The sequence below is a fragment of the Balearica regulorum genome, chromosome 22 (assembly GCF_011004875.1).
Source record: "Balearica regulorum gibbericeps isolate bBalReg1 chromosome 22, bBalReg1.pri, whole genome shotgun sequence".
Lineage (NCBI taxonomy): Eukaryota > Metazoa > Chordata > Aves > Gruiformes > Gruidae > Balearica > Balearica regulorum.
The window spans coordinates 5,155,264-5,293,265 of record NC_046205.1 but is presented as its reverse complement, the minus strand read 5'-3'; the positions used below and the strand labels follow the sequence as shown (position 1 = coordinate 5,293,265).

The 138,002-nt window shown below is 50.4% G+C and overlaps 8 protein-coding genes across 15 annotated transcripts; 2 read left to right on the top strand and 6 right to left on the bottom strand.

Annotated features, from left to right (window-relative positions):
• Window positions 1-16,666: 16,666 nt before the first annotated feature.
• On the top strand, window positions 16,667-20,141 carry MANEAL (mannosidase endo-alpha like). The gene is made up of 4 exons (XM_075773822.1): window positions 16,667-17,112; window positions 17,501-17,610; window positions 18,028-18,104; window positions 18,574-20,141. Exons 1-4 carry the CDS (start codon window positions 16,704-16,706, stop codon window positions 19,208-19,210), a joined length of 1,233 nt encoding a protein of 410 aa, XP_075629937.1. The 5' UTR covers window positions 16,667-16,703; the 3' UTR covers window positions 19,211-20,141.
• Window positions 20,142-20,328: 187 nt separating this feature from the next.
• Window positions 20,329-23,671, bottom strand: YRDC (yrdC N6-threonylcarbamoyltransferase domain containing). The gene is made up of 6 exons (XM_075773823.1): window positions 23,488-23,671; window positions 23,125-23,320; window positions 22,793-22,907; window positions 22,361-22,480; window positions 21,466-21,608; window positions 20,329-21,118 (listed from the first exon to the last, which is right to left on the bottom strand). The coding sequence occupies exons 1-6, from the start codon at window positions 23,651-23,653 to the stop codon at window positions 21,055-21,057; spliced, it is 804 nt and encodes a 267-aa protein (XP_075629938.1). The 5' UTR covers window positions 23,654-23,671; the 3' UTR covers window positions 20,329-21,054.
• Window positions 23,672-30,849: 7,178 nt separating this feature from the next.
• MTF1 (metal regulatory transcription factor 1) lies at window positions 30,850-46,902 on the bottom strand. Of its 2 annotated transcripts, none has more exons than XM_075774225.1 (11): window positions 46,774-46,902; window positions 45,255-45,719; window positions 38,442-38,680; window positions 37,887-38,018; window positions 37,281-37,354; window positions 36,616-36,749; window positions 35,701-35,778; window positions 34,567-34,669; window positions 33,418-33,974; window positions 32,457-32,523; window positions 30,850-31,443 (listed from the first exon to the last, which is right to left on the bottom strand). In XM_075774225.1, exons 2-11 carry the CDS (start codon window positions 45,666-45,668, stop codon window positions 31,055-31,057), a joined length of 2,187 nt encoding a protein of 728 aa, XP_075630340.1. In that variant the 5' UTR covers window positions 45,669-45,719; window positions 46,774-46,902; the 3' UTR covers window positions 30,850-31,054. The 2 variants fall into 2 exon arrangements, with proteins under 2 accessions (XP_075630340.1, XP_075630339.1); XM_075774224.1 differs by lacking the exon at window positions 46,774-46,902 and adding an exon at window positions 46,094-46,202.
• A 69-nt stretch (window positions 46,903-46,971) lies between these two features.
• Window positions 46,972-64,181, bottom strand: INPP5B (inositol polyphosphate-5-phosphatase B). 2 transcript variants are annotated; one of them, XM_075774221.1, is made up of 22 exons: window positions 64,007-64,181; window positions 63,748-63,827; window positions 63,180-63,277; window positions 62,759-62,788; window positions 62,190-62,300; window positions 58,098-58,191; window positions 56,531-56,701; window positions 55,677-55,778; window positions 55,145-55,259; window positions 54,378-54,494; window positions 53,351-53,538; window positions 52,676-52,787; window positions 52,403-52,512; window positions 51,738-51,873; window positions 51,022-51,132; window positions 50,195-50,357; window positions 49,803-50,038; window positions 49,087-49,200; window positions 48,635-48,719; window positions 48,112-48,239; window positions 47,743-47,854; window positions 46,972-47,413 (listed from the first exon to the last, which is right to left on the bottom strand). In XM_075774221.1, the coding sequence occupies exons 1-22, from the start codon at window positions 64,061-64,063 to the stop codon at window positions 47,289-47,291; spliced, it is 2,595 nt and encodes an 864-aa protein (XP_075630336.1). In that variant the 5' UTR covers window positions 64,064-64,181; the 3' UTR covers window positions 46,972-47,288. The 2 variants fall into 2 exon arrangements, with proteins under 2 accessions (XP_075630336.1, XP_075630338.1); XM_075774223.1 differs by lacking the exons at window positions 62,190-62,300; window positions 62,759-62,788; window positions 63,180-63,277; window positions 63,748-63,827; window positions 64,007-64,181 and adding an exon at window positions 61,699-61,760.
• Window positions 64,182-67,266: 3,085 nt separating this feature from the next.
• LOC142604860 (uncharacterized) lies at window positions 67,267-69,935 on the bottom strand. Its single transcript, XM_075774280.1, has 8 exons — window positions 69,908-69,935; window positions 69,667-69,824; window positions 69,297-69,395; window positions 68,938-69,091; window positions 68,585-68,655; window positions 67,867-67,962; window positions 67,482-67,738; window positions 67,267-67,348 (listed from the first exon to the last, which is right to left on the bottom strand). Exons 1-8 carry the CDS (start codon window positions 69,933-69,935, stop codon window positions 67,267-67,269), a joined length of 945 nt encoding a protein of 314 aa, XP_075630395.1.
• Window positions 69,936-73,623: 3,688 nt separating this feature from the next.
• On the bottom strand, window positions 73,624-81,578 carry SF3A3 (splicing factor 3a subunit 3). Its single transcript, XM_075773873.1, has 17 exons — window positions 81,338-81,578; window positions 81,149-81,196; window positions 80,906-80,958; window positions 80,329-80,434; window positions 79,783-79,855; window positions 79,291-79,382; window positions 78,774-78,856; window positions 78,256-78,394; window positions 77,839-77,907; window positions 77,420-77,487; window positions 76,961-77,068; window positions 76,569-76,638; window positions 75,716-75,880; window positions 75,491-75,601; window positions 74,953-75,043; window positions 74,497-74,552; window positions 73,624-73,908 (listed from the first exon to the last, which is right to left on the bottom strand). The coding sequence occupies exons 1-17, from the start codon at window positions 81,431-81,433 to the stop codon at window positions 73,831-73,833; spliced, it is 1,506 nt and encodes a 501-aa protein (XP_075629988.1). The 5' UTR covers window positions 81,434-81,578; the 3' UTR covers window positions 73,624-73,830.
• Window positions 81,579-88,328: 6,750 nt separating this feature from the next.
• FHL3 (four and a half LIM domains 3) lies at window positions 88,329-118,047 on the bottom strand. Of its 6 annotated transcripts, none has more exons than XM_075773940.1 (7): window positions 117,892-117,992; window positions 93,316-93,476; window positions 92,987-93,171; window positions 92,733-92,907; window positions 91,924-92,093; window positions 91,563-91,749; window positions 88,329-90,293 (listed from the first exon to the last, which is right to left on the bottom strand). In XM_075773940.1, the coding sequence occupies exons 3-7, from the start codon at window positions 93,140-93,142 to the stop codon at window positions 90,142-90,144; spliced, it is 840 nt and encodes a 279-aa protein (XP_075630055.1). In that variant the 5' UTR covers window positions 93,143-93,171; window positions 93,316-93,476; window positions 117,892-117,992; the 3' UTR covers window positions 88,329-90,141. The 6 variants fall into 6 exon arrangements, with proteins under 6 accessions (XP_075630055.1, XP_075630057.1, XP_075630053.1 ...); XM_075773942.1 differs by having other exon boundaries at window positions 92,987-93,168; XM_075773938.1 differs by lacking the exon at window positions 93,316-93,476 and having other exon boundaries at window positions 117,892-118,047.
• Window positions 118,048-119,231: 1,184 nt separating this feature from the next.
• UTP11 (UTP11 small subunit processome component) lies at window positions 119,232-124,356 on the top strand. Its single transcript, XM_075773943.1, has 8 exons — window positions 119,232-119,382; window positions 119,498-119,559; window positions 120,232-120,334; window positions 120,580-120,693; window positions 121,194-121,287; window positions 121,593-121,723; window positions 123,352-123,462; window positions 124,077-124,356. Exons 1-8 carry the CDS (start codon window positions 119,320-119,322, stop codon window positions 124,158-124,160), a joined length of 762 nt encoding a protein of 253 aa, XP_075630058.1. The 5' UTR covers window positions 119,232-119,319; the 3' UTR covers window positions 124,161-124,356.
• Window positions 124,357-138,002: the final 13,646 nt, after the last annotated feature.

The following is a 138,002-nucleotide window of genomic DNA, read 5'->3' as shown; positions in this document are numbered from 1 at the left end:
CATACTAGAGACTTAGAGAAATACCTTGTAAAGTGCACGATAAATTATTGACTTCATGGCATTTGGTGCTGAATTAAAATGATAAACTAAAGTTTTTATCTGCCGAAAGCCGTTTCCATGGTGTTGAAGCAGCAGATGGTCTTTCCTGCAGATAAAGGACTTCAAAGCTTTGCCAGTGCAGAGAAGAACTGGAGATTTAACATATGTATTGTAAAATTTAAGAGGAGAAGCACCTGGTGCTGTAGCCTGAGAGTGGCTGGCATGGACCAGGACCCACCGCTCAGCCCGGTGTGTTCGAAAGGCTGTAGGGACCCCATTAGCTGTTTAGCAGGGGTTCCTCCACGCTTATTCAGGAGGGAAACCCCAACAGTGGCAGCCTTCCCTTCATTCACACTAACAGCCTGTTCTGGCCCTGTTTTACGAGTCATTAATTCCTAACAAGTAGAAAACTGCGTGATGGGCTTTGGATATGAATAGTTTACTGTATCAGAGACAATCCGTGATCTAAATTACCAGCTATAAATCAATTTTTGAATGCTGACATATCTTTAATAATGATAAATGAAGAATTTATGGATGCTGCTAAAGTTCACATCAAGATTTTGATTTATGAGCACGCTGAGCTCAGGTGGAGCCATCCACCCCAGGTCCAGCACCTTGTCCCAAGCTTGGACACCAGTGTGTCCCTCAGCTGCACTCCAGTGACTGCCACCCCCCATCTCCCTCCTGTGCTGCGGGGCTGGAGGTCCCCATGGACCGGGGCAACTGCAGGTGGGTCTGAGCTTCAGCGGCTTCTGCCTGCTTTGCCAGCTCCCGCCGTCCACGCTGCAGACAACCAGGACAGCGAGAGGGTTTCTTGCCGTGCAGCAAAGGATGCTCCCCCTCGTCTGGAAAGCGTCGTTCTCAGGTGGTGCTTCTCCCTGCCTCTCTTTCTCTTCACTTCTCCTGCAGACACCCACTCTCACCCCCCGTCAGGGTCTGGGGGGGGGCGGGGACAGACGCTAGCATGGGGTGAGCTGCGACCATCTGAGCTCTTGCAGAACTCAGGACACCGAACTGGCGCAGGGCTGCTGCCGAGAGCTGCCAGGCTGGAGGGAGAAGGGCTGGAGCAGAAAGCTGGGAGCCCAGAGACACCGAGGCGTTGGCTGCAGGAGGCCAGCAGACACCAAAAACTGGCTTGGCCGCCTGCAAGGCTGAAGATGGTCTCATTTTGTAGAGCTCCATGGCAATGGTCGTAGCTCCACCATGTACTTCAGACAAACAGGACACGTGAAGAGCTACAGACACAGGCACAGCCCTCCTCCGTCCGTCTGTCTGCTGGCTCCGCTTGTCTGCGTAAGGTACCTGGTGCTTCAGGACGCATCTCCCTGTTCTGCACGTGTGCCAGCAAGGCCTTCTGGGCTGGAAAGCCGCTTTTTATTTGATTTCAATCTACTGTTGGAATTAAGCTGGTGTAAAACAGTGTGTGAAGAGAAAAATTACCATGTCTGTTTAGAGAGCGTAAAATAGGTACTTAACTGTTTGACCACTTAGATGGTGGGGTCCAAATCAATTTTCACCCAGCTCACGTCCTGCCACAATTAATAAGCTGAAAATGATGCTTGTTAGAAGCAAACAGTAAACAATAAATAACCTCAGTGCCTGTCACTCCTCTCCTTCAGCCTCGTACTCTGCCCTTCTCCTCCTGCCTCGCCGGCACCCTGGCTTGCACCCGCAGAGCCCCCATGAGCAGCGTTAGCGGGAGCCGCAGCACCTCGGGTTCGGGGCTCCGGACCACGTGGCACATTACGGGGGTGCTCCCTTTGAAGATGGCAGCCCGCTGCCAACCAAAGGCACCTGCAGCACTCAGCCCTGCTGTGCCGGTGCAGGACAGCCCCCGGGAGCGGGCACCTCGGCGGTGCCTCCCAGCACCGCCCGGATGCGGCCAGGGCAGCCCCCAGCCCCTTCCCTCTTTGCTGCGGCCGATGGAGGGAGCCCCCGGCACTGGGGACGGAGCAGAAGGGGGCTGTGCTTGCCAGAGGCGCTACACACATTTCAGATTAAAAGCAAAATTATAAAGCAACCCCAGCGACATCCCTCCACCACACACGGTGGGACCTGCCACCACCGCAGCCTGCCTGCGCTCTGCCCACACTCTGCCCGTCAGCGCCCGCGCCGCCTCCGCCGGGGAGCCAGCCAGCCCACCCCTGGCCACGGCAGGACCCCACGCTCAGCACCGGGCTCCCCTTCCCCAGCTGGAAGAGCCGATCCTGATCCATCTTTCTGGAGTGAATACATAACACGTGCCGCCAACAGGCAAGAGAAGGCACACGGATCAGGAATCGGCTTGTTCCCGCTGTAACGAGGGTGAGAGCACGATGATCGTTACCGGCATCCCCGCTCCAGCACCCAGGGGTGCACACCGGCACACCCACCGGCAGCACCCACCGGCTCTGCGGCAGCAGACGGGTGACACGGAGGGGACTGTCCTGCTCCGCCGTAGTGGGGCTGGGGCTGCTTGGGGTCAAAGTGGGGGGCTGATCCCCTTCCCCACCCAGCCCCACATTTAACAAAGTCTGGAACCTGTGCAACGAGAAGCACCGAGCTATTTGTCCTAAGCCAAGGCCATGACAGCGCCACAGTCAGCCAGAGAAATATTAATTGCTAAGCAAGTAATTACTGGCTACAAAATATGACCAATACAATTACACTGAGGGTTTTTTCCTCTCTGTCAAGAGTCTTGGCACTGAACAGTCTTATAATTAGATGACAAAACTGACAGGCAGCTCCAGTGAAACAGCCCGTCCTTGCCTTTTTCAGAGGCTCCCCAAGTGTTCTGCACCAATAATTACTAATCAAGTTATTTCTTTCAGTATTAAAAAGGCGTTCCACAGGTAATTTGCCCATAATAGCACAGGCTCAGCGCTGGCACACAGCCCCATGCCTGCAGAGCCCAGCGGGTCTGGGGCGGCTTCAGCTCTGGGCTCACGGCTGCTCCCCGAGGCACCCCCCGCCCCAGCTCAGGACCCTCCTGTGCCCCACAGGCTCTACACGGCCGCTCCGTCCCCCCGAAATCACCGCCCAAGGGCACTCAGCATAGCGCAGCCCACCGCCGTCCAGTGCACGCTCTCCTCCGGCACGGTGCGACGGGAGCCCCCCAACACGGCCGGGATACGGACGTGGGCGAGGGACAGGATGGAAGAGAAGGAGAAGCAACACCCGACGAGCCCTGCTCCCTCCAGCCTGTCGTCGGGCACAAGGACAAACGACGTGCGGGAGGACGAGCGGGCACGGAGGCGGCAGCGTGCCCGAGCCACCTCTCCCGGAGGTCCAGCCTGCTCACCCGAAGCCAGGCTCGCCCGGTCCTCACCTGCACGGGGACGTGCCCTCCTCAGCACCATTTCATCCCAGATGTTCACAGCTGCTGCTGCTGGTGTCTCCTGGCTCAGTGGCACTGTAATGATGTCATCCATCTGCATTTTCTAAGATTATTTGGAAAAAAAGCCCACGAGTCTGAAATTTGTCATTATAATACAGATCTGGAGAACAGCTGAACAAACCACTAATATTGAACAAACAAACAAACAAAACCCAATAATGGCTTCTATCGAGCAGAGACCCAAAGCTGATGGATGACCTGTAGCAGCACAGGAGAATTATTTGTGAATTGCTATTGATTTCCAAAATCAAAATGTAAATTTTGCCTCACAATTGAAGTATTGGGGGAAGTTTTTGCTTTCAGAAAGTCTTTTTTCTCCCTGTGACTTTTTTGGGGGGAAGTAACATTCACTCCAGCCAAGCCCAAATTCTTCTCATGGACATCAGCAAGCTGGTTAACCTCAGGCACCCACGCCTGGGTTTGAGTATCGCGGGGCATCCTTGGAGTCTTTCTAGATGCTGAAATGCTGACACAGGGGCAGAGTATGCGAGAGCGAGCAGGGTGCGACTCAGGACAAGGGTCTGCAGGGCTGGCATGGCACCAGGGCAAACCCTGTGAGCCACCACATCTCCCGAGAGCCGCCGACAGCGCGAGCACCGCCGGCCGCTCTCTCGCGCCCGCGCCGACAGGAAAGGTCCCAAGCCCTCGCTGTGTTTCAGCACGGAGCAGACGGCCACATCCCCACTGCCGCAGGGAACGGTGCGAGACTGACTGTCCAAGCTGAAGCACCCAAACCTGTATTTTAGACCCAAATAGGTGCCCACCGAGGTTTCTGAAGGACCGAGCACCTGCCGCTCCGCTGTGGCCTCAGTCTGCGGCTCCAGCCCACGGCTTTACCCCAACAGCCCACGTCTGCGACCAACGAGCTCTACGGCTCCTGCCCCGCCGCCTCCAAACTTGGCTCCGCATTTGGGCAGGAGCTCAGCACATCACTGTGAAATCTAAACCCGTAGCGCTCGCCCTGAGCTGTTCCGTATCATTAACGGAACATCTGCCACGCCACAAACAATGCAGAGCGTTCAGCGCTTCTCCCACCACTTACCACTAACAGCATTAGTCTTACTGCTAGGAACAGAGTGTGCAGCAGAAGGCCAGAGCCTGCTAATGCCTGGCACTCGGAAAACCTCAGAAACAACCTCTCTCCGTCCCAGCGCAAAAGAGCCGCTGGTGCCTCTGGGCGATCCTGCCCGGCTCTGCAGACCCAGCAGCCCGGGACGGCATTTCCCACGTCAGTAAATGCGGGCGGCGGCTGCCAATGGTGCACGTACCGCTCTGCTTCCAGCGGTTCAGCGTCCGCCGTTCCCCTACATCCCCAGCCTTTTATCATTACCTAACCCGTGACAAACCCATTACGATGCTAAAGATTGGAATTACTGTGATCCCAGGCAGATGCCCAGGAACTGGCCCAGAGAAACAGCAGTGTTTTGCACAAGGCAATAATAAATTACTGAAGGTCACCTATGATTTATCACTGCTTCGGATTCCAGACAGTGACACTGCTTCACCCAGGGAAGCAGCCTTGTGGGTGCCAGAGCATCTGCTCCGGTTGAGTCTCTAACAGCGATGTTTTTGCTTATTTTATTGGATTGGAAGCATCCCCAATAAGCACGCTGTCTGCTTGTTTGAGTGATGCCTTCGCCATACAATGCTGTGAATTTACATCCCATCCATTGTGCACAACTGCTCTGACAACTGGAAAAGCACCGTCTGGGGAGAGGACAAGCTCCAGGGACCGCAGGCAGCTCCCACGCAGAGCGAGCTCTGCTCCACCAGCCCCACCTGCACAGCCCCCTCCCCACGAGCGAAGGACGCGGCCGCAGGCAGCTTCGCTCCAGGGGAAAGCGGCACCTTTCAGCGTGATCCCGGTTGTGAAGGAGAGCCTCGGCGGCGCAGGGATCTGCAAGGGGTACGGACACAGACCCTTCCTCCCGTACCTCTTGCTTGGGCCACTTCCCCCCCTGGCTTCTGCTTCCTGCTGGAGCATCCTCATCCCAGCGCCAAGCCTGGGTGCCCTGAGGTTTCGGCAACATTTTAGGGGCTCCTGGACCCCTCCTCCTTGCTGGCTGTTTGCCTGCCCAGTGGCAAGCAGCCCACAGGCTGCCCCAAGATGAGCCCTGCCCGCAGCGAGCGCAGGCAGAGCGCAGCACCACGGGAGAGGCAGCCAGGCAGCCCCCACCTCCTGACGGGTGCGACCCCGCACAACCGACCAGCCGCGGATGCTCCCACTGCTTGGGCAGCTGCAGCAGGTACGAGAGCCCAGCCTGCAGGTATTCCTGTGCCTGCGTCCCTCTGCCCCCGGGCTGTCCTCTCTCCTCTGGGCTCCGATTCTGCCTCTCCTGGGGCTGGGAGAGCCCAGTGCAGCTGGGGAGCAAAGGGCACAGACAAATACTACTTGCAGCAAGATCCTGCCAGTCCACACAGGCAGTTTCAACCCCTCACTTTAGAAGCAGGAAAAATAATTATCAGCAACTTTTGGAAGTAAATAAATAGTTGGTGAGCTGAGCCACTTGAATTATTAATGGTCAGTTCAACTGCTCAGACACCTTGGTCGTTACTAACAAGAAATCTGATGCCAATAAAACTCTTTGCCTATTGTGCTGCCAATATAAAAAAATCCAATGTGTACGTGAAACCAGCTAGCCTCAAGCCCAGACAAATTATCTGAAAAACAAGCTCAGAGGCTGGCAAATCCCCCAAACGCATCCCGACGCAGGCTGGGTCATTATCACCAGGGCGGTGCAACTATGCCCACAAAGAGGGGAGCAGAGACCGGGCTGGGGGACACCTAGGACACCCACAGGACCCCAGCAGCAGTGAGGACCCAGAGATATTACGAAAAGCTCACCTACTCTTCTGTTGGAAGTGCAGGGGCTAAACAACATCAGCTACCTGCCCCAGCCAGAGGCTGCTCTGTGCCTGAGCCCAGCAGAGCTGCAGGAGACGCGAGACACATTCCTAGTTTCAGCCCTGCTACTCCCCAGACCCGGTCCCAGCAGGGACGAGCCTTTGCCGTGCTCGTGAACGTGCCAGAAACGGTTGCAGGTGACAGGCACTGCCAGACAGATAAGACTATGCAGCACCGCACCGTGTTTTCATCTTCAAAGAGTTTTAAGATGCTAAGAAATTAACAGCAGCTTCTCCTGGGCGCAGCTTTTGTCCCTGTGTGAAGGTCTGAGACGGCAGGCTGGCATCGCAGAGACGCGCTGCCGGAGCCCGTCTGCAGGCTTGAGCTGCTCTGATTAGGAACAATTAGACAAGAGGGCAGAGAAACCCCGAAGAGAGCAGCTGCCTCTGACACGGGCGCTCGGCAGGGCTCCTGCTGCAGCTGCCAGCCGGAAAGGCTGAAGTGGCACTTGTGCAAGTGCAGTTAATGCTGCTGGAGCCTCCGCCTCGCTGCAAAGGGAGCAAGGACAGACCGCTCTTGGGCAGCCCTTGCTCCGCCGTCACCCACTTAATGGGTCGGGGGACATCAGCAGGGGCAGGGTTACCCCAAGGTTTGAAAACAGAGGTTTTCTCTGCAAACAGCCCTCCAGCCCCTGCACGACACCTCCGGCCCCCGGAGCCAGGACGTCCGTCAGTCCCAGCAGCCTGCCTGCCTGCCTCCCTCCGGCCGTGCTGCCCGTGTCCCCAGGCGTGATGGGGATGTGCAGCCTGCACCGCCAGCACCGCCTGGCCCGTCCTCACGTCTGGCTGGTGGCAGTGCCTGCGTTTCCAGATATCCCTTTCATCTCATCAGAGGCTGCTAGATTTAATTCCCTGCACTTTGGTATAAAGTCAGGGTCCCATCCGGAAAGCAATTTGTGTCTCCCAGAGCAGGCAATCGTAACATTTCCCATTAAAATGTAAATTTGGCTAAGTTTTCTGGCATCTCTTTTCCTTCCTTAAGGTAAGGAGAATATGAACTTGTATTATTTTTTCCATCAATGTTATCTTCCTCTCAGTTTTGTGCTAAGTAAAAAAGCTGCCCGATATACACCTTCTGCAAATTAAATTTGAATTGAGTCTGACAGCACAACAGGGATCCAGATTACAAAGAGATGTGCTAGCCTAATTGGAATCATTTCTAAGAGGTTATTCGCAGAAGCGTTAACCACGGAAGGCACAAGTGGAGCCACACGTGGTCTCTGCACCGAATGCTCATCTCGGCCGAGCCGCCCAGCGCTGCCAGCATTGCCCTCGCGGTACGGGCAGGAGCGGGGCGGCTGCGGCACCAGCCTGCTCCCGGCACCAGCAGCACCTTGCTGGCAGCGTCGCTTCTCGGGAACCTGCTGGATGCCGAGTTTAGTTTTACTGATGATCGCAGCCTTCCAACCAAAACCAGCCTTCCTCAGCCAGGCACTGCAGGACCCCCCCAGCCGCTCCTCCTGCCAGTCCCTGGGGCTCCGGGGCCAGCCAGGCACCGGTGGTCCCTGCTCCACCACTCGCCTCCCCAGCAACCGCAGCGACGTGCTCTGCTCCCCGCTTCCCCGCGCCAGCAGAGAGGGGAAGGGACAACTTGTAACAGGCACAGGATTTCAGCCAAACATGCTCAGAATAATTAAAGCAATTGTCCTGCTCACGCTGCAGTTTTTAAAAGATGATCTTTCGTGATTAAACCCCCAAATCCCTGTAGACTCACCACTTCTTTTGCCTTCAGACACCTGGAGGCAGGGAAGTGCTCTTTCCACACCTCAGGAAGCTTGTCAGAGTCTGAAGGGTATTTAAAGGATACGACTATACACCAAGGAGAAAAAAAAACCCAAAAATTATCTCTTGATGATCAGCTACGCCAAAGCCAAGGGGGACCAGGCTGCCCGTCCCAGGGCTCCCTGCCCAGAACTGCTGCTGGATACGGCTCGTCAAAGTCATGCTGGAGCAGAGCTGCTGCAGAATTAATATGGGAGCACGGTGAATTAATTACTATCCCCAGCTGCATTTCTAGTGGGGATAATTTCAGGTGCAATGGTTTGAATGACATCGTTTCAAAGAAGAGTCTCCCATTCTCCTGACTAATTTGAGGTTAACTAAATTTGTTTCTCACCAGGAGACAGCTCATCAGCTCAGCCCGCAGTAATGACAGCTCCGCAAGCTCCCGCACGTCCCTGACAAGCAGGAGATGCTTTGGGGTTTGTCCCCAAGACGAAGCAGGGTCAAGTTATGCCATACTCTTGCTTCTCTCGCAGACCCCCCCCACGGGAGCTCCAGCACCCGGGGCTGCAGCCGGCAGCCCTGGTACGGCCGCTCCCACACTGTCCCATTGCCCCACGCGTGGCTGCTGGCCACCGCAGCATCCTGTAGACAGTTTGCCTCCCTTGAAGTGCTCCAAGAGCTGCCCTGGTCCCGCCCCAGGCGGGGAGAGGCTGGTCCCTGCAGGGAGCGGGCTCCCCCATCCTGGTCCCCCTCCGTGGGGCAGCACGCCCCGTGCGGGGGAGCACCGCTGCATTTGATTTTCAGTCCCGTCTCCAGAAACCGCGGCCTCGCCACTCCGGCTGCCGGCGTTCGGCACGAGCCATCTCACGCCCGCTGGCGTGACCCACCGTACCCGCGCAGGAACGGCACGCGGCGCGGCCAGCCCTGACGGCCACCGCGGGCCACGAGACCTCGCAGCACGCAGATGGCCCGCATCGCACAGCGATGGCTCACATCGGGCAGCAGACGGCCCCCGTCCGGGACGGGGAGGGGGCACACATCGGGCTGCCAGCTCCTGCAGGCTCGGGAGTTCCCGCTTCCCCAGAAATCTCCTGAAAGCAAGCTGTGGCTAATGACAGTTTGCGTCACGGAGTAATGAAGTGATTGCACTTGACAGAGCTGCAGCCAGCCCACTTCCCAGCTAATGTGGGCAGAGTTAATGGAGAGCATCATCACAGACCCAGGGGAGAGCAGGCTCGTGAATAAAAATTAATAGCTTCATTGCAAGGAGGGCTCTGATCCAGTGCTTTCCCCATCCCGGAGACCCCCAGGAGCCCCGGAGCCGTGGCGTGGCTTTCCTGCGGGGCAGCTCCTGGCATGGCACAGGCAGCACCGGCTCCTGGAAACCAGCACGTGGCTCAGACTGCAACCGAAACCTCTGTCCCTTCAGCAGCAGTAAGTGAATTAGCAGAATCAGCCAGCATTAATTATGCAGGGAATCATTTGCTGGTGAAATTTAAAAAAAAAAAAAAAAAGAGGATCTAATTTAATCAAAATATAATTAAATGAATAGTTAATTTAACAATTCCGCAGTGAAAACCCCTTGACCCCTGGAGCTATCCTCCCTGCAAGCACGGGCTGTTCATCGCTCCAGCACTTGGCTCTGGCAGCGGTGGCACCCATGACACCCCCGTCCCATCTTGACCTGAGCTGCCCGGAGCCCCCTCCCCGGGGACTCACCCTGCAGCCATCTCCAAGGTGTCAAGACCAGAAAAAGTAAATTACAGCCTTTTGGAAAAAGGGAGAAAAAAAAAAAAAAAAGAGAAGAAATGGGCATACACAGACCACATTACCCTTAAACCCCTGAAAAATTCCAGTCCTAATAAATATTTTTTTAAGGAACTGGAAAACAGGAAGAAGATGAGCAGCTGCCAGGTAGAATTTCCTCCAGAAAAGGGAGCTGAGAGCAAATCTGACAAATGTGTCTGGAGTGACTTGGGAGAGGGGATGCTGTCTGGGGAAGTGGACTCTCCAGATGGCCTCAAGGTCCCTTCTGTCTCTATCGTCTACGCTTCTGCAGACTAATTCCTTAAATCAGCATCCTGTGGAAATTTGCCAGGCATCCTGCCAACACGGGCGCTGGAAGAAGGGCTGGAGGACAGTATAAGTGGATAAGCATGCGCAGCGTGTAAAAGGAAACTGGGTTTTTTGCAATAGGCCCCTATAATCTCCGGAGATAAACTCAAAGGAGCATTTTACAGCAGCCTCCTCTTTGAGACAGCAAAGCCCTGGCTCAGAGATGCAAGGTGTGCGTAAGAGAGGCAGAACAGCCCCAGCCCAGAACTGGCTGTCTCGTGGACGCCCCTTCCCATGCGCTGTTTCACAGCCCTCTCCTCTTACAGGCGGACTCAATCCTGCAGCAAAAACAAGAACTGCAGCTCAGCATCCCCCTCTACATAGAAAAATGGCCTAGGTGGACAAGATCATCTCTCCTGGCTGTAAGCACAGTGAATTTAAAATCCTCACTCTGAGCTTCAAGCATCTGGCAAGGCGGACTGTGCTCCATCTGGAAGCATTTCCCCATGCACTGGACTATCTCCTAGTCAAGGCATTATAAGAAAATAAATCAGAAGGAGATTAACATAAATATTGTTTGAAAGATTTAATCAGCTACAAATTGCAATGTTATGTTTCCAGCTTAATTAGCCCAAGCCTGGTTTTCTTTGCTCTGTATTGTGAAGTAGAGCGAGGGCATTTAGAAGCAGCATTGCAGATCTCAGTTTGCGGGGATGGAGGGAAACCTCTCCCTGGCTGGGGCCAGCAGATGCCTCGGATAGCAGGATCTCCGGGGCAGGCTGCTTTCTGCAGGAAGAACGGTGCTCCGGTGGCTTCCTGTGCCACTCTGCGACAAGGAGGATGCTCCAGCCTTGCAGGCACGCTGCTGCTGCACCCACCAAAGCAGCACGGGGCTCTTTGCCTTCAATAACATCAGTGGCGTGAGAGGCAAAGAGCCCTCAGGACTCGGAGGTGGCATTTGTGAGAGTGTCCCCAGGGACAGCACCTCACCCCGGCGCGGGGACGGGGCAGTTTTGCCAAAGACTTCCTGGCTGCCCCATCAAAGACGCGGCTTGAGGCACCTCTGCGCTGGGCAGCCCATGCCTGTGCTGCGGCACTGTGAAGCCGTACGTGCTCACTCAGAGCTGCAGAGCTCGAGGAAGGACAAGGAATAAATCTAGTGTCAATCATAGTTAGAGAGGGCCAAAAATGTGTACAAAATATTAAAGCAATTAAATCAATTTCTCCGAGGCACCTTCCTGTAACAAGAGTTATTCCTGGGCTGCTCTAATTTATGTCCTGCTTCCTATGGTACTCCAAACAATAACCAGAAGTCCACAATAAAGGGTCCTCCAACTACGCCAGCTGTGAAAAGTTCTCAGCACGACCACCTCTGCCATGTAACTGCTGCACAAAATAAAAAAAGAGTATGAAAAGCTTTTAGCCACCAACTGCAGCAGCAAGAATGACATTGTGGACACGGGAAGCACTCAATAAACATCAGTAGATAAGATCACAGTGAGAAGCAAGAGTTACCCAGCAACTGCCCGACATCAGACAGACCCAATTGCTCCACCAAGGCTTCCAAACACAAACCCCTGACAACATTTTTCCCCAATGGCTTCAACAGGGAAGGAAGGGGTCAGACACTCAGCAGCTTCACCTCTGATACCAACGCGAACTAAGCCTGCCTGGTTTGTCGTTGCTCATTTGAATCATCGCTATATGAGTTTGAACTGGCTCTGCTAATGAGGTTCTAAAGATGCATTTTTATTTGGAGGGCAAGTGCTAATTAAAATGCAAACCATGTATTTCCTGCTCTGAGAGCTCATGCCAATGTGATTTCAACAAGGGTTGCAAACACAAGAGTCACCCTGATCCGTACCGCTCCTGTGAATTGGCTTATGAAAGTGTTTATAGTTCCACCTACAAGATCTAAAAAGGCATCTCTCTCCGCTCCAGCAGAAGCTGTTTGTCTAATCAGCATGTCCTAGCTGGCGATGAGCGGATTTTCACAATGCATCTCAGCAGACAGCTTGCAGGGTCCCAAACGCTCACCATCGCTCTCGGTCCCGATGCCGCGTCCTCCCGCGCGCTGCACACACGGTTCCTGGCATGGAGTCTTTGCACAAAGTCACGCAGCGCAGCAGCAGGGTCCCCGTTTCGGAAAGTACCAAGAACACCTGAATAAGCAACAAAGCCTGGGTTTGCTCCGTGCTGGTGCGTTCCAGAGGTGCTGACAGTGCCCAAACGCTGACACAGAGGCTGGTCACTTTAGCTGGTGCTGAGTACATCACCCTGACGGCTGCAGTGGCCTGGAGACACCCAGAAGCCAGAGGGAAGAAGTAATTTATAGCGCCTGCATTTCCTGCAAGGGAACAAGGGCACCGGCCATCTCACCCACGCCTGACACGCGGCTCATCCTCTTGATGCTGGTGGCACAAATAAAGCTGTCACTCGCAGGGACGCTGAACGCCAGCAGCACAGAACGAGCCAGAAGCAGAGGCGCCAGCTGAGCCGCCGATACGTTTCCCCAGTTTTCTGCCCACCAAGGCTGCTCGCAAAGGCCAGGTCGTGGCAGAGAGAGACGAGGCTTCGGGCACCCCAAGGGCAGACCACAAAGCCAGCCCCTTTCAAGCAAAGCTGCTCTGCCTCAGGGCTTTGCCTCACCTCAAAGACCATTGCCCCCACCCAGCCATGGGATACAGCCCTTCCTGGCCCTGAGAGCATCGCTTCCATCTGCACGCCTCGAGGTCCCCACGGGGAGGGGTGACCTGCTGCAGCAGAGACCCAGCAGCCGGGGAAGCGGCTCCCGGGAGGGTTAGGGGCTGCACCGCTCACCCGGCATCCCTGCGGCTCGGCTGGCTCCATCCACGCAGGGCAGAGCCGCGTGCCTGTGCCAGCACAGAGGTCAGGAGCACAGCCGCACCCCAATTATTGATGGTGCAAGATTAGCTTGTCTGAACAGGGAAATACATCACCGGAAAAATAGGAAACATTTGGAAAGTGGATGGCGGGTGTGCGAGTGATGAATGAGTGCTGGAGGAGCCTGGCAAAGATCAATGAATAGCTGATGAGCTGAGGAACGAGACGAGGGGGAAGCTCACCATGCAAATACAGAGGGAGCAGAATCAGTAGGGAAATTGCTCGATTTGGTGAGACGATACAGGAAGCCCCCAAACAGCCTTTACACCCACACCACAGGTCGGAGCAGCCGGGGCCGGCTCTGCTCAGCGTCGCTGCCAGGCGGGGGCTGTGGAAAGCAGACCGCCCGCACCCACTGCCTGCCAGGGGCGAGGAGGGACCCCCCCGTGCCCCGCTCCATCCCCTCCACCAAGTGACCCTCTGCCCAGAGGGGTAGTCACGGAGGGAAGAGGGTCCTGCGCAGGCAGACAAAAGGGAAGCGATCCTCTTATTTCCCTCGGCCTCTCTATCCTGCAGGAGACCTGATTGGGAAAGATGAGGTAAGAGCAAAGGCTCAGAGAAGGGGAAGCACCCAGAGACCCCTCACGCACACACTTTGCAGATGACAGTAACTCACCCAGCCCAGTGCTTCTGCTGTAAAAGCCCAGAAGCTCCACAGACAGGCAATTTCTGTGAAGACATCATTTTGGGGTCAGCTCTGTGTGTATCACAGTCCATTAGCAGTGACTGAGACAGCTGCTCATGAGCAATAAAGATACATAACCACTCCATGGCACTCAGACACTGGGAAAAATCATCCCAGCCTGGGCTTCGCAAGGACCAGGTACAGGCAGGAGAGCAGCACCACGTCCTGCCCTCCCCGGCAGCCGCTCGCCTGCAGCGGGCAGCTTGGCACGCAAGCCGCCATCTGCGCCACGCCGAGCCCGCGTCGGCACGGCCCCCGCGCAGCACTCGGTTATTAATGCTTTAAGCAAGTGTACACACCTCGGCCGGTACGGCCGCCGGCTCCCTGCGGTGGCCTAGCACTATCTAGTGGTGGGAGACACGGCTCCGGCGGCTCGGCCATCCTGGAAGCAAAAGGCCGGAGGTCCGGCTCGGCTCACGGGGCGGCTCAGAGAACGCACCTGTATGGAGGAGGCATCGGGGAAGCCAGCGGGACGGTCATTCAGGGCAAGCGTCACCCCCGGCGATGCAGTACTGAGAAGCGCCCCGGTGCAGTCGTTTTTGGGAACCGGTGTTTCTGGGCCTTCTGCACTGCAGGGCGGCTGAGTCGGGGGGCTCCAGGGTGGGACTCCAGTAAAAACTGATCCTTGCGATACTGCTGGAACACAAATCACACGGGCAGCGCGGAGACCCGGACTGAGCCACATCACCACGTTACCCGGTTAGATGCGGCTGTCAGACCCGAAGAGCCCGACTCGCACACCACGCGTTCCCTGCTCATTGCTTCCAAATAATTTTTATTTAGATAGTTCTGCCCTGCCTTCAGCTCCTTCATCCGCCAATTCATAAATTAAACATCATCGACAGTTTCTAGAGGCATTGAACTCAGAGAGGGAGAAGAGCGACAGCAAATTCACTGGTCTGCAGGTTTCTCTCCAGTACCCTTGTCCTTGGCACCAGACACACAGTTCTTCCCACCTCCCTGGAGCATCCACCCTCTGCAGCCTGACCTCTCCAAGTAGCCTGAAGGTAGCTATTTGAAAGAAAAATGACAGCAGCTACTTGTGGGACGATGGGCTGAAATAGAGCAATTTAAAACTGTCCGTCAAACAGCAGCGGTATTTAGCCCCACTGCCTCCTTCCCTGCAGCTGGTTCGTGGTGGCTCCGGTGCGCGGAGGCACAAGGGTCTGCCAACCGGGAGGTCACAAACGGCAGCGTCGTTCGCATACGCGAATGAAAGGAATGACTCGGAAAAAGACTACGAACGCAGCGTCGCTAGCTTCCTGAGCTAGCTGGCTCAGCACAACGCTCACCGCACCCACAACTGGCAGCCATGAAATTAAATTAAGAAGCGTCCTCATCTCCAGCAGATGACAGCAAGCGAGGGGCAAAGGGGGGGACGAAGCTCACCGAGTCCCTGAAGAGGCCCAAGCAGATGGGAGCTGATGAATAAACAGACAGGAGCGTCACTCCCAAGCATGGATCAGGCCTCCAAAATTATCACACTGGTCTTGAAGAGATTTGAAAAATAAATGGGGGAAGCAGGAGAGGCTTTTGCTTGCCTTATACTCTCTGAGCCACTAAAGTACATTTGCACCATGGTTTCTGGTCTCTCCCTGCAATCAGGTCCAGCAGCTTCCTTAGGAAGGTATATCTGCATTTGTGTTCTGACCAAACAGGTCCAGAAACTGGAGAGGTAAGAGCTGGATACCTCTCTCCTCTCCTTTGTATGGTATTTATACACAGAGATGAAGTATTCCTAGGTCCTAGTCCCACGTGTGCAGAGTTTAGGCTCCAGCAGCGCTCGTGCCCTACGCCCAGGTGAACCGGAGGACAAAGATGAGGTTCCCTGGTTTATAAATAACTGCTCATCTGAGCAGGGGGATGTTCCTTGCCCAAAACTGGCTCTGTGCTGCTTGTAGCATCCACACGTGTCCCTGCTGGGGCCGGGACTTGAAATAGCTGCTTCAGACAGGACGATGCTGTCCCCAGGAAGAGAGGAGCAGGGCTGGCGTACAAGCAACGGGGAGAAGTTTGCCAAATCTCTTTGTCAAACTCAGGTGGCACTAGTTACAGGGATTTTAGAGGCCAAAACATACCCAAGGCAAAAGAGCAGCCCACAGGATGGCACCGGGGCTGGCCAGGCAGTCTCCTTGCTGAGACCCAGCACACCAGTCAGAACTGGGACGCTCTCCCAACACCCCTTTCCGCTGACATCCCACCAGAACCACTGCTGCTGACCTGGCGCCCAGCCCATAGTTAGCTCTTGCACACATCTAACCCAGACAAAAATCACAGAAATCTCTGAAAGGCAAACTTCGAGCTGTTTCTACAGCTCGCTAACGCTTACGCGCGCTCCTCCCGCAGACCAGCACCGCACGGGGGGCTGTTGTGAGGAAATGCCGCCAGAAGGCTCCAGCGCTGCGGGGCGGCACGAGCTTCAGCCAAGCGAAATAACGGAAGCCCCAAAGCTGCTGGGGCTCCTCGGAAGCCTGTTTCTGATTTGCAGGCAATTTGTTCCCTCGACAGGTTCATCTCATTACTGGGTTGCCATTTAGCAGGAGTTTTATCGCCCGTAACATTTGTGCGTAACAGATTCACCCAATTAAAATGTTATTTCCTTTAACAGCTCGGATAGGCACGTTTCAGTGTTTGCCGGAGCATGTTTTCCTTCCTCGAATAAGCTTAGTCCTCCATCACCCACTCGTTCCAAGGGTCGCACTGGGGAAGCGAGCGCGGACGGCGGCCCGAGCCCCGCCACCGGGCATCCCTGACCCCCTCCCCCGCCGGGGCCGCGGCCGCTCCGAGCCACGGGCCGGTCTTGCGAGGAGCATCGTCGGTCCCGCGGGGGACCAGCCCCAGCGCCGCCCGCACACCGAGACCCACCGGAGAAGCGGCCGGTCCCGCCGAGCGCAGGACCCGCCGGGAGGTTGCGGAAGGGGACACCGGGCCGGGCCGCGGCGCTGCAGCCCCGGCCGCCGCCAGCAGGGGTCCCCGCCGCCCGGGGCCGGGCCGGGCCGGGCCGAACGGGCGATGAGGCGGCGGCGGCGGCGGGGCGGGCGGGCGCTGCTGCTGGCGGCGCTCCTGGTCCTGGGCACCGCCGCGGCCCTGCGCACCCTCCGCACCGCCGCGGCCCCCGCCGGGCCCCCCGGGAAGCCGCCCGCCCCTCCCGCGCCCCCCGCCCCGGGCGGCCCCTCCTACGACCTGCACGCCTTCTACTACGCCTGGTACGGCAGCCCGCGCTTCGAGGGCCGGTACCGGCACTGGGACCACGCCCTGGTGCCGCACTGGGACCCCCGGGTCTCGGCCGGCTTCCCCCGCGGCCGCCACCGCCCGCCCGACGATATCGGCTCCAGCTTCTACCCCGCGCTCGGCCCCTACAGCTCCCGCGACCCCGCCGTGCTGGCCGAGCACATGGGCCAGCTCCGCGCCGCCGCCATCGGTAAGAGCCGCCGGCCCCGAGCACCCCCCCCCCCCCGCCCCGGGCACACACCAGCCCCCGAGCCCCCGCACCGTGTTACCGGGGCCACAACTCAAGCGGTTGCGGTCGTTGCCCTCCGCCGTGCCGCGATGCTCCAGCACCGGGCACCGGCACCCTCCGGCGCACCCCGCTTTTCCCCTGCCACCCCGCAGAGCGCTGCTAGCACCCAAGGGCCCCCGACAGCTACCTCGGAGCGTTGATTACCGTGTCTCATAACCACGGCTCAAACACCGCAGGTCTTCTAAAGCATTAGAACGATGAGAAACGCTTACTGCACTGCTGATGCGCGGGAAAAGTTGAGGAACAAACCAGATTTGAGCGAGACCTGCTCTGTTACGTGCCGCTCTAGGAGTGCTGGTTCTGTCCTGGTACCCGCCCGGCCTAGCAGACGACAACGGGGAGCCGTCGGACAGCCTCGTGCCCTCCATACTGGACACCGCGCACAGATACGCCATAAAGGTAAGGTACAGGTCTGCTGTTGGAGGCCGTTAAAAGTCGCCGTTCAGCTCCAGCACGAAGCCGATGCTGCGCTCGGGGAGAGGCCCTGCTCCTCTGCTTCGCTGACTGTCAAAAGAAACGAGCACTTGTGTTTAAGACAATGGGAACAATTTTTCAATAGCTAAATGCAAGGCTCTTCCTCCATAATTGGGATTTTCAGTTTACTTTTCACTAGCATTAGGGAAAACCAGTGACAGCCCTGACTTCACCGAGTGGACTGCTGTGCTCTGCGTGCGTCGTGAAGGGGTCCCCGCAGTCTGCCCACGGCGGGCGACAGGAGCTCCTGTACAGCAGCCCTGGGGTCTTCTGGGAGGTCAGGGTGCAGAGAAAGGAGTACCAGTGTGACAAAAATAACCATCTCCGTGGTCTCTTTTGAAGGTTGCCTTTCATATCCAGCCATACAAAGGGCGCGATGACCACACCGTGCATGAGAACATCAAATACATCGTGGACAAGTAAGTTTTCCATGTAGGCTAAATCCAGCTGTCTAATGTTGCTTTAAGCACAAACAGCGTGCAGAACTTTGAATTAAACACATCAGAATAGCATCCAAACTCAGTGCACAGGGGAGGGAGCTGCCAAGAGCGAGCCCACAGGGCAGCGCCGGGCAGGGGTCATGATCAAATCCCGCTTTCTCCGGCGTTGCAATACCTTGCCTTCAGAACCCAAAATTGCATTCTTCTGCTCAGGTTTCTAAGCTTATCACCCCTAGGCTGGCACCTTTGCCCTTTCTCTCAAAAAGGAAAGGAACAGGCACAGGCACTCCCATAAAGATGGAGATAAAGGTTCTGGGAAAGGAGGTCCTGACAGCAAACCATGTCCTGACAGCAAACCACGCCTTGCACCATGCTTGCCTTGTAATGGAAATGCCTGCTGAGGGCTCACCACCCCCAGCCTCTGAAAAAGCTTTGTGCTCTCCTCTAGATACGGATCACACGCAGCTTTTTATAAGTACAAGACCAGCACCGGCAAGAGTCTCCCGCTGTTTTACATCTATGATTCCTACTTGACACCGGCTGAATCCTGGGCCAACCTTCTCACACCATCAGGCTCCCACTCTCTCCGCAACACCGCTTACGACGCCGTGTTCATAGCGCTGCTGGTGGAGGAGGGACACAAGCACGATATCCTCTCAGCAGGGTATGACGGCATGTACACGTACTTTGCGTCCAACGGTTTTTCTTTCGGCTCATCCCACCAGAACTGGAAAGCAATCAAAACTTTCTGCGACTCCAACAACCTGATGTTCATCCCGAGCGTTGGCCCAGGCTACATCGACACCAGCATTCGCCCCTGGAACAACCACAACACTCGGAACAGAGTCAACGGGAAGTACTACGAAACAGCTCTGCAGGCTGCTCTCACGGTCAGGCCTGAGATTGTCTCCATCACGTCCTTCAACGAGTGGCACGAAGGCACCCAGATCGAGAAAGCTGTACCCAAGAAGACGCTGACGCGCCTTTATCTGGACTACCTTCCTCATCAGCCGAGCATGTACCTGGAGCTGACTCGCAGGTGGGCAGAACATTTCAGCAAAGAGAAAGAGCAGTGGTTGATGTAACTTCAGGATTTGCCTTACTCAGAAAGACGTCCCGCTGACAAAGCTGCAGCACAGAGCAGCGCTTCCGAAAAAAGCGCTCGAGATGCAGCCGCAGAACCATCAGCCTAACCAGGCCAAACACGAGTGACCATCTGCAAGCATCCCGAGAACCACGTAAGCCCCAACTTACTCACAGGAGGAAGTGTTACAGGGAGCAGGAAATCTGCAAGCAGCATCAAGTCTCATTTTCTGCAGATTTAGTACAGATGACCCTTTCAGAACTCCTCTGGAATTCACAAGGGGTGCTGGTTTGGGGGCCAGAGATCTGGTTTTTGTTATCACGTGTACGTTCTGTGACGTTCGACACCGTTAGCTGCATTCCAGCATGCATTTCCCCATACACCGTTGGCCCGCTGTGTGATCACATACCCCTCACTCTGCTAGCAACTCTGTCAAAGCATTTCTCCATCAGATTCCTGTAAAGAGGAGTAAATATTCCTCCAAATTGTCTACTGAGGCCAGGCCGTTCCATACCCTCTACTTTAACCTCTCCTATACCAAGGAGTTCTGCGCGGGGCGTTGTGTATCCAAATAACTGAAGATAATTAGAGCTGGAACACTACAGGCTATTTACTACTACTACTGTATGTGCTGGAAACCGAGGAAATGCAGTGATCTATACTAAAAGCTCTTGACTGATTGTTTAGTGTTCCATGTTTTGAAAATTGAGATCTGAAGTTGCTTTATCCCCTTTAGAACCAAGGATAAAAAATATTTGCAATAAAAGTGCAACCGAAAACACCATTAATTTGTGCTTTGAAAGAGGTTCAGCTCACAGTAGCTTTCCCTTTTTTGTGATTTTAGCCATGCTTGGGCCCTTCTAAATTAGCCATAAAATTAATTTATACTTGTCTATGTCAATAAAATGAGAAGTAGCAGCTCTGGATGTGAACCAAGTTTCTGTTTATGACAACTCCATACACGTTCTTGCTAAGCACCTAAGTCCATCAAAAGTGATGGACAACAATGGCTAAAACTAAGCATTTATAACAAAATTACACAAGTTGCTCACCACTTTTTAAATTAATAGCAGCTCCTTAAACTTTCCTTTTCAATGAAGAACAAATACCAGAGGAAACTTTCATCCATTCTCTATTTACTTCAGCTTAGCAGTTTTCAGAACAAAATCAAGAGAGGGAAGCCCACATTTAAAAAATGAAGATCAGCATGCCAAGAGCTTGTTTTCATTCTTTCTATTAGGAGGAAGCCAGGTCTTTCTGAGCAGCTCTTGTCTAGCTAGGGACCATTTGAATACTGTTAATTTTCAAAAGCACTTACAGTTTCATCTCAGTAGTAGGTTTTGATTCCGTTTAGAACAGAGAAAAATGGCTAGAGAGCACCATAGCTGTAACATCACGAAAGCTTGAAGAACCTCTTTTCCATCGTTGCTTCTCTTTCAGCGCAGATACAATAAGCCAACACATGGAGTAAGTGTTACGGGAGAGTGGATCAGACACCATCTTCATCATCCCATCCTGAGACTGGTCTAATGTTCAAATGACTGTATTTCAAAAGGCCTAATCACGTTAATAAAACAGGTAATTGGGAATGGTACAGCAGCACAAAGAGGTCAGCATACATATTTGGGTTGGTTTCTCAGGCTAGAGCAGATGTGATGCTAATTAACAGATACCCATCAACTGTTGCTCTGGGTTTTTTAATAATTTTTTTTTAAATCTTTTGTTTAACCTTGCCATAACCCATCGACCTTATTAAACAAGGCCACGGACGTCCATTTCCTGAATGCGCAGGCACACGGTGCCCAGCTTTACCAGCTCTGCAGAGCCTCCTCAGAGTCCGAAGACTTAAGACGATTCTGGTACCAAGCCATACTTCTGCCTCAGGATTTCAACTGTAGATGCCAGCGCACTGCGGGGTGAAACACAACCATCAGAAAAAGGGGTTTTAAGGATTACGCTGCGTTTTCTGGGAAAAAGCAATCAGCTAGATGCAGTACTGCATTTTGACTCAAGGAGAACACAAACTCCAGAAATTAAGAGTTTCACATAGAAGCTTCTAGAACGGGGTCTCCCGGGCTCACAATTTGGAGTGCTCTTTCAGGATTTCTGAGCGTGCTGGTAATTAAGCTAAACAACATTAATGTGAAGGTTCAACTGCTACGGGAAAAGCAGCAAACCACGACCCACCCTAACTTGAAAGCTTCATTTCATTTCAAATAAAGAAAAAGCTACAGTTATATTCAGCAGAGTGCTCACCAGCCAGGACGAATGATGGTGAATTTCCCCGACACCGATAAGTCAACCACAGTTGACCCCAAACGACACTCTGGGCTCTGGACGTCCCCTATTGGGCCTCCATCGATGATTAAGGACAACTGAGGCCACAGGTCTTGGAATTCCTTTAAAAAAAAAAAAAAAAAAAAAAAAAGAGATGTGGCTAACAATCCTGAAGATGGTTTGTGACTGCGTTTTAACCGACACTACTGGGCATTCTGGTGTCAAGGAGGGTGGTCTCTCCCCTTCCTCTGTCAGGTCAGGTCAGCTCACTTTTTTTCTCTCATGAACACATCCTGTCTTGATTTCTGAGAACAGATTTATCTCAGACATGCAGGAAAGCCACAAGGATTCTCTGGTTGAAGACTTCTTAGCTGCACCGCTGTTTATTAAGGAGCGCACAACAAAAGCTAGAAGCCTATCAAGACATTTGATAGGGTGTCTGTCTGGTACTATGCCCAACTGCACCATCACCAGCATCTCAAGCTTTACAAAAAGACATCTCCTTGAGTGACAGTCAGTTACCGGGCTGCAAGGAGCTGTACAGACAGCAGCAGTCTCGTTCCACAGCCATCCCTCCCACAGCAATTTCCATCTTTCAGATTTGGCACCCACTTCAAAAGCTGTGCGTAAGCCTTTAAGCATCACTTTTCGGCTCTGCCCTCCTGGCTTTTTAAGGTGAGGATCACAGCAAGACAGCTACCCCACACCACATATCTGCAGGCTGTTTTAACTAGAGATTATCATTAAATAAAAAAATAACAGTAGCAGAGAAATCCCTGTTTTATTGCTAAAGCTGGCTTCCAGTTGTGAGAGTCTGGGGCTCTCACAGCCAGCCAGCCACAGTAACGTCACTTAGTGGCAAAAACAGCCTTACCGACACCGTCAGCGTGCTCGCCTGACAGCTGATGTTGGCACTCGTTAAAGCCAGTGGTCCAGAGCAAGCTCGTGCCAACTCCCGAATAAAAGGGTGGTTTGGAATGCGAACACCAACCAGCTACAAGGAAGAAGAGAGCACAGCGTTACTCGCAGTAACCGTTTTTAATCTCACGTTGCCTAACGCCCTCTTGACTTAAAGCTGAGCCATAATGAGAGACGTGCCTTTGTAAGTTAGCCCCTAATGCTGGGTTATGCCATGTCCAAGTGAGTCGCGGGGAGCATGACAGCCAGGGACCGGCTTCAGGAAAATGCCAGTCGCTGCTAAGCACGATAAACACACACGTAAGAATAGAAGCTACTACAGCAGAAGCACAAAAAAAGCACACTGTGCCTCAAAAACCCAGAGATGTATCCCTTGGCAAAGGCCTACCGATGTGAAAGGATTCAAGTCTTTATTTAGCTCTTCTGAACGTTGCAAGACCAAGGTCACGGGTCCTGGAAGCAGGTCTCGCAACAACTCGTCGGGCACGTTCACCTGGCAGTACCTGCACGGCAGGAGGAAGCGCGTTAAAAGCGGCTGCACAGCTTCGCCCGGACCGCCGCTGCAGGGCACCGCGAACCAGCTCCGGTGCAGCCCTCCCCCGCAGCCCCCCGCTCTGCGGTGCGGTGCTTCTGTCGCGTACGGGCTCCGGAACCGAGACCCGCTGAGCGGCGGCTCCCGGGGGGGGGGCTCCGCACACCGGCCGCGGTGCCCGCGCCCACCTGTAGAGACGCTCCACGTCCCCGAGGCAGATGGCGAGCGGCTTCCTCCCGTTCCGCCCCTTCAGGCTGTAGATGCTCCGCACGGCGCCGGAGTCCTGGGCCAGGCACGCCACGCCGTACACCGTGTCCGTCGGCACCGCCACCAGCCCGCCCGCCTGCAGGGCGCCCACGGCGGCCGTCACCACCTCCCTCCAGCCTGTCCGACACCGGTGGGTGAGCGGGGCGGCCCGGCAGCCCCCGCCCAGCCCGACCCCGGGGCTCCCGCCGTGCCGGGCCTGGCTCCCCTCCCCGCCGGGCCACTGCCTCCCCCGGCCCAGTCTCCCTCCAGGCCGCCCGCGCCTCCCCCCGGTACCCTGCCCGCACCTGAAGGGTCCGGCTGGGCCGCGCTGCCAGGCGGCAGCAGCAGGCGGGCGCTGCAGGCGCGGCCCAGACCCAGACCCAGGCCTAGACCCGGGCCTAAGCCCGGGCCCGGCGCCCCCTCCCCGGCTCGAGCCAGCCCCGCCAGCGCCGCCCGCCGCGCGCTCAACATGCAAGAGCCGCTTCCGGGCCGCAGGGGACGGTGCGGTGACGCACATCCGGGGGCGTGGCGGTCGGGCCGTTCCCATGGCGACGCGGAGCCGGGATGGCGGCGGAGCCCCCCGGGCGGCCCACGGTGGGTGCTGCCGGGCCGGGCCGGGCCGGGCCGGGGGGCCGCGGCGTCGCCCATGACCGCTGTTTCCGCCGCAGGTAGAGGGTGACTTGCGGAGGCTGAGGAGCCTGCTGGAGGCCCGGCAACGGCAGCTGCGGGCCCGGATCGCCGCCTGCGAGGAGCTGACGGCGGAGATGGCCGCCCTCCAGGCCGCCCTGGGTGCTGACTGCCGCCCGCCCTGCGTAAGCTCCGGCCCGGGCTCGGGGGAGGACCGGCGGGGGGCAGCGGGCTCGGTGCCGCGCCCGCCCGCCCTCCCCTGTTCCGTGGCGCACCGGGCGCCGGACGCGGCCGGCGGCAGCTCCGTGCCTGGAGGCGAGGGGGACGCGGGGCCCTGAGGGGCTGCGGCGGGGCCGCCCGGGAACGGCTGCAGGAGCTGGTCTTCGCAGGGCCCGAGCCGGCAGCGCCAGAAGGACCAAAGGTTTTGCTCAGTTCCAGGTTCCAGAAAAGCCGTTGAGTTAGTGCCAGGGCAAAGCCAGACCGATACGGCCGCGAATGCAGCAGATCGGCCCAGTGCGGCTTTGGGCTTCGCTTTCTCTTGTTGCACCAATACCTTCTCTTACTAAATTTGCACTTTAAAATAAAGCAATACTGGCTTAGTCTGTATCTCATCCCTTCTGCCCAGGAAGGGATGGTGCTTCTTACTGAAGGAGGTACAGCCTTCAGCCAGCCTGCAGCCTTTGTCTCTGATGGCCAGTGGCCTTGACGTTAACAGGATCAGGACTAGTTAACCACGGTGCATTGTGAGTAGCAACTCAGTCTCCTGCGATAACTTCAGCCCTGGAGTCACAGACTCCAAGAGGTATGACCCAGCTGCTGGGGTGGGGTTTTTCCCCACATGGAAATGTTTTGCTACAGTGAAAGCTTGATTTATTCAGAGTGGAGATGCAATCTACTTTCCTTATTGCCACTAGCTTTCCCCAAAGTTCCCCTTCTCTTTATTGGAAAGTAGTTAGTACCTAAAACCTTCAAAGATGCTAAAACCACAGGGGATGGTAAAACCACCATCTGTACCAGAGGCGCTTTGCCTTTCTCACTTCCCCTGCAGCCTCAGGTGGCTTACAGTGCCGCGCTGGCGCTCAACACGGTGGCACCTGCATTGAACGCAGCTGGTGTTTGCATGACAGGGAGTATGCCAGAGTTTCCCATTTTCAAAACCAAAGAATAATGCATTCTCACTCTTATCCATACCCGAGTGACCTTGAGGATATGAAGTTTGTTTGTGAAAGTCATTGCTGGTGGAGGAGGGAACGGTCTGCTGAGGCAAATGCTGTTGGCTGCCAGGATTGGGAAACACCTTCGTGTCCTAAGGGGGCAGGGGAAGGAGCCTCACAGTCATCTCCCAAATAACTCATAAATACTCTGAGGAAAGACTATTATAACACAATGTTTAAATAAGCATTTAATTAGGATTCCATTAGTATTAATATTGCTTTCAATTCCAAAAAAGTTAATTTCCACTTCTTTGCAGATATTTCAAAGTACAATATTAACTTCATACAAAATGAGCAATTAAGCAAACACCATTATTTCACATTTTACATTCTTCAAAAAATACAAATTCATATTTACTCTTTTTTGGGTTTTGGAGATGCTCTTCCTTTGGAAGTACTGTACCTGTAACTAACATCTTCACATTGCTCAATGTAAGCACATTTGTTCCCATGTTTCATAGTTAAATAAATTCCTTTAATACCATACACACATTCTTGAAAAACTGGGGTTCTTTATTTTGTCATCTCCAAGACCATTGCCCAGCTCCCCATACGTGTCAAACAGCACAGAAGCAGTAACTCGACAACCTACGGTTCTCCTACACTCCCTGGTTCGACAATCATGCGGATGTCGATGCTGAAGACGACTTCGGTAACTAACCAGGCTCGAGGTTTGCGCATCCCTGCCCGCCACGCTGATGCTGGTCTGCGTGAAACAGAACTGCAACTACCACTCTCTCTCTCCAAACAAGGGTCAGACAGATAGCTCCGGTTCAGTAAGCAAGTGGAAGGACACAAAGCTACACAGCAAGAAATACCAGCTACTGTAACTACGGTACTGCAAAAAACATACCCTTGATTTTGCTGAAAAAGATCATATGAAAAAAATTTCTTGTAAGAAAAAGTAGAAACTGCATTTGAGAAAGTGTACACTGCATAATGAACCAAATTTTGGCCAGCTTGCACACCACCAAAAGCATGGTGTGGGATTTTTAAACTAGTTCCAAGAACACACACACTTAGACTATGTACACTACTACATAAATATCCAGTTTAATTTGCATTTCTCAGTGCAGACACAGAATCCAACTTCTAGAACATATGATATATATCAAGACAAGATGCAAAAAAGTTAAAAGTTCAGCCCTGTCCATGAGTATCAACTACAGGTAACGTTTATAAAAACTTGACGTTGTTTCCAAAATAGGTTACGGAAAAAAATAGTGTACCAATTAAAAACTATGCAATCAGAAATTTGTAGGGTTTGTTAAAGACATGCTTTTTTTTTTTTTTTTTTTTTTTGCCTTACAGTCTAAACCGACTCTAACAGTTCTGCCCAGCTAGCTCAGATCACTAATGCGAAGGACTTTTCACCCATAGATCTCAAAGCACTTTACAAAGACAAGTTTCAGTGTCCTCATTCCACAGGGAGGAAACCGAGGCACGGAGAGGTTAAGTGACTTGCCCAAGGCCTCTCAGCCAGTCAGCGGCAGAGCCAAGAACGTGACACCAAGATCCCATCTGCTCCATGTCACCGACCTGGCTGCCTCTCATTTCAGTTGCCAGCTACGTTCCCACATATATCAGGAACAGCTTTTCATCACCAATCAACTCCAAGGGCAATTAATTACGCCTTAACTTCTCTCCCCCAGCAGTTCCACAACCAACAAGCCAGTCGTTAGTTCATTCTCCGAGCCTTATTTATAATTGGTGCAGGAAGAGTACTGTAAACAGTTTAACAATGTCGCTGCAGTTGCAAAAACAGTATCTTGGATGACTGCAGAAGCGCCATCCTCCATGAAGTAAGGCAGATAACATGACATCAAAAACGATCGCAAAGACAAATTTTAAAGGTGCAACATGCCTGTTTCAGAACAGCTTGTCACTTCTGTTCGTACTCATGTGGCAGAACAGAGCGGAGGACAAGGGAGAAGGGATATACCCCAAGGAACACAGCGGTGTCCAACAGAAGTGACAAGCAGCCCACCAGAAAGCGCGAGAGAAAAGGCCTGCTAAAGCACAGTGCTCTCAGTGGAATATTTGCATAGATTGGACGTTTGCTAATGATGCATAATTTCTCTTGGGTATAGACAGGGAAGGGCAGTATGTCACTGAGCTAGTTACTATATATATTCAGTTAGACACAGACAGACCGACCACACGGGACAACGATCTTTAGCTACAAGTATTGCACCAAGTTAAGTGCTCATCTTTGCACACCCCTGTTAACTTTTACTCAGAGCAAAAATAAACTTTATGAAAGTATATACAAAAGAAATTGCAGCAATTGGGTTAAAGATAAAATAACCTAAAGTGCATTTTAGATACCAGTATGAGGTTCTGTGAACTAGTCTTTCTGGACACAGTCAGCATTACAGAAGTGCCCAGTTCGTACTTTGTTCTATATAATTCAGTACCAGCATTTAAACAGTGCTGATTTTCCATCCCTCCACCATCTACAAGCACGAGAAGCAACTTCTACAGCCTTCAACTGCACGCCAAGTCTGCTTGCTTGGGTCACTGCTTCGCGACTAGAGCTGTTGGTAATTAGACCCATTCTACATGTTTAAGCTTCTGCACCCATCTAGAAACTGTAAGTAACCAAATAAACACTCACAAGCCACAAAACAGCAAAACCTTTAACACAGACCCAGAGCAGTGCAGTTTTGCTCCCTGACTGATAATTAAAGGGGTTTGTGAAATGCAGATTTTGCAGGGGGAGGGCACACTGTTCTCAGAGGCTCCAGCGTATTACAGAACATGCCCCTTTCTGGGAATCCAGCGTCTGACCAGATCTACAATGGTACAAACTCCCCCCTTTATTAAAAGTGTTATTGCGAATATGGTAAATGCCGGGGCAACAAGAGGAGAAGGACAGAAAATTCTCTGGCACCGAGGAATCTCAGGGCTTTGCTGCGACTGCCCTCTCTTGCCAGCTGCCACGGATCTCCTCCCATCCCCAGCAGCACAATGTTTGATCACACAGCACGGGGGACGATGCGAATGGCCACTGTGAAACACATCAGATACACGCAGCATGGAACACTCTGGAAAGCAGATCAAGGATTACACAACAAAAGCACACATCTGTACAACGCAATTGGGTGGGATGCACAGTCCGTGGTGCAGCGGCCTCTGCGTTCACAGAATCACGCTGCTCTCGCCTCGTTACAAGCTCTAATTAGTTTCACCTAAATCGCAGCCTGCCTGATGCACGTACGAGAGGGTAACGGCAAACCCAATGCATCTAAAATCAGCATAAACTTGGAACACATTGTTTTTCCTAGAACACACCAATAGAAAACAGTAGCTGTGAACAGAAAACAGCAGAGAGGTTAACCTCTGATACCCACTCAGAAAGGATGCGTGCAGCACCTCACTGCTGCCAATTACCACACTTCCAAATTAGCTTCTGATTTCAAAGCCTTTGGTAGATTCTTCCACTCATTTCTGTCACGAAGGAGTTTCTAAAGATGCTATATGGTCCAACCAGAAGCGTGCTTTAGGTGGACTAAGTCGCAAGAAGCAAAAGTAGGATGGAAAAACGCTTCCCTGAAGGACAGAAAGGCTCAGAAGTGGTTGCCAAATCCCTCAGCTGCCACATCTGGTACCCTTGTCCGCACCAGAGAAAACCCCGCAGCTCCAGGGGGATCTACATGCTCCCGCATCAGCGGACTCTCTCACACGCACACATCCACTCACCCTCAAGTACCACTGCCACACGACGACGCAGGAAAGGCAGAGGTCCTGGCAGCGGCCTGTGCCCCATGGGGACCTCCTGGGCAGCTCCAGCGCCACTTGCTCTCCTCCGAAGCAGAGCTCTACACAGAGAGCTGGCAGGAGACTCACCCCTGTGAGGGCAGTTCCAGCCACACAGGCTTGAGACTCTCTTTTGCATTCATACGCAGCATTTTGTGCTGCTGCGTAACCAAACTGCATCACAAAACGAAGCTGTAGGAGAAAACCAAAAGGGGCCACCATATCTCCGCCCTCTAGGGATTACCACCACAAGAACAAAATATAAACCACTTTGTTAATCCGCGTTTTGTGGATGCGAACCTTATTGCTGCAGGACCCACTTCCCCCTGCGATAGCACTACACCACACGCCAACGCGCACAGAAACACGGTAGCGTGTTTCAGTTCAGCTGCTGCCCCCAAGCTCGTCACTGCAATGACCAAAACGGGAGCGCTCTGCACATTCTTTGCACAGCCTCTCCTCCCTCACATTTGCCCCAACGGGACAGTTTCACCCTTCTGCACCTAACAACTGGAAACAAGTTGTCAGAGGTGAAAAGTGAGTTCCCTTCAGCCCATTTCCATCTGTGCTGTGACAGCGGATTCGCAAGGGACTAGCACACAAGATCGCTTGAGCTGCTCTCTCAGCTAAGACTGTGACAGCAGCGTTGGCAAGTCTACACAGAGCATGTCACAAGAGGGTTAGAAAACCTGCTAATCACCCGGTATCCTGGGGAGCTCTGGCTGCACTCAAACAATTCTCCCCCAGCAGGTACAGAGAGCAGCTTTGATCAAATACGAGTGAAAGATCTCTATCCACTAGGAGTTTGCATTCCTAAATTTAGTGCGCAGGACACTCCACATTAATTGGCTTACAGTCATTATCTTTGTATTTCACTAATGACAACACTGTAAACTGAATAAAGACTATTTAATACTCTTTCCTTTAACACAAAAGGACTGACAGCCAAAGCCAGAAAGATGGATAAAACACTATAAAATTACATCTTTTAAAATAATGCAGCATAAATAAACCATTTAGAATGAGACTGCATTTATTGCAACATTACAGGCTTTTTGGTGGAAGGGGGGTTTGTGTTTTATTTACCCTGAGTAGGTTAGAATATAGACTTTCAGTTTGATATGAAAAACTACTATGTTGTGTAAAATCTTTTAGTCAAGAAATAGCCCCGTGCACAAAAAGCTGGCATTGCAGTAGGTTGGAGGCAGATTCAGGCAGAAATTATATAGCTCAACAGAAAAAAGGAAGCATTTATGGAAAGCTGAAGGATAGACTCACTGAATTCAAACTGAATTTATGTTGAATCAGTCTGAAAATTTTCCTAGAGTTGTTCTTGACAAAAGATGAGAGTAACCAGCAAAGGCACCATGCTCCTGATTAAACAGTCGCGGGGGTTAAAAGGATGACTTGTTTCTGAACAGAGCCAAATAAATCAAAAGAGCAGCAGGCACCAATCTGACTACACCTGGGACTCACTGCATCCTCCAAAGCCAGGCAAAGAAAACAGACTCTCGAGCCTGAGTAAGCAGGGGCTCCGATTGTGTTTCCATGTTGTGAAACAGTGTGTCTGCCACCACACTTTTAAGTCCTAATGAAATTAAATGAACAGATCTACCAGGAGCACAGGGTACTTGTGCTCTGCTGAAATAAGCTCCCCAAAATTTCTGTAGGCTTTAGTAACAGCGTTAGTACAAAGCAAACCCAGGTATCAGCTCCCAACTCAGTGATGTGACAATTGCATTCCAATAAAATTGCAGATAAATGATCTTCTACAATAATGCCATTTTCTACTACAGCAAATTCCTTTCCTGGGCTCCCCTCATAGTGCACGGTTAGTATCAGACACAAGAGACAGAAGAAAATTATAGACCCAAGGAGTTGTAACAAAGACCCACTCGCTGCCAGTACCTTAATCCCAAACATAAGTGATGTGCAATTGGAGACAAACTAACCCCCCTTTTTTTTTTTTTAAATCTTTTTGCACACGAGTAATCTTAACTTCTGTGTTCACATATGACAAGCAAAAGTGACAGACAGTGCAGCCAAAACAGTTCATATATAACTTAGCTTTTCCTTTTTTTTTTTTTCCTTTTCTTTTTTTAGATAGATTCTCAAAGATGGATGTACCTGGGATGTGACTAAGATGACATCTGTGAAGCAGAAATAAGCCACAAAACTTCCAAAGAGAAAGGAAAAAGAATCAATCCTTCAGTTTCTGCTTCTAAGGAGAAGGGTTTTACCCACCAGGTGCAAAGGAAAATCTGGAACATCTTCACTTAGAGAAGCTGCTATTCAAACCAATTTCTTCCTCGCCCTGCAGTAGTGCTTCAATTGGAATTATGTTAGATGGGGTTTCAGGGCTTTGGAGGGACAGGAAGTCCGATACATCCATGGCACTTAATGTTTCAGTCTGAGAGTCTGAAGGGCTAACTATCTGACTGCTCTGCCCACACGAAGGAGAAGGGGAAGAGGAAGGAAAGGTCTGAGGCTGCAGCTGGGGAGCTGGCTGCTCCAAAGCTTTTGAATCAGGCGAGGAACATTCCTTCTTAACGGTGGCTTTGTCCTTGGCAGAGTCTCGGCAGGCACACTGACACTGGCAGGCCTCCTCCTGCTTTATAATAATGACAGGAACACTGAGACCAATCTGCTGAACAGGGTTTCCTGAAGGTGAAACAAAGACAAAACACAATGGAACTACACAATTTCACAGCAGGGAGAGACAAATAATCTTTGTTAAATTTAGATTGTATGCACCGTGCAGCAGAGATTACGCATTACTTTGTTCAAGCACAATGAATACCTCTAGCAGACAATAAGTAAGAAAAAAGTGGCAGGTACTCTCTGATGATGAGCAACCTGTTCAGGCTGAATCCAGGCATTGGAAGTCTGATCTAAGTTTTTTTACACAGCACAGCGTGTCTCTTCTGAAAGCCATCGTAACTTTTACAGCATAAAACCCAATAAAGAGTGGCATTCAAACGCCCCAGTCCCTATGCACCAATGTTTGAAGATGATCATACAACATTACATCAACACAGGTATTTTCCTGTTCATTTTCTCTAGTCTTTCTTCTCCCATCTTGCTTCTCATGCTTCCTCCTCGCTCTTCCTATGTTGCTCTACTTGCCTGGCTTCCTTTCTTTTTTAAAATTTAAATTTTAAACTTACCTGATCTCTCTAGACTCTGATTCATCTTTGCAATACAGTAACACCATGTAGGAAGCATGTTATGGAACAGAACTTCTACAGTTGTGTATCATTTTGATTAATCTCACAGATAGCGCTTACCAAAAACAATTGCTAGAGAACTGATTAAGTTTACTATCTGTTTCATGCCTTCCTTTAAAAGAACAAAACCAAAATATGTCCCTGCATTTCTGTCTTCTATTCTTCCAAGTGCCATTAAAGTACCACTTTTATGATTACTGGATCTGATTTGTGAAGCTGATTATCTTACAAGTTATCTTACAAGTTAGAGCAACTAACTACTACAGGACAGATCTCAGCACAAATCCATGAGTCTACAACAGACTGCACTTAAAACCTCAAGAAGATTAAAAAAAAAAATATTCTCTTCAACTTTTCTGCAAGCAATAAAATCACCACAAATCCTGGTCAAGCTAACAGTACTACAAACAGAGAAAGAGACAAAACCAAGTTCAGTGTCAAGCTTACCTGTGTTGCCAGCTACTGGTAATGCAGTGGTAAAAAAAACCTTTTCTACTACTTTTGGAACTTGTGGCTTTAAAGAGAAAAAAAACCAAAAAACAAGAAAAAAGCATGAGTTGATTCCAATCAAATATCTACTGTTTAAATTCTAAACAGCTGCAATCAAAAGATTCAAAAGAGAACACAGAGGAAAACTAGTAAAAAATTATAACATTTAGCTTGGTTCTGAGCAATGTTCTGGCTATCCCAAAACACAGAGTATTAGCTCAGTAGTTTTAAAGATAGGGAGTAATCGCCCTCCCCACTACATGCTTGTTAACACAGCTTGTGGTTTTTGACAATCGAATGACTGATTTCTTAGAAAACTGCTGTGCTTGCTCATCTGCTTGTACCTGCTGCCACTCATTCTTGACCATTCGCAACTGAGAAAGTCTAAAAGGTGGCCACAGCATTCTCAAAGACAAGACACTGAAGTGTCAGCTGTCCAGATTTACTGGAGGACCAGAAACATTCTGTTTTCCCAGAAAACTTTTCATTATCTTTATCAGGCTGAGGAAGAGACAGATTACAAAAAGTCTCAACACAAACTTTACAGAATTTTTTGTGCTTCTACTTGTCAAAAGTAATAGATTAAAACCCACGTACATTCTCAGGCCACGTGGTGCACTGTCCTGAATAAACCAAACTGATACCTGATGTGAGAAGTCTGCCACTGGGGAAAAGCAGCAAGCAAGATTTTTCTGCACCCTGGATTTCGCTATCTATCCATTTTCTATTTATTTCTCTATCTATTCTAGGGGCTACATTGGTGACATGTTTATACATATTAACATAAACATTAAACAATCCTGCATCCTGGTTCATATCTTACAGTTATAGGTTTGATCCCCTTCCTTTTCAAAAGCAAGGACTCCAGGAGGAAGAGGAATGGTTCACACTGTTTCAAAGCTGTGCTGGATATACTAACCATTTGTTCTTGGCTTTGCGGAGAACCAGTGGCACCATTTAAGATCCATTGTAAGTTTTGCTCTCCCATGACAATGCTGGACTGCAGAATAGCGGTGCTCTGAGAAGGTGTAATTGTTATTGTTGGATTACTGGTCAGAACAGAGTTCGCACCAACAGGCACAGTCTGAACTACAGCTGGCAGGGGCTCAGTGGCACTTGATGCTGTTGGGGCAGATGCCCCAGCAACCACTGAAAGTCCTTGTACAATGGGCTGTGGCGGCGTCTGAGTGTGCTGCAGGAAGTCTTGGTGACTGGCTGCAAACTGTGTGCTGTGAGGAACAGGCACTTCTGGGGATTGTAAAACAGTTGCAGGATTTCCAAACGCAGCTTGCTGTGAGCTGGTTCCTATGGAGGAGGGAGCAGCGGGTGCTGCCGAGGCTTGTAGTGCTGAATGTGAAGGCTCAGAGATGCCAAGCTGCAGTACAAGTGGAAGAGACAACGATGCCGAGTCTCCTGCAGAAGGCGGAACAGCAGTAACTGAGTCTGCATCGCCATTAAAACCTTCAATCAAGGCAGCTGCCAAAAGAAACAAAGAAAAAAATATAAATACATCAGTTCTCATAAGATCTCAGTAAACAACTTTTTCAATTAACTTATCAGCTAGCTGATGGACTTTTGTTAAGTAAAGCATTACCACTTTCACATCTTCAGACTAGCGCTCAAAACATATTACACTAGATGGTGAAATGTAAAAGTAGGTCCAAATTCAGGAAGCTAGTAACACTGAATACTATACACAAGTTGCTCAGCCTCATTAGCTCTCTCCAAGAAGCCTTTTTATCAGTGGGTTTGTGCCACTACACCAAGAGAGGAAGCTTGAAAACAATGCTTATGTGGAAAGTCCAAGAGCATCAGTGTCAGCTTTGTACAACAGCGTGCTGCAAATACTCAGTCAGTTCCCCTGTCACTGTCCGAGTGTTACACCGTCTGTGAATACAATGCATTTCAGCACAGAACAACTTCAACACTGCAGTTAAAGTTCTGTTCGATACCTAAAGCTATGCGGGGCAGTAATCTTCAGTCTGAAATGCTGAATTAAGCACATGCACGCAGAGGGGGCCAACTGTCCAACAACTCCCTCTCAAAAAAGCGCGGATACAATTTGTACCTGTCTGCTGAGAGTCGTCCTGATTTGCAGTATGATCTGGGCTCTGGAACATAGACTCAAAGATGCTTGCTGGTGAGATTGTGCTAAGGTCTTGTCCATGTGTCTGGCAAATAGAAAATAAAGAGTAAGAGATCAGATAATGCTATATCTCAGGTTTCCATAAACTTTGCACAAATCCCGATCAAGCAGCACATGAATGTCAGAAATACCTCTCCAATTAACCAGCCACCTTCAGGAAAGGCGACATATTTCACTTACCTAGTGTAAAACGACACTCAGCTTGTTTTTGTTAGCCACAATCAAATTGACCAACGTAATGAGCAAATCCTTACAAAAATAAACAAGTCTTTCAAAAGTAAAATATATTCTTCTGCATACATACTTTGTTTACCCTTATTTCTTGTAATACTCTGTTAGAAACAGAAATCAATTTGTTCTTGGCTGTTTGTCAAACCTTTTCTGAAGCAGAAACAAAATAGCTCTGCTTAGATTATATCCTGGACTATGCGCTACCATCACCCACACTGCTCTAGGAACAGAATATATTAGAAAGCTGCAGACTGTTTCCACATCTAAGCACAAAAGAATTACAGTCTCATCAGTATATAATGTTCCTCTATGTAAAATTTAAGCTCAGTCAACAATTATCAATAAGCAAGAACATTATTACAGTAAAATCAGATGCAGAGCCTTTAAAAACAGGTTGAATTAAGCACTGCATATTTTGGAGTAAAATACCTCTCAGTTATTCTGTTCTTAGATAGAAATATTTATTTTTTGTTCCAACATTCCAAAAAGGACAGCAATCGTATGCCACATTTACAGGCTCAATGTGTAAGAAACACATTTTTTGTCAAGAGAGCGCCTCCTGCAAACTGCCACAAGAGAAAAAAAAGCCACATTCAGTGCATCTAAAACAATTCCATCCAAAGTCACTTATTCTTTCAAAGACTACATCTCCTCCACTAGCAAAATGAGCCTAAAGCAGAGCCTGCTGGAGGCCTGGACAAGTGAAACAGAAGCAACCAGCCACACATATCTAATCTGCTGTGTTCTAGTTGACAGGACAAGCACATTGCCAGAAAAAAGCAAAACTCAAGTTACAGGTGAGGCAATTCTGGGACAGTAACTCACTGGATTAGAGTTCTCCCGCAATTCTGAATCTGTTGATATGAGGCTTAAGTCACTCAGACAAAGTGAGTGGCTTGTATCCTGTAAAGAAGAAAAAGAAAACGAGTTATATATTTTTAAAATGGTGTCAGAAATGTTTTAAATTACTTTTTAGAGCCCATATAAGTCTGCCTAGGTAGAATTTTTTTTACCTATATGTGATCCAAGTCTCAGTTCTAAAATCAAACGAGCAATACTACTAAGCAAATGTTGTTTAGTAGATATCAAGGATACTTAACACCTCTTTCCCATTACTTCCAAAAAATTAAATAACCTAGAATTTTAAATTGGCACAGGAACAAATCAGCCTATAGAAAAATAAAAAAGCCCCAAGCCTTACCAGTTAGTATTTATTTTACTTCACACACTTATTACATAGCCTTGACTAAAGCATAAGAATCTACCGGGAAAGCATGATAATATATATAATTGCCTATAAACTTGTGTTAGTACTTGGGATACTCGTCAAAGTAGCAGCAGCCCAACTGTTAATTTTAATGTGGTTAAAATTAATAGACAGATTCAGCTGAGCTTTTCTAAATAAAACTTGATAACCAAATACCATGCTAGAAGTTTCAGAAATACTGATCCCTCAGTTCATTAACAGCACACTGTAAACACAGCATATGAGAATAAACCCTACACTGCCACCTTGAATGCCAGAATTTCAGAACTGAAATTGAATTCTTAGTTCAAAAGAGAGAGGCACCTGTGGGTTTTTTCATGGGAGACGGGGCACCAAGTAGTTACAATTCCCTTAGAGAATCCCAGCGTTAAGCATTACACCTCTAGAACAAGCTACAGACCAAAAAATTTCTTTCCCAAAGTATGGTTTTATCTCCATCTAAGACAGAAGCTTTAGGAAGAAGCGCTACTAACCTCAGATACATTGTTATTGGGAAGTGCATTATAGGAATGTCCTTTCTCATGACCTTTCATGTGACTCTTGAGACTATATTGTGTACTAAAAGTCTTCTCACAGCCATTACTGGGACAGAAGAAGGGTTTCTCCCCTATAGGCAGCACAAAACACAAACTTATAAACACTCTATGAGACACACACCTCTACAGCACATAGGAGAGTGATAATATTTTACACAAACAAGACTGCATAATGTCACTTCACACATTCAGCGTTCTTGGAAGTCTTGCAGATAAAAACTTCCATTTTGCCATGTGAACTGACACAAGACCACATTTAATTTTTATCCATCATAACTGATACATTTGTGAAACGTTCATGAAATTCAAGACCTGTCAAGCACAAATAGAAGTGCATAAATGGAATATTGGGGAGTGTCCCGAATCAGATGCAGGAATTTGCACTTGGCCTTGTCAAACTTCATGAGGTTGGCATGGGCCCACTCCTCCAGCCTGTCAAGGTCCCTCTGGACAGCATCCCTTCCCTCAAACATACTAACTGTACCACTCAGCTTGGCATCACCCACGTATTATATCCAAGTATAAATACATAGTAGGATTCTGAGAGTTAGTATAAACTGAATAAGCTCAATTAAAGAAAAAAACAAACCCTTGGGACTTACCAGTATGTGTCCTAACATGTGTTTTAAGGTGGTGGCTTGCAGCAAAAGCCTTTCCACAGCCGTCATGCTCACACCTGAATGAGGCATCACAGAAGAGTTAGCATCAGGCTGCTTTGATGCATTAGTTAACAACCTTAGATCACGCTTTGCAATAGTCCAGGACTCTGGAAAGCAGGCCTAATGCTAGTCGGTGTTAGTAATCGGGTATCTCCCTGATATCCATGCTGTGGATGCTACACAGACTATAGCAGGGCTCTGAACAGCACTTCAAAATTCAAGCATGAAGTCAGCATTTGGGGGGGCTCCTTCATGGAATAACCATTGCATCACAGCAGAGAAGCAGCAATGTTTTAAAAGCATGCTCATCGTGGCACACATTTATGTTTACAAAAATAGCTTGACTGTTCTTGTCTTTGAAGACAGTCATTTCACCCATTTTTATAAGCAACTGAGGGAGATCTAGAACAAACATGCTCAAATGCTAGCCACCTTCACTTTTTTTCTCATGAGAATAGCTTTTCATTCAGGACAGTAACAACTGCCTTTTGGCACAGGTGGCCCATTACATAAATCCCAAGAAGTAAAAACTGCCATCCAGCAACTTACCGAAATGGCTTTTCTCCTGTGTGTGTTCGAATGTGCTTCCTCAGGTCACTGTGCGTTGTGAAATATTTACTGCAGCCTTCTGATTCACAGTTAAATGTTTTCCCTGTGTGAAGCCTCTGATGTGCTTTCAGCCTAAAAAGCATGCCAAAAAAATCCCTCTTATGACTTGTAGGACGAGACAGTCCCCAGCTGAGGCAAGCCAGTCATTCATTCAAATGTGCAGGACAGGATCAAAGGCGTTAAGCCTTCCTGAAGTGAAGGTAACTAGCTTACGGGAGTAACCAACACTGCTTCCAAAGTCCTCCAGCAAATCTGAGAATTCCTTGTGTTTGTGCACCATCACCAATACCATTGTAATATAAGCAAGCTACGTTTGTTATCATAGGTTCTGTCATCCTACTCTTGGTATAGCATTTCCACATTTTGGGGGGTTTATATTCATATCTGTACCTGGAAGCAGCATAATAATTGCATTCAGACAGAAACAAAAAGTAGATGCAACTTGCAGAACAGCAACAGCCACATCTACAAGAGGAATAGGCAGAGACTTCCTACCTGTACAGTGTATTGAATGCCTTTTCACAGCCCTGCACATCACATTCAAACGGCTTTTCCTTAGTGTGCACTCGAACATGGATTTTGAGGCTGTAGGAGGTAAGAAAGGCCTTGCCACAGCCTTCTTGATTGCAGACAAAAGTGTATTCCCCACGATGTGTCTTTTGGTGAGTGCGCAGGTTTCCAGCAGTGCTATAGGTGCGTGGACAGCCCTCAAAGGTGCACTGGTATCTCTTAACCTAAGAGACAAAAAAAAGCTGCACACTTAATTTTTAAGCATTTCTGGAATCCTGACAGGGTAAAACTGCAGTTCAGTTAAACATCAAAGACAATGGAATAGATTTTGAACCCAAAGGCAAAAAAAAAAAAAAAAAAATTGCCATTTAATTATCAGGTAACAATATTTCTGCTGCACTATCTGAGGAAGGATGGGACACACTGGAAAGGAGGCTGACCTTATAGAAGAATAGTAATCTAATAGAAGGGGGGAAAAAGGAAAAACATAATTCAAAATGTTTCTAGCTAAAAGTTTGATAAAATAGTTGGAAAGATCGTTAACAGGCTATTAAATCTATCCGCTAATTCCATATGTAGCACTCAGGTACTTCTGGCTGAGCTACTTATTTGTGGAGAAGGAAAACAAGGGAAAACGTGCTTTCGCAACCTTTAACCCTCCAAAGCACTGCCCTGTGTGCTGAATTCCCATTAACACCCTGAATGAGAACTATAGTTTTCACCATCTCCTATGGTCTAACCATCAGTCCATTTATTACTTCGTTTTATCTCAAAAGCAGCCTTCCTTGTGCTTTGTTCTTCTCTTCCGTTGTTTACCGAAATAGTCAACGCCTGAAGTGTAATGAATCAAACAAGGTGCTTTACATCAAAAGGCAAGTGTTACAGATTTCTCAGCCAGCTATCTAGATCCCCAGGAAACAATTTCACATCAAACTAGATCTGGTAGCCTTCCCAGCTTCTGCAACAGAACAGCAGAAAGAGAACGCGTAGAAACTTCCAGTGTGCAAGTCATAACGCTTAATTAAATCTCCTCTCTTGTGAAGTAGAAGGAATAAGCCATCTGATACGCTTGAATAAATCTGTCTTCAACATTAATTATCAGACTGATGGCTTTCATTTGACTGTTGCGGTTGAGAAACCTTAACATCTACATGGGATTACAGAGCCCGAGAGGACCTGATGGTTGACAGGCAAGAAGCAGAAGAGTATTCCAGAAGATGTTGACTTGGAAGTGTTTAGAAGGCAATGCAAACTCACGACAGAGGAGCAGGAACTTGCAGATTTAGTATTCTAACAACTAGTCAGGAAGATAATATAGCAGCAAGTAAGCCAGCAGTTTTCCTCTTTTCCAAGGCACAAAACACCTATCTCAGAGTACCCAGTATTATTGCTTAGAAAAGGCTGCAGACAGTCTTCAAAAAACCAGATACTGAATTGGGAGTTGATAGCAAGAGCACCAGATGAATCTATATATAATCGATGTGTAACTCTTATGGGTTTCTACCCATCTCATGGCTCAACAACTCTTCTTTTTTTAATTTCTATACACCCATCAGAAAAGAGCATTTGATAATCAGGGTCCTTTACTACCACAGCTTGGAAGCCAAGAACAGAATAACATGGGATGCCCCAATCTATTGTTAGGTAAGTATAAAATCACTTTATTTGAAGTCATGCTCCTCTCAGAATAACAGGAATTTAGGTAGATGTGTTAAGAAGGAGTAACACCAAAACTACATCATTCTTGGTGTGCCTAATTAAGAACAGAGTATTTTTTAATCCTTCCATAGAATAATTTGATTAATGCTTTGTGTAATATCACATAAATGAAAGAAACAAGGGGCCCTCAGTAAAACTGCTATGAGATCGGTAAATGGCTCTCAAACACGTTTGTGTTTTGTCCAAAATTTGTCTCCTGTTCATGTACTACAATGGCACAAGAATAAAGACAGTCGAGGGGATCTGGAGCACATTCTTTATTATGTTAACAGTTGCTGGTACTGTTGAAGACCGTATCAGTGCTATAAGGTCCAAAGGAAGGTACACACCTTCAGGTTGCGTTTCTCAACTAGTCGAAGTAACAGCCCTTAACAGTGTCAATTTGAGCCACGTTGCTCAGCATTTCCTCTCATCTACTACTAGATCCTATATCAAGTATGTGAGAACTGAGGCACCCAAAGAATATTTCATTACATGCTTTCACTCCTCTCTCTGTATACAGGTTTAAGGCCTTCATAACATTAACGACAGAGGTAGAGTCTAAAGCACTAAGGCACCCATCTCAGGGTTGTAACAATCAGGTTACTCAGCCTGCCCAGATCACCACCTCTAGAATAAGGGCAGCTTGGGCAAACAGCTCTTTACTCAGGGCAGGGATTTCAGGTAACTAAACACATCATCCCAACAGCTTCCCAGGAAGCACTGCAGTCATAGAGTGCCCTGGCACAAAGTCACACCAGGTATAATTTGGGATCTAGATGGCTCTCCATAAGGAAAGAGAAATAAATAGTATCTCAGTTACTGCCAAGCTATTTTGTAGGGGATCCCTTTAAGAAAGCTTTATAAAATCTGAGCACATAGGAGCTGAGTAATCTCTTGTGTAGTCTCAATCCATAGTCTCTTGTTGATACCACAACGACAGGCTGGCATCTACCTTCCCCTTCCTTTGGTAAAACCTTAGTATTTGGAGAATATTAAAGCAGGTTAGACATACAAGAGATCCTTGCACAGAGCATAGAAATGTCATAACTATAAAGCTAGAAAGACATAAGACAACTATAAAATAACTAAGGGTAGTTTTCATTTTGGCTAGTACTGAATTCAGTTCCTGCCTCTTACATATAGTTGACGTTAACAGCATATTGCTAAGTAGAGATGAGTTTTCCAAGCTATTTATTATCAACACTTGTCTTACTACTCGATTAATCCAAGGAGAAACTTTACTCTCAAATGCAGACTTGAACAGACAAATTACAGATCCAGGATCCAGTTCTCCATACTTTTCCAATTTCACATGACAGATGAGAAACAACATTATCCCACAGAATTGTAACTACCATGAAAAATACTTAACTATTGCAAAATACAGTAGGGCAGGAAAGGACAGCAGAAAGAAATTGCAGCTGGAGAAAGAACGAGTATAAAAAAGCATTTTGTCCCAGTAAGATTGGGAGAAAATTACCCATAATAAGTGGCTTATTAAAAACTACAGTTCATGAGCCTTAGTGCCAAAATCCAAAAAACTTTTCCTTTTTCAAAATATCTTGCCCTGTTGAAGGGCCACTTCTTCCAATCCTCACTACGCTCCCATTCAACAAGGGAGACTGTGGATTTGTTTGTGGCTTTCTGTTTTGTTTTCATAAAGGAATGGGGAAGAGGACCTACTCTACACTTAAATGTAACATGAAATTCACAATACAGAGCAAATTCTTGCTAAACCTTTCTCCTCCTGTGATCCAAGGCTTCCTATAAAGCATTTACTTACTACATATTTGCTAGTCCAGAAATACATGTGTGCCAAAGCAAGAGAAGTGGTACATTACACCAAAGCCAGCAGTTAATGTTTGCATCTGATTGTCCCTTGATTTTGTACAAGACAGTAAAAAGAGGAAAGATGAAAAAACATCAAGTGTTTAAATTGAACAAATGATCCAAATATGAGCAACAGTAACTTGAAGAGGAAGAGATTTTGGAGGTCTTCACATTTTTATCTAGTCATTCAGCATTGTTAGAAGCACCAGACAGAGAAGGAAACAATAATTTCACTGTAAAGTAACTTGCCCTTAATTTATAGTTCAAATCAGGTAAAAGTTATCAATAAATGTCTAAGCATTACACTACAGTTACAACACCATTGAGAAGTTTGGTTGCGTTGAGTCAGCCCAAACACAAGAGCATAGATGGATAACACAGATACAAGGTCAGAAAATACATTTTGTTATATGAATGTACATTATCTTCCCCAGGATCACCAGATTCAGTACAATTTACAAGTAAGCACTGAAGGAAGTGTTCCCTGTTAAGAGTTTTAAAGCCGCTGGAAATTAACATTTTACATACTGCATTACACGGCATTCTCCACAGTACTCCCCATAACACACAAGCAATTTGACACAGGCATGAACTACCTAAAAATCAAGCGAGGAGTCTGCTAAGCTTTCTAGGTGTTTACATTTAGGTCTAGAAAGTGAAAGAAAAGACGAATATTAATTATAGCTTAAGGATTTGGTTCCTAGCTGCCAATGCACAAGTTTAAAGGAAGATGGCAGTAACACTTTCAGTTTAATGGCCTAAACTACGACAAAGGCCTTGCAGTGCTCCCCCTTTTCTCAAAGGCCAAAGCTTTATTTCACAAATTATTCCGAGAAGGATACTGCAGACAGAAGCAATACCACCACCATGTTCTAAGCAAAATAAAACTTTCTGTAAAGCAGCAAAGCATTTAATTCTCATTTCACATTAGGAACACTAGCACATCAAATAAGCACTGATTATACACATAAAATTACGTAGATATTGACCATGAAAGACTCACAGTTACAGCAGCAAGTACTCAGGACTATAACCATACATAAGAAGCAACAACAAAAAAGAAACACGGCAGCAACAGGAAAAAACCACAGATGGCTGGGATACGAAGTGTACAGAAGCAAGTGGCTTTGAAGACAAAGGCTGTGGCTGCATCACATACGCTTTTTGTGACGGACAGTGTGCCGTCTCTCCCAAGGAGATGCACCAGAGGGAAGCTAGAAGAGTCTTAATTAAGCATTTACCTTACAAGTAGGAACTCATTGTCCAGTAATCAACAAGACTGGCAAAAGCTGAGCCTGACACGCCGTGCCAGTTTGCTCAGTTTGCCTTTAACTCATCTTGAGTTTAAGAGATTCTCTTTAAATTGCTAATTTTTCTATGTCATCACTGAACAAAAATATTAATGAATTTGAAATACAAGACTATAATCACATTTATTCTGACAGACAAAATTATAGTGAGAGAAGTACAATACAACAAAAGGAAGTTAAAAGTAATTAATGAAGTATAAAACCCTCTTTTGCTTCATAAATGTCTAACACTGATCTGAAAATTTAAGACTTTAAACAGTTATCTCAAGTGTTAGAACTGCTACAGATGTTTTGGAAGTACCAAAGAATTGGACTGCTGACGTTTTGAGATGAGCCAAATGTTCAGGGGTTTTAGAGCTTTCTCCTCCCCATCTCCAGACAACCTATCAAGGATTTCAAACAGCAGGACGAAAAGGGCTTTGACAAGATAGAAGTGTCACATATGCTTAGGGCTTATTTACACCACACTCAAATTAGTGTAATTTCTCCCCCCACCTCCACCCCCCCCCGCAAATTAACTTAACAGATGGAAAATAAACTCAGATAAAGAATTTCATTACGAAACGCCAGGTCTTACAAGCCTTTTCTAAAAAGAAAAGGTGAAGAAATAAAATCAGTTTAATTGCTTGTGCAGTCTTCAACACCTGTTTAGCTAGCGCACACTGTTCTCAGACACTACAGATTGCAAGCTTATTATCCTACAAAAAGAAAAGAAAGCATTGATATGACTGACATACCAAATTTAAATATTTTAGCAGCTGCTGTATCCTACCTTCTTAGCTGCTAACAGGAACAATAACCGAGCAAAAGGAGTTCCTTAGACTGAAGTGGGCTTATTGAGCAAACTCAGTCCAGAAGTTCCGTAATTGCAGAGCTGACCTCCTACAGCCCCATTTCCTCGCTGCCGAGCAAGCGATAATGAAGGTTCATTGCTAATCTAAATTATTCAAAGCGTTCAAATCCAGCTTCCTTTCTCAGCAAGGGCTCATTTCTGCAATTCTCTCTTACACCGAGTATCAATTACACAAGTAGTTGATACTACTACCACTGACACTAGCACAGACACTTGTATAGATCACCCCTTATTTAACTCAGAAGGGCCAAAAAAGAGCACAAAGTTGTCACTGCATTGGTATTTCAGTCAACTTTGCATGGCTTTTGTGCCTAAAAAGCGAGAATCCCAAGTCAGTCTGTACAAGCCCTCACCACTCTGCATGCAGGTAGAATTCATTAGGGAAACAATTAAAAGTAATCACTAATCACCATTTTAAATACGTAAGCTGACTTAAGCTTTCAAAATACAGCAGAAGACAGTTTAAAGTTTCCCTTATTTTCTTCTCACAGCTTCCCTGTGAGAGACACAATAAAGATACAAGTAATTTGAAGTTTGGCATCTTCAGTTGCATACTTTAGCTACTGCCAACAGTCTGGAATTTAACCCGTAACTTGGATGCGCTTTTCTCAAGAACGTGGTTAACCACAGAACAACAGAGTTCACGTTCTTTTTAGTTATCTCTGAACTCAGGAAATAATTGTCCAACCAAAAGAAAAATAAAAGACCACTAAAATCACACACACTACTAATATAAATGCATTTTCAGTACCATATTCTCCTGCTATCTAGTGTGTCACCACATGTCAAAAAGCGCTTCCTGGCTGCTTCACGAGAAAAGCAGCAGGATATTAGAGTGAAAACTGATGACGCTTGCAGCTTTGCTGCTGACCCACTACTCGACTGTGGGAAACGGTTATGCTTATCACCACAAAGCATTACTATCACTACAAGTAACGGCAGATTTAGCAGAGTGTAATTCACTCCGCTTTAAGAACAAGGGAAACTTGTGTCTGTCTCCCGGCAAACAGCTTTAGAAAAACACATTTTCAAAGCATTTACGGTCACCAGGTGAAAAAGCACTCACAATACACATAAAATTCAGAATCGCATTTAGCTACTTACTTCTTTAAGCTTAGTTTCTGGGCATTCAGACTGCAAAGTGAGTGTTGCTCCTTCGATATTTCTCGGCATAGGAGTTGAACCAGGATTTATTGTTAGATGGATCTGATCTGGAGAAATAATATGTTGCACGTAACCCTGGGACATTCCTTCATGATCTGCTATTAAATGAAATCCTTCTTCGTGACCCTCGGGTAAAAAAGGCAAGTGATCACCACACTGTCCTTCATCCTCATCATCTTCCAATACACTGTGGTCCTGCTCTATTAGAACAGTTGTCCTGTCATAGACCGTCCCAGACGATGAAGAAACCAGCCCGTTTTTATCAGCAAACCTCATCATATTGTCATCTTGGGTTAAATCGTCTTCCTCCGCTTCATAGTAGATAACGTTGCCCTCAGGACTGTTCTCCCCCATGGCTCACCGCCTCTCAGTGGGATATCGTCAAGTTAGACCGTAGCGACTCATCTGCAACACAAGGACGGGCGGCGGGGTCAGGCGGCTCTGCCCCGGCCGGGCCGGGCCCCCGCTCCGCTCTCAGGCGCAGCGCCGCCGGGCAGGTACCGCGCGGCCCCCGCTGCCTACCTCAGCCTCGGGGCGGAGGCGGAGGAGGCGGTGGCGGAGGCCCCGGGCGGTGCGGCACGGCCCGGCCCGGCCCCCCCCCGCCACGGGCCGGGAAAGTCGTCCCCTCCCTGAGCGCGGCGCTACCCCCGCCCGGCCGCGTACTGCTGCGCCGCCCCGCGGAGAGCGGCCACCGGGGCCTGCACGGGACCGCACCGCCCCCCAGCCCGGGCACCGAGAACGCGGCCCCGCCGCGCCCCAGCCGGCCCCGCCGCGCTCACCGAGCTCCCGGCAGCGGCGGCACCTCCTTCCCCGCCCCAGCGGCACCATGATTACCAGCACACTCACTTCCGCTTCCGGCCGCGCACGGCCCGACGGGAGAGCCGCGCCCACCGCGAGACCTCACGGGAAGGGGCGGGGGGGAGCGGGCCGCGCCTGCGCACTTCGGCGGCGGCTGCCCCGGGCCGGCCCGCCCGCCCCAGCGGGACCGCGGCCCCGAGCGCCGCCAGGCCGGAGGGGACGGGGGTGAGCGGAGCAACAGGCCCCGGGGCGGGGACGGGCCGCGAAGGCCCTGGCCCGGCAGCCACTGCAGCAGAGACCGCGCACGCAGCCAGTGTGAGAAGGGAGTTGTAGCGTGGAAGTGCTGTTACACGATAGGAAAAAATAACCATTTCTGCCGTCAGCGGCACAAGTTCAAAGCAGGGCACGCAAAGCCAAGTTTTCCTTGATATTCCATTTTTACCTCAGCATTTTCAAAAGCGGGCCTCGGGCTGCCCACGGGACAGGTCTGGCGACAGACAGCAAAGGCCCTCACCCGTTATTTGGCATTTTCAAACTCCGGGGCAGAGGCCGTCGTTCTCCCAGCAGCACCCACCTCTGCCCCGCGCCCTTCCCGCCGCCGTACGCACCGGCCTGCGCCTGTCTTCGGAATAACCCGCTCTCTTGCGGTGCAGGCCCGTACCTCCGTTAGATCGCCAGTCCACGTTGCTACACGGTCCCGGAGAGCTACGCGGGTGCGAAGGCCGCAGAAGGATTCGTGCGACGCCTCCGTGGTGCTACCCGCGACGCGGCGTTGCACCGTGGAAGGGGGCTGCTCCAGGCCTTTTACAACGAGACTTAAATCACGATCCTAAAGCAGCCAACACTGAAAATGGGCAGATAGGCTGGAAAAATGCACCAAGATCTTTTTATTTAAATAACAAGGACTTAAAAATTCTGAGGTTTAATACAAGTTAAATAAAATACAGTGTAAATACCAGCTTTTATATTTTTGCTTGTCTACATACAGCTTATTTAGAAATTTTATATACTTTACAGCTTAAACAGTGACACCTGATTAAAAGTGCCTGATCTGTGCCTTCAAAAGCAGTAGATTGTATAAAATACTGTGATATAAAAAAAAAAGCCAGTATACTGTACAAAAAATATTTTTACAGTAATTTGATATCTAAAAATCAGATTAGCTGCATCTGAAATTCATGGCAAATTGTCTTCTCTCAAGAGAAACTCATGGATAAAGTGCTGAGCTTTCCTCTTTTCAGTTATATCGGGCGCAGGATGTCCAGGAGGAGGCCGAAGTAACAAGCCACCAAATATACTAGCTGCATGGAGGAAAAAAAAAAAAAAAGAAAAGCCACAGACACAGTAAGAGCCTGTCAGCAGCAGGATATCAAGAGTAATTCCACCAACCCCAATCAGTCAAAGTGAGAGAGAGCCTGGCTTCAGAGCGGGTAAGATAAAGGTGATGACCCATGCATCTCTGAACCACTTTACAACATGTTTCAGGCTACTGCAACGACTTTTTTTATGGATTGCTCATTATTAAATGCTTCAAAACAGTAGAGCCCATGACTGCACTCACTTTGGAGAAATGTGTTTTATACAAACCGCAAAGTCCCTCTGAACAGAATGGTTATTTTGCTCGCCTTACCAAGAACATTCACATCCAAATGGTTTTTCCCTGAATTTTTCAGTAGTTCTCGTAGAAATGCCATTAGATATTCAAATACATTTTTATGGCACCTCGGCAGGTTAGAGATGATCTGAGGAGGGGGGAAAAAACCCCAACATTTATATCAAAGACATGACAATGGCTTAGCAGCTTTATCTACCACCAGCATCACCCTGTCTGGAAATACTAACAGCTCTTAATAACTAAGAAGCACCAGTTCTAGATCCTTTCTATTACCAGATAATTAAGTTTCCGAGAGCAAAAGCCTGTCACTGGCCTGGCATAAAACAGTTTGCCTCCCCTCCCTCCGGAATTACAGAAACAGCCTCGCAGCAAAGCTGGCGATACCTGGCTGCTCAGCAGGTAGTTGCTGGCACACTCCAAACAGCTGCTGTACAACCTGTAGCAGATGACAGGCTCTGGCAGACTTTCCAGGAAGAGCAGCAGGGCTTCTGCTACCGAGTGGTTGCTGCCAACTGATCCAAAGATGGTTAAGGAAGAGGCGAGCACAGCGTGATCTATTTTGGTCCTATTTCTGCTGAAACATTAATCCTTGCTTAGGTCTCCAAGAACTCCTCCTATTGTGCACAACTTTGAGTTACATCACTTGACTCCACAGAGCAAGCTGTTGCCGCCAGCCGTCGGACACTTACGTAATTCAGCAACAATCATTCATCAACATTGCGAGGACTTAGCAGAGGCATTCGTACAGACTACAAGGAGTAGGGAGCAACTGCAGATCTCGGTTAGCCCAAGATGAGAGTCGGTAATTTAAAAACCATGGTGGAGCATAGAGGACTCATAAAAATCTTTTTCAGTTTTGATCACTAAGGCATAGCGAGCCTTACCGGACATCAGTCTAAAAGGATACGGAGGGTATCGTGCATTCCTTTGTCCAAACAATCTCGGATTTGCTCAAATTCGGATCTGAGGCCTGGTTGCTGAAACAAGTCCTCCTGCAAAGCAGGGCCTTAGTCAGTCTCAAGGAAAATAAAAGTTATTTGGGTAAATAGAGCAATATCGTTACCATGTGCCTGGAGAAATCTCTCCAAATTGGTATTTATCAGCCCAAATCCCACCATGAGCAGCCGTAGTCAGGCTGTGGCACTGCAGAGGACAGCAGGGCAGAAGGACAGCTGCTGATGCATGCCACACACAGTGCAACCCAGGGTACCAGGATCACTTATCACAGATGTCCTTTATCTCTCTCTGCCATTGGCCAAACATCCACAGTTAGCAATGATTGCCATCACCAGTATCTTCTTCAAAATTAAACCTAACACAAACAAATGATTTTGTGTTTCCAGTACAAACACTGCCAACCTGCTGGGAAGCATTGCGGTACAAGTGATCCACCATCATCCACAGCTCTTTTGGAATGTCCATAGGCTTTTCACCTTGAACAGCATCATCACTCATTTCTAGTGGCATCAGGGTCTGAGGGAGGGAGGTGTGGGGAGGGGAAAGAAAGAAAGGGGGGGAAAAAAAAAAAGTAGCTAACTTCTTATTCAACTCTGCAAAAACGCTTCACAGAGCTTACATGTGAGAATTAAGACTTGTTAAGAAGCTGTGTGGCTTCACTCACCAGTCTTCATACAAGACTAGTACAACAGGCACATTTATATCAAAAGTCCAGGCAGAAAACAAGCTGCTCTCATAAACATGCTTCACGTATACTCAGCTCTCTATGGAAACGTTACATCATGCCTCACATATACATATACACCTCTGTTCAATGTGGAGAAAGCCAAAGGCTCCAGGGAGAAGGTCTACATTTAGAAGCTGCACTCCTTTTTTAAATGTGCAGGCAGAGCAAATGGGATCTTACAGTCAGTGCTCTCTATATGAAATGGGTTAGTTCATCTACGTGAAGAACTAGTGCAAGGTGCGCAGATGGTGCCCTGGAGAGCACCAGCTGTATCAGCATTCTCGGACTACGGACCAGGGAAATGGAAGAAGGCTCTTCAGCAATACATGGGACTTAACATCTAGCTTTAATGGTCTGGTGGGTTTGGAGGGGAATCTTGTCTTTAACTCACAAGTTTCCGAATGGATTCTGCTGGCATGTCCTGGATGGGTTCCCTCATGTAACACAGCATATGAATGGGAGACCCAAAGCAACTTGGCAAGTAGTTTCCTGTTACAGATAGAAAATAATCCTTCCCCCTGCTAAGATGCAAGACCAAGATATCTTCAAGTTTTTCCTCTCCAGAGTTTAAGTGTGTAGCTGTTGATTTATTAACAAACACCTCCAACTCAATTGTGATCTCAGCGTCTGCCAAAGATGATAAAAAAACCTCATAATTAGTTAAAAATGGCATTAAACCAATAAGCCTGCAAATAGACATAACATTCTCAAAATAGCAGAGAGAACTAAGCCAGAAGGTGACAATATTAGCTCATTAACATGAGATGAAAATGAGGATCTTACCTGACAGCAGAAAGCCCTTGCTGGGATTAGCAGTCAGCCACTCCTTGCTGTAGGTTTCCTCATCTGGTTTGCTGATAAATTCGAACTGGCAGGGCACTTGTCCGTTGCGAATTGTAAACTTCTCTACCTGCAGCTGCATGTATTTGACATCCTCAAAATGGAACTAGAAACAAATGTCAGACAACATCACCAGCCAATTCCACCTTGCCAAGCACCAGCAGCAATTCCTGTCCTGTAGTTTAATCATTAAGCAGCAAGATACCCAGATTAACCCTCTTGCTCCCGCATCCCGTCTCTTCCAGGATTACGTAGGATTACATTTGCTTACTCTGTATGCTCAAGTCATTTGCATCAGTGAGCCCTTTAAAACAAATCCTCCCCTTAATAACCTCAATGAAACTTGAGAACAAAATAGCTGTAGCCTCAAATGTCTCATTTGCGTATCTTTTCTAGTCTCCAACACACAAAGCAAATGCCGGTTTTGTGACCTTCTCCAAATCCTTCAGATTTTACCTTTTGTGTTTCAAAAAACAAGTCAGAGCAAGGGCCACAAAACTACCCTTTTACTCTCTCTCTCCCCACACCTCAAGGAGTAACACACCCTACGTTTCAGCCTAGTACCGTGAATGAAATTTGCACCTAAACAGAAATAAATATTTCTAGGGCTTGTAAAGAGAGAGCAGTTGGAAGTCAAAATATTCTACTTCTTTGGAATCAGAGCCCAGGGTCTAGAACCCATCTAACGCACTTCTACCGCTGGGCTACACCTCTGGGGTCTAGGGCCGCTCAGTTTCTCCAGCGAGTCACAGCACACGAACACAGCCTACCTCTCTCCGGGAGAGGGTCACCGAGGGAATGTTGGCATTCTCCAGCTTGTCCAGGGAGCGCACTATTTCCTCAAAGGCTTTTCGATAGAGGTCCTGCTTCACAACCTTCACCTGAAAAGGACACACACTGCACCAGCTGGCATCTACTGTGCCTCTGCAGGAGCGCTGCCACACAGCTGGAAGCATATGAAGTGATCTGATCCTAGCAGCACACCAGTGTATACCACACCTGTAAGGAACAGCTCAGAACACTAATGCTACAAGATCTCCTCAGGACCCAACAGTAAAGGACCTTGCCATAACTAGTGAGAGAGCCACCCAGACAGTACTAGAACAGGTTTTAAAAAAAAAAAAAAAAAGGAAAAAAAAAAAAAGTTTGACAGCACACTGCTGCATGGTCAATGAAGTAGCATTCCTGCACTGCAAGTTTCTGTGAAAATTATTAGGCAAATAAGAAAAAAGACAAAAGAACACTTCTGAAACAACACCTACAGATACTCATGCATTATTCTGCTTCACTGAAGTATCCCTTAGCACAACCCTAGCTTACTGCAAACAACAGTCCAATCTCAGTATCTTATCTGGCCCACCTTTTAAGCCATTGTTCTCTGTGGATGCTATAAAAGCGGGAGGAGAGGGAAATCCTCCTCCTTCCCCCTCTCCCCACACAGAGGATGAGGTCAGCAGAGTTATTTCCTCCATATTGACATACTTACCCCAATATCAAACACAGAACTAACTGGCTTATGATCACTGATCTTCAAAGCCATATGGCTGCGATAGCTCAGCTGAGTAATGTTCTGCCCTTTCCAGAGTATCCGATCACACCATGCTGGAACACGGCATTTCTCACTGAAACAGAGATAAAAATGACAGTTTCCAGGCACAGTTCAGGGGGAGTAACAATGCAGAACACTGCTCCCCCAGGGACTCGGTGTTTTCCTGACATGACCTGGAGCTAGTTCTCTATCAAAGTTGTATTTCCCACAGATTCTGGTCTGACCTGAGTAGGTATAGCAGATATCAGCAAATAAAAGCCTAAAAATTTTGCTTGGGGGAAAAAACCAAAACAAACCCAAACAAACAAAAAGAATGAAACTAACTAAAAATGATTTTGTATACATCTAACTTCAGAGAAAACCAAATGGATTATTCCTGAGAAAAAGATTAGGAATATCTGACAAATAACAGTGGAAGAAAAGCAACGTAAATAGATGTAAACTGGAGATGGATTCTGGAGCCAAGGGAGAGGAACAGCAATCATCTCAGAACCGTTCCTATTTACAGCCATTAGATCTGCAATTCTTTTTAGCTTTGCTTTTACTTCCTTCAGTGACAACATTAGCCATTGGTGGCATCACATATGAAGCAATCACCATACCTCGTGTCCCAGTCATCACAACCAGCATCATATTTGTACGTTGGCTGAAAAGAAATCTCTCCCTCTGTAAAGCCTTCAAAGACTGCATTTGCATTCATTTGCCTCTTTAGCTATGAAAGAAATAAAAGACAAAAAAATTAATTTTAAATAAGCTCAAGCACAATTCCCATATGAGCTAAGGGAGATGTTCAGCACCGAGAAGGCTAAGGACTACGTGTGTGGTTTCTAACTAGCACCCTCAGCACCACCTGCAGGCAGGCGAGACGTCAGTACCTGGTCATATTGGCAAAGCTCTAGAAATGCTTTCTCATCTACAAGCTGCTTCACTTTTGCCACATCCAGTTCCTCCAGCCGATAGTTGAGGTCACCCAACCACAAGATCACACTGAAAGAGAACGTACACCAGAAGTCTGCACAGAGGCCTAGAGATGTCCAAAACGCAAGCTGGAAGCACAGCTCCGCAGCCGTGCCTCAAACCATCTACAGCAAGCGTGAGCTCTTCTGATCTCTACATGATCAGGTGGATGCTGTGTCTGCTTCTCCATCAGAGAGAACAAGACTGAAAACTTGAAAGAAGCTACATTTTCTACCTTTGCTGGCTTTAATTCCTGTTCTGCATGTTTGTCACTACCTCTTAATAACTGATGCTTCTGATATTCGACACCGACTAAACCCCATAACCCATTAGGGAAATATTATTGCCCCATTCCCACTTCGTGCTTGGAAATAAAACAAGGCCTGGAAGAGCACAAGGCAGCAAGTGACTTGTCAGAACCGTACGAGTGACTGCTCTCAAATCCAGGGTTACGGTAAAGCATTTCTGACCCTTCCGCGCTGATCACCGGGCACCCCTTCTCACATCCCTGCTGAGAGCACGTCAACCCCAGTACGTTCGTAAGGTTCTCCCTGCCACATGCAGCGATTCACGCAGTCAGAGGGGAAGCATACTCGTGTTTGCCAATAGTGAGAGGGGGCAAATTTGGATCCGACTGGCAGAATTGCATCCGAGAGCAGATGTCTTTGAAGTCCTGGTTCCTCCGCTCGTATTCCTCCACGTGAGCTGCAAGGTGAGAATTCACAATGCACACGCTAGTGTTGTGGAATTTAAACCTTATGGCAACACCACCTTTGTTACCCTGAAAGATAAAGACAAAAATGTTGGTCAGAAGCTTCTACACAACAGATGATTCCACAAATGAGTTACGAGCAGTGGACAAACCAGACGACATTGAGGCAGACCATTTAATTCCAGAGGAAGGAAAAGGCTGAAAACGCCAATTAGTGGTAACTGCTTCATGAAATCAAGTCAGTAACTCATGCGGGGGTTGCACGCAGCAACAGAACACAGCAAGCAAGCACATGGAACTCAGTTTGTAATTCAGGAATTAGCTAATACAAAAGGAAATTAAAATCAGTAAGAGAGCTGGTCAGTTACTTCAGCAAGTCCTGAAACCTATTTAGCAACAAACTGGATCTTTCAACACAAACCATAAAAAAATGTAAATGGAGGAGGAAACACATGGCTTAGCTTTGACAAGTTATGGCTGCAGTGTTCACAGAAACTACATTCGAAGGGCACAGACTTCATTCCAATGGTGTGGAATGGCAAGAGGCCAGGAAGTCCTCTTTAGGAAAACTAATCTGGATAGACACGTTTCCTCTACTCATGTTTCCTTGTGTTATTTGCCTTGGGCAAAATCACAGGCAGCATCAAAATCACATGAGAGCCAGGCCCCACACAGCCCAGCACATGCAATCAGACAAAAAAGCCTTCAGAGAAGATTCTCCCTCCAGGCCTTTGCGAGCACATGGCAATGCCCTCTAGCAACGCCCTGAGCTGGCACAGGGACAGGACTATGTGCTTCTAAAGGCAGGCGCGTGCCTCAGCTGGAGGAATAGCTCTACATCTAAGGAGAGGGGCTCTCCAGGGCTCTTCTAAATCTCATCCCTTCTCATGCACAGTCGCCATTCTTACCATCCTCCCCATGATTCCAGTTCCCACAGTCTCAATTTCCACCTCGGAGATGTTCAAAGCAAGGTCTGCTTTCACGTACAACAGAAGCATGATTCCCACGAGCCGCACAAATTTCACCTGAAAAACAGACCCTGTTCCATTAAATACTAGAATGGGAGAGGTTTGATGAGAGAAGGCACATCGCCCCTCCAGTCCAGAACATGAGTCACTGAAATACAGATGAAGAAAACGAGAGTTCCAGGCTCATCTGACAGACCAACTGGGCTCACAGCACAGAGGCACTCCAAGAGCACAGCACAGGAAGGACCCAACACCCCACTAAATGAAGCTGAAGTCCAAAGCAAAACCTACAGCACAGACACAGCCCATGGAAGGGGCCTCCCTTCAACAAGGGACAAAGCAGACCTAAGGAGCAGGACCCGAAACATAAGCTGTATTCCTACCAAGATACCTTCACAACTCTTTCCACCATGCATTGTCGAGACAGACATGGAAGAAGCTAAGGTACTTCCTAGCCTCTTCCTCCAAGGTAGCAGGAGCTTCTTTTACACGTGGATGCCTAGCTCTGCTCTCCTGTCCTACTCCCTGCCTCGGCACCCTGCACAGCAACACCACCTACTTCCCTTCAGAGCAGTTCTGACTGAGCAAAACCTGCAGACAACGAGCCTCTGGAACACACAGCAATTGAGAACAAGAAAAAGCAAGGGGAAAAGAGGCCCAAGTGGAAAACTATTCCACACTCAAACCTCCTCAAAAGCCACGTTTACCTTTGCATATTTGGCATCTGGGTGAAGACTGTCAGTTACAGCTTTAAACCATTCTTCTTCCTTTGGTGTGTCATTGAATAAGAAGGCTTCCATACTCAGATCAAGCTCCTGGAAACTGTTAGAGGAAGGAACTCATGGATGCATGCACTTGTTTATAACTCTCTAGCCCTTTCCTCTGGGAAAGAACTAAATCAATTTATACTCACTAAATTTATAACTGAAAACTCAAATTCAGTTATGCTGATTTTAGAGGTATGTTAAATGTAAAGCTAATTACTATCAGTATTAAATTGAATGGCATTAAATTAAAAATGGCATTTTGTAACACTGCAGTGCCAGAGAGTCCAAACACTACCAGAATAACTGCCCTTTCAGGCTATGCAAACACACGCTCTAGAGCTATGCAACGGGCTAAGGCAATGCAAACATTCCTCAGCTGCGGCATCTTGGCCGGACACCTCCATGCTACAGATTCACGAGCAAGCAGCCCACAGTCAAGGTTTGGAAGGACGGACCAGAAAGAGACACTCACCCCACGCAGTAAATGTCCGGAGGCTCAGCATCACATCTCAGCCAAGGCTGGAGGCTCTCTTTGGGTGCCTGACCGTTCACGTTATATGTCCCAACAAAAAACCTGCAAAGAAATTAACTAAATCCCAGAGCTGCAAATTGTACAGCTGATGGAAATACAGCTATTATTAACCCCTGTACTTAACACTACATATAACTATTTAGGAGTAATGTGTTTCCAGGGGGGAATTAGGAAAATGTGACAAAGTTTAAATCCCTAAAATGATTTAATTACAGTAGCATCTTTACAGACATGTTTTACAGAAGGATACACATTTGTACATCTAGAATAAAAAAAAAAAAAACAAAACACACACCCCCCAAAAATAAACCCCTAGAGCTGTGCAATAGCAGTTTGAAATGATAAATTCATAGAATGACATGCATAAAAAGACTTCAACAACAGTAAAGTTTTGATGCTAATTATGTATTTCACCCAAATTCTTATAAGCTTATTGGAACAACTACATGGATAAGTAGTGAACAGAAGCAGTGAGAGAGAAGGCCAGGGGTGCACAGAATTGACACATTTCCAGACACAGTCTGAAATAAGCACAGGAAAAAGTAATTTCAAAAAGGCCGTTTTCTCAACAAGAACCATGAGGCAAGCCTTGACAGAGACATGAATGAACTTCTTCTCTGCTCATGCCTAAATGAGGAAAGAAAGCTGTTCTGGAAAGTATGGATCATAGTTTTCTACAAAATTTCCTATTCGCAGGGATACTACATGAAATAACGAACACGAGTTATTTTGACAGCTTACGCTAACTCACTTACCCCCCACAAAAATAAGTTCTTCTCAGGAATGACCATTACCTGAAGTGCTGGATGTGTGTGTAGGAATCCTCCATTTGCACTAGCTGAGATTTAACAATAGTATCTCTCAGGCCAAACTTTGGTTCTGATAAGATTGAAGCCTTGTTTGAAACCATTACACTGGAGGACCGCACCATTTCAGTTGTCACTTCAGGTTTGAGTTTGTTTTGCCTGCAAATGAAAGCAAAACTGCACGATGAAACCCAGGGTATACTCACACCCTAAACAGCTTATTTCTGCCACCGAGGACTTGAGTCGCACTTATCTGTTTCACTAAAGATAGATAATCAATGGTTGGGATAAACAAACAAGACTGAAATGAGCATTTCTTAGAGCGGTTCAGATGTCTAGATAAGCCAGTTTAACAGAAAAAACAAACAATTTTCGCTAACCTGGTGCAGCCTGTTGATTCAGAGCAGGCCTTACTGATGATGCTGCGAAACCTGTGCACCTTTCCTGCTTACTGGGGCAAGGAGATGCAAATCTCATCTGCTGGCCCTGCTCAGCCCTTCTGACCTCAGCAGAAGAATGGAAAACTAGGTTTGTTTTTTTTTAAAAAAAAAAAAAAAAAAAAAAAAGCTTGCTGGTGGAAAACTCCCAGCTCTGCCCAGAAAGGAGGCAGCAAAGAGTGGGTGGAGGTAGCGGTGGTTTTATTTAGTATCTCCTGGGTCTGCAAACTGCTTTTGCAACAGTAATAATGCCGCAGCTTGGGAGTTCCCACAAGCTAGCCCATGGTATAAACTGAAGGTCAACAACCTGCACACCAGTGCCAAGGGCAGCGCACAGACAGACTTTGAAGGATATGCAACAAGGTCCACAAAGTCCTGGGAACTGGAAAATGAAACTGTAACATTGTAAGAGTGTATCTATGAGACACAGTGGCCCTAAGCCAAAGTTCTCTGAATTCAAAATAAACAACACTTGCAGGTCTGGGCCCACTGAACAGCAAAAATATTCCCGAATAGGGGACTAGCAGGACTGTCTTGGAGAGATGGTGCTGAAATTCCCACTAAAGTTTTGACAGCATGCTTATGCTGAACTTTTTTCTCTCCTAACTAGAATCTGCAGATTCTCTTCTCAAAAAAATTGCCAACTTCTGCTCCAGACCCCACCACCTCTGGGGACTGCAACGGACACAGTCACAGGCAGGTGGAACTAAGTAACGCAGCCGCAAGATTGCTCGAGCGCTGGTGTGCACAGACCTCACACACTGGCACCGGAGAGACCAACTTCCCCGCTCGGTTTCCAGCTGAGAACCAGGAAGCCCAGACAGAAAGCTCCCTGCACTTTCTTTTTCTTCCTCTAGACATCAAAGCCTCAACAATTTGCTCACTGCAGTTCATTCCATCCATACACAATCACCCAGGAGCACCCAGAACTTTGGTGCTATATGTATCTACTGTCACTATACAGAGATCCTCGCTGGAGAGGAGGCATAGCTACATCGGCAATGAAACACTGCTGCCACTTTGACTCCTCACTGGGCCTTCCACAAAGAGCTGACGTGCACGAGCCCCTCTTCAACTGCTTCACCAAACCTATACAAGAAGTGAGGGAGATACCATACCTGGGAGCACTTTTATTGGTGCTGTCGTTGCTCTGGTTCAGGCTAACTGCAAGCTTTTTTCCATTCTGTTTGACACCATCAGAGCCAACCACTTCTGGGAAAAAAAAAAAATCAACAAGTTTTACATTAAACGTAAAGTGTTCTTTAATTTATCAACACACTTATGCAAACACTGTGATGATGCAGCTTCCCCTACAGAGGCAGAATTGACACTAGCATGCCGTGCGCTGTCTGCCTGCTGCTGGAGCGGGTTGCTGTTGGCTCTCGCTTACAGCTAAGCCAAACCAGGACTTAACAGCACAAAATCCAGGGCTTTATCCTGGGAATCCAAAAAATGTATGTTAATAACGGGTTTTTCCTTTCTGAAGCAAGACGGGAAGTACAAAGAAAGGAAGAAAAAGGGGGGGAAAACCCCAAAAACCCACAGAGCCAATTAAAGGGTTTCTACCTGTCTGCAAATACATAGCAAAGCACAAGGGTCTCCCTCCTTGAGGCAGTGCAGTACAAACTCACCATACGAACCCCCATACCTCAGCAGAAACAAATGTCTCAATGCAAACTGCGCATTCCTAAAAAAAATAACAGGGCAGGGACCATGAAAATATCACTAAATACAGGTGTGACACTAAACACATCATACCACATTAGCGAAATTTGACCAGTCTTTCAGCATTTTGTTTCAGTTCCAACATTCTGCTCCTACAAGTGGCATAGTACCAGTTAAAAAAAAAGGATTCTGCACGGGGGGTTTCCATGTTTAGGATGCACAAATAGCAATCTCAAGATTATTCTACTTAGCACACAAATCTAATGATGATATAGAAATTGTTCCTAAGATTCTAAGGTTCTAGTCATTCAGCTGAGCTACTCCTTCAGTGAGCACAGTCCAGAAAATTAAAGCGTTACTGCTGTCATAGTACATTGGCCAGGAAAAGACCGCAAACCAGAAACAGAACTTGAAGTACTTTACCTAGCAGGCGGAATATAAACAAGCTGACAAGAAGTGACCATATTCTCAGCTTGGAAAACCTCCTCTGCCCAAGGCCCCTCTGAGAATAAAGACTGTGTAAGCGGATTTATCAGATGTTGGCTGCACAAGAGCACGTGGCTCAAACCTCATTACAAATCACACAGCCAAAGTCACGTAGAATCCAACAGGAGCGCACGCAGTTCAGAGATGCGCTGCGAAGCGCTGTCTCGGTGAGCTGGGACAGAGCCGTAAATTTTCTCCGTAGGCATTAAGTACCTAACCAGTGCTGCTCGAGCCTCTGCAAGTTCTCCCAATAACGATCACGCAATGTATCTTGACGGTGACAAGAACCAACCTGAACTTCCACTTTTACAGACAAAAGTTACTTCCGTAACAGGAAGGGAGCAAAACTGCAGGCTTTATTACCCGTATAGGACGATGCCACTTGCCAGCACGCAGAAGGCATTAGTGCCAGAGCAGCAAGACTCACGTGCCCGGTCAGTGCTGCTGACACGGCTGCCACGATCCAAAGATCACAGTCATACATCACACTTTTGCATTATAACCTCATCAGTGGAAATCAGTTTTAGGTAGGATTCTCCCAGGAAAGAGATTAGCCCTGGAAAAGGGCTGTTTCCTTTAGATCAAATCATATCTAGATACAGATTGCTAACGTATAGATCCTTCTGGGTAGAGCAATGTGAAGCGGGATATTTTAGCAAGGTAATGACCTTGTTCAATAATTGAACTGGGCACAGAAATAAAGAGCTATGTGCAGAGATTACAGAACAGCAGAATGTGCATGTTCTGAGTCAGACAGGATTTGCAGTTAAAGGAGATTTAAGCAGTAATAAAGATGTTCTTGTTAAAAACGCACAGTGACATTATAGTACTGTTCTACAGCAGGAAAATGTATCGTATCTTCTGGATAAAGTAGGATCCTCACTTAGCGCTCAAAAGGAAGAATTAAATTAGCCTTGCCATTAGTTATACCAGTCTTAGCCAGTCCGCTCTTTCCTTGGTGGCAGTGTGAGCAACGGTCCATGTGGGACTGCACTACTCCGGCTGGAGGGAAGTGACGTTCTTCCAAATGAAGCAACACCGCAGTTGGGACTGTGACTGCACACAGATGGGATTTTAGGTAGGGAGTTTAACTGAAACCGGGAACATGAGCAATACAAGGTAAAGCACATTTAAAGTACCTTTAAAACCCTTTATAGATGCTCTCATTCATTAGCCAGCCTTAATTCACAGAAGATATAATGAACTAATATCACACTGCTAGCAAATGGCTGCATTTACACAGTATTTAAATGTGCTTTGATTTGCGTATGAAAGTTTCTAACTCAGTATGCATGTTCATTTAAGGATAGAATGACTTACAGCTATTCCTGGAAAACAGCAGACAAAACCTCATTCTATACCAATTTATGTTCCAAAAGACCCCAAGTGATGGCAGAAGGCATTTTCTCCTGCTAATACAAGAGGGGGATGTGGGAGGGGGGGAAATCCCTAGACTCCTCTAAGTCAAGAAAAACACAATGAAGCCTTGAAAAGGCAACTTTGTCAAAGCTCAAAGGCATGAGTTGATAGGAGAACTAATCCCAAGGAGCTTACCACTCACAGAGCATTACCGTGCCCCAGATACAACAAAAACACACCAACAAAGGAGCCAGGGTTCTGTCTCATTCAGCATGTTTTTCACCCTAAACAGGTAGATATGCCCGAGTCTCTCCCGGCCAGTTCCAAGCTACAAGTTCAAGCTCCGTGTCCGAGGGGATGTTCCCAGATCCCCTCCTTGGCCCAACCCCTGCTGCGCTGTTGCTTCAGTTACCGAGTTCATCTCTTCTCTCTCTTTTTTTTTTTTTTTAATACACTACTGATGAACATAGAAATAAAAAGAAGAAATGTCAACAATACCAAACCATGCCTTCGTGAATTAAGAGAAGCCCAGCCTAAATAAAGGTGGGTAAATTAAAAAGAATTATAATTCAGATTTTGAATCCCACACTAACTTCCAGAAATTGTTTTAGCTCTCTGAATCTTCTCACGCGTGCACTTTGCAAAGAGGGAAACGGCAGCAGACCCCGGGAGCCGCGGGGATTCGGCGTGTGCAGCAAACACCCACCCGGCGAGAGGAAGAGACATCCCGCCGAGAGAGCAGAACCGCCGCAGCGGAGCCCCGTAGCAGCTGAGAGGCGGCAAACAGAGCGTACGGCGGGCGGTACCAGAGCGGCAAAGCCGCAGAAACCCCGGCCATCCTCGCAAGCAGCGCCCGGGATACTCGGCGGCTGCTGGGTTCCGGACGGGGCGATGCTGACGGAGCCCCGGCGGTGCGGGCAGCTCCGCTCCGCGGTACCTGCGCGATGGGCTTCGCTCCCGCTGCCCGCAAAGAGGGCGCGGAGGCAGCGGGGGGGCTGTGCCTGCGGGGGGCTGTGCCCGGGGGCTGTGCCTGCGGGGGGCTGTGCCTGCGGGGGGCTGTGCCTGCGGGCTGCCCGCACACCGACCACCGGAGCTGCCGCCCGGCCGCCGCTGCACGGCTCCGGGAGCCCCGGGACAGACGCCGGGCTGCGGCCGGCGACGAGCCGGGCACCGCGACTCCCCCGTCCCGCCCCGGCTCCCCGCGCTCACCTCGGCGGGGCCGTTCCCCCGCGGACATCGCTGCAGCTCGGCGCCTCCGGCCGCCCCGGCCCCAGCGCCCGCCCCGCCCCGGCCCGGCCCGGCCCGGCCCTCCCCCGCAGCCCAGCGCCGCACTGGCGCCCCCGGCGTGGCCACAGGCAGCCGCGGCGGGAGCTACGAGCGCGTTTCCCGCGGGGGGTTGACCCAGGAGAATCCAAAACGAATTTCGATTCGGCCTTTGGCCCGCACAAACGGCGCGGTTGGGGGTCACGGTGCTCGCATCGACTCAGCCAAAACGCTGATCGTCTCTGCTGAGCTGTCTGACCACGCCGAACCCTCACGCTTGCAAATCATCACGGTTCCGTGCAAGTTTCAGCAACAGAGAGGCCGACTCCGCTCTTCCACGCGGAGAAGAAACGCGCAAACGCAACACGCCAGCCGAGACTGCCCGCAGCTCCACCGCCAACCCGCGGGCCGCATCCAGCACACGCCAGAGCTCGTACCTGGGCTGCACCTGCCGACCTCCTGAAGGAACGTGCGCGTGTGGGAACCAAAAGGCAACCGCACCGTGAGGCAATCGTCTTCCAAACTTATCCGGATAGTCACGTCAGAGCCTAAAGGCATTGGGAGAAGAAGTGCTCTTTGTGGTTAGTGCTGACAAGCCTTCAGAAACCACTCTACAGCAGCTGGTGTGTGCACGCACGCACACTTCAACAAGTCTCCCTGTGCCTTCTTATCGTGTTCCTTTTCCATATTTTACATGAGAATACCATTTCAAAATATAAAAAAAATCAGCATTTATAGTAATCTTTATTCTGATCATTCGGTGACAATAATTTATCTTACAGTAGCAGTTTAAAAGCATTTAGAAAAATCGTTCCTCTGTTTGAACTGGGGTGACAATACTTGTTAGCATGAACTGAACCGTGGCAAACAGCACACCGAGTTCCCCAACAGCAGGAATCCCCCCCGGACAACAGTCCGATCCCAAGAGCCCCCACTCCTGCCTCACTGAGTGGGTGCAGGGCCCAGGAACACCCGTAACAGGCACTAAACCAACAACAGCACTCACCGATGACACGAAGGTCACTGTCAGGTACAACTGTAAAAGCAAAACAAAGTTCAGTTACAAAGCTAAGCAACAGGTTTGCAGACCACACTGATACTTTGAGGTTAGCAAGCTCCATCAGTTCCTCAAACCCCAAATGCTCCTCGTATGAACGGAGACAGGCAGAACAAACCTGCCAGGGCAGGAGGCATGTCCTACACACGGGCTTGGTAGGACACCGGGTGCTCTGGACTGCAGAGCAATTAATCTAGCAGGGCCCTTCCGGCTATGCCATGTGACGCACAAGTGTCACCAGGGATCACAAATTGAAGAAAAAAATGTGAAGGCTGAATAGATCTCGAATTTCAGCAAGTAGAACAACAAAGCCTGGACTCCAAACCCCTTCATCCCCTTCTTTGGAGGTGGCCACTAAGTGTGTTAGTACCTTCTTCCACTGCAAACCCTTCTGTGATCGGGATAACTTTCTCCAGCCAGACATCCTCAGCTGTGATGGCCATCCGCCGGTGAGTGTACACATAGATCCTGCAAGCACGGAGCAGACACGGAGGTCATGCCTCCTTGATTCCGGCATCTCTGCAGGTACGGACAGACCCCATCCCATCCAGCAGCGCCTGCTAGCGCGGCCTCATGCAAACCCCAAAGCAACTTCTGATCATGCGCCCACCCACCTGCTTACTCCGTCATTCAAATAACGTATTTATGTTACTGGCAAAAAGCAACAGGCCAAAACCTTAAGGGCCTGGGCTTTTCTCACAAACCGTCCATAACGTACAGCGGGAGAAATGCCAAGGCACAACACCCTCAAATCACTGCCCTGCTCGACTCCACCCTGGTAGGAAATCTTTGGGATAGGAAGGAGTTTTTGGGCGGTTTCCAAGGCCTACAAGAGACCTGCAGAGCTCTTGCCTTTTCTGCCGACGTTCTTCCCATCAGGACCCCCCTGCCCTCCCTCCCCGTGCCGCCGTCCCGCGGGGTACGGCTCCAGCACCCACGCGTGCTCTCCGCAGCTCTCCACGAGGCCCAGGAGCCGGCTCTCCACGCTCTCCCCAGCAGCCAGGATGCCCTGCACCGCCTTCGGCTGAGGGTCAAGGAAGAGCCGAGCGAGATGGGAGGGGAAGAGGGGGAAGAGGGGGAAGAGGGGGAAGAGGGGGAAGAGGGGGAAGAGGGGGAAGAGGGGGAAGAGGGGGAAGAGGGGGAAGAGGGGGAGCCCGCCCCCCCGTCTGCGCCAGTCGAGCCCGATGCAAAGGATACGATGCGGCAGGTCGCCCCCTCCGCCAGGCTCTCCTGGATGGCGACCGACTGGTCCATCCTCCGCACCGGGGGCCGCGCTCCCCGGGACCGGGCGGCTCCCCCCGGCCCGGCCGCTCAGCGCGGCTGATCGCGACGCGTCGTACCCGGCCCGCGGCGTCCCCCGGCCGCCCCCCTCTCCCCCCGTTACCGCCGCCGGCACCGCCCCGCTCCCGCTCGGCCGGGCCTCCCCCCGCGGCGGCAGCTCCCCGGCCGCCCAGCGAGCACCGGGCCGCCCAGCGAGCACCGGGCCGCCCCGCTCCGCGCCCTCCCGGCCCGGCCCCGCGGCTCCCGGCCTGCACCCCGGCGCTCCGTTAGCCCTTTGCTCCGGGACCGGCCGCGGGCGGGGCCCCGCACTGCCGCTCGCCGGGACGGCGCCGGACGCTGAGTGACGCGGCGGGGCCGGGCCGGGCCGGGCCGGGGGGGAGCCGCCGCGGGCCCCGAGCCCCCGGAAATAACGGCACCGTCCCGGGAACGGCGAGCGGCCCCGCGCGGTGCGGACGCGATCGCACGGCAGCTCCGGGCAGCGGGTTCGGGCGCGGTTTCACGACCGACTGCCCCCCCCCCCCCGCCCCCGACCACCTGCACGGCGGGATGCGAACGGCTGGGAAGGCCCGAAACCGGCGGGGCTGGTGCCAGGACACCGGCCGGGAGCACCCACCGGCCGGGAGCACCCTGCGGGGCTCTCCCACCGGGAAGGGGCGAAGGGGGAGCAGGAAGCCCAGGGGTTAGCAGGAAGCTGGGAAGGTTAATTTCCTAGTAAAAGCAGGAGATGCTCTTTTTTTCAGCAGCGCTTTGCATTAATTTCTTGTTGAATTGCAAGAAGGCCCAGCTGGCATCAGCCAGCTTTTGAGCTGCTGGTTTAGCACGCAAATTAATGACTGCCGAACGTGTACACAGGTGCTAGAAAACGTCACCAGAGTCTTTTGCATAGTAGAGATAGGAGAGTTTGGCCTAAGTCAGCTCTTTCCACAGATGTAGGAGCAATAGCCGAGATCTAGAGATTAGGAAAAAAGCGAGCGGTCTCTGCTCAAGTAACCACTCTGCTGTTTGCCTTTCCACTCCCTTCCCGATGCTCCAGCAGCCGTGCAGAGTGGACAAGAGACTGCAAAGAGGAAATGAAAGGAGAACAGTCCGAAATATCTGCTGTAAACGCTAAACCTCTATTCTTACAAGAAATGTGGTGCTGGATGGTATTTTTGAGATAAAAAAAGCGCCTGTGTTTCATCCTGTTTTCACTTGCTGTGGATATGCTGACAGTGTGGCCTCAAACAAATTAAAAACACACCCCAGACCCCGCGCTGCGGTTTCGATGCACCAGAACAACAGGCTGGCTGAGGCTGCCCTGCAGCGTGGAAGGGGACAGCTGTCGTTTCCGTCAGGCTTTTTACACCCAGTCCCACATCCGCAGCACGAGAACCCCTCTCTCAGCCCGCAGCACCTCTAAGGGCTGGCAGAGCAAAGCCTTTCTGCTGGGGGTAGAGTAAAACTTCGAAGGCCAGCCAGCGCTGTGCCTCAACCCAGCACACCCGCGCTCTCCCCTCCCTTCCCACGCGTCCCGTCGTGTTCAGCCGCGCTCAAAACACCCAGCACCGACCTGGGGACTGACACATAGATTTTTATATTTTTACAATTTTTCTTTAAAGAGACAACAGGGCAGAGGACAGCGGAGCGTGTGTTTGCACGACCGGCAGCGCGTTGACGCTGGTGAATTCTGCCCGACAAGCTACGCGCCAGCTCCGTGTGATGCAATAGCAGGCTTTGGGAGCGCCGGCGGGGGGGAAGGTGGTTCACGTTACAGGCTAACGCTGTAAATGTGAAACAGGATCATCTAAAACATGAGACACTTTTAGATTAATCCCATTTTCCTGCCTAAGACTCAGAGATGAAACACAGAGTTACTAATTTCACTTACCCAGACAAGAGATATTCCAATACCAGAGCAGTTTTAAACTAACAAGTAGGAGGGTGCCCGGAAAGGCTGCGCTGCGAGCGGATTATTAACTAGAGCAGACCCTGTGCCTTCAGTCAAGGCAGAATTTTCTGGTTTTTAAGCAGGCTTAACACCCTCTTGTTCCTACTCCTGAGGTCCCTCATTCCAGCATCTGCAGTCCCCGCAGCACAGGGGCGCACGCTGCAGCAGCTCTCAGAATCCTTGATTAGCTCGGAAGTCTCACAGGCCTACAGGTTTTTAGCAGGGCAGGGAAGAATACCTCTTTGTAGCTTCCTTAGCGCACAGGTTGGATACGCTGGGGAGTCTGGATTACAAGTATTTGAAATTCACTGAAATGTGAGACACCAAACAGGAGCCAGGACTCGCCCATCCTGGGAAGGTGCAGGATTTAGAGTGGAGCTTAGGGGTGGGAGGTGGGATTTGGGCTCAGCAGCAGGGTCCTGTGCAGGGCAACTACCAAGCCAAGCGCAGCGAACCCTAAGCACGTGCAGCTGCCTTCGAGCAGACACGGAGGGCCCGCGGTGGCCCTCTGCTAGTTGTGCAAGAGTGGCGGTCGTGTGCCGCCGTGCTGCATGAGCAGCACCCAGGGGAAGGAAGTTTTCCTCCCGGTGGGCTTCAGGAGCAGCTTCAAGCAGCCAGTCAGTAACCCGTGCCGGGCCAGCAGGGCCCCAGCCCTTAGGGCAGCTGCATGAGCTGCTGGTGGAAAGACAAGGGGAAAAAACTACTGGTGCTGAAGCATGCTAATGGAAGGGCTTTCCTGCCTAACTAACCACCCAGGAAAGGCGCACAAGAGGAGACCTGGCTTCTGCCACACGGTTCAGTGTTCCTTGCACACGACGTTGGCTTAGGTACAAAGGGCTGCTCACAAAGCACAAGCAAGGCACCGGGGCACCAGAAATTCATCCTCTGCCCTGGTAACCCAGAAGAGGCTTGAACTGCGACTGGGAAGCAGGTGGAAAGGGGAGAGCATCCCACGGAGGAGGGCATCCCACTGGGCAGCTGCTCAGGTGCCCCCTGCTCTGCAGGAGCTTGGGCAGGGAACCAGCATCATCGCTGTGACCAGCCAGAGGTACGAAGCAGGGTGCTGGCTCACCGTGCCAGGAGGGAGCCCCACTTCCACCCACGGACAGCTCAAAAGTGGGAGGAGAAGTCCCTGGGCAGAGTGCCCGAGCAGACGCCCACAGCCTCTTCTCGAAGCAGGGTGCACAGGACAACACGAACAGAGAGCGAAGCCCGTCAGCAACCTGCAGCCACTGCCACCGTGTTTCGCTCAGAGGCCTGGGGTCACCCCGTGGGTGGGAAGCATCTGCACAGGGGGAGCAGCAGCCACCTGCAACTGGGCCACCTTGTTCCTGGGACAGGGACGTAACAGAGGGCATTCGATAGCGGCCTTGGCTGAAGTCAGGAAGCAACAAGGATCCTAACGAGCGCTGCGGAGCTCCTCTGCAGGAGGGCAGGCCGCGGAGCACCCGGCCTACCGCTTACCCCCAGAGAGAAGCTGAGACCCTGTAATTCAGGAGCAGGACCACCCCACATGCCATGAGCTTCAAGACTGGGGCCAGAGCGGCCTGCCCAGCGCTACTGACGTGAACTTTGCCATCCAGTTTCAGACAGCTAGCTTTCAGGGTGGCTGGGCAGCACTCCTGGTAACAGGCAGCCTTCATCCCACTGGTGCAGACTGGTTTGGCAGCCTTGCAGGCTCTGCTACATCCTGCTATGTAATTCAAGCCGGTCTTCTTCATCTGGAAGGAGGAGACATTAGCCTGGGGGTCCTGCCAAGCCTTTAGTATTCACATTAGAGGGACAAACCCAGGCTCCTGGGCACATCCCAGCTCATGAGCTGTCCTGCTTTTTAGCCCCAAGGCCATACCTCACAGAAGTCATGCCCCACGATGCATCTAGCAACAGTCTTCTTGCCTTTGAAACATCCATCCCCGCGGCAGGAGAATGCTGCACACACTTTCCCCTACAAGAGAGGGACAGAGGAGACACTGTATATTCATCGGTCTGGAGAGCAGGACTCCCAGGACAAGAACTGAATTTCAGACAGCCCTTCTTTCCTGAAGGCTCCTTTCTGAATCCCCCTCTGTTCCTGGTATTTGGCCAGTGCTGTCTCTGGCATTTTAGATACAGAGGGATAAAAGACTAGCTGCAGGAAACTTTAGTGAAACATCAGCATAGCAAACAAGTTTCAAACCTCCTTTTCCTTCCTCTTAACAGTGCTCTGAAAAGATAAGCATCTTCCCCTCCATGTAGGCTCAGGGGAAAGGCTGCAGTGCCCCGTCGGTCCCCGCGCCCTCCCTGCGGCTGCGAGGAAGGCTCACCACACAGTCGGTTCAAACTGCTTGAATGGATGTAAGTGCTGGGCTCGGGAAAAGGTCTGCTTGACAGGGCTCGTTATGGACTCTCTCCTTTCAAAGCTCATTACAGATTTGTTCCGCTTCCAGAGGCGGCTTTTTACCCTGTAAAGCAGGTGCAGGAGGGACCCTTCCCTCTCCCCCCGCTCAGGTGGGAGCTCAGCCGTCCCGGCAGCCGCAGCCCCCAGGACACCCTGCGGCCACAGAAGCATCTGCCCGGCTGGTACCTACGTTTCGGGGGGGAGCTCGGGTGGTGGAGGCAGTTGTGGTGGTAGGTGACGCAGTGGTGGTTGGCAGGTCACCTGCAGACACACAGGGAGCCCTGTGAGGCTGTGCCCGGCACGCAGCCTGCTCAGAGCCCTCCACACACAGGATGGATTCACCAGCACGGCTCACGCTGCAGCCGGAGCTGCTGGACCACCCCTTCCCCTCGCCCCAGCTCTGAAGAAGAGCAAGCCCCAGGGCAGAGGAGATGTGGCGATGCGGTCATAGCCATCCCTCTGCAACGGAGTTTTGCCTGCCCGTCTCCCCCCTGTGCAGCAGGATTAACCTCAGACCGCCACGGGGACCCTGCGGGCACTTACTGTAGGAGCTGGCATTGAGCTGCAGGCAGAGGGGGGAGTCGCAGCAGTCCAGGGCACACTGCTGCGTGTTCACGCTGCTGTTGGTCCTGCACATCTCTGTGCCGCAGGCGCTGCTGCACCTGGCTGTGTAGTTTGTGCTGGAGAAACGATAAAGCTGGAAAGGAAAAAATGCTAGGAGCGTGAAGAGATGCCATTACGAAGGAGCAAAAGTAACTGACAGACTGCAACAGAGAGGGAGAAGGGAAATAGGAGATTTACACAGATTTAATAGAGTTCTGTGGATTTCCGACATAAAGAAAGGGAAAACAGACTTTCTCTATCACAGCCCCCCTGTGCCTCCATCTCAGCGAGCTCCGTACCTCACAGTAAGTCTCGTTATAGCAGGTCACCGTTTCATTGGCATGGGCTTCATCCTGGTAACACCTCTCTCCAGAGCACTGAAAACTCTGGCAGGTGAGCTGGAGGAAAAACACACCAGGGCATCACTGGGCAGTGAAACCTCCTCGTACGGCACCGTGGCGCTGTCCCCAACCACGGCCTCGCTGTCTGGAGGGGCTGCCTCTGCACATCCTCCTGCTATGCCCAAGGTGCTCCCCTTCCACCCCAGGACATGCTCTCATGGGACTCCTGGCTCCCGTGAGAGACCAGCTGGGCTACAGACCCTGCCCATGGGGCTGTAACAGCCTGGCCAACAGCCACCTCTACCCTCCTTTCCTCCCCTTTCCTTACCGGTGTTTCTTCTGTACTGTTCATGGAGGCGTTGGCGGCCACGGAGGCGTTGGCGGCCACGGAGGCGTTGGCGGCCACGGAGGCGTTGGCGGCCACGGAGGCGTTGGCGGCCACGGAGGCGTTGGCGGCCACGGAGGCGTTGGCGGCCGCATTGTGATCTGGAAAACCCAAAGCTCCCAATTGGTGAAGGAAACACCAACCTCGCGCTCAGCACGCCCTGCATCCCCTCCTGAGCCTCCACATAGTCCAAAGGCCTCTGCGGGAAGCATCAGTCACACTGTGGTTGGGATGTGGATGGCAAGAAGTGACAGGACGTCCCAAACAAGGTCTGTTTGCAGCCAACGACCCGGCAGCCCGGCAAGCAGGTCAGACAACAGACTACTGCAGCAGCACTACGGACAGATGTTACAACAGCTTCTCCCTCCCCCTTCCAGCTACACTGCACGTGAAGAACAGGCTTTTCTGGGGTCAAAACCCAGAAAAAAGGTTGCTCAGTGCAGCTCCATCCTACAGAATATAGCCTGGAGGGGACAGGGACAAAGTCCCCGTTGCACCACACTGCCTTTGCCCCGCTCCCCACAAGAGCCCCAGGTTTCCCTTGGGGTGCAGAGCTCACCTGCTGTGGCAAGAGGGTCCTGGACACAGAGGTGCAGAGCCAAGGTGCAGAGCAGCAGGCCTGGAATGGATGAGGGACTATCGAGACCACCATGTCTGATGCTTGCTTTACCCACAGCCCAAAGAGCCACCCCAGCAGCATGGGCAGGTCACCCTCCAAACACCAAATCCAGCCCCCACCAGCCTCCCTGGAGCAGGGTGGTGGCCAGTTCCCCTCGGGGAGGTCGTGGGGAGCCCCACAGACACACCTGTGGTCAGGGACCCGTGCTGGCCACGGGGGACCAGCCCTGCTGCAGAAAGACCTCCCCCACCTGCCCAGAGCCCTGGGTGACCAGCAGCCACCCCTCACCCCAGGGAACCTCTGGCACATTCTCCAACAGCTGAGGCACGGACGGACGTCCTGGGCACGCTGGGACGGACGCCGCTCTCCATGCCGCAGCAGAGCCTCCGTTACCTTGAACGGGGGGGACAAGCCATCGGCGACCTGCCATCTTCATCCAGCAGCAACTTCACCTGGGACCTGGCAGGAAGGGGCACGGTCAGAGCTGGGCAGCAGGAGGGCCAGTCCGGCCACGGTCACGGCAGCGTGTGCTCCCTGAGTCTGCCCAGCGCGCTGCTCGGGATGAGGTTGCAGAAACACTATCAGAACAAGTTACCTAGAAGAGACTTTCCCTGTTGAGGTCTTTTTTTGAAGAAACCTTTCTCCTAGGAAATTCTACAGCCCTTATTCTGGGCACTGTGGGACACCAGAGAAATCCAGGTTGTTCAGCACTACATTTTTGGTCCCTGTAGTGGCAAGGACAGACTTTTGAGGCAGAAATAAATGCCTGGCAATAACACCCACCAACGGCACCTCTGAAAACTGCCATCCGGGTTGTCTCAACAGGCTCTCAACCCAGAAATCATCTAACATATAAAGTACCAAATAATTCAGCGCCCTTGTTGCTGTGTTTGCCTGGACTTCAGGGAGCAACAGTCAGGCCCTTTCTGCCAGAGCTGCCGCAGAGGCAGCTGAACAGGCGCAGAGGGGTCCGGGAGCTGCCTACCCCAGACCGAAACCCCTGAACCACGGTCACGGTGCTGGCCAGCACAGCCACGCACCCCAGCAGCGCCGGGTGCCCGCTCCCGAGGGGAGCTCCCCGGGGTGCGTTTGTGCCTGGGCTGTGCAGGAGACACAGAGCACCCCTAGGACACCGGCTGCAAGCAATTTTGGGGAGAGCAGGCAGCTGCCGGGGACTCGCCCGGCTCCCACCTGCGTTGCTGCTGAGCACCGTGGTTGGCTGCCAGCGGGTGCAGGGAGCTGCCCCCCGCAGAGGTGCAGGGCAGACACCCCAGTACGGGTCTGCGCCCTGCCTCCAGAGCCCCAGGGCCACAGCACAGCGCTGCGTGTGGTCGCACGCTGGCAGGAGCGGTGCTGAGCTGCGCGGGCTCGGTCCCAGGACATCCACGGTGGCCCCTTCCCGAGAGGCTCTCCAGAACCACCGAGGCTGCCGCCGACAGGGCCCAGGGGTGCGGCATGGCTGCTGGCGAGCAGGAGCCCCCCGGGGAGCCACGCGCTCCGGTTGGTGTGGTAACCCTCCACCTGCGCTCGCAGGCAGTACGCAGAGCTGCGGGCAGCTGCCAGGAGCAGGAAGGCAAGGTAGTTTTGGATGACACCTGGGACCATGCAGCAGTTTGCTGATGCTGTTGCAAATGAGGACGTGACCCACCGGCAGCAGCACCCATCGCGGGATGGCCCAAGGCCACCAGCCCTCAGAGCAGCAAGAGAGACTCTCCCTAGCAGTTCTTGTTGTGGACGGACAGAAGTCTAGGGTGAAAAATGCCCATTTCCAGACATGCCTACGCAACGAGCCCTCAGGATCTGCCAAACAGCGAAACACGGGCCTATTAGTTCTGGCACACAACTCGTGTGGAACGTAAACAGGAACATTTACAGCTAAAGTAGCTTTCCCTAGCGAGAGGTGGAAATGCTCTGGATTATAGAGCCATTGCACTGCCAACACTCAAATATTTCTGGTTAATTCAAAATAAACAGTCACATCCTTCCCACCTGTCCCTCTCTGCATGCATCTCCCCTCCCTGCCAGCCCACAGCGCAGCCCCCAGCCCAGGACGGTGGCATACCCGTCCCTTTCACACAGGAATTCCCACCTGCCTGGCCAGGGCATCACGGCCACTCGCCCCCACGGTTTGGGAAATTCTACCTGCTTCGGTGCCTCCCATGACACCCAGCTCTCCGTTGCCAGAATCTCTCTGCTTTCGTTCAAAATCTTTATCTGTTTAGCTAAGGCAACGGCAGAGATGTGACTCCAAACAGGCTCCATGACCAAGTTCTCCAAGGAGAACTAGAACACTCCTTCTCCAGAAATCTTGTGATTTAGGCCCATTTAGCATTCCCCGAGGACCTGGAACGACTGAAGCTTGCGCAGAGACTGCGGCTGTTCATTCAGAGCGAAGGAGGCCACGCGGGCTGGCGTGTCTCCCATCTCCCCAACCAGGGCAGCCACCACCCAGGCCAGGTCCGCACGACCTTACCGAGCAGGGTGCCACTGCACCAGCTCCAGGGCGAACACCCACCAGGCACGGCCTCACGCCCCGGGGCAGGGAAAGGAAAGAGCCCACAGCATTGACTCACCCTGCCCGCCTGCTCCCTGGAAGCCTGCAGCCGCTGCTGGCGGTGGAGTGCCTCCGAGCACCCACAGCAGCTGCGGTACCTGCCGCACAGGCTCGCACCCCGGTGCCAGCAACCGGCCCCAGCCCTGCCAACCACCGGCTGCGCAAACCATCACCCGGGGGAAGCGTTTGTTACCTGCTGCTCCACGGCACCTGGCAGATGCAAAGGGCCCCGCACAGCGACACAAACGGGTTTTTGTGAGGCGTCACGCAAACTGACGCTATACCAGACTGAAACCCCACCCGAGGGGCTGGAGGGGCACAGGGACAGCCGCAGTGGTGGCGACACTACCGCAGACTGCCCACAAAGCCCAACCTAAATCAAGCTCGATTGTTAATTCCCTGAAAAAATCCCAGTGGACAAAGCTCCACAGGGAGACAGACCTGAGGTAAAAGCAGCAACGCAAGCCAAATAACTTTGTTTTGCAAAGGAGCCCAAAGAAAACCATGTGCTTACAGTAAGATATAGTATAGGACTGTTACTTGCCAGCATGCAACGTTCACGTGCACTTTACAGAACACCAACCCTCATCATAAAAATTTCCATCAGAACGGGAATAAGAGAGAAGCAATTGTTTCTGACAACTCAAACTGTGTAAAAAACATTTTAAAAATATTGTAATCAAATCTCTTCCTTCCAGCACACAAAAGGAGACAAGTCTCTCAGCACTTCCTAAATTAAAATTGGTTTATTTTTCTTTTAATATAAAATGTCACAAGTCTGCTTTTCACAAGGGGATTACTAGAAAGTGATTCTATAAAGTATCCTTGAAATCTATATTCATGCACATAGAAAATCCAGAAACTGAGGAAGAGTCACAGCTACCGACACTGCTCCATTTGCTTTTCAGACGTGAAATCCTTCACTTAGGAAAAGCTACAGCAGCCCTTGACGTTTCAAGTCTTCATAGGTCTTTTTATTCACCACGTTCCCACTGGAATCCTCATATTCCTCCTGGAATGGAACGAACAGTTCAGAAACACCCGGACACAGCCTGACTCGGGCTGTACTACAGCATTTGGATTTTGGCTCCGGCAGCACCCACTGAGTACAATTATCCTGCCAAGAACCTCCCTACGGAAGGTTTGCGGTGGATCTACCGGCAGGCTCCGGGGGAAGAGCTTACTCAGAGTCAGAATAATTACAAGCTGTACTACAGACTGTATTTCCCACAGTTGCCCTGCACAGTGCTGAAAAGTGGTTTGAAACAGCAGTTTAAGAAAAGGCACTAGTGTAAGTGAACATGCTGTTCACCAGTTTTTCTTCTCATGAAACCAAGATGACACTGGTACTGTAAAGCAGCGTATTCAAAGATTCTCAAAGGGCTGAGTCTGTCCTACCAGAGCTACTTTCCAACACAGCCCCAGAAGTGCTTTTCGTATACCACCACTCACAGGAGCTATGCAACCAGCAGCATAGGTTCCTGCTAATCGCTCTAGCATGCAGGGGACTCTCTTAGAAATTCTTTTGACAAAGCCAGGTAACTGGGGGTTCCCATGAACACAGGACTAGAGACATCCAAATGCCTCCAGAACATCTCACCTCTGTATCAGGCTGCCACCTCTCTGAAGCCTTCTGTTGTTTCAGCTTTGCCCACACTGTAAATACAAAGTCAAACAGGATCTGATGCCATTTCCCTTGAGATACTAATTTTTAATCTAGTAAAATATACACATGAACTTTTAAAACACTGTCACTTCAGCAGTCTAGGAATGTATCTAATAACCATTACAAATGTATCATTCCCCAGTACCATTTACTGTAAGGCAGAAGAACTAAAGCAAACAAGGCTTTAAAGTGATCATCCAGGATGGGACACAAGAGACAAAAGGTCCAAAAAACAATACTTCAGAGATACAGCTCCAGATATAATAATGGCTTGTTTGGGAAATCAAGGCTTTACCCATCTGGTTTCTTTTAGGCAAGAATTAATTTTTGGCAAGAGCTAATACGAGCGTTCTTATGCCACATGTTCCCTGTTCCGTCATCACTACTTACATGAGACTGCATCCTCAATCTGTGTGACATTGGCAAAATGCGCAGTGTTGGGAATGCCCAGGCATCTCATCCCGTGAGCGTGTCGCCACTCCTGGGGACAAGAGGTGAGAGGTCAGCCTACAAGAGGGAATGCCCCTCCATACACAATGCCGAAGACTAAAAGACTTACTAACTCTGGACAGGGTGAAACAAATACCATCAAAATACAAATCTACCGGTCCTAAAAACCTCTCGAAAATATTTTTTCTGTATTTTAGACAGTAGCAATGAAGTGGCAGTCAACAGGCACTCTGCAGCAATCAGACCTGGATACTGGAATTGTTCAGACAAGAAGGGACTGTACAGAAGTTTGCAGAAGACATCTTAGTGTGCCCTACATAATTTACAGTTCCAATAGCACGGCCCCGCAGCATCAGCCCAGACCCACATTTTGGAAGTGGAAGAAGTGCCGTACAGGCACTGCAGTGATTTACCAGTTCCTTGTTATTAAGATGATCTGAACATAGTACTGACGATGTTGTACCAAAACATTACTTACTGCAAAGTGACGCTGAAAAGCTTTGGGCCCTCGGTAGGTGTAGTTACCACAAATCTCACAATTGTAGTTGATGTTTAAGCCATGTAATTTATATAACCAGTATGGGATTGGCTGACAAGCGAAGAGAAACAAAAATTAGGCCAAATGGCAAGGCAGGTTCAAACAGAAGAGCAGTGTGGAGTCAGCAACATCTCCCACTTTTCCAGACCCGACAATCTCAGTTACCTTGCCATCCCACCCAAGAGGCAGATTTTTAGGATTATAAATTATTTCATTTTCTTCATCTTCACTCTCACTCTCACTGATCTGCTCTTCCTCCTCCTCCTCCCTCTCTTCCCCGGTCCGTGCTTGCTTACGCTGCACATTCTCGTGAGTGAGGTGTCTCTGTTCCTAGAGTGTGAGAAAAGAGAAGGAATTGTTCGCACAACACAACAGCAACAAAGGGCAAACTCATGCAGTGTGAAACTCTTCCTCAGTGTACAGAGGCGAATGGAAAACCAGTACAAGACGGAACTTTCATTTTACGTAGCCCAACAACTTAAGTTTTTAGTATAACATTTCCTACTTCCGAAGAATGAAAAACTTGTACTACCATTAGCACTTCCAAGATGACAAGCTAACAGCAACAGCTACCCTACTAACAGCAATCAGCCCAAATTGAAGCAAGGATTTAAGGCAAGCATCAAGGCAGAACGAGTAAAGATTTGCAATACGCTGTGACTTAGGCATAAAATAGAAATTATCTACATTGATGTGGTGCCTAAAAGAAGAAAAAAAAGAAAAAAAAAAGACAGGACAGGCTTCCCCAAGCGAACATGTAGCTTCTGTAGCTGGGTCTGTTCACAAAAGCCTGCCAAATAATTAGCTAATAGAAATATAAATGTAATCCATCATATTCTACTTACTGACAGAAAAAGCTATCTGCTAACATGCACTTTATAACACTACAACTCTGGGCATGACAATAACTCTTCTGGGCATGCTGTCTGTAAAAGCACCAGGTAAAGATGTGGATAACTTCCAGTCACTATTTGACAGCTCTGAAATAAAAAGCTCAAAGACAAAATAAAATCCTTACCCCAAGAACTTCCACATACTCATAAATCTGAGCTTCCAGGAACGCAAGATCTTTATTTCTTTCGGTGTCTCTGGAAATAGATAAAGAAACTTTATGAAGTCCATGCCAGAGCTGCAAACACCGTGTGTACGCTGAACTTCTAAGACACATTTGACTTGTACACAGCAAGAAAACAGAAACAAGTACCAAACAGCTTGTGTAAACTAAACTGCACACAAGCCATTCAGCTCTGGTATCTTCCATTTGGTTCAGGACTATTTGGTCCAACATGAAAAGCTTCCAATACTCCAAGAATCTCTCTGTCACGGCTATAAGAGAGCGATGCCTATAGAATACTTCTCATCCAAGTGAAGAGAACATCATCAACCTGAGAGTGGCCTTTAGGAACTCACCTCTTGCTTCCTTTTGTCTTTGGATTCTTAGCAAACAAGGAAGGATCAAGTGCTTCTAGGGATTTGCCTTTGGTGCTAAAAAGTCTCTGAGCACGCTCTTCCAGCGTCCTATGGAGAAGCAGGGAAGAGACGAGTCCAAACTACAGCTTTACATTTATTCGAGAACTATTTGAATTCATGCAACAAAAGTCTAAATTTAGCTTTTAAGAGATCATGAGATTTCCTATTATCTTTGTCTTCATTCCTTAAGCCAAACTCTTCTATACAAGAGACTTCTGTACAGGACGCTTTACAAAACAGTAGATCGCAGTATCCCCTGATTGGTTCTCAATCTTTTGTCTTTCAAACATCAAAGTAATTCTTGTACAATACAGATGACAAAACAAGGATCCCATGAAGGAATGCAAGACAGGAAGGCCTCAAAAATTGAAAAGGAACTATAAGAAGACTGCACCTTACCCGCCACATTTTAGTCCCAGGGCCAGTAAAGCTGACTTTAATCTGTCCAGTCCCAGGGAGGCCAATTCCTGTTCAGTTAAACAACAATGAGAGAGAGGCTATTAAAAAAAAATATACAATATGGATGTATGTTCATTTTAACTCATTAAAAAAAAAAAAAAGCCCAAACAACAAACAGCATTCAAGGACAGACTGGCAAGGGTGCACTGAAAAATGAGGAATATGACAAATGTAACCAAATCTTTCAAGTTACATCCCCCTAATGGGAGAAATTAAGTCATCAGCATAACCGAAGCTTTATTCAGAGAGCACAGAGCCAGAAGTGAAAGCACAGCAAGTAAAATTATGAAAAGACACAAAATGGCTAAGCTTCCACCTGCTCAAAATTTAGCACTAAGTGCCAAGCACTGAAAACATACCTCCCAAGAGGAAAATGCTGAGAGATCCAGGTGGGCTCCAGCATGAGTGAGTGCGCTGCTGGTCTCTTTCTGCCAAGAAAAAAAACACATGCAAGATCTTTGTGAAATCCTACAACACTTCATGCAATGTAATATTCTAACCTCAAGGAAAGTAGTTTATTTCAGAGAAAAATTCTCTCACTAAACTGAGCAATGGAAGAATTAAAAAAAAACCAAAATAAGCAAAGCTTTAAAAAAGTTCGTTTCAAACTGGTTACGTTGGTTTTCAAATTCAAGTTTGTATTAAATTGCATCTTTGCGATACACAACTACGCCTCTTGCTATTAGGCTTAACCTCAGTGATGACTTTACACGAGTCATTCACAGAAAATCTCTAACAAATACAGAAGCATTCACATGGGCTTAACGCCTGCTCACCGGCCAGCCAGGGAATGTTCCATTTTCCCACTTCTTCTCAAATTCTGTCTGAATTTTCCCAAAAAGTTCATTCTGGTCCAGTAAGGGTTTCACTCGATCTGTGTAATCCTGTAGGTACTCAAGAAGCATTTCAAGGTACCTGGCAGAGTAATCACGAGCACAGGTAATTCAGTATCAACCCTCCACCATATTTCTCTAATCATGTCTTTGGAAAGTAATTATCCTCTAGTACTCCAAAGGGATGACATCAAGATCGTGACAGTTTCCAACACACAATTTCTAGATGCAGCAGTTACAAGGACAAAGTAAGGTCCTTCCGCAGAGCGGAATGTGACTTTCCACAGTTTTGCTGTGCTGCATGTTTTCTCAGGGCTCAGACACACCACTGAGTTACTATAGCTCAGTGACCAATTTACACAAGTCTGACTGTTAACTGTATTCTTAGAATTTGCTTTTTAAGTGTACAGCTGCTTTCTCATCAAGTGTCATAAAAGAAGCAAGTAGGCAAAAAGGCTCACCTCTTATATTCAGCGTTTTTTCTCTCCTTGGGAATATCAAAGAGCTGGTCAAACGTGGACAAGTAAGTGATATAATCCAATTTCTAAGAACAAAAAAGTTCGAGTCAGGCTTTATACACACACAGCCAAATTAACATCCAGTTTCCAGACCAGAAGAAAAGCACTAGCTCATGCCATTATTCTGGAGTGCGAGGCCCCAGGTTCTCTGTGTGCTAACACATTGCCTTAGACACCTGTCAGTACCTGGTAGCAGAAAACAGAGGCTTTTTACAAGGCCATCATTACATTAGTGATAGAGAGATATTAACTGAAGAGAACAAAAGAGGAGAGTCATGAAGCAGCATTTAGAATTCAGATGCTGTCAAGCTGTATGTGCAAACTGACTTTGAAATAGCTATTTGGAAATAAACTTATTTATGTAGGAAAAAAAACCACACAACAAATAACCACAAACCAACCAAAGAAACTTCCCTCAGCCTTAAGCACCGAAGCTGCCCAGACACATCCAGCCACTTACCTCTGACGATTTTAGATTAATGTACTTGAGATAACAATCATGCAGATCTAAGTATCGTCCATACCCTTCCTCATCTGTGAACTCCACCAGATCTGTAGGAAAGATCATGAAAAGCTTTACTATGAGCTTAATCTCCCCTACTTATTATACACATGCTTTAGAACTGGAAAAGGATTAACTGTGGACTAATTTGTGCTTAAAGAAGATGTTTACAATGCAACTGGGACACTCATTGATCAGACATCTGACTGCTGCTCTGTGTAAACAACAGAACACTCCTCAAGAGGAGCACTGCTACTGTGGAATCTTCCAGGCGGGTTGCAGTTCAGAAGAATTTAAATGACAAAAGAAAAATTTTCAGAAGTTATTTAGTAAAAGGGAGGTGGAATTCTGAAACATGCAAGACAGATCAAACAACTCATTAAATAACGCCTCTCGAGCAACCACCATGCTTTCACTTAAACTGGCCTCAGAGAAAAACTACAAACTTACTTTGAGCTTCTTCACTCGGGTTGTCTCTGGCCTTCAACAGTTCCTCAAACTCCACTGACATCGGAACACAGATCTTCAAGAACAGACGGAAGTTACAGAAGAAATGATTACTTCAACTAATGTCCCAGAATAATTAATATAAAATCACAGTAGGTTGCAAACAATAAAACTGCTAACTGAAGAGGTATAAAAAGCATTTTTTCACCATTACTTTTGCATAAAAGAAGTCTGACTTTAGCCAGCATGAGAAAGGTGAGACCAAGCGCCAGCTCAGCAGCAGAACGTTCCTGAGCTAACGCAAGCAAGCAGAGAACGCGGTTAGCATCTTGCATCTTCTCCTAGTTTACCACTCTCACAGGAGCTTACATACTGCCTCTGAAGCCCTGCCTAACCTTGAACATTGTCTTTTCTCAAGTGACATTTTAATGTACTTAATACTGGCATATTAAGGCAATTAAACCGGGGGGAAGAAAAGTCCGTTTATTGCAGCGATGAGGTCCAACAGACAACAAATCACCTATCCTTATGAAGCACATAACTATTTACCTCATTTGGGTGCTTCCGGTGAAATTCCTTAATTTGTTTCAGTCTGTTGTAGAATTCTGCAAATTCATTTGGTCCTGAAATGGCACTGAGTTCTTCCTTCCGTAAGCTATGAGTTCAACGAAAAGGATAGATTACAAGTGGAAAAGCAAACACGTTGACACAATCTTTTTCCAGGTCTAGCGCTGTATTTCGATCGCACAAAGCTCCAGTAAGATTGACTGCAAATCCTCTGGAAACCACAGTCTCACAATTACGGTTTGAGGCTCTGGGCCACGTCTCCCACTGAACGGGCTGCAGTCTCCACTTACAAACCTTCAAGGCAACTCACAGCCTCCCCCCATGACTTACACCAAGAAAATAACAAAACATGTATATCCAGCATGTACACATCCAGTGTGCACTGTGAGTCCCACTCTACCAGGTTTAGTCTTCAAAACTTGACTCCTGGTCTCACATACCAGCATTACTCCTCGTACATTTACACCTGACTTAACCTCCAAGTTCTTCATCCGCAAAACACGTCCAGCAGCCGCTCAGGTACACACACACTTCACGAGGTGTCTGCACAAGCACTTACCCGTCCTTGTCGTCATACAAGTCTCTCAGGTTCCCGCTCACTTCCATGTACCTCTAGAACACAGGAGAAAGCCCCGAAGGCCACACAGGACGTTACCCGGGACAAGCCCCGCTCATTCCCGGGCGCTCCGGCGGCACCAGGCAGAGGCCTGGCCCGCCCCGCGCTGCTGCTCCTGGGGCCGCCGGCAGAGCCCACCCCAGGCCTGCCGGAGCCGCCGCCCGCCCCCGGTCCCAGCGCACTCACGTCCTGCATGGCCCGCGTCCGGTGGTCCGAGTTGATCTGGTCGCGGAGCTGCGGGGGAGAGGCGCTGGGTGGGCGCGGGCCCGCGCCGCGGCCGGCCGGCCGGCCGGCCGGCCGGCCGGCCGGCCGCCTCCCTCCCTCCCTCCCTCCCTCCCTCCCTCCCTCCCTCCCTCCCCTCGGCCCCCGACGCACCGTGGACTTTTTGGTGAGCATCTCCTTCACCATCACGTCCATGAGCCGCTCCCGCTCCTCATGGTAACGCCGCTGCTGCTCCAGGATGGTCTCCATCCTCCCGCGCCCGACCGGAAATGCCCGCTCTCCCCTTCCGGTCCCGCCTGCGCCCCGCCGGAAGGTTCCGGCCCGGCCTGTGTCCCGCGGGAAGGCTCCGGGCCTGCCCGCGCCCGGCGCGGAGGTTCCGGCCCGGCGCGGAGGTTCCGGCCCGGTGGCGGCGCTCGGCCGCGGACGCTGGCGGGGCGGGGAGGGGCGGAGCGGGGCGGGGGTCAGCCCCGGTGCGGCGGGGAGAGGGGCCAGGTCCGGCGCCGGGCTGCCAGGGTCGGGCCGCAGCGCACGGCCAGCAGCGGCGCGGCCTCGGCCGTCTCGGGGCCGCCGGCAGGAGGCAGCCCCGGCCCGGAGCCACCTCAGGCCCACGGGTCCCCGTCCCCCCGGGCGGCACCGGGCCGGTTCCTCTCGGTTCCTCCGGGCACCCTCACGACGAGCCCCGGGCCGTCAGCGCCCGGCCCGGGCCCGGCTCGGCCCCCGCCCCCGATGCTGCAGGCCCGGCGCGGGGTCCCTGCCAGGGCGGCTGCTGGGCGAAACCCCCCGGAGCAGGAGGCAAAGCCGGCCCGGTGCCGCGGGAGCTGCGGGGGTGCGGGGCGGTGAGCGGGGCGGCTGGTGGGCCGCGGCGGTGACAGCTGCCACCTCTGCAGAGGGGCCTGAGGCCTGCGGAGAACTGGTCACGGCCCCGGCCCTTCCTCTGCAGATGGGGAGCTGGGGAAGGGAGTTCAGCCGTCAGCGTCGGCTCCTTCACACAAGTAACCTGCGCAGCCGCTTTGGGCGCAGCGATGAGGCACGGCAAGGCTGCTAACCTGACAGTACACCCAAAGGAACAGCTTGCTGTTTTCTGTCCCATCTACCCGCTCAAGAAAGCAGCAGCAAGGACTGACTGAGGCCAGCAGGAGAGGGGTTTTAGCATCCAGAGCCGCTGCTGGAGGAAATCACAGGCCCCAAGACCACAGGCAGGGTCAGCAGAGGGAGAAGCAGAGCTTGGGCCAAAGCCCACGTCAGAGGAGGCCTGAGGAGCTGGAGTCCCCTTGGAGCAGGTCCCTGGCATTTCCGTGGTCTCAGCTCCCCAGTGCCTCAGCTGCGAGTGGCTATCTAGTCGTTCTGTTGACAGGGAGAGGCAGATCATTGCGCAAGTGCCAGCTAAGCAACAACAAAACCGAAGGTGCCGACAGCATGACCTGGACAGAATCTGGGCACTGGAGCCCACAGAGTGGCTTGCAAAGCTCCACGGCACCCCTTTTTCCACCATTTCTACCAATGCTGTTATTAACAGGCTCGACGTCCTGCTCTGGCACAGACCTGGCAGCACACCGTGTACCCCTCGCTGCTGGGGCCACGGGGACGTGCTGGCCAGGACCCCAGAGCCCATCTGGGTGGGTGTGCGTGGGCCATGCCTCCGCTCCACCGCCGAGCACGGCTCCATGGGATGGTGGCTGGGGGAGAGAGTGTCTTGCCAAGAGCTTGTGTGTGTCATCCGGGAGCAGGGGACCGGTGACAGACATGGCAGCAGTGGCCCACCTCACCTCCCGGGTACCCCTGCACTCCAGCCCGGGGCCAGGCCCTGGAGCTGCCCTCTCTGCAGGACAGGACGCGAGTCAGACAGTGGAGAGCAAAAAGGGGCTGGAGAGGGAACCCCAGCAAGGGGCAGGCAGACCCCCGTGGCCAGGAGCAGGGCTGGGTCCCCGTGCATGGGGCTGGCTGCATGCACAAGGCCCTCTGCAAACGGCTTTCAGCGGAGGAGAGGGTTGCTGCTGCGGCCACTGCTTATGGTTCCTAGTCCAGTAAATCTGAGTGAAGGAAGGTGTCATGTTGTGTGAGGCCAGTAGCTTAAACTGTACTCCAATAGTTAGAAGTCACCAAGAAAATGCTGCTTTATGCAGAGCTGCTGGGCTCCGTGCTGTCCGGGCTGCGCAGAATCAGTGTGGGCGTGCAGCAGTCAGTGCTGGGAGAGAAGGGAAAGCCTCGTGCCCAGGAGAGCTGCGATGCTGCAGAGCCCTGCCTGCCTGCCAGCAGTCCTGCCTGTCCCTCCGTGGCAGCGGCTGGACCCCGGCACGGCAGCAGCCCAACGCAGCCCCGCTGGGCACGGCGCCCGGGGGGTTCTGCAGGCGGGAGCCCTCCCGGTGGCTGCCGTCCCAGCCCTGCAGGCCTGCCCGCGGCGCTCCCCAGCGCTGACCATATTTGGTGGCACAAACTGCCCCGAGATGCTGGCGTTGGATTTGGGATCGGGACTGACCCCAGCCTTGGAGGCACAATGACCTTTCTCAAGGAGCAACAGCGAAGTGGAGGAGGCAAAGTTAAAAGCAGGAGACACTTGTGAAACCGTTCTCATCTCAGCAGGCAGCAGCCTCGGGGCAGTGTCGAGGGGTGGGAAGGGGCTGGGCTGGTGTCAGAAGGTGGGAGAGAGGGGAAAGCTAAATAGATACCCCAAAGTCCTGTTCCACACACTGCTGGCACGGCTGCTTTCCGTAGTATTACGTGTGCACAAACGCAGCTGTGTGCACTCTGAAACAGCCTTGGCATCTCGGAAACTCAGCACAGCGCTCAGCCCGGTGTGTGCCTGAAGTCCTCCTAACCACGGACAACTGCTCCAAAACTCGCTCGTCCTCCCCACGCAAGCGCGAGGGGAGCACACGACACCCCCTCCCACCGCCGCACAGCAACTCCACCCCGCACAGCGCCCTTCAGCCACGCACCCACATGCTGCCCTCTGCACGCACGTGCTCTTCCTCTCTGCCACGGCATTGCTGCAGAACGTGCAACAAGGACAGAGGAAACAGGAAGAAGTACTTGAAAATGTCATGGCTTTAATTACCCTTATCAAAATTATGGTGAGCTTGCTTAAGTAAACATTCACCCTGCACGTTCCAGGACCCATCTGGAAGCAGAAGGCAGCCTGCATGCAGCATCGGGGCCCCGGGACGGCAGGCCTGCCTCTTGGGAGCACTGCTCCTCAGGGCTTGCCCGGAGCCTGGCGGGCAGCACGGGTGTCCAGCCCACGGAGCACTGGGTGCGGAGAGCCCGGGCAGAGGCGTGCCGTGACCCTGAGCTACCTGCAAGCCTGCCTCCACCTTGTCCCCCTGTGAAAGGTCTGGAGCCCCAGGAAGCGGGACGGACGGGGTCTTGCAGCACGGTCGCTTACCCCAGACGCAGTCGTTACCCATAGCACGTGGCTTGTGAAATCGCCTCCTGCAGCTGGGCTCGAGGTGAGGGCTGAGGGAGCGCCCAGGCTCGGCACCGCCGGGTGTCCCTGTCACCTGTGCTCATCACGGCCGCCCAGGCAGAGCTCCTGGCCCCAGGGCCGGCACTGTGCACCCGCCCCGGTACGAGCCCCTGCGGCCGGGGCAGAAAACCCTCCCCGTCCCACGCAGGTGGGATGCCAGCAGCCGGCAGAGTTGAGAGGCTCCAGCAGCGTTACGTGGTCATGAATCAGAGTCCAAACTGGAACAGGCCTGAAAGAAAGAGACATGTAGGATGGATCTGGTGTGCAGCCCTCGCTCTGTCCCTCACGGGTTAGAGCTGCTCCCCGTGGTACCCGGGAAGTGCAGACTTTTGTTGCCTGACAGGTTTTCAACAGCGTGACTGGCGGAAGTCCTCCCGCAGAAACCGTGGCTGCAACCTTCCACTTTCACTTGGATTTTAATTGCTTTCTTCAGATCCACCCTAAATGCCAAGAAGGGACCATGCCAGTGCTTTGCCCCCACTTTGCCAAATGCAAAGCTGTAATTAAATTTTAACTTACAAATAAATTATTCATATTGTTCTACCATGCCTGATAAATTACTTCAAGCCAAAAGCAACAACAAAAAAATTTGGCTTAATTATGGCAGACAAATACAATCCTGCCCTGGGAACAGCCAATTCACTGAGGAGAGAGCAATGCCGAAGGTAAGAATATTGTCTTTAATTACTTTCTTGCACAACAGGGTGCCCCCAAAGTACGTCATTTCTTCCTTATGAATGCCTATCTAAAAATAAAAACAGAGATAAGATTCTGAACTTAGTGTTCTTCCATTTCCCTTTGCGTGAAACTTCATCCCTGGAAAGGGAAGGAGTTGAAATCTAGCAACGTCCCATCCAGCCACATGGCCTCTTTATTTTGGGCTGCTGGCATGAGGAGGGTTGAGGTGGGACAAGACCAGCCCCCGCCTGGCCTCCCTGCTCCTCACCCCACGAATGGCCAGCGTACCTGGGAGAAGGTTTGCTCCGGTGGGAGATGGCTGCTCCGGGAGGTGCCGTTCTGTCCCAGGGCAGCAGCGCAGCCCCTGCAGCCCCTCGGTGCCATGTGCCGCAGCAGCAGCAGCAGCCTTTGTGCCTCGGGACAGACCAGGGAGGGACCTCGCACAGTTTTCCCGGAAGGAGAGGTGGTATGACAGGGACAAACCTACTTGAGCTGAGCTCCTGCTCCTTCCTCACCTCCTTGGGACTTTCGCTAGGCGCTGCCCTGGCAGGGTGGGGACAAAGAGACAATAAAAAGATGTCTGGCTATAACCACATCCCACCTCCTAACACTAGAGACAAAGGAGAGCTCTTCACCCTTTAACACCAGCTCTCCCACCAGCCCTGGGACCTGCAGCGATTGCCCTGGAGACCTGCCCGTTACCACTGTGGGGCCAAGCCCAAGCCTCCAGCCTCACCCAGCACCATCACAACCTCCTGACCGGTCACCTGGAGGGACGCAAGAGCAGCCAAGGCAGGTCCATGCTTGGTTTGGAGGGCTCAGACAAGGCATTACCAGCTCAGTAATCTGACCCACTGTCTGAACCCGTGTGCAGCTACAGCTGGAAAAGGGGCAAACGCCAGCAGGCAGCTGAAATTAGCCCTTCCCTCCTGCCCAACCGCAGGCAGGAGCAGGCAGAGCTCACTCTCCAGCTGTGCAGCTCCCATCAGCTCTGGGACACCGGCACACGTCACCGCTGCGCAGACTGTACCCGATGCACCAGCGCCTCAGCTCTTCTCTGGGGGAAACTCTGGCTGGAAAGAGAACAAACCCCTGGGAAGCAAAACTGCTGCCCGCAGCGAGCCTGAGCCAGGAGCAGCCATGTCCGTCTCCAGGGGAGGAAGCACACGGCCGGCACGTGCCCAGCACGGGCACCGCTGCGCAGCCAGCAGTGAGCAGCCATCGTCACCGCTGAGCTGGGCTGCTGCTGGTGCCCTAGCCCGTGACACAAGGCTGCTTCCAGGCACCAAGAGGCACCACGTCCCTGTCTGTGTACCCATCCCCATCCCTACCCAAGCCCTGCCGCTGCACCAGCCAGCCCATGGCAGGGCCCTGCTCTCACTCCGGCCCTCGCCCTGGCCCAGGGCAAGCAGCCCTTTTGGGACACCTCGCTGGGGCTGGGGCTGGGGCAGGCAGCGGCTCGGCCCTGTCTCTGCCCGTCCAGGCTGCAAAGGCCGTGCCTGGTCCCGTGCCGAGCTCCCAGCCTCCAGGCTGAGGCACCGGCGGGCAGCGCAGGGAAACGCAGCTCGGGCACATTTGGGGCTTTCCACACCCCCGGTGCCACCCTGGGCTCCCAGCGAGTTTCCCTGCTCCCATTCCACCCCGCACGGCAGCCCCACCCCTGCCCTCCCCTCTGCACTGTTCGCCTGGGCTTAATAATATTTTCATGACTGTTTTAGACCCGCACTCTGGGAGTCTCGGGGGATGTTTGTGCATGACATCACCCTCTCCCTCCCGTAAATCAGGCACTGGGCTGTGCATAGCCATGACCCATTCATGACAGGGATAAAATCCAGATGTTCCAGCGCTACGTGCAGCTGGGTCATTTCCTTTTTTGGCTAAAAACGTGAGGCTCTTGAGGCTGACTGAAAGAGGAGCCCGGGGGCCCTTTGTACAGAAACCTTTTGTGGTTAATCCCTGGAAACAGCGCTGCAGAAACAAGGGTTTGTGGTGCTGCTGCTGGAGGACAGGCTCAGCTGGAAACCTCCCCGGGCTGGAGCTGCTCGCTCACCCTCTGAGGCCGAGCAGCGGCAAAACCAGAGCCCGGCACAGGTCACAGGGCAGCAACAACGACAAAAATCTTACTTGAAAAACCCCGTTAGCTGCCAGAGCAGGAGCCTTCGAAGGAGCCAGGAATGCGCACGCACAGAGCCAGTGCCGTGGTCCCACACGGCCCCGTGGGCTGTGCCGCCGGAGCAGCGCCCACAGGAGCCAAGCCACCGTGCAGGGGGAACGGAGCGGGGTGCTGGGGGCCAGGGCAGGCAAGCCTAGAGGAAGTCATGGCAGCTGTTAGTAAATGTAAAGGAATCTGTGGAAAATAGTTTCAGATGTTAGGGGAATAAATGGCTCCTCGGCTGATAAAAGTGAGTAATGAGCGTGCACTGCTTCAGGGAAGGCTGCCAGAAAGAAACCACTGTTACCCCGACTAGAGACCACAGCAACTTCCCCACCAAACCTCCTCCCGAAAGCCTACACGTGTGGACTGGGGACTATATATCGCAGGGGGAAGGAAGCTTGTCTGCACAGCGGGATGCGATTCGGTATCGCAGTGATCCAGACCAGCTCCCGTGGCAGTGCAGCATCCTGGCTGCTGCTGAGCCGACCCAACAGCCAGCCCGGAGGCATCGCTGCCCGTGCAGCGCTGGCACTGGCTGAGTCCTGCTCGGTCCCGTCCTGCAGAACAGCCTGCCCGGGCAGACAGCAGGCACAGACAGACAGGCAGCCCCGGCACCAGGAACCCGCTGCAGCCCCGCAGCAGGAAGGAGCTGCTGTTCCTCTGCCATGACCCACGGGACTGGTACAGCTGATGCTGGGCGTGTGGTTTGAGGAGGGGGAGGCACGAGTGCCGCGGGGTCCCCAGTATAGGGCTAGGGGCGAGGACAAGGCTGAGCACAGAGCCACAACACTGATTCAGACAGTGCTCTGCCCTGTGCCTGCTGTTCGAGAAACACAGGAGAGCAAGTGTCACTAAAACGGTTTATTATATAAAGCCGTAGGAAATACACAGGAGGCCGAGGTTTAGGATACTTCCTTCTAGAGACTGCTCCAAGCTCCTCAGAATAGCAAACACACAAACTCTGATTTGCCTGCATCAAAGCTTTCAAACGAGGGTTCAACAAGGATACAGGGTGAATAACACTTCAACATGCATAACATTTTCTGTTCCTAAGTGAAGCCTGGGGGGGGGGCTAGCCCCTTCATCCTGCAGTTGGTTACAAAATGACAGATATTCATGACAAAAGAGTACAAAAGAAAAACAAGAAGATGCTTTCAGAAAAGCACGTGGCTGTCTAAGCAGGAAAGCAGGGTCAGCGTAAGTGCCCCAGCAAGACAGAAGCAAGAAGGATGTAGAGACAAAGCAGGCATGAGCATCCCACTCCAGAGGGGCTTTAGCGAGGCCCAGGGCCAGCTCAGCCATCGGCAAAGACGGCTCAAGCCCTTGCATGAGTCGGGGATGGCTCAAGATGTCCTATTTTGCACAGTTAGGGCCAACACAGGGACTCGGGAGATGCAAAGCCTCTCCTCAGGGCAGCCCGAGTGCCACCTTTGCTTTGCTTCTCGTTTCGGACACAGCAAAGGGTGAGCGTGGCCGGGGGCAGCCACCGCTCTCTGCCTGCCGTGGGGGGACACTCGGCCCTGGCAGGAGCAGGTTGTGGACACCCCGACTGCCCCCTCGGCTGATGTCTGTGCTGGAGCCCTGCACTCCCGCAGATCCTCCCCTCCAGCGCTCCCAGCAGACACGGACCCTCCTCGAATTAACGAAGGGTCTTCGATGTTACCTGTGCTGCTGGCGGCTGGGCTCGGCAAGGCAGTCTCCGTCCCGTGGTTCCCCATGAGAGGGATGGAGCAGGAATAAAGCCCTTGGTGCTCTCAGCCTTCAGCACACCCTTCTCCGGGGCTCAGCCAGGCGCTTCTCAGGGGGGACCACCAGCGGGGCCAGTACCCACCAGCTCCAGCTCAGATACCGCAGAGGCAGCTGCGGGAGATCACGGCACAGATGGATGGGAATGGGGCAGGGAGGTGGTGGGGGCCCCGTACCTGCGAGCGATTTGAGCTCCTCATCCACATCTGAGTGAAAGCACCTCCACGGAGGGGTGCAGAGCAATGGGTCTGGCCTGCAAACGGTGAGGTGGCTACAGAAATCTGGAGGTGGATCCCATCTGGCAGGACACGTGCTCTTCGTCTGGCCACGCTCCAGCCTGGTGTCCACGAACCTCCCAAAAAGGGCAGAGCATGCCCTTCATGCCCAGATCGCCACAGGCCAGCCACACATATGGAAAAGGCTGTGCTGCAAAGCCATCCGCCACGCAGGCCAGCACGGCCAAGCCGCATGGACCAGGAGCTGCTGCCTTATATCACACAGAGCAAGGGAAGCACATGGGGAAAAGAGAAGTCAGCACTGTGCCGGGGGAGCAAATACATGCTGCCAGCGTGCAGATCCAGCAGCCCAACGCTGAAGCTGCTGCTGCCCTTTGCTCAGCTGGGGCCCTGGGCTCTGCTCGTGCCTGATCAGACAGGAAACAAAAGGATAGAGTAAATAATGGGGGGTCCTGAAGCTCCTTTTTCAACTTTATTTAGCTTTGACTCTGCACAGAGCCATAGCATAGCGTACTCTAGCCTTCAGGGAGGGGCACAGGAACCTCCTGAACACACCGTGGTTCGGGGTCAGCCCCCATCTCCTGTGCCTTGTGCCCTGCCCCTGAGATGCTGTTGGGGTATCTGGCACAAAGACCCTGAAGAATAGAGAAAGCCCCTGCCCCACGGTGTCCTCGGAGGCTCATAGGTCGCTGCTGCAGTCGCGGCACAGGATCTCATCGTTGTCAGGGATGAAGCCTTTCCCGACCAGCGAGGTGTTGCAGCGGGCGCAGTTAAAGCAATTGTGGTGCCAGTGACGGTCCTCAAAGGAGACATATTTACCACCACCAAAGCCTGCGGGAGGGACAGAGTGCAGCGTCAGAACCCCTGGGGAAACTGGGACGAGCTTCCCACATAGACCGAGTCTTGACCTGTTCATCTCTGAGTCAGGTCTTCACACGCAGTGCCGCACTGTGGCACCCAAACACCCCGCAGTATCGCAAACATCTGAAATACCAATCTCCACTCTTGGGGGGAGGAGGGGGGGACGGGGAGAGGACAAAAATGATTTCACACCAGATTTTGCAGGATTCAGATCTCCAGGCCAGAATCACCATTTTCTCCCCAGAGAGGAGCAGGGAGCGGAGCTGCAGCATCCCAGTGAATGAGGGGGCTGTCAGGAGCTCCCAGCAGCACTCCCTGGAGCAGCTCCTTCCAAGGATGGTGCTACTGAAAGCCTGGGAAGAGCCCTCCTGCCACCAGCCTAGCCCCGTGCTCCTGCGGAGGCTCTGCGGGCAGCTTCCTTCCTCTGCCGGCAGTGTCTGGACATGTGGGCTGTGACCCCCTTCTCCCCGGGACAGCAACACACTGATAAGGACCAGACGGGAAGTGGGGTGCCTGGGAGCTGCCCTGTCCGCAGCCAGAGTCATCCTCTGAGTCACCAGCTGATTCATGGCTTTGCCTGCCTTCCCAGGAGCAACAGACACGAGTGGCAAAGGGAAACATCAGGTGGGGGAGGACGGGGAGGAGGCCAGACCTTCTCGGGGGTTTCTGCAGAAGAGGACTCCCTGCTTCCCCTTAGGCAGGCAGAACAGGTCCACGCTCCCCTGCAGCAGTTGCTGCTCCAGCTACGGCTGGAAGTCTCTGGCTTTCCCTGTCCGTGAGCAATCCTTCCACAGGACATGGCAACCAGCCTCAAACCAGCCAAGCTAGAGACACAAGGTCATGCTGTGAGAGGTCATTTTGGGAGCCTTTGCCCCTAGGCAGAGGGAATTCCTCCCAAGGGGCACAGTTCACCACTTTGAAAGATGCAGGTGAAGGGACAGAAGCAGCCCTAGGACCGCTGCAACAAAGAGATACTCTCTCATGGGGTTCCTCAGAGAGTGGCTGCCATTGTTTCTGTGGGGGACGTGTCTGAGGGCACCTTGCACTCCCTAACATTTGTCCCTGGGAGGCCTGAAGTGCCTGGAGACACCTGAGCAAGCCTGCATGGCGCAGACGTGTATGAGCATCACACGAGCCTGGGTCACACGTGCACTCGAGAGGGCAGCTTCACCCAGAGAAGTCAGTGAATGTCTGGAAACCAGAGCAGGCAGGAACCGTAACCAGGGCCGTTCTGCTCACCTGTGATGGGCTTTGTGCAGGCGCTGCACTTCTTGGCATAGAGGTTCCCAAAGCACTTGATGCAGTATGGGTTGTCATCCTGGGAGGTGAACTGCTGCCCAGCCAGGGGGGTCTTGCAGCCTGTGCAGACGAAACACTCCTTGTGCCACGGCTCATCCCGGTAAGTCACTCCTCCCTTGGTCAGGGTCTGCAGAAGACAGCGCACACTGGTGACACACGGGCAAACGGGCCGCAGGGCACAACCAGTGGCTAGCCAGGGTGCTTGCGCCTGAGCCCTTCTCTGGTGGGGCTCAGACAGGAGTGGGGAACATGTCCCTGGATCAGAGAACTCGGGGGCTTTGGGCTGTCAGGCCAGACATACCTTTTTGCAACGAGTGCAGCGAGGAGCGAACTTGCTCTCATAACAGGGGACACAGTAATAATCCTTGTTGTCTGGGATGAAGGATCGTGACCCGATGGGCTGCTGGCAGCTGCTGCATATGAAGCAATGCTCATGCCAGGTTTGTCCGTTGTACTCCAGCTTACGGGATCCTGCAGAGAGAGCCGTTCACAGCGTGACAGGAGGGAGCAGCACATGCACACACAGGGTACACTGGAGGCTGCGCAGGATAAGCTGCGGTCCTGCACACCCGGCTCTGTGCCTGCCCTCCCATGGCAGCACAGGACTGCAGGCAGCTGGAGAGGGGAAGCCCCAGGCCCTCCCCACAGCCGCAAGGGAAGGACTGCGGGAACGTGTCCCCTGCACCGGCACACAGGCCTCGGCAGAGACGCCTGTTGTAACCTACATCTGAAAATGGTGCCAGAATGGCCAAGCAAAGACACTCCCTTGCCTCAGGCCATCTCCAGAGACGCTCACACGCCTTCAGTCATTCCTTCTCTTCTCGTCAGCACGCACCAGAAATTGCCTAGGAAACCCTTTGTTATCTCCTCCCCAGCACACTTCCCCATGAAAAAGGGGAACAGACAGGCAGGGCTGCTGTGGTGATCACAGCTCAGGATCCTGCTGTCTTGCCAGACAAGCAAAGTGCCTGGCTCGCTCTACGCAGTGACAGTGGGGCAGGACAGCAGTTCAGCTCTCTTCCTTGCTGCCCTAGTGTTGGACCCTGCAGCCCCGGCCGAAGCCGCTGGGACCAAGAGCAAACTGCAGTGCTCAAGTCTGCCCGCTCCTACCTGGCATGACTGTCTTCTCGCAGGCAATGCATTTGGAGGAGAACTCGCTGCAGTAGCAGTCATTGCACAGCAGCTCCTCGCCTTGGCAGGTGAACGGCTCGTCGGCCAGAGAACGGTCACAGCGGAAGCAACGAAAGCAGTGCTCGTGGTAATGGCGATCCTCATAGTACAGCTCCTGGGGAGGACAGCCGAGATGAGGAGGGACCGATCGCCCCAGGGAACCGCCCTGCCCTCCCGCACGGCCCCATACTCACTCGGCAGTCATGGCCGATCAGCTCTTTGCACTCATCGCAGGTGTTGGCAAAGTGGGCATCGTAGCAGGGGATGCAGTACGGGCCATTGTCCATCTGGATGTACTTGCGCCCATACAAGGACTCCTTGCAGTTATCGCAGTCAAAGCACTCTGTCATGGTGCCAGTCTGAGGGCCTCCTTCACCTGCTGAGAGACCAGCGGAGGTGCTGGGTCAGTATCAGCTTACGCTGCCTGAGATGTCCCAGCACAGCCCTGCCATCTCCAGAGGGCAAGGACCGCGAATCCCTGCGCTGAGCCAACACACAGCCGCTCTCAGGACAGGACACAGACCTGAGCTGCTGCACCTGCTCTGTGGCCGTACACACTTCCAAAAAAGCCTGCACACATTCAGGGCCTGGGATGAATCAGGATTGTACTCAAGTTCAACTCAGGCACCACTCAGAGAAATCTAGACACATAAGCACGCAGTTGAGCTTCTTACTGTCTGCCTCCTGCAGCAAAGCATAAATGATGACCAAAAGAGACTTTTTTTTTTGCATGAAAAGTTTTGATTTGGAACCCAAAACAGGACCGTACACACGCTGTGTGAGTGTGCATCCACTGACACACCAGAAGGCCAGCCACCTTGAGGGAGATCTGTCTACCAAGCAGCACTTCAGAGACCCCCGCTCAGCCGCCAGCACGGAGCTGGGCCAACGGCAAGATTCCTCTTGCTGGCCTGTGAGCTGATGCTCTGCCTGATGGGGCTGTCAACCTTTCAAATTCTGGAACTTCTCCAGAACTTTAAAGCAGACACTCCACAGGGAAGCAGAAATCAGGCACCCCACACTGTGCCCAGCTATGAAGCTGCATCCCAGCAAACCGTTTTGCACATATTGCTCCAACTACACTCTTCGGGGAGAAAGTGTTGGGGAAGGCGAGTGTTTTAAAAACAAGAGAGGTGTTGGGGGCTTGCACGCAGGAATCAGACATCTCTCATTGTCTCCCTCTCAGACAAAAGGTTTGTGGAAGTATTTTGCTTTCCTTGGAGTGCTAATTCCAGAACAAGAGTATCTTCCTTCTGTTTGGTTTAACCTCGTTATTCCTAAATATGGAGTTTTCCACTTGCAAAATCACACCCTTCTTTAATACAGGTTGCTATCAAGTGTAGACAAGCCCAGGGAATTACATCTGAGCAGTCAGCTGCAGAGCACTGCACACTGCAGTTTTCTTCATGAACCCACCCACTTTAGAAAGAGCTATTATGGCTCAATCTACGGTTTATCATTTAGTGGGGCAGGGAGCTCACCGCCAGCCTCTCGCCTCCCTCGTCCCGGCGCAGCGGCCATCTCCCTTACGCTGGGAGGCAGCCTCCAGGGCAGGAGCCGATGCAGACAGCTCTGACTCACGGCAGCGAGCTCCCCAGGGCTATTCTTGGCCAAGCCACACAGCTCCCAGCTGTTGTCAAGACTGGTATGTGCCGATAGGACTGCCGGTGAATAAATCTAGTATTCCCACATGGCTACGTGACCAACAGAGGAGGAACAAAGTCCCTTTTCAGAGGCTCTCGTTCCCCAGCTGCTGCCCCGGCCATCGCCCGCTCCCCTGACCGCTCCGTGCCCTCCAGGGCGGCAGGCTGGTGCACGTGGCTGTGGCCGCAGCAGCAGCTCCACGGCGTGCCCCTGCGAGCAGCGTGGGCTTGGGGCCGCTGCTCCACCAAGCCCGTCCTCCAGAGCCCCAACGCCCCAACCGGCAGCCCCAGACTCACTGCCCCGTGGAACAAGGCAGCCCCGGGAGGGCAATTTCCAGTCTGTTACTGGAGACGGGGCAGGTGCTGGGGGGGGTTTGCACAGGGGAGCCAGAAGGGTGCCAGGGCACCAAACTGGACCCGCTGCCCCAGTTCTGCCCCCAGGCTGGTTCAGCCCCCCCCACACCCCCTCCCTCTGGGGCACCCAGCGAGGTGGTTGCCCGGTCAGGCAGCAGCTCCCGTGCCCCGGCACCCCGCACGGCTCCCGGCTGCTTCTCACCCACCGCCGCCTCCTCTGCCACCCCACTTGCCTTCACTCCCTGAAGCCACCCGGGACCTTTCTCTCTGGCAAAGATTGAAAATCAAATTAATAAGCCTCCTCCTCCCAGCCTTGTTGAAGGGAACTTTCCAAGGTGTGTCTGTAATAAAAGGGCCTCTAATGAGCACTCCTACCCTGGGAGCTGCCATGTTTGCTCAACGGGCTGCGCTTTATCTCTGTGGTCCTGTAATGTGGGGTCAGAGGACGTCAGAAGATGCAAGGGAAGGAAACACAACTTGATGGGAGAAGCCTTGGGTTCTACTGGTGACACGGACTCAGCCTCCCAAGCACTGCTGCGCCTGACCCTGACCCTGTCTCTCTGTGAGCCCTGGTCCCCATGCTCAAAACAAGGGACAGCATTTCCCCGGTGCAGGGGCAGGAGGTGGGCAGGACAAAACCCATCAAGGACTGCTGGGGCTCTCGCACCCCTGAACCATGAACCACCACGACGAGACAGGTGCTGCTGCCCCGAGCATGCGCTGTCCCCCAGCCCCACATGCACCCTTGGGACCTGGTGCCAACCAGGAAACCACAGGAGAGCTGCAGGGTGTGAGCACCAGGTCGACAGCAAGTGCTCAGGGCTGTGGCATGGCCAGAACAAGCCCTGCTCCCCTGGGGCAACTGAGCTATCACCGTGACCAAAACAAGGATTAAAAAAAGTGACAGGACAGGAACATTTCAGTCCTAAATGCCTCCAATCCCACCGAGGGCAGCTGGCACTCCTGAGCCCACCAGGATCCCCTGCTAGCCTTGTGCTGGCCGAAGCCCTGGGCCAGCGCTCACCAGCGATACCGGAGGCAGCACCAGTGGGTGCCCCACAGCGCTGCTTTCACCGCAGGGTGCGCCGTACAGAGCGACCGCAGAAGAGGAAGCAAAAAACCCATATAAACCCTCTGAAAACGATCTACCGAGGAAGACCCTAAAGCAGCGTGCCATGCTTGCCTCCGCTTTGAGTAGTTTCTCCCCAAAGTCTACCCATGTCTGTTGCACGCTGCGTGAGCCGAGCTCCTGCTCTCCAGGCTGCGGAGTCTGAGCAGGCTGGCAGATGCACAGGCTGCCAGCAGAGCAAGTCCCAAGATCGTCATGTGGCTGAGACTGCTATGAGAGCGTACAGGATGAGATTCCGTGCTGCCTTTTCCACGGAAAAAAGAGCAGGCCCAGGAAGTTTGCTCAGGGTTATTTGCATTAGATAAGCTGTTTGCTCTCTTTGTTCTGGTCTCGCATGCGCTGCTGGGCAGGGGTGTCAAAGCCCTGTGCAACACCAAAGCAAACTCTGCATCTTCACCCCTGAGGACACGGCACTGCCAGAGACCAAGTTCATAGAGAAGAGGAAGGTGGGACAAAAGAAATAGAGTAAAAGAAATAGTACAAAAGTCCACAATTCTTACTGCAGTTGTAATGAGGAACCTGGAAATTGCCTCCATTCATGAAGAAAAGAGGTGGAGTTTTAAAATGCCTTTAAAAAAACCTTTAATCGAGGCTCAGATTTAGAAGGCACGATATAGGCAGTCACTATGCGTGCTAATTAGTACGTGCTCATACTCTGCGGCTGCATCACCCTGTAAACATTAGCTGTGTGCTAGGCTGATGTAAGTAACACCTTCAAATACTAACCAAAGTGTTGCCCTAAAATGATGGGATCCCAGTTGCAAAGAGACTGCTTGCTTGCCCGTTAGCAGATGCCTGCGGTCCCTGTGGGACAAGATCTACTGGAGCAGGTCCCTTGTACATGGGGACAGCGGAGCTGGATGTAGGGTATTCTCTCAGCTGTCTTGCTGGCTGTCTGAAGGCAAAAATAAACAACAGATATATGCCTGCCAGCTGCCTACCCTTTCCCTTTGACAGATATAGTCGTCCTCATGGAGGAAAGGAAGTTCAGTTCCTCTTCTGTGCCCGTGAACAAACTGCTTTGGGAACAAGAGCTCCTCTCACAAACAACATTTAAAGTGCTCCAGGATGCAAATCTGATCAGTCTGGAACAGAGCTCAGAATAGCTTCACGTATGAGAAAGGTCAGCAATTTGTCAAGGACGCACAGCAGAGTCCACTTTCTAATTAGAGAGTAACATGCACCTAACACCACCCCGGTGTCACTGTCCGCAGCAACACAGCAGCTGGCTTAGCAACAGCCCCAGGAGATTATTACATTAATTTTAGTGTCTGTAAACTGGGGACCTATTATGCAAAGCAGGCAGTACAGACTGTCCAGGGCCAGGCTTTCTGCTACATGCAATCACTTCAGAGTTTAATCAGCCTTTTGAGACGATGCCTGCTACGATGTCCTTCAGCAAGAGGTCTCATGTATATGGTGAACCTATAACCCTGTGTAACTTCACACCAGTTTGTTGTTCGTTGTCAGGTCACAAGCTGCTCCACAAAGTGATCCTAGAGCAACCCATAAGGCTATTCCTAGGGAAACACTTAATCTTCCCAGGACACAGGAATAGACCTGCCTTTGTCTGTCAGGTTCCTGCCTATTCTCATCTTCCCTGGGCTGCTCTGAGCACAGCTTGTGCAGTTGCAGTTCACACCTAAACAGATACGCAGAAGAGAAAGCACAGCCTCACTGGGACAGGCGAACATTCCCCATGTAAGGATGAAACCATCCAGGGACAAGGCTTTGGAAGATGGTCCTCAACGCGCTCCAAGGTCAGAGGAGGAGAACGCTTTTTGTTCCTGTTGGCTTTCCAGAACCATTATGGGTCCTGGAATCTGCGTGAAATTGTTTCTGCCTGCTGCCGACCCTAAAAGGGAAACCAGCTGCTTGCTCCGAGGACCAGCTCCAGCCCCGCTGTTAGGCTGGGAACATTTTCAGTCCACGTTTCCTGACACTGCTTCTGCGGATCCACTCAGGGTCACCACGCGCCCCAGGCAGGGGCTGGCACGGCCAGCCCAGGCTCTCCAGGGATGGTGGGGGCCAGCTCGCTGGGGCGCTGCACGGGTTTCTCTGCACCTCCTCACGCTGCTGCCTCTGTCTGCACCCTCTTGCTCTGCTCCCAAACCCACGAGCGCAGCTGTAGACCTGGCACAGCGGGAACAACATCCCCCAGCTGCTGTTAAAGGAGACCCTGCTTTTGGGTGAGAGGCTGGAGGCACCTTGCCAGGAAGGTGCCGAGTGTTTCATCAGGGTAAGCCAGCCAGACCCCGCCTGCACGGAGCACCCTCAGGAGCGGTGTTGCATCAAGCCTTCACCCGCCTGCTCGTAGCACCACTGAGTCACTTCCTGCCCTCAGATCTCGCCTCCCAGCTGCCTTCCAGCCTGAGCCTCCCCACGGACAGCTCGGAAATCTCAAGCATGAAGGGATGCTCCGGAGGGGGAGCTCTGGCATTGCGAGGAGCAGAGTCCTCATAGGGACCACCAGCACAGCCGTGGGCCTCACCTGGCAGCTCCCCCATCACCAACACAATGGGAGGACGCTGCAGGTCATTTCTCCAACACATGATTTGGCTCCTACAGCCGGCCTTGGAGGAGGCGGCAGGAGACAAATGAATCAGCTGGGTGTAAGGCTACACAGCCCCCCACCTGCACCACGGGGATGTTGCACTTACGTGCGTGCATATACTGAGCTCTGCCAAGCAAGCTGCACCACAGTTGTTTCCCCAAGCACAGGCGGACCAGCCTCCTGCCGAGAGCAGTCATGGGCATGGGTTCATAGACCTTTTTCTTCTAGTACTAAATTCCTCATTCTTTCTCCTAAGATAAGGAAACATAAACCAAAATTTTTCCTATGTGAAAGGAAAACCTGCTGCTAATAAGTCAGGTTCTCACAAAGCAGCATCCCCATACAAGGTAATGGGACAAAGCTCTGAGCCAGTATTTGTGCACACTGGGACTTTTGTCCCTTCTCTACCCTTTAAAGAAAGAATCTCTTTTTAATGAGGCCGCAGTTGCAGGGGAGTCCAATTTTCCATGTTACAGTGGAAAACCAGGCGTGTTTGCCTATCTGAGATTCAAATTGTAATTTCTTGTGGCCAAGACCTCACTTTGCATTTGGCTTTCAGCTACTTCTGTCCCTTTCCTCCCCACATCCTTCCTATTCCAGCAGGTCCCCTGAATCCAGCTGTGAGCTGAAGCATCCACAGGGTGAGCATGAAGATACATGGTTTGGAGGAAGAAAACCAGGAGCTTTATCCAAACACCACCGATAAGAAATGCCAGGCTTCCCATGGGTGCCCATCTTCACTGTGTCTGCCCACTGTCCAAAACCCCAATAGGACAGCAGAGTGCAGGCTGACAAGGAGAAAGGCAACAGACAATTCAGCTCTTGCTCTAAGCTTATTTTCTTCGGGGAAAGTTAATTCTACCAGGGTCAGAGAAAGAAGCTTAGGAGCCCCTATTATGCATCCATGAAAATAAAAACTGTGTCCAGGAAGAAAGGAGGGAACAATTTCAGAGTTAAAAATTTATTACTGAACACCTGTAAGGGTTAATTAACTATTTCAGGTTCCTACCCTTTCAGAGAGCAGCTTGGAACAAGGACACAGCCAACAGCAGCAGAGCAAGTAGCCTGTGCCATTCTGCTGACATTAAAATGGAATGTTTGCTCAAGAGATCAGCTGTTAATCTTATGCAAAATGTATACTAAGTAAGCAAATTCTGCACACTCAGCAGGAAGTCAGGAATTGAAACCATTTGGGCAGTTTGGACCTGTCATGATTCAAACAGACCACTTAACTGAAGGAGGAAGTCCAAGAGCAGTGGAGTAAGATATGACCACATCAGAAACCTCCCCCAGCCAAATGAAGTCCCTTTTACCAGATGGTTAAGAAACCTGCAGCTTAAAAACACGCCAGAAGAGATTCTAGCCAGTCTCTGAAGAGGCTTGGGAGAGGAGAGAGGCAGCCTGGCCCAAGCTCCACATCGCAGGTACCTTCCCCTGCCACGTACAACGCTGGCCAAGCAGGAGCCTGCTGGCAGCCGTAGCCTGCACCAAGCAAGTCTGCTACTGAAACTCGTAACTGGCTGTAGGGCAGCAGCTGCAGACATGGCCAGGGTGACCATAATAGGAAGAAAGATGCTGGAGCCAAGTTTCGGGGCTTCGGTGTGATCAGAGGAGCGGGAGTCACGGTCCAGGGAAACGGCTGCTCGTACCAATTCTTAAAGAGGAGCAAAGAACAAGCGTGCAACTGCTTTCTGAACTCTGGCTCCCTTCTCCTCTCAAGACCGTTAGTCATCCCATTTAAGAGAGAAGGATCCGCTCCCATTCAATTATGGTAACAGTGGTATCAAAAACGCTGGAGTGCACACTGAAAGCGAGTGCGTGCAATCTTCAGGCTTTCCTCGTTTGTGACGGCCAGCGGGCATAACACCAGCCCAGCAGCAGCACTTCCAGTGCCGTTGCATTGGACTGCGCCCGTCAGCTCACACTACATCCCCAACATGGGAACACACACAATTCCCATCTGCCTGTGGCATCTCAGCCTCAACAGCGCTCGCAAAAACGCCATCAGCTAGTGGGTGCTTGACAAATCACATTGTGAGAGTCTGCCAATGTCAAATCCACGAATTCCCTTCGTTTTCCTCTATCAAAGAGAAAAATCGAGCAACCTGGTCTAGTGGAGGGTGTCTCTGCCCATGGCAGGGGGGCTGGAACTAGGTGATCATTAAGGTCCCTTCCAACCCAAACCTATGTTTCTATGATGAAATTGGGCAAGAATGAGGAACTTGTTGCTTATGCAGGGCTGAATAGGCCTTTCAGACATACTGAGCAGATGGTACCTTAACCATCACCCTACTGGCAACAAATAGTAATGCAAGAACACAAACCCTAAAGATAGTCACCAACCATAGAAAACAAATTAACGGGCCGCGGCTGGCCTCCAGGCCCCAGGTTTCACAACAGCTCTAGGCAGAAGCTGATTCGGACAGTGAAATGGCCATTGCTTAGAAGTGGTATAACTCCCTGCAAACCTTCTTTTGCCCGTGCCATTATGAAGCGATGGACAAGAAAAGGTGGTGGGAAGGGATCGTAACTGGATGAGGTTTCGTCAAGAAAGTCATGAAGACAGCACGTATGAAACTATATGAAACTACACATTCATATATACGGTGCTTCATGTTACCTGCCTGTTGCAGCATATATTTTCTTGTTCTGTGTGCTACAGTCTTGTAACACCACATATGACTGCAATTACAGCCTCGCATGAGGAGCGGGGCCCCCTGCGTGCAGTCAGTATTCTCCAGAAACAAACACACGCCAACAAAGATCAAATGGAAAAACACATCCATGCCCCAAACTCAAAAGACAGAACTCTGCTGCACAGAGCTTGTGATGTCCTAAACCTTCCAAATGCAGAAACCCAGTGAGATCTTTATAACGGCTAATTACAGTCCCGAAGAATAAGCATATTGTGAGGATTATAATCTAGCAATTAAAGTTTAATTTTGGATTGAATTGATTTATGCCCATGTAATCCAAAATTGACCCAGAGCCATATAAATGCCTAACTGCTTATCCAACTGCACAAACCCAGGACTCCGGCAATAAAGTTTCAAAATCTCTTCGCCCCATGAAATAAAGGTCATATCCAGTACACTAGAATTCGAACATGAAAGCATGACAGGAAATGACTAACTGCACACTGAGGCCAATTTATCTTCATCTTAGATCTGCTCAGGACACAATAATCTTGCAATTCAAACAGACATCTCAGCCTATATGCAGAAAAAATAATCTGACTGCTCTAGTTGCTAATTCTTGGGGTCTGTGCCTCTCAGTACAGATATCACTGCAAAATAAAGGAATTCCGCTCTATTTCCCTAAAGTTCTCTTACAATTCTAGCCGTATGCTGTAGTTTTCACTTTTCTTTCCCTTAGAGGCAGGGTTTTTTTTTTTTTACATTGAGGATGAATCCTTTCTTATTTCTGAGGTGATACGTCATTTAAGTTAGTGTTTGCAAAGCTTTGTGTAGTCCCTGACTAAAATGTACTTATGAGATTATACCTGTATTTTGCACATAAAGGCAATCAAGGGGCTGCTTCGAGCTTGCTTCTGAACAAGCACACCCATGAGCTTGTGGACAGGCTGCGGGGGACGGCTGCAGTCACAGTGCACATGTTTTGTGCTCACATGCCAAAGAGCAAACCTGCATGGTCTGAGCCCAGTCCCTTATTAAAGGTCTTCTCCAGAAAGCCTGGCAGCTCTTTTGCTGATTAAGGCTCTGCTCAACTTCAGGTTTTGTTTTTTTTTTTTAATAAACAAACCAACTTTGACCTCCAGTAGCAGGAAAAGACATATAAACCAGACATGTTTTATTTAATGCATGCCTATTACTTAAAGGGCAAAGCAAATTTTTTCACCAAATTTGGTCAAAATATTCCATTTTTCCAAGTTGATTCTTTGTCTCCCAAACAGGAGCATCTGTAGTTGTTTTCTTGCGTATGAGCATATACACCGACTGAGACAGGTAACCTGCACGGTAACCCTGGCAGTTTTGTGCCTTTCAGGGCTCTCCTCCCACATGCAAAATGAGCAGAGCGAAGAGAAAGCCAGGAAGGTGACAGGGGAGACACTGCAACGACACCCGTGTGCCACACTGGCTCCTGCCCAGCGGCTTCTGTCCCACCGTCCCCATCACCAGCCCTGGGCCCCTCCACCTGTGCTGGCGAGTTGCTGGAGGCGAGGACAGGCTCCCTCCCTCTAAAGTACTTTTTACAGCTGCTGGTGTCCCTTGCGAGCAAAGGCAGTTACAGCTCTGTAGCCCGCAGCATGTGAGCAGCTTCTAAATCTGGGGAAGGACTGAACCCTGGCAAAGACAAGTTGTGTCAGGTTACCATCCCGAGGACTGCTTGCCTGTGGTCCGAAACAAAACTAAGATAATTTGTTGCCTGGGAGATGCTGTATGCACCAGCTGCAACCCTCCTGCAAGGACAGCATAGCTGAGCCCTCCAGAGCACGAGAAAGCACAGAACGGGGACAGACAGAGGCACGGGGACAGACAGGGGCGCGTTGACAGAGGAGGAGAACCTCTTCTTTTAGCCAATGGAGAAGTGAAACAAGTTTCCTTCTTCTGTGGCTGAAGATTTCTCTGCTGGGTGATCTCTACTATACAGAGCTGGCTATCTTCAAACCAGTCTCCTTGTTACAGCGTTTCTCATCGGCACCTTTAAAAATTACTCTTAAATACTGCACATTTTAAATAATAGAAGCCATCAGTTGCAATTGTCACATATTTTACATCAAATCTCGAAGAAAAAACTGCTTGCAAAGACTAAAAAGAAATTTGCAAGACGCAACATGCTTTCCAATTTCTGCCATGCTGTGCTGCCGTACTTTAAGATAGAGTCTTTGCTGGTCCCTATGAAAGGGGAAAACTGGTGCCACATCCAAAAGACTGAGTGGAAACAGCTATTGCAAGGGGCACAAATCCTCACAAAATTTATGAGTGCCTTTATATCACGCAGCTACCCATTGAGTTTCCAACACCTATGCCCCTGCCCAATGGATGTGTCTCTCTCAGGACTAGTGCTGCTGCTCACCACACTGGCAGCTCTTCAGTCTGGGCAACGCGTAGCACCGCTGCTGGCAGGCAGCACGGTAAAGCACACGTGCTGACTGTGCCTAAAAACTCATAAAGAGAGGAAAACTGCTCATTTACAGAAAGAAAACAAAACAAAAGAACGGAAAAGAATTAACAGTATTAGAGAACCCCTGATCCAGCTCTGTGACTCATTTACAGAATTATAGAATCCCAGACTGGTTTGGGTTGGAAGGGACCTCAAAGACCATCTAGTTCCAAATCCCCTGCCATGGGCAGGGACACCCTCCACTAGCCCAGGTTGCCCAAAGCCCCATCCAACCTGGCCTTGACCATTGCCAGGGAACCAGGGCCAGCCACAGCTTCTCTGGGCATTCTTTCATTCAAGTCTGAGATTTACAAAGAAACCTACCATGAAACAGATTTGTCACAAATTAAAACGGAACCGAAAGATCATAATTTTAACTATCAGAGGCTCCTTCTCCTGAGGACTTTCAGGTAAAGACCAAGAAGAGTTGATGTTTCAGCCCCTAAGGCAGCAGAATATCAAGCAACGCCCCATTTCCTTGCTGCAGAGAAGATGCTCCACACTTGGTCACTGAAGGAGGCAACAGCAGCCTGCTCTGGGATGAGATTGAAAGATTTTCCAAAGCTGTTTTCATGCCCAGGCAGTTCGAGGATCATGAGCTTCCCTGCAACAAGACACCACCAATGCCTTAATAACCCTCCCTCCGGTTCCCCTAACTGACCAGAACAAAAATGCTTTATTTACAGACTATTTGTTCTAAATTGGCAAACCCCTGGAAACAAAAACTCAGACCAGGTCTCCGTTACCTTGCATCGCCGAACGTGATGGACCAGCGCAAGACCCAAGTCTCAGCGGCAGCAGCGCTGTCAGAAGCAGGGCGAGAGCAGCTCTCCCAGTGACTCACACCCCAGACAGTTACAGCAGGTGCAACCAGCAAGAGACTCTCACTAGTAAATCATCCCTTCGCTAGCAAAACACCCCAGTGCCTGCCCAGAAACAAAAGCAGTCACATCATAAACCAGAGGGTGACATCAGCACAGGGATTGCATTTCCTACAGAGGTTTAAATGTCATTACTTGTGACTGGAAATTGGACACTTAAAATTCAAGTTACTCTAAATTTTCATGAGAATTCCAATTTTGCGTAGATATATTTCGCTTCCAAACCCTTTCTATTTCTCAGTGTCACGACAGGGAAGAAAAAAAAAAAAAAAGAGAACAAGCAAAACTCCTAACAGAAAGTGAAAAGCTAATGAACATCATTCTTAACCTGATTTACCAAGCCAGGTGGCTAATGAAGTGAGCAGCAGGACTCATGGATTTCCACTGGAAAGGGTCAGTGTTATTCAAACAGCATGATTTTCTTGGGGCCCAGTTATTCAAAAATCTCTGGATTGCCCTCTTCCACTCCAAGTTCTGCTCTGCGTCTCCTTCCAAAATTAAAACTCAAAGCTATCAAGCATCTGAAAGTACTTACTTCATCATTCCTTAGTTGAGTCATTGTTTCACAGAGCATGAAGCATGATATAGCCTGTGCATATGGTCTGACACCTTCGCCAACCTGAAGTGCATTTGTGATTTTCCACACCCAGCTCTTCAGGCTCTCCAAAAGCAACTCATCCGAGGCTTCTATACAAGCGCAGCGGGCCAGATTTAGTCTTCCTGTGAGTTACACGATGTTTGCATAGGGCTGAGAAATACTAGAAATAAAACTTCTCTTGGCTGAGTTACATGCAATACACTCTGTACTTTTTGCTATTCACTATTACTCCACATATTCCAGAACCCTCCGAGTTAGACGTCACAGCAATTTTCTTGATATGAAGCGTTCACTGAGTTAAAGGTAGCCACTGAAATGCCTTAAACACTGACTATTCTATTTGAAAATTTTCATGTGCTGAGAAAAGAGGCAGAAAAGAATAACTAATCCACATTTAAGGACACAAACTAAAGATTAGTTTCTTTACTTGGAAAGCAGTTTACCTCCTTACCTCCCTACTGCAAATAACACAAATATATATGATGATCCAGTGCAAGGCCATAAATGCAACAGCGCTTAGTTTCCACAGATCTGACAGCCCGCACCTCTCATAGGATTGTTGTTTCCTCAATTCCCTAACAGCTGTCACCAGCAAAAACATTATTTACCCTCATAATACCTGCAGGGCAGGGAGTTATTTTATCTCCCTCCTGGGATTTGCACCTCAGAGGGTTTTGGCACAAGGCAAGCCTGGTAGAACTAAAAATGGAACCAAGATCCAAGTCCCTGTCCATCTTCTCCTTCTGAGATGCAGCACAGATCCCCATCAGCCTGGAAACTGTGACGCCTACTGATGCACATTATAGACCTACGTCCAAATAGATTCCACAAACTGAACTTTTTATGAGAAGCAGGGGGAAAAGGAAGGAAGAGAAAAGAGGACGTGATCTTTAAGGTCCCTTTCAACCCAAACCATTCTATGACAGACACAGTACTGTGCAGTTACAAGTACAGTTAATCCAGACTCCAGATCTTTCAACCAAGTAACCCCATGCCCTTGGCTAGTCACTCCTACTATTTAAACTTTGAGCTTTAAGAGTGAGCATGTTGATCTGGAAGAAGGAACTGGAGTAGCGCAGCACCAGGAGTTACGCACCAGTTCAAACCATGTTAGTTCTTAAGAACAGAAAAAGCCGTGTTTTCCTTAATGAGGGTAGTGGAATTCCAAGATGAGGTCAAAAGCCTGGCAAAAGTCAGCAGTTTAGGCTAGTACGTGGGATCATGATGCTGACAAAAGTAGTCCTTACACTCAGAGACAGTTCAGGATCTGCTTTTTTTGTTGCTGTTCTTTCTTCACCATCTTCACATCCTAAGGAATACCTAGGAATACTGCCATCACATGTGGATCTCAAGGAGGAATTTTTGTCTTCAACATGCTGAAGTTAGGCCTTTCAGATAGACATTTTATATTATTAAATTTCTTTTGTTTCATTAGAAGAGCCTTAAAAAACCAGACATTTTTTTCCCCAGCAGTACGGAGTTAGTATACACGCTATTTTAACAGAAAATGGCATGATCTGCAGCCACACAGGTCTGAAGTACAACAGAAATTGCCTAACCTCTGATACACTCACATGAGGGAAATCCTGTGGGCTTGGATCATTCAAGAAGTAAGGTTGCTTTACAGTTACAGGAACAACAGGTGTCTAGAATGGGCTCTAAACTGGTAAGATACAGTCTGAAAAATGAACTGCTAATTGTTTTTACAATTTGCATTTTATATTAAAAACCTCCCAAATACCTCAGGAGGCAGAGCTCAGCCTGGAAAGGATTTTTATGGTTACACTGTAAACCCACAGAAAGCAGGGATCTAGAACAGAAACAGTTCATTACAGCTAAAATACTGATCCTGGGTTCTTCCTGAAACAGCTGGGATTATTTCTCCAGTTAAGCAAATTCCTGTTACTGAAACCCACTCTGATATTTAAAGAAATTTGGAGAAGATGCTGAGTAGTCACTCTTCTTTCCAGATACCAAGACCAGAACTGTATTAATTGATGAATTTCTAAGTGAACACTTGAAATTTGGGTAAACAAATTCAAAATATCAAGGTCATATTTACATTCCAGGTAATAATTAAATATTTAGTATCTTGTGGTTCCAGTATTCTAGGTTTTTCTATGCACCAAAATATTTAGTCATGTAAAAACCATCTGTAGCAGCTGGAAGACATTCATTTGGCCTGCTAAGATTCATTAGTTTAAAAATACATAAATAATGTGTTCATTTTATTTCCAAAAAGCTAACACTGCTGCTTTCAGCTCTGTTAGGGTGCTTGGTGAATAATGCTTATGCAACATTCTCAGCAGGAGGGATCAGATGCCACAGTTTCACAAATGCATACAAGTATCTGTTAACTAAAACAAGTCTTGTATTTAGGTTAATGCTCTTCTGTACTAACTCAAGTCATTATTCATGGCAATATGAAAACCAGCTTGCAAATAGTTCAATCCCTATTTTTATTCTTTCTCCTACGCTCCCAAATCCCCAGTGCTGAAATCCACTGTTAATAATCAACGATAAGAAGACATTTCTCTTCAGAACTGGGATTCAGATACCTATGTTAAAGAATTACAAAACATAAGCTTCCACACATGCCTTTTCTCTCCAAGAAGTTCCTGCGTAATCTTAATACAGCTTTTTTAAAAAATCAAGTAAACAAGAGGCACAGCTGAGATTGTAAAAAAAAGAGTTGAATTTGGCTCAGTATCCATAGGGATCACTTTTCCGTCCGATAGTTTGCAAAGGGTTATTTCTTGGCTAGCCATTTTTCTTTTGCTGGAAGATGCTGAGGTTTCAGCAAAGTTTCTGCAGAGTATGCAACAGTATTCAGCATTTGCTCCGCTAATGAGTTAAATCACTGCAGCTCTCCGATGACTTGAAGATTATGGGTGTAGGAAAAGGGAATGCTCAGAGAGGGGAACTTTCAGCAGTCACCACTAAACTGCGGTTAAAACAGACACCAATGACTCTATTCAGCTCCCAAACCTCAGACAGTTTCCATTTTCTCAATAACAAAGCATTTTTGTGGAATGAGGTAACAGCCTCCATCTGCCAGGTCTAACTCTCCACTAAGATTTCTCAAGAGCGTTTGCTGAACGGGAGTCCCTCAGGCCTGGGAAACAAAGGCACAAAGCTGCAGTGGGACAGACGGGGAGAGGAGCCTCTTTGGGACAGTCACACAAATTCTCCTGGGAGTTTGTATGAAAAGTAGCCTCAAGTGAGCTCCAACTGGTGCACAGCTGGAGAGCGCAAAAGCCTGAGGAAAGAGCGAGGCTTTTCACCAAGGGTGGACTGGGACAGGCAGGAGGGAGCAGAAGACAAATGAGTGCCACACGTTCAGCAGTCCATCACAAAAATGTCAGGAGTACAAGAGCAGTGTGATTTAGACGTGAACACAGGTCCGTGAGCACAGGTCGCAAGATGCACAGTGCCAGTGGGAACACAGACACCCTGCTCCCCAGAGGCACAGCTCATGGGACCGGCCACTCAAGCTGGGATATCCCCTTCCACACCTAAACGCTGTGTATCTGAGCCAGAGCAGTTACAGCCTCAGAACAGAGGTTGGGAGGGGTTTTGGTTTTGCTCTCGCCCTGTTTTTGCATTTGGCAGCCTGTATCTTGGCCTCTCAATTCCAGGGTTGCTGAGCACCTAACCATTCTTTTGAATTCAGGCAAAGTCAGCTCAGTTCCTCTGAAAAGCAGACGTTCATTTAGACTCAGATGAAGATTCTGCCGCCTGTCGGGACCCCCACACCCGACTCTCGCCTCCCTCTGTAAGCAGCCACTTGTTAGCAAGCTCCCTTGCAATTCTGAGACTCTCGGCTCCAGGTTCAACACATGCCTGCCCTACCAAAGGATGAGTGAAAGAGAACACCATAACCCCAGGCTCACTGATGCAAATAAAGGTAAAAACCTTGGAACAGCATGGAGAGATGAGGCCAGCTGGAAAGAGCTTGGAGGAAAAGGTGGCTACACAGCACATAACATCAGGAAAGGATCTTCATGGTGTATGCAAGTCTTCTGATCTATTTTTTGTCCCTGCATATATAAATCTTTAAAAAGCAACGCAGGAAGTTCTCCAGGACACCGCGGCAGCTGGTGCAAATGGATGACCTGCGACTCAGGCAGGTCAGAACGTACAGGATCCAACTTAGCTACTACTTTGGTAAATACTGCTGCCAAGCGCAGTTACTCACACCATTTGGAGCCCTCGTTCTGCCTGGGTGGCAGAAGACAGTTGAGTATAAATGTTAAGAATCACAATTCAGAGGGACTAGAAAACATTTCTAGAAAATCCATTCCGATTGCATTATTTTAGTCTGGTACATCAGGTTTTATATTTACAAGGACAGCAGCAAAGATTCCCAAACAGAAACCGCCCCAAAGCCATTTTGCGCAAATTTAATTGGAGCTTGCAACCTCCAGATCTACTGCAGTGCAAAGGAAGAATCAATGAGGATAGAAATGTAAGTGTAGATAGTCCCATTTAACATTCACCAGAGCATCAGCTTTATACTCTTCTGCTATTCTGTCACAAAACAAATGCAAATAAATTTAAACCCTGGTGCTATTTAGTCCTAGGGAGATGCTGAAATCTGTGCGCTCGTATATAGTCATATGCACTAACAAGCAACAAACTCATAAAAACTCATGGAGCAACTGGAACTCAACTCACCTGCAACCCAAATTGAGCAATGTGCTAATTAGGAGAGAAATTTCACTTCCAAAGATGCCAATTCTCTAACCATCAATATTTATTTCTGCACATCGGACACAGCCTCCCAGACATGCACTGATGCAAACCAAGGAGGAACTTTTTAAATTCAGAAGATATGGGGTATACTCCCACCACTGCTGCTAATTTCCTGAATGGCCTCATACAACTTCCTTCCCACCTCTACATCTCCTTCTGCCATCTAAAGCAAAAGCAATTTTTCAGTTGTTTTGCTGAAGGCCTTTGCTCTCCTGTAGCACTTTCTCGTGAAGTTTTGAAAACATTAATATTGACCTCCTCGCTCGCTAGTTTAATACCACATACCCAGCTGGATACCTGGAGAACGCAGCTGGCAAGTGGCATACCTTCTTTCCCAGCCAGGACAAAACATTTCCCAAGCCGGTTTTCTTCCTGTGAAGAATGCTGCTGTCAAATCTCAAAAATCCACGCTGCTAATACTAGCCTCAGTGCAAGGTCAGCCAAAGAGGACTTCCATCAGAGATGAGCTCTGCTAGAGAAGGCTCCCTGGAGGTTATAAGAATAGTACAGTCAAGCCCAGATGGCAACAACGTGCAGAGCACATTTCCAGCAAACACAGTGACTGAGCAGAGGACTATGCAAACTAAGTCCACCCTGATTTCTGCCATCTGCTCGCTAAACGCTGAAGTCCAGGCTGAGGCCTTTGGGAAAGGTCAGGATAGTCTTACAGGCTCTCAAGATATTGCTTTTGTTTTCACTATTTACTTCTCAATTCCTTTGTTAAAAAGATACTAATCTCTCTGTAAGGCAGTTATTTGGAGCCAAGGATTTTGATATTATTGCAAAACATATGCTTAAAAGAGACTGGAAATGATGTTGGCAGTGTTACAGAGGGGAGCGAAGCGCAGCTTTGGGTCAAAACAAAAAAAAAAAAAAAAATCTAAGCTAGTAAGCAATTCCCATGTGACAGTTTAGGAGAGCCAGCAAAAGCTTCTTCTAGAAAGAAAATAATACTGTGAGAACGCAGCTAACAAGAGCTGGCTCTTGGAAAAATAAAACGGCCAGTAATGAGCCAGAGTATTGCCAACAGCACATATCCAAGGGAATCTTTCTGGGAAACCGACCCAAGCCATTACGCTGGAAAGCCCTGAGGGACTAGGGACCTTGAGGCTAAAAGCTGGCAAATTGCTTCATCAGTTAAGGTTGGTCCCAATGTTTTCTACTGCGTAAGAATAATTTGTTTTAGCCTACAGGTCTCTACAGAGCAACGGGTAAATTCAGGCTGCTTCCTCTGGGAAGGGAAACGGAGTGCTCGGCAAAGCCCTGCCCAGCGGGACATTTTTAGGTTTCCCACCATCGCTGACATCCCTTCGGCCCAACACCCAGCCCAGCGCGCTCAGGCCGTCGGCTTTGCTTTCCTCCCTGCGCAGCCCTGGTGCTCCTCGGTGCTGCCATGGCGCAGCAGGCACAGCGCACCGATTACCTGGTGGCAAAATCATCTGAGCTATGTCGGCCAGCACTCCACCAGCAAGTAGTTGCCACAAATATGTGATGACTGTGCCTCCACAAAAGCAACTTCTGGAGAGTCATTCACCCCAAACGGACACAGTTAGAGCAATTATTCCGATGTATCTTGTTTTCCAGACGGATAAGGAGGAGACTTTGCTCTATCTCTCCATTTCAGAGAGATTAGTTAATACACCAGGAAATAGGTACACGGATTTAGAGTGATAAAGGCAAGGCTTTTGTTTGCAATCTTCCATTTCCAGTCCAGCTACTCACAGTTACAGGAGCGTACAGAGAACACAGAAGACAATAAATGTGATCCCTAGCTGTGCTTCTGTGCTGGCAGAGAAAAATCTGCATTGGCAGGGGATGGTGAGGTGCCGTCTAATGACTTTCCTCCTCTTCCAACTCCTTTTCTGATTCATATTGCCATCTTCCTTGCAATCGACATGTTCAGGCAGCACTGGAAGTATTTCCGCATCATACTTCAATAGCAGCAAGATCTCCGCATCTGGAAAGGGTATTTCTCAGGAAAGTCACACCACAGGTGGCTCAGAGGCGTCTTTCCCGAGAAAGGAAGATAAGCACTCTCTCTCCTCTCATTTCATCAGTAAGACTTCCTGGCTGCAGGAGAGCAAAGATTGCCCAGGAGCAGAGAAAACATATGCTACATCTGTGCCCAGGCCCCAGCTAATGTGAACAATGTGGGCAGAGTATTTGGTTACCTCATTTCCAGGTGTGCTGTCAGCATGAGCCATGACTGGCTTGGGATGAAAGAGGAAAAACTGTTCCTAGATCTGGACTTGTCTGCATTGTTTATGGTAATTATTGCCCAGCAGCCTTTAATCCTTTCATGCCATATCACACACTCACCCTCAGTTTCTCTGTAACCTTTTGATCACCACTTGCCATTCCACTACAGAAGAGGCTGGAGGACAGAGTGCAAGATGGCCCTGTCCTACCATAGCCAAAGGCATAGCATCCCGGGTGTCAGGAAGAAGAAAGCAAAGAAAGCCACGGCAGAAGGACTTTGGCAGGTCAGTCATCCTCAGACACACAGTTACTACGTATGCTAGCAACATTCAAGCACTTAAAACAGTTGTATATCCAAACTATTATAGTACCTCTCCAGCTATTCACATAACACGGTATTCAGCAGCACTGCACCACAGGAATACAGGGACAGTCCAACCCCTATCACTCCACAGCGGCTTCACACACAGAAAGATTTTGGTCTTCTCCCAATCTGATTCTTTCCTTTACCATAAGTTTAGGCATTCCTGATAGCCACATAGATGTCTCGCCTCCTTACAACCCCCCACAGACTACTGATCTCAATGTTATCTTACAGCAATGGCCTTCACAGGCTGTGTACTGAGTAAATGAAAAAGTAAAAAGTCAATTGAAAATGCAGTTATTGCCAACAAGGAAATGGACAGTGGGGAAATACAGGAAAGTATTCCAAAGCTGCGCAGACTGCCATGGCGCTTCCAGCTCTCCAGTGAGGAAGCGCTCGCCACTAGGAAGTTTGCGCACTATACCTTGCAAGGCAGGCGCTAGATCCTTAGCCGCCTAACAGATCCCTTTCTTACTCACAGGATACACATACATTCCCCATCGCAATAGAAAGGAAGTTATACTTTGTCCGTACCACCTCTTTTTCAGGGAACTGAGCTTCAAAACTAAAGCAGAAAAGATGCAAGCAAAACTCACACATCTTTGTGCTACAGCACGCCTGTTTAGTCCACAACAGCTAGTCTGTATCTGTTATCTCTACATTTTTTATTAGCTTATGTTTACTTTGGCTGGACATCCAAGCAGTCATTTAAACAGGGTGAGAGAGGAAAATCTTGGACTCTCAACAATGGCCAAGCAGTTTAATCTGCCACTGGGGACAATGACTTGGCTCCTATTGGTGCGTAGTACTGGCAGGGTCAAGTGTAACATGTGCTGAAGGAAGCACTAGGGAAGCAGATCCGCAGCCATTCCAACAACACTGAGCATTTCCTTGAGCTATTCAGAGGTCCCTTTCCCCCTCGTGTGAGGGGAAAACAGCTCCAGCTGTCCGGTCACCTGCACTGGCTTCTCCACTCACTGGATTTATGACACTGGAGGCCGCTAACAGCTCCAGGTTAGACACAGCACATTCCTCTGGCTTACAGCTCAGATGTTCAAAACTAAGTTAGGAAGCAGTTAAGATTATGTCCTTGGCATCAGCCACCAGCACGGTGCTGGAAGACAATTTATATTCCTGAACAGAACTGGCACCGGGCAGTTGGGCATAAACATCAACAAACTTTTGTCCAGCAATGACACCAGTCAGAAGGGTCTAGAGTTAATATTTATCCACGGTGCTGATTTAAGAATTTATTATTTTTTTTAATTTGAGAAGTTCAAAATACATAAAAGAACTCCGCAACTGGTAAGCCTAGGACAATCTACAGTAATATAATCAGAGGCAAATAAAACGTGATATGAGTTAATGTTAACAGTCAGATGACCACAGGCCAAATAAAGCCAAAGTGAGACTGCACAAAGAACAAGCACATAAATTTCAGGATTTTTATTCCACTGCTATTTGGATTCTGTGTTAACACATTTCTGAATAACTCTTGATTAACTATGAACTTAGCCCTAATGGACATGTCTTTCTCATTCCTCCCAGAGTAACATTATCCTCTCAGTGGGCTCCTGTTGAGTAAGGGCAGAATCATTTGTTAAAACTGTTTCTCCATTTAGCAAATATCAACAGACACAAAGTGAGTCATTCAGCACAGGCAATTCTGCTAGGATGAAATACAGGAAGGTGGAAGCCATGTGGCATTCTTCAATTTCCCCTTTCCTTTCACAATCAGACCCTTGATATTTTCTTCAACAGGAAAACTGACACTCCCCCTCCCCGTAAACTGCTGACAATTGTATTTTACACCTGGCAAAACCAGTGCAAAAAGGAAGGAAGAGAAGAAACAAAGACCAAGGACTTTCTCAGCAACTACATCTCGGCAGAACAGAGTATTTTTCTTTCCAACTGGAGCTAAAGACCCACCGCTTCTTAATGGCCAAAGTCTAGTAACTACGTATCACCCTTCATGGTGATGTGGGTGATACCACCCTTCATGGGAAATGCCGCTCCTCTGGGTTGAACGACTGCAGGATGGAGAACGCTGCAGCAGCTTCCCAGAGAGCAGAGCTGTCAAGTCTGGCTGTGGGACCCACGTCCCATTGAAACCAACAAAGCGCCTGCAGCTGAACCCCTTTGCTCCCAGACTCTCGGCTCTCCTACTTGAATGTCCTATCCTTTAAAAGCGATCCTACACTCTTGGTAGTAATCTGAAGACTAAATAATACTGGTAAAGTTTCTCTGCCCCCTAACAACTGGTCTTTTCCCTCTCCTAGATGCAGCTAGTATCTATCGTTATAGCTGTCCTTTTTGTTTATAAAACAGAGTAAAACATTTGTTTTCATGACATCACCAGGCAAAACATTGTCAAGTTCTCTCTGAATTTTTCCCACTTTGGCCATCAAAATTGCGCCTATTTCAGCAGAAATAGTCAAAGTCCCCTAAGGAACGAGGTGTAGCAGCTTGCACTCTGGAGTCGGATGCTGAGCAAAACTGCGAATGTCTTTCACACCACCTTCTTGCCAGACTGAGCTGGGTGCTCCATGGTGGGCACAGGCAATCCCAGAACAGCAGATGTTCAGTATTCAGTATCCCTGGTCAACACCAGAGGAGAAATGGTTTCCTTACTTGAGCAATTACAAGAAATTATGAAGCTGTTTGTCAAGAAGTTTGGCTTTTTTTCAGACCAGCCAGCCAACCAATCCCAAGTCTTCCATAAACACCTTCTTTGCCTATGGAAACTTTTTCGCACGAAAGGTGAGGCAGAGGCAAAAAGGTTTACACTCACGTCTCTCTCCCAAGGCTACTGATGCAATTAGGGCTCTTCAAGCATGACCTCATGCAAGCTAAAGACAGCAAAAATCCCACAGACGTGAACGAGGACCCCAACGGGCCACCATGAAAATCTTATGTATCAATGCTGTGATTACTATGAAAGTCCTTTTCCAGGGAGAGGGGGTGGGAATCACTTGAGCGCTAAGAGTAATCAATTTATTCCATTTTCCTGCTGGCATTTCTAAAAACAGCAGGCCACGGAACAGCATCAGCTCAGCCACAATTAGGAACACAGTTGAAAGCATCTTACCTCATAGAGCAAGCAATAGAGCGAGCGAATCCTGGCTGTGAACAGAACCAAGTGCTTCCGAAGTTGGTGCACTGGGAATTTCAGTAACCGGCCCGCAGAGAAGTTTTTCCTGGCTCCATCAGTTAAAGTTCACCTCTGTCTTAAAGTTGCTAGGGCCAAAGCCCAAAAGAACATCACTGAGCTCATACCCCTCAGAAATGCATTGGCCAGCGAACACTGGCTGTAGCCACACAAGGCTGGTGCTCTACGGAAAAAAAAAAAAGCATGTGCGATCAGGGCAATCGCAGTGACGTGGGCCAGAAGGGAGACTCCTGCCTTTCTTCCCCATGATGATCTGGGAGAGCTGAGCCACCCAGCTGTGTCCTCGGACAGCACGGCTATTTCAGAGTCGGCTCTAAAACAAACTGCAGTGTAAACAGGAAGCCGAGCTGACAGCAGACGTGCTGCAGATGGCTAAAAAGCCTGCAGAGGGAATGGCACTGACCTACCGTCCTCCCAAAGACAAGGAACCTGCCTGATCTTCAGCACACTAGTCACCGCTGAGCTCTTCGGATGCTATTCTGCCTATTCTGCAGGCAGGGGAGATGCACAGATTTCCCCCCAAGAGGCACCTCAGAAACATCCAACATGGAGAGACGGTGGTGCTCTGGAAGCTGAGACCACGGAACTGTTCACAGGACTTCCTGCTAGGGAATTCTGGTTATTTCCAAACACCACCCTGCCTTCGGTGTGTCCTCACCACTCCCTGTGTACAGGTTTAAGGAGTTCTTATTCCAAAACATACTTTTCACTGGAGAGCATCCACTATAATTAGTGCCCACGACTAACTATATTGCCTGTATTTTTGTCTCCTGTGCTATGCCACCAGTTTTAAAAGTCTACAAAATTACCGCCCTAGCTAGGTAAGGATTAAACGAATGCTCACAACTCTGTGCCTCTACGGAGTAGCCAGCAAGAGAACCATACTGTCTCCATCCTAGGAAAAGGAAAGAAAAGGGCATAAAAATAAGACAGCAGAAGTGTCAGACTTCCTGCTGTCCTGCTGACGGCCTGCCTATCAGGAAGTTAAATCACATTTTGACAAATGTGGACAAAGCAAATTAGAGACATGAGGCAGCTTCGACACTTTTGTGAACACCAGGAAAATATTACTCACGCCAAAGGCAGATATTTAAATATGACAGATTCCTAAGGAACCATCCAAGAAAACGCTTCTCAAAAATTAATAGTAAAGGAATATTTGACAATCACACATTCATAGCACCTAGAAGAGCTACACATTTGTAATGCTTGGTAGAGGAGTATAAAAGTAAAAGAAACCTCCCCGCACTCTTCCCTAGCTGCTGCCACCAGGATACTGCGTCCATCACACCTTCGGCCTGGCCTAGGGCAGCCCTCCCTGTGCTCCCATGATAGGTTTTCCACCTTGGAAAGTTTTCTTTATGATTTTCAAAAACTGGGAAACAGTGAATGTATTAAATTCAAAGCTAAGTATAGAGACCTCAGTATCAAAGCGTGTGCTGTGAAGATAAGTAACCGCCATCATATGCCATACATCTGAGCTTTGAGTCAGCGGAGAGTAATTCCTACTAACACGCTTCACCCAGGCTAACTATAAAGTATATCCAGCATTTCCATGACAAAGTGATTAACGTAACCACAAGTACAAAATACTGACGAAACTGAAAACAAAAAAGTAAAACATTACCTGTAAGAAAACATAACAATCTGAAACACAACTGTGCTGAGTAAAAAAACATTTTGAAAAGATGCTGAGCTGAGATTCAAACTGTGACTTTTGAGTCTTTGTTTAACACCCTACCCACACACACACACACACACACACAAAAAAAAAAAGCAAGGCTTTGAGTAGTCTTTCCCCATACCCACCCTGGGATTCTCTGGAAACATAGCAACCATTTAGGACGTGTTGAAAATTTCTCTATACTATGTTTGAGCATTTGGTTTAAGTTTACTTCCGAGTTTATTGGTTGGGTAAAGTTTCAGAGCTTTCTTAATAAAATACAGCTTAAGCACTGCAACTTTACGGTCTGGGAAAGACACACGGCTGAAAGACTTTTTTTTTTTTTCCTTCTTTTAGAAAACGGTGCGAGCCTTGCTTCCTAGAACCAACCGGAGCGGAGCTCTCCGAGCGAGCTACATCCCGGGTAACGACAAAGTAAACCCAGCCGGGATCCCGCGGGGATGCCCCGTCCCGGGAGAGCGCCGGGAACACCCGCCGCGGAGGCACTTTCCCTTCCAGCCCGCTGCGCCCCGGTGCAACCCCCGCCCCGACCCGCCCGGGGCTGCGGGGGCCAAAGCGGGCTGCAGAGGCGGCTCCCGCCACCGGCCCGGGCTCCGGCCACCGGCCGCAGCGCTCCCGCCCCGGCTCCCGCCGCCGCTGACCCACCTGGTCGGCGTCCCGGGGCCGCGCCCCCCGCTCGCTGCTCGCCCCGGCGATGGGCAGGCTCGGCTCGGCTCGGCACTGCTCCCCAGCCCCACAGCGCGGCACGGAGACCGGCCCCGCCCGGCCCGGGGCGGGGCGGAGGGGCGGCGGGCTCGGCCGTCCCGGTGCCCGCCCCGCACAAGCACTCGCTCCCAGAGCCCGGAGGGGGTTACGTGCGTCCGGGCAGCGGGGCCGCCTGTCCCCGACCCCCGCGGGATGCTCCCCGTGAAGCAACGAGGAGCGGCGGAACCGTTCCCCCTCTCCCGGCAGCCGGCGCTAAGCCCTTCGCCTCGCCGTTCGGTTCCGAGCGCCCGTCCCAGAGCCCGGCTGCCGCAGAACCCCCCGCCTCGCCGCGGGCCCCGCTTCCCCGCTACTCAGCTCGGCGAGGCGCCGGGCCGTGCGTGGGACGGGGGGGAAGCGGCGGTGGCGGCTCCGGGGAGAACCGGCGGGCTGCGGGCTCTGCCGTGTCTGAACGGGCAGTGGAGAAACACGCCGGCTCCGGCCCTAAAGCCCCAGTTTCGGCTCCTGGCGCTGGACACTAGGCAGCCCCGCGGAGCTGGCCCCGCCGCCGCCCCGGTGCCGGTGCCGGCCCGCCGCAGCCCGTCCCCTGCCCTGCGGCTCCCCCTCCTGGAAACGCCGGGTCCGTCGCGGCGCTGCTCTTCCCCCACGCAGCCCTGGGGTCGCAATAAGCCCCACGGCTGGAACACGCGTGGAGCTCGGGGGGGGGGGGGGCGAGGGGGGCGCCTGGCCGCCGCCCCTCCGCACCGGTGACCGAGGCTGCGGTTCAGAGCCCGCCCTGAGCGCCCCGGGGGGGCGCGGACAAGCCCCGCACAGGGCGAGCGAGAGCCCACGAGTCCCCAGGGGCGGCGGGATCCTCTCCAGGATTCAAGCCGCCCGCAACCACGGGCCTCTGCCCTCCAGCCGCCCCTCCTGCCTGGGCCCGACGGCGGGACCGGCTCTCCCGAGCTGGTTCGGCCGCTGAACAGCAACAGCCCGCGGCTGGGGCACGGCCGAGAAGGGCCGCAGGGCCCCGCGCTCCGGCCGGACCCTCAGGACCGTGCACCGGCAGAGACGCCGCAGCCCTGGGGGAGGTGGGGGTCGGTTCAGCCTCCCACTACCGCGGCTTAACGGGGCTGCGCTCGGCCTGGCCTGGCCTGGCCTCCCCTCCCGCCGCGGCTTAACGGGGCTGCGGGGCTCAGCCGGGCAGGAGGAGCGGTCGGGCCCCGCCGTCACCATGGAGACGGCGCCACCGCCCGGCGAGCCTCGCGCGCGACCTCTGCCCCCGAGGTCCCGCCCCTTCCGGCCTGGCGTTTCCCAGCGCGGCGGCGGTACCGGGCCGGGCGGCAGCACGCGGGGCGAGAGGCCTGAGCCGGGCGAGCGGAGACCGCCGTTATGTCGGCCGCTTTCAGGAAAGCCGCCAAGTCAGGGCAGCGCCCGCACCGCGAGCGGGCACAGGTCAGTACGCTGGGCCGGGCCGCCGTCCGCCTCGGTCGGGCCTTTCCGGGCCGGGCCCCGCCACAGGTCACCGATCGCGGCGGCCGCCCATGCTGTTCCCTGCCTTTCCTCCTAGCCCGCCGCCCGGAAGAAGCTGGGCTTGCTGGAGAAGAAGAAGGACTACAGGCTCCGAGCCGCGTGAGTCCGTGCCCGCGATGGGGGGGCCGGCGGCCGGGGGGGGCGGTGGTGGCCCCGGGCTGGACGCGAGGGGCGGCCCCGGGTTTCACGGGGCTCTAGAGCGTTACCCGCCGGTCGGAGCGGCTTCTGCACCGCAGTGTCCCGGCCTGCAGAGGCGGTGTGAGGAGGCAAGCGTTCTGGGTGGCACAAAAAGGGGCATCCGGGCGATCCCATCTAGCAGGCGCTTCCACAGAAACGAGGGCAAGGTGCAGCCAGCTAAACATCCCTGGGGCTGAGCCAGAGCGAAGGGGAACGTGGAGGGCGAAGGCCTCACAAAGTCGTTATTACTGTGATTAATAACAAAACCTGTAAGCATTATCTTCCATTTGTAATGCCTGATTCTGTAAAGATCTAGGAGTGCTGAGCAGCTCAGTAAGCTTTGCAGAATGGGTGAACGTGTTTCCATTGCTCCTCTGACGCTTTCTGTTGGACGCTCTTTGTTTCCAGTTGTGTTAAAGAACGAACTGTAAAGCTGAAGTTTGTTGGTGCCTGGCTCAGTATGCGGAGCCTTGGCTGCTGCTCAAAGTTCCGAGCATCGTTTTGAAGGACTCCGCATCTCATCAGGGAGCGTGAATGCGGAGAAACTGCTGAACATCTTCTGTTTGGTTTTTATTTTGTTGGTTTTTTTCCCAGTGACTATCACAAGAAACAGAATGCCCTCAGAGCACTTCAAAAGAAAGCTCTGGACAAGAATCCTGATGAGTTCTACTTTAAAATGATACGTGCAGAGCTCCAGGTAAGAATCTAGATTCTCTTCAAGCAGGGTTACACTCTCTTGTTCTGGGGAACATCTTTTTTCCTACCTTTTTTTAAATTTCTTTATGAATTAGTAAATAAATTAGCAGACTTTGGTGCCTGTGGAAGGCTTTGAAGAAAATGAGGGGCAGAGGATAGAAAGGTGGTTCTGCTTTTATTTTTGGGATCCGTAGTACATGATAACTGAAATGGTGTCTGTAAGTGCCGTGTTCCGTCTGGTTTTAGGATGGAGTTCATATAATAAAGCAGCCAAAGGATGAAGTGACCCCCGAACAGGTGAAATTGATGAGGACACAGGATATTAAATATGTGGAAATGAAGAGAGTGGCAGAAGCCAAGGTAATACTTCACTTCTTTAGCGTTTTCCTGTTTGCTCAGAATTATTCTTTTTATTGTATTTTTTTGTTGTTGGCTATGGTGTTTATGATTACTGAAATCTGATTTGCGTAATACTGGAGATGATAAATGGAAATGTTATTGGAGCTCTGTATATAAAACCTAAAGGCGTACTGAAAAATAAAAACTGTACTATGTATTATTATAAAACATGGCAATTTCTTATGTAAATTTCAGACATTAAATGTGTACTCTTGCTTCTCATATTTATAAAGACTTGAGGAATGTTGTTACTGAAGTGGATTGTTTGAATATGGTAGGCAGGCAATCAACAGAAATACGATCCACTTCTGAAAATGACATAAGCATAGACTAGATATATTTTCAAAGATTAAAAAGTGAGAGTTCAGATGCTTGAGAAACAAACAGGAATTCCTTCAGGGGGACCGTATTTACCTTGTTAGGTATGTTTGGCAAAACAGATTAACTTTTCTTGCCCGCAGAAAATCGAGAGGCTGAAGTCTGAGCTCCATCTGCTGGATGCAGAGGGGAAGAATCCCAACAAGCACATGTTCTTTTTTGATACCAAAAAAGAAGGTAAGATTTAAATAGGCTTTATCAGAAAACTTGTCCTGTGATGTTTTATTGTAGGCTCTTTAAAATAGTATGGTGCTTTCGTGATGCTGTTATCATAAAAAAGGATAATTTTTTTTCAGGAGTAATAATTCACATGCTCTAGAAATCTCTCTTGATTGCTAGATAAGACCACAGTTCTGCAGGAGCTTGTTGCTGGGGCTTCCACCGATGACTGTACTTAAGCCACATGTTTGGAAGGTTTGCTGAGCATTAGTCCAAGAAGTCTGGCCTTGTGAGTTTATTGCTAAATTTCTTTCTATTTATAGTTCAGGAGTTTGATATTGCAACTCATCTGGACACTGTTCCAGAGCTCGTAGATAGAGTGTACAACCGACCAACCATTGCAACGCTGCAGAAAGAGACGCTGAAAGGAGCTACTGATCCTGCCCATTTAAAGGTACTGCCACTGTTTGTATTATAGTTTTATTAATGCTTTATGTCTTTTGTATAATAAACACTTAAAGAGGAGTCGTTGGACCATTGTGGAGGAGAACAAAGTTGTTCTGCTGTCTTAGAATTTTTATCGGTGACACAAGGCTGTAGTGGATGTCACTTAATTGCCAAGTGCCTGGAGCCTATAGTCAAATCTTCTCCTGGACCGACATGGAGAACTTGGAGAGTTGTATCCCAGTCCACTGTGGACTATAAATCAAGAGTTACGATGTATAGGTCAGAAAGGAATGATATAGATTTAATTAGGCAGTTTCCTTGGCAAAATTGATATATTTCTTCTCTGTTACACGGCATACACCTATAGGACTATCTTTTCATTAGATTGCTGCAGTTCTAAGTGTGATTTTTGTAGCATACAATGTTAAGTCTCCCCTCACACCTCCCCAGAAACTCTTGCACCCCTGAATAGGTATGTGAAGAAGCTTATTCCAACATAGATGTAACTGTTGTTGGGTTTCTGATCTCATATTTCAGTTAGGCTCAGAGCCTGAAGTAGCTTGAGATTCAGAGTTTGTCTCCCTCCTTTTTCTTCTTAAAGACATTTAAGCTATATTCTCACTTCCTGGCTTTCCTTATTTAAAGCGTTTCATGATCCTTCAGGATTAATTGCTTATGCAATCACCTTTGATTCTGATGTTTTAATATCACAGCACTTCTGTACTGGAAGTAGCCACACTCGGCTTTAACGCTGTAAATACCACTTAATTGGTTTAGATATATTGAGCAGTCCTATAAGCTTGAGTTGGTATGCGTAAGGTAAAATAAAATTGTCTAAAATTGCCGATTGGTAAATTTGTAACCTGTTGTTTTCTGAATCAGATGTCAGATAACAAACAGCCTGTGGTCCCTTTCTTCTTGCCAGCTCTCAGTTTCACTTGTCAGTAAAGCAGTTGGACAAGTTGTAGACTGACAAGTTTTCTCGTCTGAATGTCTGAGTCATATTTTAAGCATGTTGGGATCTGTTCTTCTTAATTTAATTACTTAAATCACACCTGGAGTAATACCATTTTTGTGCTGGGAAAGCCATCCACTGTTGGTACGTAAACGTGACCAAACAAGTTGCATTTTGGGAGGCCTCTGCAATTTCTAAGCACTTCAGGAATTGGTCTCTGGTCCTTTTTTTTTTTTTCTTTTCTTTGTTTTTTTTCTTTCCCTCTGGATAAACTGAGTTTTTATTGGGGAACGAAATGTTATCTTGCACTCAACACTGAAATTCAGAGGATTTAGAGAAATGAAATTCCTGCCACTTACTGAACAAGGTTACACAACATCTGAACTAGGTTAGAAGAGGTTTGGGGTTTTTATGTTTGGATTTAGGAGATTAAAAAAAGCACAAATAATGAAGTCCTAACTAGAAAACCTCTAGTATGAGAATCAAGATGTTAAAACAGTTCTCTGGAATCTAGCCACAGAATTGAAGGAGCATTCTCTAATGGGATTATGATTGAAAAGTGTAAAAACGCTTGTGAGGTCCAGGTGCCTCAGAATAGGTCAGTTATAGACCACAGTATCATCTTCCTCTCTCTCTCTCTCTCTCTCTCAAAAATGCTCTTTTTTTTTTTTTTTTTCCAGAAATTAGCCCAGCAAAGGAAGAATCAATATGACCTCCTGAAGCAGCGCATTGAAAGAGAAAAGGCCATGTTTGTTATTGCACAGAAAATCCAGACACGTAAAGATCTTTTGGTGAGGGATTTAGTTCTGGTTCTTTGAATCTGTTTTGTTAAGGTCATTAGGTCTAGTTTTCTATGTATGCATTTCTTCACTCTGATTTTATATTGACACTTCCAGATAACTCCTAAAAATAAGTAATACGCCTGTAGTGTGGAAAAAGCGAGGAGATGAAGAATTCCAGTTGTGCCAAGGCTAGTAAATGATATCTGCTAGTCCCACTCTTACTGTGTGGGAAAGGACAAAGGCTCAACATTGAAATGGTGCTCTCAAGTCTTTTCTAAAACACTGTTGCCACCTCTCAAACACTAAATTAATAATTTCAAGTAGCAGAGGTGAGGAACCATTTCTGTAGGTTACAAGAAGATCTTAAGAATCCCAATGACAAAAAAAAAATTGTCTCAATGAAACTTGCCATTCACTGATGCTTGTGAACAAAATAGATTGTGCCTGACAACGTAAAGGCAGAAAGAGCAGGCAGAAATATAATTCTCACCTAAACAGGGGAAAGTGACCATTTTTCACTAATGCCTTGTCAGTCCCAGACAGGGACTTTCTTATTTATATGAGGGTGGGGTGGGTTTTTTTTCTTCTTACATGCTAGCAAATTTTTTTTCTTGTTTTTCCAGGACAAAGCCCATAAAGTAAAGGTGAAGAAAGAGACAACAAATGGTCCAGCAATTTACAAATTCAAATTTCAGCGGAAACGTTAGCCATTCCATTAAGTAATTGTTACCTTATGGGTTCTCCTTATGAAGAAGGACTGACTGATAGACTGTATCAGGTTGTTTTTCACTGCAGCCTAGCACTTTGTTAAGACAAATTACTGTAGGCCTGTGGTAGCCATAAATATATTGTATCTAATTAATTGATTAATAAATCGGAGAGTTTGTTCTCTTGGTATTTACAGTGGGAAGCCACAAGAGGTGCCTGAACATCCCAGGAATATGCACTATAAACAATCCTTGAAAGGGTCAAAATTAAGAGCCTGGGAGATGGGTTGCACACAGTGCGCGGACAAAAGGCGTTCCAGGATCGTTACGTTCAACTTTAAAACGAGTTGAAAGGCATTGCTAAGGGCGCATTGCTAAACTCAGGCGCCATCTTAGCCAGACTATTCTGGAATGGTGCTAGCAGAGGGGAATTGTTTCTTCCACTGTACGGCAAGGAAGAAAAACTCAACCTTTATGAATAGTTCCCGTAGCTGTTTGCGCTTCCTCAGTCTTCTCCTGTACAACGGGGTAGTGCCCGTGCCACGCTGCATTTCCAGCGTTGTCTCCCAGGTCTGAACAGAGGCGATACTGAAATTCGTGTTGTAGAGGGAGAGAGAATGCCGAAGCCACCTGTGGGCAGAAGTTTGTCCTCTTTGTTTACATTATGCTTGTTGCAACGCTGGTAGTTGGAAGGGGGTTGGAAGCGAGAGCAGTGAACACACATCCTTGGGTGTCCTGGAGCAGTTCGGGCAAGTTGCAAGGGCCTGGGCGTAAACATTCCTTTTCTTATCTCTCTCACTTGTACTACGTCTGCCAATAATAAGCACATGCCCATGCACGATGGTGAAAAAAGATGCTCTTCTCAAGCTCTTCCTACTTCAGGAGTTTTCCTCGCTTCTCTTGGATGAGACGTGACTTTACGTGCTAAAATGGAGCTTCTGCCATTGCAAAATTCCCAAGTTAGCAACAACTGCAGGGTGAATTTTTTTTCTGGGAAGGATGAAGGGAGGCACTTTGCTCTTAAAAGCAGTTAAGATCCTCTCATGCGGAATGTGAGGTTTTGCGATTTCACCGTTAACGGCACGATAGAAACCGTCCAGCACCCGACGGCCAGGAGGGAAAATGAATCACGCCGCGCGGGAGACACTTCCTCCCTTTCCTCCCTCACGGGAAACACTCGCACGGCTGACGATTGCAACGCCTTTTCCTTCCACGGTTACTTCCCCGCCGCTGGCAGAAGCGGCAAGAAGCCGATTGGGAGACCCCACACACACCCCCGGGTCACCGGGAGGCGCCGGGCCGGCAGGGGGCAGCAGCGCCGCGCGGCGGGAGCGGGGCCGGAGCGGGGGCTGCTGCGGGAGCCGGTTACCCCCGGCCCGGCCCCCGGTTACACCTCGGCCCGGCCCCCCGGTTACCCCCGGCCCGGCCGGCCCCCCGGTTCCCCCTCGGCCCGGCCGGCCCCCCGGTTCCCCCTCGGCCCGGCCGGCCCCCCGGTTCCCCCTTGTGCGTCCCGGTTATCCCGGGAAAAGCGTTCGGACCGCCGCGGCAGGCGCGTTCGTGTGAGCCAGCTCTGCTCTCCGCTGCTGCTGCGGGCTGGAAACTTGACTGTAAGTCCTGCGGTGCCCCGTGGAGGTGTCAAACTCCGCGTTCCCGCAGCTAAGGGATAACGAAGGAGCATCCAGTTCTCGGGATTTTACGGTCTCTGGTCTTGGAGACTACAGAGCCATTTCCAGGAGAGCAGGCTTCGCTTCTTTCCTGATTGTTTTGACTAGAATCCGAAGACTTTATAAGCATAATTCAATGCTTTTGAAAGCTTAAGTTGGCAATATTTAGAGAAATACAAAAAAGCAAGAGGAATGAAAAGCAAGATAAAGAAAACTGTCGAGTTCACCTATGTTTTTGGGGACCTTTTAGTTGTTTTTAAAACATACGTCACAGTCCCCACTACACTGCCTGGGTGTCTTTGAAGTGAAATCTCTTTTAGATTGACATTTAAATGGGTAAATATTTTATCCTTATCCCTGGTTAATTTTACCTGCATCGAGAGAGTTACTGAAAAGGATGGGAAAGAAAAACAGCAATTCCACTGGAAGACACCAAAGGAATTACTGTCTGGCAGGAGCTGAAAAGTAACAACCTGAACAAGAACAGCTAATTAGCCCGATGCTCGAAATGCCTGGTGTGCCTCCGACCCCATTGGTAGATCGAGTGTTGCAATGGGCCCAAATGACCTAATCCCTGGAAGAGAGCCATCCCTTCTCAGTAAAGGAGCGAGATATTATGGGATGCAGTAGGTAGCTGCGAGGCTTTGAGCGGTCAGTGCTCTCACCATGGAAAATTATAGGTTGAGTGCCATACCGTTTATTCTCCTGATGGTAGTTCTCATCCGTCCACCGGCATGAGGGAGCTGCAAGCTCCCAGCGAAGACACGAGCTTCGTGTTCGCTGTACAGGATACGAGGAGCAAAAGCGGTGCCTGTTCCAAGTTACTTTTCCCCGGGAAACTGTGAAGGTCTTAACAAAGGAAAACCGGAGCGCTGTTACGTCTGTGGTGTTGCATCGAGCGGACTTCTTGCTGGACCCTGACCACAGAAGCCTCAGTACAAATCCAGTCAGCTGTGGACTGCTTTATCATTCTGTGGCCACAAGAGACTGACAGGAGGTGCCAGCTCCTGTGCACAAGCACATTTCTCTTAGTCCTGCCTGCAACGTTCAAGGATTTGGTGGGTGCTGATCACTGAACTTCCACCTTAGCAGATAGGGCTGACCCACACCTACGGCCCTGCAGAGATCCCAATGGCTACCAGAAAAAAAATTGCACCATCTCAAAAGAGCAAAGCCAAACAAAGGTCTTTTATCTGACCAACATCCACTGTTGCATTCCACAGTATTCCTGTGGCTCAGTGTCTGGAGAAACATTCAGGCAGTTAATACCGAAAATGCCATCATAGGTTAAACACCACCTTTTGGTGCCAAGACCCGGCTCCCTGCAGCACAGATGAATGGGAAATGGGCTGGCTGCTGGAAGAAAGAATCCGTTTTGATTTTCCTTGGCAGACAAGCCTATGCATTTTTGAGAGCATGGGGAGCAAAAATGGTGCCCAGGTTCTGTTTGCCCACTTCTCAGAAAGATTCCCCAGTCCTATTTCACATCTTGAAAGAAACTGGACAGGAGCTACCTAAAAACAGCTTCCCACATCCAACATCATACTCCAAAATAATTAAAGATTTGAGGCAATAAACAAGGACAAGGAGGGTTTTATGGAGAGCATTGGACTCCCCCTCAGATTCACAATTAACCCTTAATAGGGAAGTTAGCCACTATATGAATAAGCACCCATCTGTGTACACTTGCACAAATCCTTGTTAATGCTAACTCCACATTTATCACACACCAAAAAAAAAAAAAAAGGCAAAATTTGTGGGTGCAATCACAGAACGACTTCAGGCTGCCACAGGCAAAAAGCCAATATATCAGGGAGGCAATACTGGAAGCAGCTTACAGGACTGTCATGAGACTTCATCTGGAACACCGTATGCAGCTCACCAAGATTCAGGAAAGATTAGTTCACAATGGGACGGATGAAAGAGCATCTAAGATGCAGAAAGGAATTGAGAGTGTCTTACAAACAGGACTAGCTCTTGGCTCCTTTGGCCTAGCAAGATAAAGGCTGTACCAGTGTCTACAAAAGCTTACGGAGAGCAAACAGCATGAAAATACTTATGGGAGAGAACAGTGCTGGCACAGACACAACTGTGTATAAACTGCCCAGGAAAAAAATTGGGCTGGAAATCGTGTTTTCCAGGATGTGCTGGAAAAGCCTCTCTAAGAGATACTTAAGAACGAACATAATTTGTTATTAGGGTAATTGGACATGGATGCCACTGTGCAGCATCGGATGGAACCCTTCAGTTCATCTGCCAGACCTTGCTCTTGGTTTGACTCCCAGGACTCTTACCTTAGTTTCCTCATCCCAAAGCACTGAAATGTTTCTGCAAGGGTCTGGGAAGAGTCAATACCCGATAACTGAACAAAACACCCAGCCCACTCAACCGCAGTGCAAGATTTGAAGCGAGACATTGGTGGGATCTGCCATCCTCTAGCTGGGCCCTCATGGGGAGGGACGGAGAGAAACAGCCCACAGCTATTTTCTGCTTGTGATAATTATAGTATCAAAGGCTGAACCAACAGGTTCTTTAGCAAGGAGATTCCCTGCAGCTTGCAAGATACACATATCAAAATACCCCACGGATTCACAGCTCAGGTTTCAGGTGACTCAGAATAATATTGTGCCATATAACAATTTCATGTAATTCCTTGTTCAAGCTGAAGAACTCAATTGATAATGACTGTCTATAAAAGTTAATAGCAGGCTACATTAAAACACTTGCAGGATTATCTCTAGGCAACCGCAACAATATATTACTAGCAGGAAAACCATCACCAGCCCTTAGGCTTCATGGGTGGTTTCCTGTAGGCCCCATTTTCTGAGCCTGAACCAGACTGGAGACCAGCGCAATGGGATCTCTCGGCCCGTCCCTGGGGACGGTGACAAAGCCAGCAGCCTACATGCCGGGGGAGGCTCCGGACCCGCCGTGGGCAGCAACTGCCGGCTTTGCAGCAGCCGAAGGGACACTCAAAACCCCAGAGCCCTCCTCACTGTTTTCTTTCAGCAGAGGGGAGCAGGGAGGTTTTGATCCCAGCCATCCCATAAGTGCTGTGCCACACGTTGTGCATCCGCTCATCGTGAGCCCGGCAGTCGAACAGCCCAGACTCCCAGCAGCTCTTGCCCACCATCTGGGTGCTGCCATCCCGGGTTGTCAGCAGGACGGTGGTCCAGGCGTGGGATCGCAGGCGTCTCCAGCCGGCAGGACTGGCTGCCCTGGCTCTGGCTGTCACTAAGACCTGCTGTCCTTACAGCGAGGTTCAGCTGAGGTGACTTGCCCAAGGGCACCAAGGAGAAAAGGGTGGTGGAGTTCCCCCACTCAAGCCCAAGCAGCTTCACAGCAGGGAGTTGAAAGAGCAGGATGTAAATCAGGAATGACTAATTGCTGCTCAACACGGCTGCCCTAAACCTCTCTTCTCTATGGGCTCCTTGGCTGCCCAGACCTTTCCCCACCTGGCACAGGGGCTGCTAACAGCCAGGTACAGCCTGGGCACAGGGTATCATCCCCACTCCTGCTGCCACACGCCTGGACACAGCCTCCCCTTTCCCTCCAAACAGGATGTTCCTGCCCAAATTCAATTACAGAGGGTTGCAAATAAATAAAAACCTGCTGGTGCCTCTGCTGGGAAGAGCCAGGCACCAGAGCAGACCAAGTGCTGTGCAAGGTGAAAGCAGCAAATATTTGCTTTGCCATCTCTACAGTTATATACCCAAAGCTTTTAGTGCCTTGAGAGAACCAAGGTGAGCAACGTTGCTTTGAGCAGGTAGAAGCCCATTATTTAGTGAGAACATATTCCCAGGATGTCCCTGGCTTGGCAGACCTGAAGACTGAAATAGTAAGTTAGTGCATATCATCATTTACTGAAGCACAAGCCCTGATGCACCTTTCTAGGGAAGCTCTAATTTATTATGCATTGTCATTAGCTGCAGCAGGCAGCAGGGCCTTCATTAGAGCTAGAGTTAAGGTCTGTTTTGGCTGCCTCATCAGCATCAGTGAACTGCGTCCCTGCGAGGTTTGATACAATTTAATTAACCTAATTAAAAGCTCTGATTGCAGAGATGATTGGGGTAGAGCCAGCAGCAACTGCATATTTATAATGAGCTGGAAGGTGTGGGACTGGAGCCAAATGATATGCATCTCTAATGAGCTGGTGCTATTGAAGTGTGGATTTGGAACACTAACATTTATTTTTGGCAACAATGGCCAGTTTATCTTCATGATAGAAACGATCACAGCTTGATTGTACATAGCAGGGAGCTCAGCGCTGTGCTCCCTGGGCTTCTCCAGCTCAGTGGCAGCCCCACACAAGCACCCCACAGCCTGGCTGCTCCCCACTGCTCCCCCCCCCAACACACCACCACCACCTCCACACACAGGCAGACACAGCACACACCAACACCCACACCCCTGTACCTCTCACACACGTACCTGCAAGACACAGCACACAGAGTGTGCAAACCCAAACCATGTGCTCATAGTCCCAGCTTAGCCTGGTGGAAGATGCCAGCAGCTTTCTCTTCCCTGGCCACCTCCTCCTCCAGCCCTCCCACACCACCTCTGCCCTCTCCCGACCCTCCTGCCCCACAGCCAGGCTGAGCTCCCAGGACAAGGAACTCACCTCTGTTAACTCCTCCAGGCATCAAATACCCCACGCTCTAATCCTCTGTTGAGCACAGTGCACCAGCACCCAAGGAACAAAAAGCAGCCTGAAGTGGAGACCCATCTGCCTGCACCCCAGGAGGGGCTTTAAGGCTTCTGCTGCTCTGGCTGATTGGGCTGGCCAGAGGCTGGGTCAGCACCAGCACCTGCGCCTGGTCCACCCACCACAGCAAGAACCTTTTCTCCTCCTGTTTAAAGACAGAGAGGCCGTCAGCCCCTTGCGGCTCTGTGCTCTGCAGGGGTGCTGTGTCAGCACGTGGGGGCTCCTGGCAGCCCAGCTCAGGAAACCCTTGTTTCTGGGCTGCTGCAGCTCTGCTTGACAGAGGAGATGGCAGTGACCTTCCTCTCTCCATGTTGAAAGGCTACAAACTCTACTCAGACCCAAGGCAAGATGTGCCACCAGCTCCAATCCCCCAGGACCCACAGGGATGTCCTGGCACAGGGCCCTGAGCTGCGCCCACGCCAGCTCTGCTGTGGCTGGCAATCGCAGCTCTGCTGCTGGGGGGCTGCGGGCAGGGTACAGCCCTCTGTGTGCCCACCGCAGCTGCCTGGCTTTGGGACGGTGGGTGCAGGGTGCGGGCAGCGCTGGCGGGGCTGCATCCTTCCCTGGGAGCCGTCGCTGCCAGGCTGCTTGTCTTTGCTGGGCAGAGGGGACTGCTCGCCATTAACCGTCCTGACCCGACTTGTTGCCCCCTGTGATGAGGATGAGTGTCCTGGAGCACTGAGTGAGGCAGCAGCATGGGTTGGGGGGGGGGGGCTGCTCCCCCGCACCACGGTTGGGTGCCCCCAGCCTTTCCTCTCGGTGCAGGGTCAGGGTGCTGGGGGAAGTCGGGGTCCGGCGTGCCCAGCGGCAGCAGCGGGATGTCCCAGGGGCCCCGGGTAGCCAAGGTACAGCAGCAAGTCTGTCGAGCCACTTGGAAAATTTGATCCACGCTAATTATGCTGAAAAAAGCCCTTCTGATAACGAGTATGAAATGGAAGCGTAGATAATACTCATCTCTGAGTGCCATTAATCTTTAAAACTGGAACAATAAGTGAAAACACTGCAGGGCATATGAAGCAAGGTGTGATTCACATCTGCTCCTCTGTGGCCGCCGCCTGATTTATTGGCACAAGGCAACTTTCCTGCACTGTTTCAACAGAGCTGAATTACATAACACCACGGACTGTTTTGCTTGCCTTTTTATCAATCAAAGTATCTCCTCGGCTTTTTAATAATCTGCTGTCCTCCTTCCCTGGTACAGCTAGGGAGCACAGGAGACAAGTCCCCCAGACCCACGACTCTCTCCCAGAGCAGGGCTCAGATCTCAGCCTCTCCGGAGACGCCTCTTGCAGCCTGGCCGTCATACCGGACAGCCCGTGATGGCGGGGACGAGGTTCCCTGGCCTGAGTGCACAGTTGGGCCAGGGCAGGAGGGTCTCCCAGAGCCCAGGCTGCTCTGCGCCCTCCAGCCAGGGAGGTGCGAGCTCCCTTTACATCCCGGCAGGGCAGGCACTCGCTGGTGGGTCACTCGAAAGCACCTGGGGTACCCATCCTCTCCCGGCGCTGCACAGACACTCTCTCTCTAAGCCAGAGCTCTCCAGGTCCTCTACCACCCTGACGTGCCCCATCTATCTTCACATTTGGTGCCTTTCATTTTCAAATGGCTCGCTCTGGGATTCTCTTTCTTTTATTTAAATCGTGGATTTGCTGAAGTGACCTTTTAGAGAGGTGGGCAGCTGCTTCCCATTGCAGTCCCAGAAAGACTGCTGACCTGTGGCTTTGAACAAGTTCAAAGCATTGCTTGCCTTTTGGCCATACCCCAATAGAGCCTTCGGATGGATTTTTCTCCCATACTCTTGAAAAGGCATCATCAGAGACGTTTCCCCTCACAGGCTCTTTAATATTTACACTGACTTTGTGAACAGATGATATAGTCCACTTTTTTTTTTTTTTTTTTTTTTTCCTTTTAAAAGCACACGCTCCTTCTCATAGCACAGCTGGAGGAAGCAGTGGCTGCTGCATGCAGGCTGCCTTGGAAGGCTAGGAGGACAAAAACAGATGTGTGGGGGGGAAATGCAGATTGCTCTGAACCGCGCCTGCTTGCCTGCCTGCAGCTCATGGCACCATCCGGAGGCATCCCGGGGCAGCCACAGACCTGGAGCGGCCCTGCCGAGTCCCACATCTCCTGCTGCAAAAGACAGACAGTCCTTAAAACCTTCCTCCCGGTACTGACTAAGCCCAAAGCTGCTCATCTTGTTAGCTGGAAGACAATCCAAATGCAAAACAAAATGCTTCTAAACATTGTCCCATAGATTGCCAAGCATCTTATAAAGCCTGGCCATGGGCTTAGCTCTATCAAAATCATACGGCTGCTTTCTGTCAAAATCATTCTAAACCAGGAAGGCAGCAAGCAGCTTACAACCCCGAAGTGTCATAGATGTACTTGCAAATATTTGTCCCTAATTTTGTTGATTCCAGGAGGGACTGTCAGATCCTGTGTTCTGATCGCCTGGGTGCTGCCGTCCACTGCATTTCACTCAGAGAGCCAAAACTGAGTCCAGCAGCTCAAGCTGGGTTCTGGCATTTCAGTCCCGAGGAGGCTGAGCCACAGCAGCCTCAAGCAGGAGGTTCACCCCCGCCCAGGGCTTTGGTGACTGCAGAAAAGTGCTGAGGGGAAAGATGCCTGGGTGCTCCCGAGAGCAAAATCGTGACCCCTGGGGCAGAGGAAGGCAAGACCTCTGTAGTCCTTGGCATTTTCACTTGGACGGAAACTTCTTCCTCGCCTCAAACCTAGTGAACTTATAAACCACAGACGTATGTGAGCAGAGCATAGCTAGAAACGTTGACGGAGGCTTCAGGGTACCGCTCCACACCGCGTGTCCTGTGCCTTGCTCCACGTAGTGTGAAAAGCCTCTGGGTACGGTGCAACCTCCTGCCCCAACAAAATACATCAGGCTAACTGTTCATTGAGGCAAAAATGCTTCTTCACCTTTGGAGATGACAGGACACAGCCCCAAAGCAGGAGATTTGCTTATAAGCCTGTATAAGCTGCAAGCATTACATGCCTGCTGGGGGCAACGTAAACCTCCCTGGTCCCTTCTAACACTGCAAAGGTGGTGGGCGACCAGGGTCCCTGGCCAGGTGGGTCAGCCTTCCCATTGCATCTCTCCCAGAAGCAGGTGTCAGATGTGTTTCAGGAGGACTCCAAGCAAGGACAAGCTCGATCTCTCCTGCAAGCTGCTCCAGGGTTGGTGTCCCTCTGGTCCAGTCACTCTGGCTCCCCACGGCGCAGAGCACCAGCGGCACCGCACGGCCCCTCGGGGCTCTCCGCGGAGCTGACCTAGAGCAGTCCCATGACAGAGACGGGCCGGCGAAGAGGAGCCGGGGATAGGAAGGCCAGGCTGGGTGCTGGGCAGCGAGGGTGCAGGGGCTGGCTGCAGGGTGAAGCCAGGCTGGGGGCAGGGGGGGGCTGGCCTGAGGTAGCCCCTTAGGTGGGCCAGCAATGACAAGAGCAGTGAGGCACACAGCTGCGTAGAGGGTCACATTTTTTCAGTCCGTGTTGCCCTAACAAACAAATGTCCCAGGACGCAGACAATAATGTTTTTATGAGACTCTAAATTCTAAACTCAAATGCTCTTTGTAGTGGACTAATAGCCAACACGTGGCCCTTCGTCTCATGCTGAACTTTTGGGGTCCTACAGGGGAAAAAAAGGCCCTGGTGAGCATTTACACTGAGCACTTTGTTCTCACAGATTTGTAGAGCAAAGAGAATAATGTATTGAGACTCTCAGCCCGTGCCAGTTTGGCTTCATTTGTCCTTCTGAACTTGCCCTGAGAGATAATGTTTCCTTCTAATCTGCTGCCGTCCACCTACAGCAGGGACCCAGTGAATAATTCTCCCAAACAAGCCTTTATTCTTAAGGCTCTATCTGGCCCGAACCCTTTCTCCCCCTTACAGAGTAATTGTTGTGTTCATTACATGATAATAGCCCGAGCTGTATTCCAGCCCACACTTGCATGGCCACACAAACAAGGTTCAGGCTGCACTGCTTTCAGGATAATGCTGCTCATTTGGCATTATTTGAAAGAATGTGCCAGGCATCCGAGCACCAGGCACGCTCACTTCACCAGCCTGCCTGCGTCAGATCGCAAGTCAGATACGGTGGCTTCTTCGCTCTCCTGCAAGAAACCAGCACATCTTCCAAAGAGCTCAGGCGGGGTTTTTTTCCACACATGATAATAAATGACTGTTATGCTCCTACGGGAAGAAGACACAAGAAAGAGGAAACTAGACTTATAAGTCTCCAGTTAATGTGACAAATCTTTTTCTATTCTTTTCTGTTCAGGTACTCATGTCACCCTTTCACAATGATATTTTAATAAGCCTGTGTAAGCTTCACAAATTGCCCTTTATCTGTAGGAGATGGGAAGCTCCAGGGGATGAGCAATGTACACATGGAATACACAAGAAACCCATTATCTAATCTGCTCCTGAAAGGCACTCTCTAGGGGTATCTGAAATGGGTGCCCCTCTGAAAATACCCAAGGGAGCTCCCTCTGCTGTAAAGAGATAGCAGCAGTTATCAGCCCTGGCTTCGTGGTGCCTTTCAATGGGATAAAGCTAAGCCGAGGTCAGACACTGTGGTCAGGCACTGACAGGGGGCTTTGTTCCTAACTCTGCTCCTGAGCTTAAGAAATATCTACGGGTCACTCTCTGATACCTCCCAGGAAGGCTGGAGAAATTAAAGCCTTCAGATCGTACTGGCCTAAACCTTGGAGTTGGCTGACAAAGTGTTCCTTTGCTAAGGGGAGGCTGTCTGACTCGGTAAGGACTGTTATTTACTGCTAAGTAATGGGTTAGCTCAGACTGACATTTGCATTGCATCCAAGTGTCACCCAGCATATGCCAGCCGTTCAGTCTGCAGGGACGTGGTGGTGCAGGGTGAACACCTGCGTGTATATGTGAGCACATACGTGTGCACGCAAATGTATTTAGGACCACGCATGCAGAGCTATGCGTGCTGAATGCAATCTGTGCGGGCTGTTCCCAAACTAGTCTATGCATGGCAGGGGGGTTTCTCTCCAGGAAATGTAAGGGGAAAAAAAAAAAACCAAAACAACCCTCTCACATGCAGGTTCACACACGAGCATGTATATGCAAAAACATGCAAGCATCCGCCATACACGGTCCCGCTCAGTAGGGGTACAAGATTGCTTACATCTCAAAGCAGTGGCGAAAAACACAGACAGGCACTGCGAGAGGTTTGGCTTCCCCAGTCTGCGCTCACTACCGTGCACTGCGGCTCCTGCAAACCCCTGCCTGCCCCAAACATTTCCACGTGCACGGATATCCCCCACCAGCCCCACAGCTTAGACTCTGCCCTCTTCCCGGGCTGTTCCTGAGCTCACAGAGCTACCCAGGGAGCGTGAAATATCCCCGCACAGGACGGCTTGTTCCGAGAGAGCAAGAGCTCAGAAAACCTGAGCAGGAACGGCAGTGTCCTTTGTGTATCATGAGGCTGGACTCCTGCCAAATTCCTCTGCACCCACTGCCTCTATTAAATGCATCAATCATTTCTTGGCAATCCGAGACCCAGAGAAGAGTTGAGAGGCAACTTCAGACAGTTCAGTTGCTTTCATTAAAAGGTGAAAAATACATGCTGAGCAGGAGCTGAGAGCAGGGCTGAGCTCTGTCTGCATGGAGAGCAGGGCTGCCGAACCCTTCCTGTCGGGGAAGGGAAAGTGGCAGCCAAAGACAGACCTTGCTGTGGTCACAGGCTCTGTCCGCCCGTGAAGTACCCCCCGATGCCTGCTGTTCAAGGACAGCCCGCAGGCCCTCGCAGGGAGCTCTCCGTGTTGGCGGGTGACTGGGAAAGCTGAGGGGCAGCGTGGAGGTGAAGGGGATGCAGGAGCGGGCACACACGGCGATCCTGGTGCGGGTGGGCAGGGGGCTGGGGCACGCGGGGGGACGGCTGTGATCTGCCTGAGACCGGACCGCTCGGACGGCGTCTGCTAGCCTAGGTATTGCCAGCAGCGAACTCACCAGCTATTGCAAGCCAGCGTAGAGGGGCTGGAAGGGAATCCGCACCCATTTCTGGAGCTGAACCCAAAGGAAATGGCTGGGGTGCTTGGCTCCCCACCCTGACAGCAGCTGGGGTGCTGGGTGGGAAGGTGTCCTCGCTGTGGAGTGGCACCTGGGCTGCTGTGGCGGGGCCAGCAGTGCTGGCACCCGGGGAGCAGCGGGGCTCTTGGGAACAGAACAGGAAAGTCTGGGTGACTCAAAGATTCCTGGCACAGGGCACAGCTGGTACCAGCCGAGCACAGCGTGAGAGAGGAGGACAAGTGGGCAGGGACCCGTTGGAGCAATCCAGGCAGAGAACCGTGGGGCTCAGGAGTGGGGATGTGGGGCCTGGGAACGCCTGTCGAAAGGGGTCTGGGGGGGGGTGTCACAGGGGGAAGGCCAGGAGGGGCTGAGCAATGGCAGGTCCAGGGGCAGTGAAATCAGGAACTGCACTTATTCCTGTTTCACAAGGCAAGATGAAAAGGACGGTGCATGGGAACGGAGAGACTTTGCTCAGTTGTGGCCACAGCCCCCCCACAGCCCAGCGTGGCCAGTGGCCTGGGTCCCAGTCCGCTGCAGACAGGCTGAGCAAGTGAATGGCTCCCGGGATGCCGTGCTCTGCCCCCCAGGGCCAGGGACCTTCCTGCTGGCAGATGCCCCCCACTTCCCTGGCAAATGCCGGGGCTCAGCTGGGCACCGATCACCAGCTCCAGCCCCGATTCCTCCCGGCCCCCGCCCAGCGCTTCCTCCACCAACAGGGATGTTGATGCGTGAGCAAATACTGTACTCAGTCGAGCCCAGAAAACCACCTCCCTGTGTGTGGACACCAGTGTCCCGAGAGGGTCCTCCCCCCGGGAGCTGCTCTGCATGGGGCACTGTGCCCTGCTCCCGGAGAGCCGCCGCACACCAGCATCGCTCCCGCCCAGGCAGCTCTTGTCTCCTCGCCTGCCGCTCTGCTTCTTCCCTTTGCCTTCTCGCATAATTGCTTTGATCTTCACTCCAGGGGCTCACTGTTAAAAAATAATGGTTTGTGGATGTTGCTCCCCATGGTTGAAACATGGCTTTTCTCCTCCAGGTAGTGGCTGGCACCAACTCCTGAGAGACTGTTTGGCTCCGAGTTAAACAGTTGGGGACAAAACCTCTCAGGGTCCCTATGCCTTGGCTCAGGGCAGGAGGCGACCCCCCCCGCAGAGCTGCGCCGAAGGGGGGACCTGTGACCACGCCACAGTGCCCAGGCTGTCCCGGCAGGCTCTGCCAGGCCCCGGAGCAGCCCTGCCCCGGTTGCAGCACTCGGTGGCCCCCCCCAGCCATGCCCGCACCTCCGCTGCCTCCTCCGCATCTGTGAGAAAGTGGCCGTGGATGGGCCAGTGGGGCTCATTCCCCTGTAATTAGCAGAAGGGCCAACGCAGGGTGGAGTGCGCTGTGCCCTCCATGTCCTCTCGACCGGGCTTTCTCCCCAGGTTCCTCTGCACC

What these genes read in the sequence shown, in the direction of transcription:
- UTP11 (XM_075773943.1), top strand. Translation starts at nt 119,320, where the DNA reads ATGTCGGCCGCTTTCAGGAAAGCCGCCAAGTCAGGGCAGCGCCCGCAC. An exon ending in GACTACAGGCTCCGAGCCGC is followed by an intron (nt 119,560 to 120,231) that starts GTGAGTCCGTGC and finishes TTTTTTTCCCAG; the next exon opens with TGACTATCACAAGAAACAGA. An exon ending in TGATACGTGCAGAGCTCCAG is followed by an intron (nt 120,335 to 120,579) that starts GTAAGAATCTAG and finishes GTCTGGTTTTAG; the next exon opens with GATGGAGTTCATATAATAAA.
- YRDC (XM_075773823.1), bottom strand. Translation starts at nt 23,653, where the DNA reads ATGTTGAGCGCGCGGCGGGCGGCGCTGGCGGGGCTGGCTCGAGCCGGG. An exon ending in GGCCCAGCCGGACCCTTCAG is followed by an intron (nt 23,321 to 23,487) that starts GTGCGGGCAGGG and finishes GGTGTCGGACAG; the next exon opens with GCTGGAGGGAGGTGGTGACG. An exon ending in ACTTGAATCCTTTCACATCG is followed by an intron (nt 22,481 to 22,792) that starts GTAGGCCTTTGC and finishes TCTTCCTTGTAG; the next exon opens with CTGGTTGGTGTTCGCATTCC.
- SF3A3 (XM_075773873.1), bottom strand. Translation starts at nt 81,433, where the DNA reads ATGGAGACCATCCTGGAGCAGCAGCGGCGTTACCATGAGGAGCGGGAG. An exon ending in TTAATCTAAAATCGTCAGAG is followed by an intron (nt 78,857 to 79,290) that starts GTAAGTGGCTGG and finishes TTTTGTTCTTAG; the next exon opens with AAATTGGATTATATCACTTA. An exon ending in CAGCATTTTCCTCTTGGGAG is followed by an intron (nt 77,488 to 77,838) that starts GTATGTTTTCAG and finishes TTAACTGAACAG; the next exon opens with GAATTGGCCTCCCTGGGACT.
- FHL3 (XM_075773937.1), bottom strand. An exon ending in TGATCGGCCATGACTGCCGA is followed by an intron (nt 92,908 to 92,986) that starts GTGAGTATGGGG and finishes TGTCCTCCCCAG; the next exon opens with GAGCTGTACTATGAGGATCG. An exon ending in CTGCACAAAGCCCATCACAG is followed by an intron (nt 90,294 to 91,562) that starts GTGAGCAGAACG and finishes TCCCTCCCGCAG; the next exon opens with GCTTTGGTGGTGGTAAATAT.
- INPP5B (XM_075774221.1), bottom strand. Translation starts at nt 64,063, where the DNA reads ATGGACCAGTCGGTCGCCATCCAGGAGAGCCTGGCGGAGGGGGCGACC. An exon ending in CAGTGACCTTCGTGTCATCG is followed by an intron (nt 62,301 to 62,758) that starts GTGAGTGCTGTT and finishes CAATGCCTTTAG; the next exon opens with GCTCTGACGTGACTATCCGG. An exon ending in ACCGCAATGCTTCCCAGCAG is followed by an intron (nt 48,720 to 49,086) that starts GTTGGCAGTGTT and finishes CCTGCTTTGCAG; the next exon opens with GAGGACTTGTTTCAGCAACC.
- LOC142604860 (XM_075774280.1), bottom strand. Translation starts at nt 69,935, where the DNA reads ATGCTTCCCGCAGAGGCCTTTGGACTAT. An exon ending in ACAGTACAGAAGAAACACCG is followed by an intron (nt 69,396 to 69,666) that starts GTAAGGAAAGGG and finishes TTTTTCCTCCAG; the next exon opens with CTCACCTGCCAGAGTTTTCA. An exon ending in TGGGGCATGACTTCTGTGAG is followed by an intron (nt 67,739 to 67,866) that starts GTATGGCCTTGG and finishes TCCTCCTTCCAG; the next exon opens with ATGAAGAAGACCGGCTTGAA.
- MANEAL (XM_075773822.1), top strand. Translation starts at nt 16,704, where the DNA reads ATGAGGCGGCGGCGGCGGCGGGGCGGGCGGGCGCTGCTGCTGGCGGCG. An exon ending in GCTCCGCGCCGCCGCCATCG is followed by an intron (nt 17,113 to 17,500) that starts GTAAGAGCCGCC and finishes GTGCCGCTCTAG; the next exon opens with GAGTGCTGGTTCTGTCCTGG. An exon ending in ATCAAATACATCGTGGACAA is followed by an intron (nt 18,105 to 18,573) that starts GTAAGTTTTCCA and finishes GCTCTCCTCTAG; the next exon opens with ATACGGATCACACGCAGCTT.
- MTF1 (XM_075774225.1), bottom strand. Translation starts at nt 45,668, where the DNA reads ATGGGGGAGAACAGTCCTGAGGGCAACGTTATCTACTATGAAGCGGAG. An exon ending in ACAGGAGAAAAGCCATTTCG is followed by an intron (nt 37,355 to 37,886) that starts GTAAGTTGCTGG and finishes TGCCTCATTCAG; the next exon opens with GTGTGAGCATGACGGCTGTG. An exon ending in CGCAAAGCCAAGAACAAATG is followed by an intron (nt 32,524 to 33,417) that starts GTTAGTATATCC and finishes TTCTCTTTAAAG; the next exon opens with CCACAAGTTCCAAAAGTAGT.